The sequence below is a fragment of the Carassius auratus genome, unplaced genomic scaffold (genome assembly GCF_003368295.1).
Source record: "Carassius auratus strain Wakin unplaced genomic scaffold, ASM336829v1 scaf_tig00216206, whole genome shotgun sequence".
In the NCBI taxonomy this organism is placed as follows: Eukaryota; Metazoa; Chordata; class Actinopteri; order Cypriniformes; family Cyprinidae; genus Carassius; species Carassius auratus.
This window is the reverse complement of record NW_020528456.1, coordinates 1-136,406: the sequence shown is the minus strand read 5'-3', so window position 1 is coordinate 136,406 and position 136,406 is coordinate 1. Positions and strand designations below refer to the sequence as shown.

The 136,406-nt window shown below is 37.5% G+C and overlaps 2 protein-coding genes and 1 pseudogene across 11 annotated transcripts; all 3 read left to right on the top strand.

Annotated features, from left to right (window-relative positions):
- Window positions 1-8,168: 8,168 nt before the first annotated feature.
- LOC113097371 (mothers against decapentaplegic homolog 3-like) lies at window positions 8,169-37,979 on the top strand. Of its 2 annotated transcripts, none has more exons than XM_026262617.1 (9): window positions 8,169-8,622; window positions 25,465-25,658; window positions 27,766-27,900; window positions 29,113-29,175; window positions 29,577-29,627; window positions 31,319-31,531; window positions 31,637-31,774; window positions 31,970-32,114; window positions 37,593-37,979. In XM_026262617.1, exons 1-9 carry the CDS (start codon window positions 8,420-8,422, stop codon window positions 37,714-37,716), a joined length of 1,266 nt encoding a protein of 421 aa, XP_026118402.1. In that variant the 5' UTR covers window positions 8,169-8,419; the 3' UTR covers window positions 37,717-37,979. The 2 variants fall into 2 exon arrangements, with proteins under 2 accessions (XP_026118402.1, XP_026118401.1); XM_026262616.1 differs by having other exon boundaries at window positions 29,113-29,187.
- Window positions 37,980-66,780: 28,801 nt separating this feature from the next.
- Window positions 66,781-123,105, top strand: LOC113097373 (dual specificity mitogen-activated protein kinase kinase 5-like). Of its 9 annotated transcripts, none has more exons than XR_003288831.1 (13): window positions 66,781-67,207; window positions 71,954-71,990; window positions 73,030-73,086; window positions 74,286-74,334; window positions 83,808-83,876; window positions 85,056-85,130; window positions 85,608-85,656; window positions 86,366-86,439; window positions 97,797-97,824; window positions 98,136-98,168; window positions 110,043-110,095; window positions 116,171-116,216; window positions 121,656-123,105. XR_003288831.1 is itself a non-coding variant. In XM_026262619.1 (9 exons), the coding sequence occupies exons 4-9, from the start codon at window positions 85,128-85,130 to the stop codon at window positions 121,009-121,011; spliced, it is 309 nt and encodes a 102-aa protein (XP_026118404.1). In that variant the 5' UTR covers window positions 66,781-67,207; window positions 73,030-73,086; window positions 83,808-83,876; window positions 85,056-85,127; the 3' UTR covers window positions 121,012-121,641. The 9 variants fall into 9 exon arrangements, 2 of the variants coding, with proteins under 2 accessions (XP_026118404.1, XP_026118403.1); XR_003288830.1 differs by having other exon boundaries at window positions 71,950-71,990; XR_003288829.1 differs by lacking the exon at window positions 66,781-67,207 and adding an exon at window positions 71,106-71,535 and having other exon boundaries at window positions 71,950-71,990.
- Window positions 123,106-126,847: 3,742 nt separating this feature from the next.
- On the top strand, window positions 126,848-133,386 carry LOC113097372 (SKI family transcriptional corepressor 1 homolog-B-like; annotated as a pseudogene).
- The last annotated feature ends 3,020 nt before the right edge of the window (window positions 133,387-136,406 follow it).

Genomic DNA, 136,406 nt, shown 5'->3' with positions numbered 1-136,406 from the left:
TTGAGATTTTCTATTTTTTTTCAGGATGTGTAAAACACAGACTAATATACATCACACATTATAATACACTTTCTGTTGTATGAGTTCGCATCAAGTAAAGGGCATTTATTCACAAGGCATTTTAATTATTTTTTTTATTTTTTATTACGTTGAATAAGTTTCAACGTAAGTACATACGCAAGTAAACAAACCAATTTAGTTTTTTTTTAAGTTCATTCTTAGAAATCATCATCATCATCTCTCTCTTTCTTTCACACTTCTCTCGCTTAGTGGAAACCAGAGCGGGGGGCATTCCTTCCTAAAATGGCTCTCTCTTCCTCTGTCTCATCCTGTGGTGTTATTGAAGCAGTATTTCAGGCCTGTCATAAAGTCCCTCGGGATAAAGTATCACAACTACCTAAATAAGTGTCTCCAGATTATTCAAGTCTTAACACCTCAAAAATATAACATCATATTAGGTTCTTATCATGTTATTTTTAATTGTAATATATTTTTCATAGTTAGTTACATGACATATCTTAGATTTTAGATTTTGCATATATATTTATTTTCTTATTTTCAGACATATGTTCTTTGGGGAAAAGGGGTGAGGTGGGTGTAAAAACTTATTCTGTCATCAATTATCTGCACTTGCTGCCACCTAGTGACTTCTGAACTAACTACAAGTCGGTAAGAACATTTTGGAAGGAGCAGGACAATCCTCTGGCATCATGTTTTGGCTACTGGCCATGCAGCTAGTCAATATTTTCCTGGAAGACACATTAGATGTGAATGCTCACTGGAGCCAAGCAACCTCAGATGTTTTCCTTTGCTGTTTCTGCTTCCATTCATGAGGGGTTGGAACTCAGCCCAAATAGCTGTGTGATCCGTTAGTGATTTATAACTGTGCTGTATTGTTTAATCGCCAAAATTATACTAGCAGACCCTGGAAATGTTTCTATTGGTTTCAAACGCTGCCTAACCATGATGAATTTTTTTTGCATAAGATGTGTGAAAGATAGCTGAACTATTCAAATAGTCTAATCAAATAGTCTGTCAGCAATTTTCATGTCTTGCCTTCCTTGCTGAAAAATCCAATGTTTTAGAAGAAGGTAGCTAGCTAGGCTTCTAGCTGGTCATTAGCATTAGTCCAAACTAGCAGACTGTCTTGGACCACCAATAAACCTGCCATCAACTGATCAAACCAGTTTAAAGGAATAGCTCTCCCAAAAAAATCAAAGTTGCTGTAATTTAGTCACCCTCGGGGCAATCCAATATGTAGATGAGTTGGTTTCTTTATTGAAAAAGATTTGGAGAAATTTAGCATAACATCACTGGTGAATCCTCTGCAGTGAATGGGTGCCGTCAGAATGAGAGTCAAAACAGCTGATAAAAACATCCCAATAATCCACAAGTAATCCACATGTCTCCAGTTGATAATTAACATCTTGTGATGGGCTGCGTATTTGAAAGAAATAAACTCATCATTAAGATGTTTTTAGCTTCATATCATTGGTTCTAGCGAAATATTAATCTTCTATCCATAATGTTGCTTCCTTGCATTATTGTGATGCTTTTATCAGCTGTTTTTAGTCCACTTTATAAAACACATAAAATGTGATTGTTATGAGTTATGAGATGCATGTCTCTCTTTATATACATTTGTAAGTAAATTACAGTAAGTGTACATTATTATTCTAACAAGTGGAAAGTTTTAGGAGTGAATTGCATGTTGGCTTTTGCTACTCTAAATAGAGAGCCTAATTAAAGAGAATTCCACGATCAAGCTCTTCTGTAATGGGCTGTGTTTATCCCTCTCCATGTGTGAGGCAACAGCTAAAGAGACAAGACCGTTCAGACCCCATGTTTGCTCAAGTAATATTTTTAAAGTCTGTTATTTCCTCTTAAGAGTATTTGCAGTGCACACAACAGTATTTAAGTGTGGATTAAAGGGCGCTTGTAAAGCTGCTTCAAGCCCCTCCGGAGCCCCTGCTTCTCAGACCCCACCCAACAGCAGCAGACCTGAGCCGGGTCCTGCATCCACTCCCACAGCCCAGCCCAGCCTCAACACTGCTCAGAATGTAATGTGCTGGATTTGTCCATCACTCAGATTTACTCTAATAGGCCAATCTAAAATAAATAAACGTATTAATGGCTGATATACACTATATATATGCGCCACATGAGGTTGGTGGTCCAAGAAATCAGATGCATTCCAAAACATATTGTTACTAGTATTCATAACATCTTGGCCACCCAGGTGCCGCTGGTCTGCTAGTGAATCCTCAAATAACAGCTGGCCCTGCTGAATGCAGTTTGGGCAATTAAGTATAGATTTTTTTAAACCTGCTGAGTTGTTGTTAAAATAGTTAGGGGCAAGCTAAAAAAAAAAGACCTTTATTTGTCTGGTTGCATCCCCCAAGATAAAACTGGGTTATCTATATGAATTAGGTTACCTTCAACACCATTTATGGTCTCTGTTGGATCTTAGTCAGCACTTGCTGATCCATGTCATTCCACCCTCTGTATTTCCAACACACAGTTGGCTATTCGCTTTGACTCATTGGGTGCTAAGACCAGTATGCATCACACTCAGCACAATAGAGGAGTCAGATCTCCAGCCTTGTGCACGCATCAGCACGTGAATCATGGTAATCCTCACATGGGTGTGGAGATCTCTGGACCCATATCAACCACAAAATATATGCCCTCCATGCTGGGTCTGCACTCTTTTAGTCCCTGTTACTCATTCAGATAAATAAAACTGAAACATACACATGGTGAGTCACTGGTGGTTTTGCAACGCAGCACACTCCTTCAATAATACAAATCTAGAGCGTCATATTACGTGACACCGGAGTGTGGGCTGGTGTTGACTCAGTGGTGACCAGATTTATCACAGCCCTCAGAGCTTATCAGTGTATTTTTCAGACAATCAGAGTGACTACAGCATGCAAAATAACTCAGCCAATCATATGTTTGGGTTTTCTTGTTTATCTTTTTATTCCAACAGTGAATTTTTGTCACACTGAATGCTTAAGAATTTTAATTTAATTTAATTTTAATTTACTAATTATTAACATGAAAAGGGATGGAAGTGCTGTATTTTAATGGATGCAAGAAGTGTTGATATACAGTTGGATTTTAGTTTTTTCGTGCACACACACAGGTACCATAATTATATATAGTTTGGGTCTTTATGACTTTAGCTGTTTTGTGCTTTGGAGAAATTAAAAAAAATCAAGCATAACAACATCACTTTAATTTTCAGATCAAAATGAATGTAGCACGATGAGTCTGAGTTTGTAGAGGTATGACCTTCATTCTTTGTGCACCAATATGAAACTTCAGAATATGAGTCTATGTGACTATGTGACAGTGACTGAGGAGTGGCTTTTCTCCAAAGTTAAAGGGTTTATGGAGGAGTGTGTGTGTGTGTGTGTGTGTGTGTGTGTGTGTGTGTGTGTGTGTGTGTGTGTGTGTGTGTGTGTGTGTGTGTGTGTGTGTGTATGTGTGTGTGTGTGTGTGTGTGTGTGTAGGCGTATGCCTGTTGTTGTGTTTTGGATCTGTGTGAGTCTGTGGACAGATTGATGGATTTAAAATAGCAAAAACTTGGGTTGTTGTGCGCTCTACTGCCTGGAATCTTCATGCTGTCATGGTGTGATGGCTCTCAACGTAACACCCTACTTATGTCTGCCATAAAACCTGCCTTAATCACACCCTGTGGAGTTGCAAACCTCTCAGGTACTGTCGTAAACACACACACACACACACACACACACACACACACACACACACACATTTTGGTATATGTGGTTTATGGGGACTCTCCATAGGCGTAATGGGTTTTATTCTGTACAAACTGTATTTTCTATGGCCCTAACCCAACCCTACACCTAAACCTAACCCTCACAGGAAACTTTGTGCATTTTTGGATTTTCAAAATAACTAATTCTGTATGATTTATAAGCGTTTTGAATTACGGGGACACTAAACATGTCCTCATAAACCACCTCCTCATTGTAATACCTGTGTCATACCTATGTCATTATACAAATTTGTGTCCTCGTTAACCACATAAACAAGCTCACACACACACACACACACACACACACACACACACACACACACACACACACACACACACACACACACACACACACAAACACAAACAGTATTGTTTTAAACATTGTTGATTAGACCTAAGTTTCATCTTATCACTCTAACACATGTCCTCCACTGGGACATAGTTCGCCCCCCTCTGAATCTCTTTACCATCTTGCAGCTCCCCAGGGTCTCTTGAGTCCAAATATGCACAATACCCTCATCAGCCATCAGATTGTATAGGGCCATTACTCATTCATGCAGCCTTGCCCTTTGTGTGAGGCAATTCTTCAGACGAATGCATGCACACACAGACACACACACACACACACACACACACACACATAAAGCCCCAAATCCCCCCTCTTCACTCTTCTAGATCCCATCTGCCCCCTACTCCCACAAACTACAAACCCCCACACACCCCTAAACCAGCTGTCTGGGAACCGAAGCCCCTGAGGGAATAAACAGGTGCTGAGCTCGTGCTGGCCACTGCAGGAAGAGGCACATTTTAACACTCGCATCCTCCATCCTGCCACACGCTGTCATGTGGGATACATGATGAACATCAACATGCACATACACAAACACACACACACACATGCACATAAACACAGGTTTACTTTGCTAACTAAATTAAGATTTATGATATTTGTCTATAACGTTCAATAGTTTGGAGTCAGAAAGTTTTTTTTTACTGTTTTTCAAAGTCTCTTATATTCACCAAGGCTGTATTTATTAGATCAAAATACAGTACCAACAGTAATATTCTGAAATATAAAAAACAAATAATGAAATTACTGACCCAAACTTTTGATGAAAGTATGTATTTTTAGATTCACATTTGTCAAATTTAGCCAACATTGTAGTGCGTTTAAGTATATAAGATGCAGAAACTACACTGAATGAGCAACAATGCAGTTTTCCAGCACATGATCTTCTAGATTCCAAAGGTGTCACAGTGTGCACAGAAAGATTGTCAGTTTATACATCAGTTTTGGAAGACAAAAAGAAAGGAAATGCTATAAAAATATACATCAGATGTTCTTTAAAATAGATAAAAGACAAATCAATGCCACACCGAGTTGAGGTTCTGGGTATTTTTAGCACAGTTAGTGAATGGTTTTAAGAATGCACCAAGGGTTGCCATACACCAGTTTAAATAAGTCTGCATGGCCAAAATCTATTGACCAGCACTGTAAAACTCTCCAGACTGAAGCTGTTTAAAAAATCATGAAAATTGTCTTGATGTGTTATCAATACATTTGAGAAAATTTTGAAAATGACAGAAACCTGCTCACTTCTTACTTATTGCTTCCTACTTGCGTAATATGTCTTGTGTAAAGGGACAGAAATCTTGGGCTCAATCTGATAAGGATAAATCATATCTGACTATAGTGCAGGCCCTTGTGTTTTCACTTTGCATGTAACAGCTGGCCCTTGGCTGCACACACTTCTCCTGACACGTCTGACCTAAACTCCCACTGGCATATGTTCTTGTCTGTGTTTGTGAGTGTGTGTGTGTGTTCCTAAAGATGATGATCGGTAATTACAATATATGACAGACAGACACAAACAAAATCAAAACATATAATTATGTTCATCATAAGATGTCACCACAAATCACACTACAAGAACTAAAAAGAGAAGGAAATATTATAATACCTGATGTAAATCTTAGCTCATCTATGTTTAGCTGTTAACTGTTAACACAATAAAGTGCAGTAAAATGTCCCCAATCTTTTATTCTGAAAAATAGCTCTTTGTTGAGGCTTGTTTATTGTGTTTTCAATGTGTCTGGCACAATGTGTGTGTGCTACATACAGGGACATTGCATGTCGTTGTCTTTATACTGAGGCTAGGCCACTGAGGCTCAGCATAGTGTCTTTCATCTCCACTCCCTCACTAAAAAAAGAAGCCCATGCCCAGTATCAGATTAATTAAACCCTATATACTCAGTTCGGTGGGATGCCACCTCAAATGTCGCTCTTTTCTTGTTTTTGTGCAATTGCTTTTACCGAGTCTGTGAATGATAAGCAAGGTTTTGTATAACTCGCTTCCTGTCTGTCACTGTCTAATAGTGGTTACTGGGCAGGTTTTATGAGCATTTACAATGGCACAGGAGGAAGCAATAAAAACCGTTCAGGAGGTTCAATGCAGTCCTTGTTTCAAATTAATGACATTGCTACTGAATTTTTGACATTCTATACATAAGTTTTTGTGTACACAAGTGAGTTTGGCAATGTGATGTCAACATGTTGCCCTCAAGAATGGACACATCACCATAAAATGTGATTTATTAAGATACTGATATATGACCTAAGCCTTCGTTTTGTGTGATTTTACACGATTTTAAATATATATTCAAAAGCACTACTCGTTTTTTTTAGGGGTAAAACCTTTGAATGAGAAATAACAGTTTTAAAAACTGTAAAACGTCACAGAGAGCCGCTGCACAGACACAGCAAAGCGGATGACATTAAACTTGAGTAAACTTCACTTTTTTTAGTTGTGACTGCACAAAAAAACATATGCTTTATTAAAGACAAATTGGGTACTACGGCACTGTTTTTTTATTCTCTCGCAGAAACTGCTGTACACAGTGTTCGAACTATACCGTGTCCTTAGGGGGAGCCCACTTTTTTTTTGGGGGGGGGGGGGGGGGGTAGAGGTCGTGCACAGGCGCATGCCTCAAATAAGGACTTACAACAGCTACAAGTGTATGCACTATTATACATTATCGACACGAGTGCTTTCAAAAAAGGACTTATAATGACTTACAAAGATACATAACAGCTACAATATGCACTATTATACTTTATCGACACAAATTGATAGGTCAGGAAGACAGCCTTGAATGATGTTGCGGTCTCCTCCATTAATTTAGAATTCACCTCAATTACTTTATTTGGCAGAATCGCCTTTTGCTTAGTCAATGCCACTTCAATGGCCATCTTGTGTGCAATGCTGTCCCTGTATTTATATATAATTTTTCGCGACTGGTTCTGAGCATTAATCATTAATCCACTCCTCAGACAAGTGCGTGCCAGGTACCTTTTCAGACAGAAGAAGGTTTTTTGCGTCCTTACAAGTTGTAACGAGTGGAAAAAAATGTGGCCCCTTTAAGAGCTGCGCGCTCCCTGTAAAACGGCATGCACTCTGTATGATAATGTATACAAGCGCGACTCGAATCGCCCATGTATGCGGGTCATCTCTGTTTGGAAATCATTTTGTTTTAATCTTGTTTGTTTTGTTTTGGTTACGCTGTGGACGGTGGAACATGGGACGGTGAGTTTTGTCTGGCCTAATAACTTTGTGAGCTACCCATATTTTTTCCCCCTCCTGACACAACGCGTTACAAAGTGATACACCCCAAGCTTCCATCCTCAACACACAGCCATGTATATTGGCTCTTCCATTCTCTCCACTGCTGGCTGTTCCAGTTTAACGCGAGAGAGGACTCGAAGCAAGAAAGCAAGAGGGGTTAGGATCCCAGAGATTACTTTTCTTCAGCTTCATGCGTTTTCACAGTGGGCTTGGCTTGAGGTTTACCAGTGCTTGCAGCAGGTGAATCAGTCGTGCGTCATCACTACACAATTTCTTAATAAAACCAAAATTAATTGAACTACCTTGTTTTCTTTTTGCCCTAGCTATGATGCTATAACTGCATAATGGAAGGACTTTGCGCACGATAAATGGCCTCCAACGTTTATTTTTTCTACGAATCTATGACATACTAACATGTGGAATTTGCAGCGCAGCGCCCCCACACCTTCTGTAATCTTTATTGAAGTTAATTAGGTTTTAATCGCCGTCATGCATGAATGAATAATATTTTTGCCATCATAATCACATTACAAAACTGAAATTGCACTTAAAAATATTCACATTGTCAGTATTTTTTGAGACCCCCCAAAATTTCAGATTTCTCGTTTTCAGGGGAGCCCATGTCTTATTAAGGGGAGCCGAGCTCCCCCTAGCTCCCCCGTAGTTCGCACTATGGCTGTACAATTTATCCAGACGGGATGGAGGAACTATTTCCCCGCGCGGAGTGATATGAATGTCCTGGCAGTGGTGTGTGACGCGCACTATGCTGGATGATCATGATCATGAGAGAGACGGAGCTGTGCTGCTGCTGAGCGCCGAACTTGAGACCGTGTCTCGGTCACGTCTCAAGTGCCTCTCACTTTTGTCAGTTTTACTGTCGACCGCTAAGCAGTTTGTTTTTATATACCGCCTTCGGATTACATTGAAGATAAAAAAAAGTATCCCGAGTTTCTCTCCGAGTTACGTGCGACACTGCGCTATAGAGCAACGTTGAACTGAATTCAAAATCATGTCAATCTTACCGTTCACTCCGCCGATCGTGAAGAGGTTGCTGGGCTGGAAGAAGGGAGAGCAGAACGGACAGGAGGAGAAATGGTGCGAGAAAGCCGTCAAGAGTCTGGTGAAGAAGCTGAAGAAGACGGGACAGCTGGACGAGCTCGAGAAAGCCATCACAACTCAGAATATCAACACCAAGTGTATCACCATACCACGGTGAGTGCGGTAAAAACATCCTCGACTTCACTGAAGGAAACATCGGGTTGTGGGAAAGGGCTGTTTTACTGTCGGGATTTTAGCTGAGCGATTATCTTAAAAAAAAACACACACACACACACATCGGAAGGACACCGTAAAGTTGAAGAAAGCAGAAAAGCCTTTTCTGTTTAGTAATCAACTCTTGTGTTTCCTACATAATCATAAACAACATCTCCATACTATTGAAGTGCTGTAGCTCGTATCTGTTTATATGATCAAATTCCGACACTCCTGTTGATTTACTGTAACTTCATACTCCTCTGTGCTTTTATAAAGCCACATTTCCCGTGCCTGGGGTTGTCGTTTGGGTTGTGAGGAGGTTATATAACCCGAATTTAAGCCGCTGTATCTGGGCTATCCGGTGTGTTTTGAACTCTGTGCTTATGTTTTGGATGTAGTGGCATGTTTGGCGCAGGACGTCCAGGTCTGTTGTTCTTCTCAAGCGTGTGTGTGTTTCATCGGTGGATATGGGATGGAGGTTGTTGTCCTTGGCTGTTTTTTTCCCTCTCTGTTTTGCAGTGACTGGTTAATCTTGTTATGTCAGAGTCCGATGCTGTCCAACTGCTCACAGGTCTTGGCCCTTATGAGCCACTCGAGGGTTGCCTAGACTCAGCAGATCTTCAGTACATCTGCACTTCAGTTCAGAGGAACCTGGCACAGACACGGGTTCTGAAATCCTGTTCTGCTGATGTATACAAACATTGTGCGAACTGAGAGCTCCTTTTTAGAGGTCACTGAAGTTTTGTTGTAAATAAATAAATAAATAAATAAATATATACTTATAGACTGACTTTCCCAGCATAGGGTTTGAATAGTAGATAGAAATTAAAAAATTACAATAAATTGAGCAAAAGTGACATTTATAATATTGCAAAAATATATATTTTAAATAAATGCTGTTATTTTGACCTTTCTATTCTTTAAAGTGTTCAGAAAAAATAATAATAATAACACTGTTTGCTCCAAAATATTAAGCAACTGTTTTCAGCATTGATAATAGTAAGTTGTTTCTTGAGCACGTAATTAGCATTTTTGAATGATTTCTGAATGATCATGTGATGCTGAAGACTGGAGTAATGGCTGCTGAAAATTCAGCTTTGCCATCACAGGATTAAATAACATATTATAATACATTAAAGTATAAAACATTTATTTTAAAACATTAAAAAAAAATCCAACCGCAAACTTTTAAAACATTTTTTAATTAATTATTTATTTTAATTAAGCATTGGTCTCCCATTTAAATCCTTAAAAATACAGTTAAAACCACACATAAACTGTAGCACCTCAATGCCATGGTAAAAATATAACTGATTTTTAGTTAGCTTATTTGTATAAAAAACAGTAGTCTAAAACATTCAGTATAAATGCACACAAGCTATAGCTTAATCACAAACACATATAATAAGTATATACCATTACTCCTTTTAATAAAATTAAATGTGAATATCCTACATTTCTGCCAAAATATCATGGCGATGGTGCAGTTAGTGTTACTACATTAAATCCATGTTACGTGATGGCGATGTATCACCAGAATGCTGTGTCTGTTGTCTTTTTCACAAGATTAGAATAAAAAGGTAAGAGTGGTTGAAAAAACTAAAATAGCTCTTGACAGAAAAGCGTTTTATGATATAGTCACATTAAGTAATGCTAGATTTCACTAATGGAAAACAAATAACTAGAGCATGGAGTTAGTCAAAATGATGAATAATGATTAGCCTATTTGTAAAGCAACCTCTGATTGTATTGCCATTGAAAACCTCATATTAGTTTAGATCACAATTCAGCAAATTCACTATTTTCTTTATAGTTTATAGACAATAAAGATAGATCTTATTTTATATACTGTAAAGGTAAAGGCCACAAAATCTCACTTTTCCGCAGTCTCCAGCCTTATAATGAATGAATGATGCATTTTGTATACCGCTTTATTGTGTATGGCTGGCTGTACACTCAAAGCCCTTTACCATCATGTGGGGGTCTTTCCTCAACCACCACCAGCGTGCAGCATCCACCGGACAATGGTGCCAGTGCGCTCCGCACACATCAGCTACAGGTGGAGAGCAGAGAGAGTCATTGAGCCAGTCAAGTGGATGGGGATCATTGGGAGGCCATGATTGACAAGGGCCAGTGGTTGCAAATTGGCCAGAACCCCGGGGTTACACACCAATTCTTTACAAGAAGTGCAATTGGATTTTTAATGAGCACAGAGAGTCAGGACCTCGGTTTAACGTCTCATCTAAAGGACGTTGCTTTTTTTTTTGTCAGTATATTTTCTCTGTCAGTATAGTGGGGCGTTTTGACCCACACAGACCACACTGTGAGCATCCCCTGCTGGCCTCACTAACACCTCTTCCAGCAGAAACCTAGTTTTCCCAGGAGGTCTCCCATCCAGGTACTGACCAGGCTCAACCCTGCTTAGCTTCAGTGGGTATCCAGTCTTGGGCTGTAGGGTGATATGACTGTGGCAGGCTTGTAATAATCACAGGTAGCTGTCTGAAATGGAACCAGATGCTACAGAATTACTGTGCTGGTTAACCTCATCACAGTTTATTCATAAGCTGTATTGTCATTGTCTTGACTCGTGACACATTTGGGTTGCTTGACTAAATGTACTATATTATTTGCTTAACAGGGTTGGCTAAAGGAATGTAATAAAAATGACAACAACAACAACAAAAAAACTAGAAGACACAAGAAAGAGCTATGTAACCTTACAGTCAATTTGTACATTTATAGACATAAAAATAGAGTCCCTTTGAGATTTCTTTTCCAAATTTGAAGTTTCCATGATCGTGTGGTGTTACAGGGCCGTGCAGCTGTGGTCCAAGCCTGCAGCACTGTTGTGTTGGTTGTTGTTTCCAAACAACAGATAGCTCTGTGAAAGCAGGGCTCTCAGCCAGAGATCAGGCTGAGTCACCCCGGAGGAAAAGGGAGTTTGAGCCTGTGGCTTTGTGGTGTGACCCACTGGTGCTTCTCTGGTAGAGCTCGGTGGTGACAGAAACCATAACAAATGAAGACCTAGTTTTTGGCCGATTTGCTATATATGGTATATATCTCTGTATTTTCGTTGTTGTAAATCTGTATTTAATATATATAGCAGAACCATTTAAACTAAGATGTGAAACGAAACCATAAACTATGTCTTACCGGTTTTTGAAGACTTAAATTGAAGCTTGTCACATGTTTTGCACCTTCTCTGCAGCAGCTCAGTCTGTGTCCTCCGCTATATTTTCAGATGCACTCCTATCAAACTACTGTATATCGACATAAATGTTATTGGCTCATATCGAATCGCTTATAAAGAAAATATCGATATATCGTACCAATTTGATATTCCGCCCAGCCCTAGTTCAATCCGAAACTCTATTCTTGGACAGATCTGTAGATGGTATAGCCTTCACATTTGTGATACAGCATTCTGCCTCACCCTCCTGGAGGATCCAGATTCCTCAGACACACTCGACTTGCTTCAGGCCACACAATCCTGTCCTGCCCTCACATGCAGCACACGCTGGAATCCTGTCCCAGCCTGCTGGAGATCCAGAGAAAGAGCAATGAAGAGATAAATGAGTTGAAGAGGACACCGAGTTCGAAAGAAGCATTGGAAAGAGCAGATGGAAGACAGATTGAAATCGTCCAAGGCAGGATGGGAAAAACATAATTATACCACGGTCACACTTCCCTTCGCCTGCCGTACACCTGTCGGAGCCTAATCGGAGAGTCCACATAGACTTCCTGAGAGGATGTCTGCTCCACAGTGTGTCTGTGTTCTGGGATGCCTACTATTTTTCAACCCTACAGACTCTGTTTGCTTTTGCACTCTACGCACAATGACTTCAAAAGCATCTTGAGCTGTGAATAAAACCTGTGGTTCATTGTGTAGGCGCATTCAGCCAAATTCTCAAACAAGTCCCCTATCAGCGAAGAAATAATATGTGTTCTGCTGCAGCGATAGAGTTTATTGTTGGCATTTGAAAGAGTCTGAGCCTTGAAGAGATGTCTGACTTTAAGTCTGACATGCTGAAACTCTATACAGTATACAGAGATTCAAAAGCGCTTTGATAAAACATGGAGATTGGATGTCATTGGCTTGTAATTGATGTGCCGAGGGTTGTTTTGTTTCGGCCAGGGTGATGCCTTCAAAGCGCCGCTCTTTTGAGGGAAGTGAATCTGTCTGATGATTCAGAGTTATTGTGTGGCAGCTGATGAAAAGAGAGTGAAAGACAGTGTGACAAAATTTCACAGCCCTTTGAAGTGATGACTGAAACAAACAGTAAAGACACTATGTGAGCACCCTTGGCCTCAGACCTGTCATAGTCTTTTAACATTTTTATCTAAAGCAACTTGCTGCACTCTTATTACCGGGACTTTCCTGCAGCAATCTGCGGTTAGGCGTATTAGTGATGATTCATGTTAGGGGGGTATGTAAAACTGCATATTTTAGTATTGATTAAGTTTGTGGGTTGAGTGAATGACTAACCCTGAGGCCTAATAGTCTGGTTTTAGTTTCCCCTGATCCTGAATGCACTGAGTGCAACTAAATTTAATGGTGTGCAGGAGACCAGACACAAAATTTATAAAAAAAAAAAAAAATGCAACTTGTGGTGCTGCTCTGAGACACAGAACAGTCTGAGACAAAGCAACAGCCAAAGACGTCTGTCTGAATGTGTATGGCTGTAGCGGCAGTGCTTAATAGCATTTCTGCAGCTCAAACAATAAAACATGATGATTGCAATGCCAAGGTCATGATTTCAGCTTCCAGGGAATGTGTGAACTGATGAATTGTATACCTTAAAATGCAGTGTAAGTCACTTTGGATAGAAGGCATTTACATAAATATAAATGGATGTAAAATGCGAAACTTGCATGAAAGTTCTTACCATGCAATTAACTAAAGCACAGTGAGTTAAAGCACAGCTGCTATAATGTAAAATTGGACTAGAGAAAGTATTCCGCTCCCTAATGGATGGTTGATAGTCAACTAACAGTCAGCCAGTCTGACCATTGCAGTCTAGCACAGCTGCTAAAAATATAAAACATTATAAATGTACCAAAAAAATTACACTACTGACAGGGCTTGATAAAGACTGCCCAATGGCCCGGGATCAGCATAAAAGATGCTCGGGACAGTAGATGGATTTGTCACTTGCCCGATCGGACCTCTGCAGCATCGTCACAACATTTTATAAGTTGCTTGTTAATTTTATTTTTAAATTTAAACGATTAAAAAGCATTTGGTCATGAAAGACATCTCCTTTTAGTACTCATGCACTGTGCTCTGTGTGAACAGCAGTGTGTCTGACACGCACGAGCCGCCTGAACGGGCAAATACATACAAAAGTATGTCAAAATACCCGTCCTTGCAAGTCACTTTGTAGCTTTGACCATGATTAATCAATATTAAATTTATACAGAGGAGTGCAGATGCACCGATCTTTCGGACATATTTTATTTTTATTTCACACAATCTTCTTTTCCGTGCTTGCACACAAACTGCACTGCAATAATTTTCCCAATGGCCATTTGTGTGGAAATATTACGTTATTATTAGAATTAGTCTGTAAATGACCATTAACAGAGGCCAGAGATGCTGAAAGACGGACACAAAGAGAAGAAAATACCGTAGCAGGCAGGTCAAGCTCACTGTTCACGATGCTCGAAATGTAGGAAGAAAATTCTAAATAATGAATTGGGGGTTTATATAAATGTATCTGTCTTCAGAAAAGTTTAGATGCTATTTTCTTTTCATCTTCAATCTGTATAATGCATGTAGCGTTTAAAAGCGCAGCGCTGCTTTGTTTACAGCAGTAACCAAGGAAACGCTATATTGCTGCTGTTCCATAAGCGCCTCCTGCTGTCAGAGAGTGAATCTGCTTCTCATGCAGCCCGTCTGCTGTTTTTGTTTTGTTCAGATATGTTTTACATGTAGAATGAATGAGAAAGCTAAGGTCAGACCATTCTGTTTTTGCTTTAAATGTTGAATTTATACAATCTAATTTTCATCAAAACTGATCATGCTAGCCTATACATAACATGTTTGTTTGCATCGTGATTAAAATGCAGTGGTTCTGCAACTGTTTCACGCATTCTGATTAATATAAAGGCACAGGGAAAAAACATGGTAAAACGTCAAGCTGCCAGAATACAAAAAAACAACATCCTCGATGCAGATTTTTTTGTCAAATCGTCAAGCACTAGTTTTTTGACAACTGATCAACTTAGACCCACTGAATGTAGTTAGTTACCTATTTTAGTGTAAACTGTAATTATTCCTGTGTAGATGAAGGTTGTGTTCACATTTGTGTCCTGTTTAACTGATGGCGTATCTATAGGTGTTTGTGGATTCCCTGAGGGTGTTGTGATGGCTGTGATGGAGAAAGCAGAGTGTGCCAAGTCTGACTGCAGTTGTGCTGAAGATTAGTGACGTAGTTTGTCGTATGTGAGTTTGTGTACACTACAGTTTGTGTTTGTGCGTGTCTTTGTTTTGGAAGTGAGTGCACTCATACTATTTGTGTACAGTACACACTCTGTTGTTGTGTCTAAGCAAGTCTGTGAACCGAGAGCAGGTATTTGAGCGTGTGTGTGTGTGTGTGTTGTTTAAGGTGGGGTTAGTCAGCCCTCAGGAATGCTCTGTCTGCCCAGGGGAGGGCGTGGGCCGCTTCTGGGTTTGCGGCTTCTGCTGGGGTTGAAGGTTTAGAAAAGCTCTGTGCCGCCTCCATATCTGCTGGAATAATAGACACTCTGTACTGCAGACAACAAGACTGCTTTGTGTTAGTCTGTCATCACTAACCCTACTGCTGACCCTCAGACTGCTTCTGACCACCGTGAGAAAATAACCGTCCTTCAGTCGTGAACTGTGTGTGTGTTTAGAAGTGTGCCAGTGTAGACTTTGTGCACGATGTTTTGAAGTTTGTCTGAGAGTTTGGAGAAACTTGATAGAAAGTCTTCCATGAATGTACACTGACACAGATCCAAGTTAATCGCTGTAGTCTTTAATTTTAAGAATGAGGTGTTTTATCTGAAGGTGCTCTGTAGGCTTGGACTGCTGTACAGTGGACGTTCATATCTATCAATTGATTGTTATTGTAATCTGATTGTTTTAATATGTAATCATAAGCAGGGCTCCAGACTGTGACCAAATGGTCACATATTGCAACCATTTTTTCTGCCGGTGTGGCTAATTTTGTGAGCAGTTGCACTGGTGTGACCACCGTGTTGTTTAACTCATAAAGTCTGCAATTTCTGTTACATTTAAGAAACATCGAATGGCAGACGAAAGCGAAACTAAATGGCACTATGTTTCAGCTCGGACCGCGATGCAAACAAACTTGTTTGAGCTCACAACAGCTTCATTTGGGAGCCAAAGTTGATTTCGTGACACTGTTACTGCAAAGATGCAACAGTCCTGCGAGAACTAGTGAGAATCATTCAAATTCTAAACAGAAATCTCTGTTACAAACAGTGCTGACATACGTCAGGAAACCAGAATCGGTAACATTAACTGTTAACCATGCTGTTGTGGTAGAAGTAGTCAAATGCATTACATCATTCATTTCAAGGTTTGTACAACCTTTTGAAAGAGAAATTCAAATTTCATTTTTATTGGCGTATTAGTCATTAATTTCTACTTTTTCGATATTTTCTATATTTCTATATTTTTCTATATTTTTTAATTATAAATTCACTATGATAAAATATCAAATCATCAAGAAATCTGATTTTGTCAGAATTGTACACATTTTTTGTGTGTATGAAGTAAGAAAATTCACAAACTTTTCTTCGATTTGCTACTAAATCACACAGAATCACTAAAGATGGTCAGTTCCGTATGCTTGAAGAATAATTTTTACATTTGTTAAGAGTGGAATATATACATTTTCTGTATATAAAAAGTATAATAATTTTACAACAATAATAACAATAATAATTTTATGATCAAGTGATCTTTATTTTGAATACCTTCACACATCACCCCCAGCGCTACCAAATGTGCTCCTTGCACCACCGTCTGTAGAACTGAGTGGCGCTGGTGACACTGCTCTCAAATGTAAGTCTGGAGCACTGATAAGGGTGCTTCGATCTGGAATATGGATTATTTATAGTGATGCTTCAGTCAGGATTTTTACAGACATTCATTTTTGAAAATGGGGGGAACTTTTGTGTGGGGGACTTTTTTATTTGATGGGTGGAGGGGGGCATTTTTTTAATAATTTTTTTTATTTTTCAAACAAATAATAACAATATAATTATCTCACCTAAATGTTTGAAAATGCAGTTTTGTTTTTACAATGGGGCAATTGTTGCACAATGGCTTATACATAGCACAAGCCTGATTTTGTGAGCTGTATGTGAGGTGCACTAGGGATATGACCATTAACCGTGAGCTTGTCAAAATCGATTCAAATCTGTGACTATTCTTCGGCTCTTTCATTAAGATAAGTCAGGCCAATCTGTTTTTGCCTCAAATTGTCTAAATTGTACAGTCTAATTTAGATTAAAAACTACTCATGCTGCATGTATGCTGCGTCTTTGTTTGGATCATGATTAAAATCCAGTTGTTGCCTCTAATTTTAAATGAAAAGAGCACAGACAAAGCTTAGAAAGTTTTTCTAAGAGATTTCTTTTATTTGTGTAACTTTGTTTGATTTTGGGTTTGTTTTTCAATTTCAATTTAGTTTTGTTATTTCAGTTTCACAAAGAAACGTGCAGCAATAGCCTAATAAAACTACACCTTTTAATTTGCTTTATAATGTCTGAAAACGACTTTTATAAAATTAAAATCGTGAATCAGTTCTTGAGTTGAGTGAATCATTACATCCCTAGTGTGTGTGCTTTGAGTGTGCATGAGCGCGTGAGTGCTGAATGGTTTAAACACTGGCAAGACTTAAAAAGAAATGCAAATTGCAAACATTAGTGATGATCCGACACTGCCTCAATTGTGCAAGTGACAATTCTTTTGTGAACTGTGCAGCCTGCTTAAAGAGCAGACGCAATGTGGTGATTTGAAGCCATTTGCTTATTTTGAGAGGGAAAGATCGAGCAAACAGGATGCGCTTTCTATCATCTCTCTGTGAACTTGAGCGCAAAACTGTGTATATCTTTGACTTACAGACGTGAAAAATATATCTTTAGAGAGTGAAATGTCTACTTTCAAATAAACCAATTAATTTTCTCAGATTATGGAATCCGTATGAAACATGCATGCACATCACTACAGCCGAGATGATGAGGCAGTGTCGCTGACTTCATCTCTTAAACTGAAAACAATAAAGCCCTGGTTTATCAGTGAATTATTAATATGTTAATGCAGCCTCCTTACTGTTTTTTCCCTGACACATTCATAATCGCTGTGGCGAGCCTTATGCTGGTGCTTGAGCACTTATTAGGTAACTAATGCTTCAAATGAACAACTGCTGGTCGACTAGAAAAATCCTTAGTGGGGGGCACCCTTTATAAATTGTACCTCACCTTCAACATTAAAATTATTTTTACCCGCGCCGGACAGAGTTTGAGACGGTGGCGCTGCATGTCATGCCAAACCTCCTACAGCAGGTGTGTCATCAGCTTGAGATCGGTTTATGAGATCGACCTTCGTAGAGAGCCGATTATACTTCCCAAAGTAATTATTGGCCGATAGCGATCAGTAGCTAATCAATCTGAGCACCCCTATTTAATCATTTAAGTAAATCTAAATATTGTACATTTTGCTAATGTTATATTATATTTTGGGGAAAAGCTGTACATACTTGTTCAGTTATATATGTCCTCCTGTATACTACTACTAAAGGCTAAAGTATAATTCAGTTGACAGGAATGCTAAGTGTTTGCCTACGTTTGCTCCAATTCACAGTCTACACATTGTCCAGTCTCTGTGCTTTTTTCTTACAGAAGTTGTATGTTAAAATAAATGGTTGTGCTTGTTAAAAACTGGAGTTGCATGCATCTTTTATTCCTCTCACACAAGCGCTTGTCAATGCAGGTCTATTGGTTTTGCTGTCTGTGGTAGTTTGTTTTCCTGTCTCCATTTCTTTTTTTGAAACAATGGCTTTGGCCAGTGTTTTCACCTTGTGCACAAACTAATTATTGCATTAATATTGTAGGTGCATATGCAAGCTTAGTGTACAGATTATGCATGGTTAGAAAAATCTGTCTGTGTGCATACAGTATGTGTGAAGGCATACCCTAATGTACGTGTAAAAACTGAAGTATACTTTGGGTTTAAGCTTGCAAAGCTAGTTTAATTCTACATCTCGAATTACTATGCCCAACAAAGAGCCTGAAATACAGTTCTACTCTTGACAATGTGAAAAGTATATTTTGTTGGGTCTTTCTTCACAGTTGTCTTCACACTATCTTCACACTCTGTTTTCTATGAAAAGATGGGATGGGATGATGTGAAAAATAGCGGACATAGCAGCTGTCTGTGGTCGAGCTACATCATAAGTGATGCTAAGTTTATCAATGCCAAACCACATTCTTATAATAAGTTTTGAACAAGCTAGTCTAACTTCTCAGTTCTTGAAGTTATCTTTGAAGAACTGCTTGTTGCACATATTTTGCAGAGGTGTTGGTTGTCAGTGGCCAGAGCCTAGTCTGACAGGACCGTAGTTGAAACCAAAAGCATATTTGCAGAAAATCAATCTACCTGTCAAAAAAAAAATGATAAAGAATAATAGTATGGACCGTGCTCATAAACTGCTGGAGAGAGAGGTTCAGGACATCATTATTTGATGTATCAAATGACCTTTACTCAGTTTTGATTTCAATTTTATATATATATAATTTTTTTTCTTTTTTTTTGAGAGATCTTGGATCAGTCAATTGGTTGTTGATTGGACGGAGGCAGAGCTGAACATGAACTTGCAGTCAATTGCAAGAAAGGGGCTTGGTTTAAGCGAACTAAATAATTAGATAAGTCCAGTAAGATAAATAGCATGATGAGTTAAACATATGCACACAGATGTGCATAAATTGTTCACAATAAGAACACAATAACTTGCATTTAGAAAACATGATAGGATGAATTTTCATTTAATGCCGACTTGAATATATTGCACCTTTTTAAAATAAATCTCTACATACTTTCTGATAGTTTTTCACTGAGCAGGTACATTGTCTCGCTTGCAGCATCATCATATACTGGCCAGTCTCACTGAAACACCGCAGTCACAAAGACAGAAAGATGTTCTGTAGTTAATAACAAAGGAAAGAACTGTTGGCTTCCCTTTCCTATACTTATTATTTTCCACTTATTAATTTGTTATAAGATGCATGGCAGTCACTGATCTTTTTTTTTTCAGTAAGCCTTCTGTATCTGTGTGATATGATTAGCTAATTTTAATGTCTTTTATATGGTGATTTAAACTATGCAGTATTTTGTGAGTGCTAAGTAAGTGACCAACTAGAGCGTTCATTTTTGGCCCATGCTGCAACCATAGGATGGTTGTAAGTGTTTCTGCTTTAGTCCTTCTCCCCTACTGAGAACGGGCCCCGTAACCACATCCAGCCACCTGCACACGAGACCCCTGCAGGGCTCTGTTTACTTAAGGGAGGCCTTAATGACTTTAGCAGAGCAAGGAAAACCAAAGGCTTAAGAATAATACACGTTAAACGTGATGTTACCTACACTCACATTATGAAATAAAGGACAAGAAAGTTATATATATATACAATTTGCTGATCACTGCACTGCAAAGTAGGACTTTGAGATATATAGAATATTAGTGATAATATCGAAATAGTTTTGACGACAATGTAAAATTTGAAAATATCGTGAATATCGAATATTTCAAATTCAAGCATACTTTCTCAAAAGAATGCACCATACATCCAAAAAAGGGAACATGTTATTGCGGACTGCTCTACACTCCTCTACTACTTGAACTCTCATGAGTGCGGTTGCCAGATATCAAGAGTCCGAACCCCCGAATCAGAGCTTCGCTGTTACATAGATAGATTTTCTTCTTGGTGTTTTGCTTATTTTAAGTGAAGCACCAGCTGTGACAGCAGCAAATAAATATCAAATCATTAAATCATTATTTAATACTACAAAAAGGAGACAACAATGGAACAGGATAAGATGGCATTGTTTTAGTCTCCAAGAGGACTTGTACCATGGCAGATCAGCATTGTTAGTGTGATGTAGTATAATAAATAAGACACTTGTTCTTTGATTTATTTTATTTTAAATAAGAAGGTGTAACATCAAAATATATTAAAGTGCACATAAACACACACAGAAAACTCAAGTACATACAGAGGGAGGGGGGATCTAGCAGACCAGTCACAGCGCTTGCAGTCCACGTAGAAGTGATTTTTGGAGAGGTGCACGTCAAGCTACACCGTACTACACGTATCTCGATTCAGAAGTATAAATTGGGTTTAAGTCTGCTGTGTGTTGTCTGGGTTTATACTGGGGGGAAGGGGAAATAGCAGCGGTCTTAAAGTGTTTTTGAAGGGGGGCTGTGGGGCTGGGTTGGGGTATGTTCCTCGGGGTGAAATGGTCCCACAGTCAGTCTGGTCTAATGTTGAAGTTGCTTTTGTCCTTCTGTCCCTTTGCATCAAATTTGCATGTATCACAGTTCATTGAGTTTGTGTTTTGTCAAACTCACTGATTTCAAACAGAGAGGCATGTAAGTTCAGCTTTAAAAGCATACACGCTAAAGGCCCGATCACACCAGACACGAAAAGTAAAACGAAATGAAGTTGAAAGTTACTTAGGAAAGATTCTTGAGTTCAAACAAACACATTGTTGAATCTAGTGGTGTAGAAGTGCAAGTATACACATCAACTGTAGTTTGACTTTGTAAAAGTTGCACAAAAAGATTCAGAACATTTAAAGCTGTTTCTGATTTCTATGATAGCCGAGTATGATAATGCTCTGTGGAAGTGTCAGTGTCATGGCCAAGTCAAGGCTGCATGGGCTGATCCAGAAATTGGCCAATGCAGTCCACAATGTCTGTGTTTTGCCCTCCAGATTAAATCTACCCAGTGGGGTTCAGCCTGTGTCAGACCCCTCCATCCCTCCAGCTCACCCCCTCTCTCTAACAATCTCACCCCTCTCTCTACTCAAGTGACAGCCGGCATTGGGGGGGTTGGGACAGAGGGAGAGTGGCCTAGACCCGCCCTCCAGGCTGTGTGTGTGTGTGTGTGTGTATATGTGTGTGTGCGCACACAGGTCTGCGTTTCTTTTGGCTGGATGTGCCTTGCTGCTGACCTAATTTGCCCTCTGTAGATCAATCAATAGTCATTCAGTGCTTCCTTTTCACATGAGGTCTGCCCACGCTGCGCAGCAAACACAGGCTCTCTCTCTGCTGAGCGCTGGAATGTAATGGAAAATTGAATAACTGACGCTTGATACAATATTTTCAGACTGATGCATCTAATGAATGCCAGAGCCCAAGGACTGATCTCAGTGCAAACTTTTTCATTTCCTAAATGATCCTAATTGTAGTTACCTGTCGTATTTCTTTTGTGTATGAAAAAATGGTATTGAAAGGGGTTACACTACCATTAAAAATTTCTGGTTCAGTGTGATTTTTATTTATTAATGTATTTTACAGAAATTACACTTTTAATTGATCAAAAGTGCCAGTAAAGGTTTAGCTATAGAGATTTTTTTTAAATGCTGTTCTTTTGAAATGGAATGTTCACAATTCTAATCCTAAGAAATGTATTTCCACAAATATTTTAACTGTTTTTAGTTCAATTCGATAATAATTATAAATGTTTCTTGAGCACCAAACCAGTGTCATTTCTGGAGGATTATGTGATGCTGAAGAATGGAACAATCAGCTTTGCCACAGGAAAAAAATTTAATTTCAACATATGTTATTTTCAATTTTAATAATGTTTCACAATATTGCTGTTTTTACTAGAGGTCGACTGATAGTGAATTTTGCCGATACCGATAAATAGGTTGGACCACACTGGCCGATACCAATTAATGAACCAATAGTTTTAAAAAGTTTTTCAATTCAATTCTATTTCATTTGTGTAGTGCTTTTTACAATACAAATCGTTACAAAGCAACTTTATAGAAAATTAAGTTTCTTCATTATTTAGTAGTAGCTTATGAGTGGTGACTGTCAGTTTGTGCAAAATTAATACAAGTCGTAGTGAGCCAGACGATGAACATTATTAACAGCAATTATTATATGATGAAGTCACACTCGTAGCAATATTTGTTAGTTCTGTTTGTTGATTCAGGGTTGGCATCATCTGGGGTCCTCTGAGGGGTCAGCATCATCTCTTCTCAGTTTTAAGTTTTAAGGGTGGTGTCTGTCACTATAATACAAACATGAAATTTCAGACGTACAGTAGTAGTTCTTTTCAGATTTTTATTGGATTGTGTTGCTTTCCATTGTTGTTGTTTTTCATGTAAACATGGACTGTTGCGCTCGTGTCTCTTGCAGCGCATCATGCATGAAATTGCGTTTTAAAAACACGGCACTCAAGTTGAAAGAAGTTCAACTCCCATCTTGCTTATTTTTCCCCTTTCCTCTGCCCACACTGCATCTTTGTCAACACAAAAGCATATTCTGTGTGAATGGCACCTAGTGATATACTCTACTTAAGGGTTCTTCATGGTTAATCATGTGCGCCGACATGCGGTTGGATCATTCTTTTTTTTCTTTACTGTTAACATTGGCACATTGTGTCTAATTGTAACATTTGTTAATATTTCTATTTAAAATTGTGATTCCTAAATTTATAAATAAAAAAAATAAAAAAATCATGGCAAAACATTAACACTGAGTGAATGCAGCCATAGAAGTCTTCAAGACACAAGTAAAAAAAAAAAGACATATTTGATTCTAAGGATCAGAAAGTGGATGTCATGACCTGTTTTTAAGTGAAGTACAGTGAACAAAAACTAAATAATGTGAAAGGTATTATATGACCCCATTTAGAGGGGTCTGGTAAGGAAAGACCACAGCTTCCTTTTTATATCTGTGCTTTATGGATTATGTATAAGGATGAATGATAGTGTGTTATGAATGGTATCTGTGGCCTGGTTTCCTCAAAGGGCGGGAGAGCTTTGCTGACCTAGTCTACAGCCCTCCTCTCTCTCTCAGCACTTTGGCTGCTGTTGCATATTTCAAGCACACCATGTAGCAGTCATGTATAATAGAGTGCTCTGAGAGGTTTGGACCATACTGTATGGCCCCATTTTCCAGAACACCGGAGCAGTGCGTGCATTGTGTCAGCGTATTTGATCTGATCTCAGTCACAGATGTACCATTATAGGAGGCTGCCTCACTGATTGGCATCATGAAAATGTGCGAGTCGCTCGAAAGCCCTTGAATGTAAAGATAAGCACCGTAGGAGTACAGAATGAGGCTAGTGTGAAAATGTGTTTTGATATGATGGTGTGCTAGATTATGCCCGCGAAAGTCCTCTTTGTCTCGACCCGTGAATAACTCGCCTCAGAAACAAAAAGTTCACTGTGTGGTTGTTCTCCGTTGCTCGAGGCCTTCAGTGCATTATTCTGAGATGATTATGCCTTTTTCCTTTTCCACATGGGGCCATCCAAAGAAAAGTCTGAGTTTATTTGCCCGCAGTTAAAAAGCGAAGCAGGTAAAAATACGATGTGTACTGGGATGCTTTTTGTTGTTCTGTTAGAGTGCTTCACCCTTCCTCCAGTCTCTCTTGTCTCTGTTAACCTTAATGTGTTTTTGACTGCTGGGCCGCGCATGTGTAAACTGAAAGGGATAGTTCACCCAAAATTGAAATTTTTGTATACTCTTTGTTTTATTTAGCTCAACTATTATTTAAGAATTATTATTGCTGGGATAAAATATCAAAAATCACACACCGAACTACTAGAATCAAGAGTAATAATCAAAAGGTGAACATTTATTAATAAGCAAAAGGACCCATGGATAAAATTATAAAACAAGTTGAATTATACAGCATAGTTATTACATACATACAATATATCATACTTTGAAAACTCGTTTAACAATCATTTAATTAATTTAATTATATAAACAACATTTAAAAGTGACATTTTTAATTCAAGTGTATTAAACCATTCACGGTTATCATTTTTACCCGAAATTGTGCCAGTTCTTGTGCTTGTGTGTCGCTGAAATCTGAGGCGGTGATGGGCTGCTGTTTGGTGGTGGAACTGCGAACTTCATGACCGCGGTCTCGCGCTCCACTTACAGTTGAAAGATGCCGTGACTGACTTTATAACCTGCCCATAAACAAACAGTACAGAGTTCTGAGAACATATTTTAACATCAGAATTAATTAGAATCAGTTGTGTATCAAATAAAAATCTGTTTTATTTTGCAAGGCAAGTCATTTCAATCATGCGAAACAGCTGTTGCTGGTGGATTTAGCTGACTGACATCTCTTCCCTGTATTTCGTTGTGTAGTCTTTGTGTACAAAGACTTTATAGATGATATAAAACATATCCAAACCTTAATTTCCCTGAAAAAGCCCATCAACACACGTGCCTTAATCGCGCGCATATGTTGTTTTGAAAACACTTTTTTTTTCGTTCACATCACATGTGACGTGTAACCAAGAGCATCAAATTATCAGGAAATTGGGCCACTTTTACTTCATCTGCGGTCTCACAGAATACCTTGGCATTGTCCCTGCAACTCTTTGAGCAGTGTTTATATTGTGGTAATTTAAGATTTTACACAATGCTTATTATTTAAGCCATAATAACATTTCCTCTGCACTTCTGTTTTGGATTATTGAGAATGAGCTGCTGGGACTGTTTCTGCTAAAGGTCATCAATATTAACTCCTATTATTTTTCTCTCTTTCTCTCAGATCACTAGATGGTCGGTTGCAAGTATCTCACAGAAAAGGACTTCCTCATGTGATCTACTGTCGTCTTTGGCGCTGGCCGGACCTGCAGTCTCATCATGAGCTCAGAGCCATTGAACTCTGTGAGTTTGCCTTCCACACCAAAAAGGACGAGGTCTGTGTCAATCCCTACCACTACCAGCGGGTCGAGACACCAGGTAATACAAATGATATTTATGAAAGGATCAAGCACACTATCAGACCGTATCATTCGTTTAGGCCTGAAGTTTGCTACAAGGGGTTGAGCACAGCACTGCAGAGAATCTGCCAATTATTATTTGATTTTGAGCATGCAAAATATCTTTGGACAATGCAACAGATGGGATATGAAATCTTAGATTTAACTTTAATAAACTGAGCTTTGAAATTATTTGTTTCTGTATTGATTCGTATGCGTACTGCTCCAGGCTTGTGTTCATTTCTCACTGCTTTGTGTGTGCACTTGAATGGGTTTAATGCAGAGCACCAATTCTGAGTATGGGTTACCATACTTGGCCACATGTCACCTCACTTTTGAATGGAAGTCAAAGGAATGAAAACTAGTGTACAGTGTAGTGTGACCACCCATTTAAACAAAAACATGATAATTAACTTCAACCAAAGCTAAAGATTTTATATTAAATAAATAATAACTTTAAAATGTAATTGAATTCACTTGATTGGCTCTATAACTCCCTCTCCTCTCCACCTGTCTCTGGTGTGTGGTGAGTGCACTGGCGCCATTGTCCTGTGGCTGCCATCACATCATCCAGATGCTGGAATACAATACAGCAATACACAATAAAGTGCTGTATAAATGCATGAAAAGTTGATAAAATAATCATTATGAATGTATTCATAATCACAAAGTGTGTAATTACATTAATATGGTTATGTATGTTATAAATTCAACAACGTTGTATAGACTATACTCCATATCTTCAATTCCTGTCCACAATCTACACTTATTTATCTAAATAAAGGCAAAATGGCAAAAATAGTCAAGTCAAGTCACCTTTACTTGTATAGCACTTTTAAAAATACACATGGTAACAAAGCTACTGAACAGCATTAAGTAGCAAAATAGTGTCAATAAATCAAAAAGGCAGTTCACCATTGAATTCAATGATGTCATCAACCAGCTCTTTAAAGGGGTCATATGATGCTTTTTTAAAGATCAGTTTTTTGTGTATTTGATGTATTTTGGCATGTTTAAACACATGCTTTAATGTCCAAAAAACATTATTTTTAAAATACTGTACATTATTGTAGGTCTTCTATGCCCCGCCTCTCTCAAACGTGTTGTTTTCTACAAAGTCCCTCCTTCCAACAAGCACAGTCTGCTCTGATTTGCCAACTGACCCAGTGCATTGTGATTGGCCGATCACCACAAGCACTTGTCGGAAAACTCTGCATTTGAACATTCAATAGCAAATACTTAAACTAATAACAAAACATACTAACAGTAGCTGATTCAGAAGCGCCAGATTGTCGTAGCAAAGTCAGAATTACCTCATGAAACGGTCGTCCATAAAATACGTTGCTGTTCTGTGGTAAGTAATCTTAAAGATTCCTAAATGCATCTACTTTAGGAAGGCCAAATAAAGTGCTTTTGTTTTCACCTAGATACACACAGCATCTCTATGACATGGCTGCTTAAACACTAACTGCGGTTACTGAAACCAAGCCTTCTTTGTTTGCGTGAACATTTGAGCGGCATTACGCAAATATTTCCACATAGTGATGTATTCATGTGGGGCTGTGTAAGAACGAGCCATTTTAAGGGGCGTGGCGGAGTCCTAACTTTTATAAAGAATATCTCTTTGGATTTGAGACTTTAGTCTTTGCAACTTTACAGATCTTCTTTATGCACCAAGAGTTTGAAACACTCCAAAGAGAAAGGGAAAATTGAAATCCCATCATATGACCCCTTTATATTGTAGTATCTGTTCAATAAAGTCAACAAAATGGCTGGAAATTAAGTGTCCCTACTTAAATACTGTAATACTGAAATACTGTGCAACTACTTCAGATAAAGTCAAGCAGAGCACATTTATAAATGTAAAGTGTAAGTCAATATTGTGTCAAAATTCTATTGTTGAAGTCGAAAAAGCATTGAGATAGTATTTTTTTTTTTTTTTTATCCATAACGCACAGCCCGGTTTAGCATTAATAGTAATATAGAAGTATCTGCAGTATGTTGTGCCAGTTGTGGATCAACAGTATATTTGTTTGTGTTTTAATTGAGAAATCTCATTCTTTTTTACTTTCTCTCCTTCACTAAAGTTCTTCCTCCAGTGCTGGTGCCTCGTCACACTGAAATCCCCAGTGAATTTCCTCCTCTGGATGACTACAGTCACTCCATCCCAGAAAACACAATTTTTCCCGCTGGCATCGAACCCCAGAGCAACTACATACCAGGTAGGAAGGAAGAACTGAAAAATACTCATGGAGCTGAGGTTCATAGTGTTGTAAAAACAGACTAGCCATGAAGTACAACAAAAAAGTCAAACCAAATAACATCAAGTGGCCTCTAAAGTAATATATCGTCATCATCTGCCACAAAGCAGCACAGTCTGAAGTGTTCTCCTGGTTTAATAGAGTAGGCTTAGTCTGTAGCTGTAGCTCCAGTGGTCTAGTGGGCAGTGGGTGGATCACTTTACTGGAAGGATGTGGGAGGAGGAAAGAGACAAAACACACAGATAGAGTAATAGCTCTGTTCACTGGCCTCCATTCAGGCAGAAGACAGTCACTACATCATTGTGTTACAGTGTTGATGAAGCACCAATTAAGAAGAGTTAACACCTGAAAAAATCATGTTCATCTAAAATAAATCAGAATTTTAATTTATGGATAAGCATAATTTTTGTATAATAAATAAGGTGGTCATATGTGTTTCTGACCTCTTGTATGTACACCAACATTCAAATGTTAGGGGTCGGTAGAAATTAATAAACTTTTCAGCAAGGATGCATTAGAGAAGGAAATACTTAATGTTCATAATGTTACAAAAGATGAGTATTTCAAATAAATGCTGCTCTTTCTATCTTTCTATGAATCAAAGAAATAAATATAGAAAAAAAGATATCCCTGTTAAGCAGCACAATTGTTTTCAACATTGTTAGCATATTCAAATGAGCATGTGTTACTGAAGAAGACCAGAGTAATGGCACACACTCGTTTCTCAAAAGAGAAAAAGGGCATAAACAGTCACAACCATTTAACTATTTACACGTTAATCCCACCCAGTAAACAAATGACTGCTACAGTCCTCTCATTTATTATATTTGTAGGACTACTCACAAGAGATGTTTACCAGTTGTTGCATCAGACGGACACAAGAGCGTTTATGCTGAAGTGCTTTTAAAGACTGGTTTTCACTACATGGAGTATGAATGGAGTGGCTCTGGCTGGGATTAGTTTCGTTACTGTAATAGGGGGCAGTGTGTGTTGTTTCATATCCTGCTGCTGAAACTGAGCTGACCCCAGATTTCTTAATCTGAGGGGGAAATAAAACACTTGTGAGTCATTGTCTCTGATGCACCTGCTAGATTTAGCCAGATGTGTTATGTGTTATGAATGTGTATGAATTGTGTGCATCCTGGCTAACCTGTGTGTTTGAATGTATTGCAGAAACGCCCCCTCCAGGCTACATCAGTGAGGATGGAGAGACAAGCGATCATCAGATGAACCGCGGTATGGACACAGGTGATGCCAGTTAAACCACCGTGATGTTGCAGTCTTTAAAGATGACATGTTGACGCAGTGAATTTCCTATGACTGCACAGCTATGAAGTAGTTCTGTTTGTTGATGGCATTTCAGTTCCATATCACTTTTCCACTTTGTTTTTGAGTTTCTTTCTGATACTTAATCAGTGGTGTAAGGAAGTAGATCTACGCAGAGGAGCATTTAGGAACGAAAACCTGCAAAATTTGACAAATGAGACAAACACTTGTGGATACTTTAATGGAATGGAAGTGAAATAATTGACTCTGCACACTTCAATTATTGTAAATCAAATCAAAAGTTATTTTATCAAAACATGCTGTGTACATTCATACACCATTAAAACATTTATCTGTTCTTTTCATTTCAGGGTCTCCAAATCTGTCTCCGAACCCTGTTTCTCCTGCCCACAACAATTTAGGTAACTCTTTTTGCTTGTGTGTATATCGTAAATTTACACTGGTGTCTTAGCAGAGTAACCACAAGTGCAGTATATTTATTTAGTAAAAAAAAAAAAAAAAAAAAGGGACATTGTACATTAGTCAACAATCATAAATGTAAATGTACCCAATGGCTAGTTTTCATTGGTAGTCCTTTCGCCAGATGTTATTTAGGCCAATTATCTGTGACCTGTGAACATGATTTACTAACAGTTGACCATCATGTTGAGTCCACATTATTTTTGTCTCGATAAGATCATATCAGATTTTCATTTTCATTTTTCAAGTTGAAAATATATAGACTTTTTCAGAGTCTTCCTGACATTCGGTTATGTTAATGTTTCTTCTCCATGATTCAAATGCTGAAGCAACAGAACACTGTACTAAAATACTTAAAGTCCAATAAACTACTATACAACAGAGCTGCACTGCTGCTGAATCTACAGAGCCACAGTGACAAGAAAAAAAGAAGCTAACCGAGTTGCGCTTGCAATCTGAATTGAATGTAATGAGAGTAAAAGACTGGCCACCCGCAAACTAACGCAAAGATAAATAATAAACTAAAGAACTTGTGAAAACACACAAACATACAACTCAGACTGACTCATGAATCATTGACTCGCATGATTTAGCTCTTTTTAATGAATTGATCAAAACAATTGGTCTTTAGCTGATGAGTTAATGATATGAATCCGCGTAATGACTCACTCTGTGTCAAAGTAGTTCTTATTCGATTATTGTAATCATAATTTTCCTTAAGTCCAACTCCAAATGAGCCGAGAACTTTTACTGCATTATGTGAATTTATGTGTTTGTTGGACCTAAATCAGTGCACAGATTGACTGATTGAACTGTACTGATAAAACCGTGTGTAATTAAAAGTGAGTGTTTCTAGAAATGTGTTTTAAGTCTGTAATGGAGTTTAAACTTCATAATCACGGGAAGAAGGAGGCGGCAAACATTCAAATGAAACTTTTAATACCAAAATAAACACAAAACAGCGCGACAGCCCCTGACGGATGACTGCCACGCACAAACAAAACCAAAACACAAAATATAGCCCAGGCCTGGTCCTCCTCTCTCGTCCTTCACTGTCGTCGCTCCAGTTTTATATCCTTCCATCTTCTCCGTGGGACGCGAGACCGCTGAGTGGAGCAGGTGCCGCTCATTTCCAAATCACTCCACCGGCCCACTCGTCACACAGTCTCTCAGAGGAAATGGACTGCTGAAAGGATTATTTGTATGTCCCCAAAACGACCACCCACACTAAACATTCTTCCAGTTACTATCTAAGCAAGGGAGACACCGCAGACACCGCTCAGATCCCCCAGCGATTTCTCTTCTCCACAGCAGAGGTTGAGTGCGAATATGTCAGAGAGAAAAGCCAGGGCCAAAAGCCTGTAATTTTCTATAGTTTTCCAAGTGATGATGGTGTTTCCCAATTCAGCCTTTATTTCTGGGAAGTAACTTGCTCTTGACATCACAGTGTCGTCAGTTCCCAGCCCCCGTGCTCTGTCTCATCCGGTATTCCCACCCATTTGTTTTTCTTTTTCCTGTCTTTTTTCCTTTTTCTTTCCATTTCTTTTCCACCGCCTATTTTAGTGCATGTCTGTTCCTGGTGGATTCTCTGCTTTTATTGTTCGTTTTTTTTTTTTTTCTCTCTCTCTATCAGATCTACAGCCGGTGACATACTGTGAACCAGCGTTCTGGTGCTCTATCTCCTACTATGAGCTGAACCAGAGAGTCGGTGAAACTTTCCATGCCTCCCAGCCCTCTTTAACTGTAGACGGCTTCACAGACCCGTCCAACTCTGAGCGCTTCTGCCTGGGCCTGCTGTCCAACGTTAATCGCAACGCTGCTGTGGAGCTCACGCGCAGACACATTGGTACACACACCATCGTTCTAAATCACTCATTCATTAGGTAATATTGTTTAAAAATAAATACTTCATTTAATATTTCCTTATGTGGCAACCTCCCTGTTTTTGCAGGCCGAGGTGTGCGTTTGTACTACATCGGAGGTGAAGTGTTTGCTGAGTGTCTAAGTGACAGTGCCATTTTTGTTCAGAGTCCCAACTGTAACCAACGTTATGGCTGGCACCCCGCCACTGTTTGCAAGATCCCACCTGGTAAGATAAAACGAGAGACCCTCAACAAATCACCCTGGTTAACGAGAGATACTGAATAGCTGTACTAAACAGGATAAAACAGAGCTTCCTTTGTGATAGTTGCATGACATTCAGCTGAATCAGTTTTGTCATTTTAGTTTGTTTTAGTTGATTTTGATTGTGTGAACTTTTTCAAACTGCTTTGTGTCCTTCCAGGCTGTAATCTGAAGATCTTTAATAACCAGGAGTTCGCAGCTCTGTTGGCCCAGTCTGTGAATCAGGGCTTTGAGGCCGTGTACCAGCTCACCCGCATGTGCACCATACGCATGAGCTTCGTGAAGGGCTGGGGAGCCGAGTACAGGTACGATTACTGCAGTCACTTCAATCCTGCCATATCTATCAGCTTGCTTGCCACTCTGGGAACGTGGCCTCGATTTGACTTCGCTCAAAGACTTTTGAATCACTTTTGAAGTGGTATTATCCAAAACCACAGAAGCAACCCGTGCTTCCTGTTAAATTCTTTGAGTGTGATTGTTGTGATCAGCTTTATTATGAATACTCAATGACATAAACAACTTTGTATTTTATTTTACATTTAGATTTATGGTAATGTCTTGATTTTAATCAAATGGACCATAACTGGAAACCATAAAAGTTAACGTTAAATATTAATAATTTACTGAATACTTATAATAAAAGATTCACTAAAGATACAAAAGACCAATTAAAGTTGGTATTAAAATTAATTTGTATTTGAAGGGTGCTATCATACCTGTAATCCCTGTTTCGGAACAAAGCAATCGATCTACAGGTATTAAAGCACCCTTAAAATACAAATTAATTTTAATACCAACTTTAATTGGTCTTTTGTATCTTTTATTATTCATAATAAAGCTGATCACGACAATCAAACTCAAAGAATTTAACAGGAAGTGTGGGTTCCTTCTGTGGTTTTGGATAATACCACTTCAAAATTGATTTGCAGTAAATCTCCCTCACCTGCTTTCAGGTGGAGCAGAATTTACTTCAGAGCCGTAGTTCTCTGACAAGCTATTCAAAATTGCGTCCGTAACCGCAAACAATATAATTGTAAGATTGTGAAATCGACAAAATCGTTTGACATCAGACGAGTGTTTGAAATGAAGTCTTCTGTGAGATGTGGCTCCTTAAACAGAATAATTAAGGCCCAAAATAATTCATTGTATTCCAAGCAGTGATGAACTATGATGAATTATGATGAAAATTTTAATAAGAGCAGCTCAGTTAAACCATATATTGTTTAGTCCTGTGTTGAATCAATGAAAGCAGTTATTATCTTCTGTTTATTGAGCTGCAGCGACAGGCATTTCCTGGATTTCTTCTTCTGAGCATATTTGTATTTTCAGCGTGAGGGAGCCCACTGGCCATCGGATGGAGATTTACTGCTGATCACAGAACAGTGCTTCACTAAAGAGACGCATGATAATCACTGCTTCTGCCTAATCACAATTTATTACCTTTTTGATTTAATTTAGATGAATTGTGCAGCTCTAGTAAAGGCGCACTTTGATTTTGAGTGTGGAAAACGTGCTCACCCACAAATATTGCCTGCGTCCCAATATGCATACTATCTATCCTAAATTCTATGTGATATTAGGGATGCCAGGACCGTGTACTGCTTTTCACCGAACTTATGTAATTACTCAGTAGTGTAATAGCCTGGTTCATTGGATCGGATTGCTTTTGTCATTAAAACTGAACCGCACTGGAGTTCATTTTCAATCGAACCGAGACCACCTCGTTCAGGGGATCTTGGACCAATTGTTTTGGCGCGGATCCAGTGTGATTGAGAGATTAACTTTTAAGTGAGTGTTAGATGATGGTATAGGCAGTCTATATGTAAAAATGGGTTAAGTAAACATGCACAATTAAACATCCAGTATTGAACAATATATTACCATCATACCACCGTAAGCCAATATTAAGAGATTTTGTTATTTTTATTTATTGCCATCAACTGATGTTGGACATTTAATTGTACATGCTCATTTAAATGACTGATTTGAGTTTTTTAGTTTTTTTTTTTACACAGAATAGTATAGAATTATAATATCATGCAAAAAACGAATTAATTATATAAAATGTATTAACTGAAAATTGTTAGCTGAAAATAATCAGCTTATCGGTAATGGACATATTTTAATAATATTTTGCCTCCCTAATGTTTAATATTGACTGATAACGTTACAATATCTCTAATATCAGCAGATATAAATAGAAATGATAGAAGTTTGAATTATATAGAAGTTTATAATAAAGGAAGCTTAGACCATTTTACTGCTTTATAGAACAATAGAAGGGAGTGTTGTTTTAAGGCTATTTTAGGAAGGACAGGCCTGCGGGGTCAAGGCAGGGTCTTTTAGGCTGGGTAACTCTTTTTCCTGGTCTGGCATGCTCTGGTGAAGAGCTCTGTCCACCAGCTTAGCGTGTCCGTCGTGTAAACTGTTAGGTCTGCGCTGGCAAATCATTCCACACCAAACAAACCCACACATGGTGTGCTTCAAAATGTCTCAGAGTTTCCTGGTCTCTCTCGCTCTCTTTCTGTTTTTCTCCCTCTCTTGCTCTTTTGAGTAACTTTATTGTTTGAGCCAAAGGAACCAAGACCCTAATCAGAAGCAGTTGTGGGTTTTGACCAGGGACATCTGTAAGGAAAGCTTGAGAAGAAAATAGGAAAGAGTAAGACTGGTGTGAGAGAGAGTGAGACTGTGGTTTCCAGACAGCTTGGCGTGTGGAGACACAATCTGAGCTGTCGGGTTTCAGCAGACACCCACTCCTTCTCTCTCTCTCACGCCTCTCCACGTCTCCCCACCTTCACATCCACCTCTTCGAGTGCTGACAAACTGTCCCTGTTGCAGATTAAAAAAGCCTTTGGAGCACTTTATCCTTGGACCCTGTATTTACCATCGCCAGATTAAAACACCTGATTTCACCTGTGCTTTTTTTTTTTTTTTACCATTTACATCCAAAACTTGACTTTAAATGCGCTAATCTTTTCACAGTGTCAGCACAGAAGAGTAACAACTGAGTTGAGGAAGAGCCTTACTCATACTGTCTTTCTGCTTTCCCTCTTTCCACTACTCCATCTCTTTTTCTCTCTTAATACATTCTGTAGTCTGCTGGAGACTGTGGCCTGTGCTTATACTGTATTTCAGCACGGCCCTTATAATCAGCCTGTGGTCTGTTCATAGACGAATGAAAGATTTACTGAGAAACATGTCGTAGAAGAGTGAGAGGTAGTCAATCGATCAATATAATAACTTGCGAGGACACATCATATAGGTTGCATTGTGAGGTGATTTGAAACACAGTATTGCACTGCATATACAGTACACTACCATTCAGAAGTTTGGAGTCAGTAAGATGTTTCTTTCTTTTGTTCTTTTTTTTTTTAACATGGTTAATACTTTTTATTCAGTGAAGATATAGTGTTACTGAGAATTTACTGAAAAACTCAGTATTGAAGAATGAGAGACTGATCAATAGAACATGCAAGGGAACAAAAACAGTGGGCAGATATACATTTGTTTGATAGAGCTGTAATGAAAAGGATCTAGAATATGAAGATTACATTGTGAAGTGTTTCAAAACCCAATGTGGGAGCAGCAGAACAGTTTAACCAAAGTAATTCAAAAGAACTTGCTTTTAACTTGATGCTTTTTTCGCATTACTTTGCATTTTATGTATATATATATATATATATATATGTGTGTGTGTGTGTGTGTGTGTGTGTATAAACATATGTGCTGCATATACACTACCACTCAAAAGTTTGGATTTTCTTTTCTTTTCTTTTTTAAGTGCCAGTAAAGACATTATAACAGTATAACAAAAGATTTCTAGTAGATGTTAAACAGCAAAGTTTTTAACACTGATAATAATATGTTTCTTGGGCTCCAAATCTGCATTATAGAATGATTTCTGAAGGATCGTGTGACACTGAAGACTGAATTAATGGCTGCTAAAAATTCAGCTTTGCAACACAGTATTAAATTACATGTGTAAATATATTGAAATAGAGAACAGTTCTTATAAACTGTAATAATATTTAAATATGAGCCTAAGAGACTGTTTTCAAAACCATAAAATCTTATCAACCCCAAACTTTTGAGAAGTAGTGTACTGAAGAATATTTAATGATACTAGTTTGCTGTTACAAATAAAACAGAGTATTACAATAAAATGTCCAAATGTCCATAAAATGTGGGGTTTTCACTACTTAAAACTAAGTGGCTTAGTAAACTAAGTAACTTGTACACAGATAAAACAATAGAGAAATGTATTGCTGGCTAGATGTTATCATTATTGATTGTAGTAGATCTAGTTGTTTTAGCTTTAGTAATGAAATTAAAAATCTATTTGTCTGTAATCATTTTCTGAATTATTCTCTCAGTGCTGATGTGACTGTGAGTCATGTAGTAGGAGGGGAACTGATATTCTGGAGAGAATTACATGTGTGTGTGTGTGTGTGTGTGTGTGTGTGTGTTTTTGTGGAAGGATTAGAGGAAGTCCCATTAAAGAGTGGAGCAGTGTAAGGTGTTATGAACAGCAGTTCCGGGACTGTGTCTTTTCTGGTGTGTGTGTGTGAGCTCAAGCGAGGGGGCTTAGACAAGTATTGTGTAAGCATTGTGGAATGTAATATAAGTGTCTGGCAGTGAATACCGTCCCTGTAAGGGACCAGAGCAGAGTTTACACACAGTTCACACACAGACACTCCTATGTTGTCCCAAACCTGTAAGATTTTTCTTCTTTTTTTGGTACACAAAATTATGACATTTTGGTGACCACTAACTTTTATTATATGGACAAAACAAATTTTGAGACATCTCTCAATATATATATATTTTTTTATGTTCAACTGAAGAAAGGAAGAAAGGAATTTTAATTGTGATCTTTTTTTACTCTATAATGTTATTAAAAACCTGTATGGTTTTTAACAACATTATAGAGTAAAAAAAAGATCACATAATTAAAATTTTCAGAGTGTCTATTTCCACTAAGTGCAAATAGCCACCTTGTTGGCAGAGTCTGCCCACCAACCTTTTCAAATATCATATTGCATCAGAAAAGCATTTGTTTTCAATAATAATGAAGGAAATAATCAAAAAGGTGAAAATAAAGTATTGGGGAGGTGTATGGGGAGGCTTTATTTTCCCAATAAGGAGGCATTCATTTAATAATTTGAATTGAAATGATAATTTACACTCTATGTTATTATTGAAGTTTTATAATGTACTACAATACTGAGGTACAGATAATTGCCACTCTTTGCAGAAAGTAGTATAAATAGCAGGAAATCTTGCCATTTTAACATAGTGTAAATAGAATCTATAGCTATTTGCACTGTGTAAATAGCATATCATTAAAAAATTCTGCTATTTTCCCTTAGTATAAATAGAATCCATTGCTATTTGCACATTTCTGGGTGAACTATCTCTTTAAACCACAATTAATGTTGCAATTTCATTGTTCTACATCAAGCTGTTTTAAATACAAGAACATGCTCTTGTCCAAATAAAATGTATAAATGAATACATTTCCATTGTCTCAAAATATTTGTGATTGGAGCGAAGGCATGCAACATATGATTAAAATGTGCAATGATTTTCATGTGCCAATCCCTAAAATTGCTCATTGCTAAAAGAAATGCGATTTGAAGTGCAGATGCGTGAGAAAAATATTGGAAACAATGATCTGATGCGGTTCAATTCATATATTAAAGTGTTGCTTAAGTGTCCGAATACTGTGTGTTTGTTTGTTTACTCTCCTCGCTTTCATCTCTCTCTCTTTTTAATGCTGTCAGGCGGCAGACAGTGACTAGCACCCCCTGCTGGATAGAACTGCACCTGAACGGTCCTCTTCAGTGGCTGGACAAAGTGCTCACTCAGATGGGCTCCCCCTCCATCCGCTGCTCCAGTGTGTCATAGGAATCCCTCCTTTTCACAAACACAACATATACAAACCACAAGATCTGGGGGAAAACAGTTCCTTCAGGATTCAAAGGCTGAAGACCTTCATACCCACCAGACTCTGTAGCACTTTCACACCTGTCTCATGTTGGAGGAGTGTATTACAGTATACAGTTGTGTTCAAAATTACTCAACCCCTCAGAGACTGCAGTACTTTACAAATACAAGCTTTTCTGAAGATCCAGGATAAAATAAAACTTGCATCTATAATAGTTCACTGGCATATTAACAGTGATATTGTGAATATATAATGTAATATATTTATACATTAGTTATACGATTTTTTAATAATACTGCTATGTCATGATTATTCAACCCCTATTCAACATTGCGGTTTTTAAATCACTTATTTGCATGGTGGGGAATAAAACAGTCTCAAACACACAATTAAGCTTTTAGGAACTCTATTAAAAACAGAATTAGCTTGAGCTGTTACACATACAGTTTGGCCCATGTATGTGTTGAAGTTGAGTAGCAAAAATGTTAACAGAAATCTCACAAAAGCAAAAGAGAAGAAATATTGTATTACTTTAGAAAGGCTAAGGCTATATGAAGATTTCCAAGACATTGAAAGTTCCTAGAGACACAGCTCTCAGTCTTATTTCTGAGCTTAAAGTGTGTTTTACCAGAAAACCTTTGAGGGTGTTGAAGAAAAAGCACAATATCATAAAATGTTTAATCAGAGCAACTGAGAAAAAACCTGCAATGTACAGCCAAAGACTTGCAAGATGAACCGATGAACGGAGGAAAACCATTTCAAAGCAGCGTGTAAGAAGAACACTAGACAAGTATTGCCTTCATGTTGAGACTTCCTGATGAATACCACTCTTGATCAAGAAGAACAAAAGGCAGACTTGAACTTGATAAAATTCATTTGTGTTGACCTGTGGAGCTCTGGAGGAATGTTATATGGAGTGATGTGACCAAACTGGAACTTTTTGGACCCATGGATCAGCGGTATGTCTGCTGCAAAAAATGGCAAAGCACCATCTCCATCCCCAAACTTGGAGGTGGATCAGTCTTGTTATGGGGTTTCTTTACTGTAGCAGGAAGTGGAAATCATGACTGTTTGAAGGACATCATGGATTCTTTGAAGTGTCAGGCCATTTTGACAAGAATTGTGATGCCTTTGGTGCAAAAACTGAAGCTGATGATCAGTGGACTTTGCTGCAGTCCAGTCATCCCAAAGTACTCATCCAAATCTACTTCTGCTTGATTCAGGGATCAGTTATAAAATGTTCTTGAGTGACCTGTTCAGTCTCCAGGCTTAATTCTCTTTGAAAATATCTGGTTGAATTTAAAGAAAGCAGTGGTGAATGTGAAAACCAAAGATTATCAGTGATCTGAAAGTTTTTTCAGGCGAGGAATGGGCCAAAACTGTAGTAGACATAAGCTTCTAAACACTTACAGACAGCGTTTATTGGTGATTTTAAAGAATAAAAGATTCTGCACAAAGGGGGTTGAATAATTTTGAACATGAATGTTTAGAGCCTATTCGAATTTCATCATGATTCATCAGTGATCCATTCTCAGAATCACTCAAAAGTGTATTAACAAACTTTCTCTAATACTTTACTGATGCCTCTGTTAAATTGTTTTCATAAAATGTTATCCTCCACAGCAAATTGTCTTGCAAGTCAACGGGGTTGAATATTTTTGAACACAACTGTATGTATATGTATATGTACATATTCGTTTTTGTTATTTTTAGCCATTTTTATTGCCATTATTGATATAAAATATTGCCATTTATATGTTGTTATACAGCATGTATATGTAAGATCTCTCCTGTCTTGTCTTTTATGATGCCGTGTATGGTACACGTTTACTGTAACAGGTATATAAGAGGCTTGATCATTTTATGGAGACATTTGGTTTTTTTTTGTAAAGTGTAAATATGAAGTTTTCAAGTATGTTTTTTTTTTGTTTGTTGTTGTTGTTTATGAGGCGCCGTGTAGGATTTAAATCAAACTTCGCTTATCAATACATACATAAAACACGTGCATATACACCTATAAATTACTCGCATATACATGCATACTACTGAATGTTCAAAAATACATATATAAAAAACACGTGAACACTAATATGAAATCGATACCAATACATATAATGTTAGCAATGTATGCATACACACTTGTGAATAACTTGCGTATACATATAAACTTGACACGTGCATACACCTACAGACACTCACATATACATATTAACTTGATCCATGCATATACACCTATTAAACACTCACACATACATATAAACTCGCTGCATACAAACACAACTGCACATACTCGCACATACATATAAACTTGATCAGTGCATATACACCTATTAAACACTCGCACATACATATAAACTCGATGAGCGCATACACATCCATAAAACACTCGTGCATACAAAAACAATAACATTTACTAACGTATACAGTTCAGATGAGAAAAACATGTGTACATGTATATATGCGAGTGATTTCATATGTGGATGTGCGTGAATTTTCAGTATAAACGGAAGGCATTTCAGTGTAAACGGAAGGCGTTTCAGTTTAAAAGGAAGTCGTTTAAGCGTGTACGGAAGTAACCTGTCTAAATACCGCATTTGCAATCATGGACCGGGATTGTGCTACACCTGAAGCATTTTGCGGAATGTTCTTTTTTCGCCCACTATTATAAGATCAATTACCATCAGTTTGTGTTGCCTGCTCACCTGCAGTCTCTGTCTGCAGTCAGAAACACAATCTGAATCGCGCACTTTGTTTCGGCCTTAAGAGCCCTGGTGGCAAACAAAGCATCAGTAACACGCAAACGATGCGATCATCCGCCGGCGAAGTTCACGAACCGTGATATCACACTTGTCAGTGGTGAAGTAACTGGCAGTTTCGATCTAGAAAAAGGTGAGAATTTCACTTCTATGCAATCTTCACGAAATAACTTCCAAACGCTATGCAAGTTAACGTTACACACACACATACACAGAGGGAGAGAGAGAGAGACAGTTTTGCCTCTAGTTAAAAAATATAAAATGTGTTCCCAACTAAGTCCCACAAGTGAACTTAGCCATTTTCAGAATTAAGTGTTTAAGCTATTTGCACAGAATCGGAATATCATAACTTCATAATATAGTGAGTATGTTTGCAAATATTTTGAACAAAACAAAATAAAAGCGATCCATGTGTCATACAGATCTATCGTGGCTGTGTTGTCACATGACAAGCATGACGCGTCGCCATGGAAACATTAAGGCGGTACATTCTAAAATAACGGTCGCCTAAAGAAACTCACGCTGGGGCTCAGCTAGAATATTTTAAACTCATGTGCGAAAGGGTTTTATTTCTGAAAATGGCTAAGCTATTTCGTGAAGATTGCATAGAAGTGAAATTGTGAAATTCTCACCTTTTTCTAGATCGAAACTGCCAATTAACTTACTGCTGACGAGTGTGATATTATGGTCCTTGAACTCGCCGGTGTTATGAAATGTTCAGTGTCTGAGATATTTGGTGTCATTGAGAATAAAGGACTATATATAAAGACTCATATGCAGTAACAACTATTTAACTTTTTTTTTCTCCTTAAAAAAGGTTTCACATGGAAGTGCATGAGAGCCTACAGTTCATGTGGAGAATCTGTTTGTTTGTAATTAATGTATATGTTACAAATCAGCAGAGTTTGATACTTGCACTTCTGCCTGTTATTTTGTTCCTAGTTTGCAGAAGCTCTTCTAATGGGGGAGACTCATTCTCAAGTTATATATGAGCCACTACTGCACACATACATGAAGACATGGGTAAACCCAACCTTCTCAGAATTAAGTTTTTTTTTATTATCTGATGCAGGGGATGGTGGATGTGTACTTTATCAGTGTAATAGTTAAACATCATATGCAAAAAAAAAAAAAAAAAAAACTTCTTTGATACAAATTTTGTATTATTAACCAGTTTTAAAGTTTTACTACATTCTGTTCCTGAAATCCACAATTTTGAAATCAAGATAATCAAAGGTAATCAAATCAAGCACGTCCTAATAAAACATGTTTCGTGAATAAAGGGTTTTGTAAAAAAAAAAAAGAAAAAAAAAAAAAGAGCATGGTCTGTGGACAATTCATCTCAAAGTGCACCACAATTCAGTATATGATTAAAGACAAAAACAAAGTGTATAAAGACATTTTACAACCTTTTTTTAACTATAGAGTACATTTTATCTACTAAATGTATCAGTTTTGGGAAAAAAAATTTTTTGATCAAGAATCTTCCAGTTCATGTGTGTGTATATATACATATAACATTCCGATTTCGTTTTGTTATTAAAAACTTTTTTTTTTTTGAATGACTGAGCAAACGATTAGGAATGACACAGATCCCTGTCCATAATTGCAAATTTGGTTACTTCCGTTTACACTGAAATGCCTTCCGTTTATACTGAAAATTCACGCACATCCACATATGAAATCACTCGCATATATACATGTACACATGTTTTTCTCATCTGAACTGTATACGTTAGTAAATGTTATTGTTTTTGTATGCACGAGTGTTTTATGGATGTGTATGCGCTCATCGAGTTTATATGTATGTGCGAGTGTTTAATAGGTGTATATGCACTGATCAAGTTTATATGTATGTGCGAGTATGTGCAGTTGTGTTTGTATGCAGCGAGTTTATATGTATGTGTGAGTGTTTAATAGGTGTATATGCATGGATCAAGTTAATATGTATATGTGAGTGTCTGTAGGTGTATGCACGTGTCAAGTTTATATGTATACGCAAGTTATTCACAAGTGTGTATGCATAGATTGCTAACATTATATGTATTGGTATCGATTTCATATTAGTGTTCACGTGTATTTTATATATGTATTTTTGAACATTCAGTAGTATGCATGTATATGCGAGTAATTTATAGGTGTATATGCACGTGTTTTATGTATGTATTGATAAGCGAAGTTTGATTTAAATCCTACACGGCGCCTCATAGTTGTTGGTTTTATCAAAATAATGAAACTGGGCTCATGTCATAATGTTTTGTCTTCAAACATTGACACCCAAGTTAATATATATTTTCTTTTAGAGTTTCCCCAGAATATTGAATTTCCATATCCTGTTTTGCCCTGGCCAGTGAAATGTGCTTACAGCACATACATTAGCAATTCACCTTTTTCAAATTCACTGCACTGAATACTATATAAGAAACTTAATGTGTGTTCACAGCAGTTGATGTAACACTTCTAAAAGTGTTATCCATGCTTCACAATATCTCTTGTTAAAATGTTAAGGGATTTTGTCATTGCACAGATTCTAAGAGCCTGCCACTCTTTCTTCGGTAGTTTTTCATCTCTCACCAGTCTATGCATGTGGATATCATGAGAGGATGTTATAACTGTGCCAGCCGTCCTCAGTGAGGGTTTTGTAATATCTGGTGTAGTGTTGATTTCAGCTTTGTCTGCAGTGAACCGGCCGTCTCTTCTGTGTGAATGAATGTGAATTACTGGGTTTTATAGGATTCGTTGCTCTTCTAACTCCATGTATTGTGTTGTGGTTTCATTGTTATTCGCTCAGTGTCTTTATTGAGTGGGTGAAGAGCTCTGCAAGGTCTGCCGATGTCTCAATTTTCTGCTTTGGAGAACGAGTTTCTCTTTTGAAATCTGGGCATTACATCATTTTGTGCACTAAGAAGTTGCCTCTTAATATCCTACAGTCGTGCATACTGTATGTACACATACTTGCGGGTCTTCACGTCCTCCAGAAATGAAACTGAGTGAGTGTGCCTTCGCATCGACTCTCATAACCGAGTTTGTAAATAGTATACTGGAGACTTCTACATAGGTGTTCATCTGTATTCTTGAGTAAGTGGGTTGTCCAGGGCTGGACCACTCAGGGTTGTGATCTTTCTCAGCTGAACTTGTAAATATGTCTTATAAAATGATTATGCATGCCTATTTTCTGAAATTCATGCCATTTGTACTGTAGACTCTATTTTGCTACCAAATATATTTTCAGAAGTGGGACGGGAAATGCTCTTACCTCTGTGTTTGTAACCTTTTGAAAGGTGGGACTGCACTGCTGGCATGTTTTTGTAGGGTTAACCCTGTATTTTTATACATCAGATGCTCGTAGGATATGGAGAAGGGCTTGAAGAAGGGAAATGTCAAAATAGGCGTTTGCTAAAGCCAGATGATGTACTGCTCTTTCGGTTAGCCGCAGGTCCGTGTGAATGCTTGCAATGAGAAGCGGGCTCTTGAGCTTCAAAATGTGTTGTAAAGGAATCATGGAGAAAAGTAGGATGCAGGTGCATCGTATACTTTACAGTCAGTAGAAAAGATGTGTGACGTCTTTGTGCATAAATGTTCATAAGGGCTACTGGTGATTTAGATGCTCTAAGACCTTACTTTGATAAAGTCAGAGTGTTGACATGTACTTAAAAACCTCTTGATGTCATCCAGCAAAGACTTGATTGAAGGTACTGAAATTATTCAGGAAATGATTTATTGTCCGTCTAAGCAAGCCTTAAGTCTTTGAGAGGAAGAAAAAAAAACGGCTCTCATTTGCTCAACAAATTGTTGAATATGTTTTAAGTAATGTGCATTCATTGTGCTTGTGTTCAACTTTCACATTCATTGATTATGTGGCTTAGTGGTGATCGTTGTGCTTGACGTTGTTAGATTTCTTTATCATATAAGTATATCATCTTTATTATTTCATTCCATCTCAAGTTTAAGAGAAAAAAGTTATTGTTTGTTATTGTTGTACTTTTAATAAACATGTAAATAAAAAATGTCTCATTCAACTGATTTGTCTTCATAAACATTCACCTTTAAATATCTGTGTTCTTCTCAAGTTCTGCTTATTTATTTATTTTTTAAATTTTATCAAAAGGTACATTGCTGGGATGAAGGTAACACAACCCTGGCCTGTGACCTAGCACACAACACTTTTTTCCAGGTTAAAATATGAAAGCTGTCTTTGTTCAGAGGATCGGGCAGGGAGGCACCTGAATTCTTCTCAAGTGCACATAGGCTGAAAAGTGGAGCAACTTGCTCCCATTGAAGTAGTCGAGGGCCTGTATTGATAAAGATACTAAGAATCCTCTCAGAAAACTCTTAATTTAGCTTAAAAACTTTTATGTAGGAGTCTTAGCTTAAGAGCGATTCGGGATCGATCTGAGAGCAACTCTGAGTAAGGAAAAGACAAAAACTTTCATCTTAGTGAGGAGGCGGGGTTGACGCCGTTGCTGTGTATGACACAATCTTTTGAAGACTGTGATTGGTTGGTTGTACAAGAAGAAGAAAAAAAGAGTGATTTTAAGTATAGGGTCTATTCTAATTCTCACTTTGAATTTACATGCATGATTTTTCCTATTTGACCGTTCTCTCTCTCTCACACACACACACACACACACACACAAACAAACGTGTGTATCTAAATCCTTTTTTATATTTACCATGCTTTTAATTTCCTATAAGGTATTTGATTGGCTTAGAATGATAAAAATTGTTCCATTCTTTCTAATTACAGTGATTGCTGTCCTATTGCTGTCCTATTTAAGTGCAGTTTGAATGTTAGTTTTAATGTATCAAACATGGAATCAAAACCAAGAAGGGCGAGAAAGCCCAACTGGACAGAGGAACAGTGTTTACTGTTAGCGCAGTTAGTGGATGAACACAAGGCCATTCATCCGTGCCGGGTGTCACAGCAAGGGACAAGAAGCAGACATGGGAGCATATAGCACAAACTATTAACAGTTCATTCCCTCTGCTTGTGGTCACCTATAAGCCTGCTATATTCATAAATGCAGTTTTTTGAGCCTGCAATGTGGGAATGTCCAGTGGAAACGAAATGAACTGCGACACAATAAGATGATCTGAAAGTGCTGTAATTGTTTGTGTGATCACTCTTACAGAAGGTTGTGACAGACCCAAATCATCACTAATGCATTGTTGCATATTCCCAGTTGCCACATATCGTAATGTAGTGATTACTTTAATTTCTGCCGCTATGGCATTTCTGCGCTGTGTGTCGGAGGTAATATCACGTCTCTAATAAGATCAGTCACAAACATGATCCCTGCACGATCTAATCTATAGCGTCTTATTAACTCACTGTCATCCATTGTCTGCAACACATTTCTTCTGCCTCTTCATCTTTCTGCCATTTTCTCCTCTGCTAAAGAAACTCTTAAGACTCTTAAAAGTCCTCGTCTGTGCTCCTAACAAGTTCGACCTTAAGACCTCTTTTAAGAGTTAAGATGCTTTCTGAATTACTTTTTTCTTTACAAGGATTTTTTCTTTAATTTTAAGAGTGAACGTCCACATTTCTAAGAATTTTCTTAGAATTTAGTCACTAGGAGCTACTTTTTGCATTAAGATTCTTTATGAATACGGGCCCAGGTGTGTAGAGACTTTAGTAGATCACCTAAAGTAAAGGATGCATGGACACTCGCCTCATAATAATCATAATCCAAACACTGATTCCTCTCAGTATGCAAACCATGTCAACTAAATCAGGGACAGAGCTTTATAAAAGCTATAATTTCAGGTAAATGTTGAAGTATCTACACCTAGTCTTCACTGACAGCTCAGACAGACCAGACACCAGACTGAGTTTAGCTGCTTATATTAAACTTCTCAACCCAGCTCTCCTACTAAAAAAATAACATTGAGGATTGAGGGTCAAAACCAACACTGAAGCTCATGAATCATTCACGGCTTCTCGAGTGTGTAAGGTTTGTTTCAGGATCTCGAGGCAGCTGAATCTGTTCCCTTACAGGTGTTTCTTACACATTTCAGTTTAGATGAATAACAGTCTGGCGCCCTCTGTGGTCAGATGAGAGGGAGGCATCGCCACATTGCGCTGTCATTTCAAAGTGTACAGTCGTGGCTAAAAGTTTTGGCAGTGACATAAAATTTGTGCTTTGTAAAGTCTGCTGCTTAAGCTGTTGTGGTGTTCATTCACATTGTTTCTTAATTATCGTGTAGAGTGACCAGATACATTTTAAATAATTGCTAATACTTCATTAGAAAAAATAACTTAACAAAAAAAAATAATAATTTCACTGTTTTTGAGCATCTGCATGCACAGTGACGCCAAGACTTTTGGACAATCGCCTGGTTTCAAGAAGGGAAGCAAAGAAGACACTTCTCTTCACGAAAAAGTCAATGACAGACTGAAATTCTGCAGGAAGTACAAGGATTGGAGAGCAGAAGCCTGGTTCAAAGTTATTTTCCATGATGTAGCTCCCTTCCAACTGTTTGGGACATCTGGTAAACCGATTATTCCGAGAGGAAAAGGTGAATGCTACCATGTCTATATGTTGACTGAAGCAGTCAGACGGGCAGAGTTTGTTTATGCTGTTGAATCACTATCAATCACATTATAGTCTTTGATAAAACCCACATCAAAAAAAATAGTGTAGTAATTTATAGTAAATACTATAGTGTTTTTGAACCGTACTATAGTACTTGAATTAATTTGTTGTGGTAATTCTAATTCTATAGTTGCTGTGATAATATAACAACCATACTAATATAAACAAATAACTACCTAATACTGTACTAAACTAGAGGGTATAATATACTAAAATACACTACAGTTTACTGTAGTAAAAACTAAAGTGTATTACAGTATTTATTAGTTTATCAGTTCACTATGTTGTAAATACTAAATAATATATACAGTATAATGCACTTTACTGTAGTAAGGTTCAAAAACACTATACCATTAACTATAAATTACTATAGTATTTTTCATGTGAAAGGTAGCCGTGTAACGTAACTTACCATGGTGACGAAACCTACTCAAAACCAACCCACCTTCTTTATCCCGAAAACTCAGTTTTCTCAAACTAAACCCAAACTTACTTGGATAAAAAGTGAAAGCGGCTTCGTGCTACAGGCCTTTAATGTAGAGTAACCCTGGGATAAGAGTTTCTCCGGGCTCCACCCAAAGGCATAGTTTTATTGTATTAAAGAGGCACTAGTAACGGCGGAATTCACGTAGCCTACTTTCAGAAGGTACATTGAATTACATGAAGAACTTGTTTCTTGGCCTTTACACGTTCACACGTGAGTCTAAACTTTCAACATTCACGTTTTTCCCGGGAGTCTCCCGTATTTCACACCCTTCTCCCACCACCTCTTGTTTTGTTATTTCTCCCGGGAAAACTCCAATAATCTGTATTTTCCTAACTCGTTATAAGAATAATCACATCAATATATTATTTCAAGGTTGTCCATTTGCCAGCTCTTGCATGAAACGCATCCTACTAACACAATAGAAAGAGCATACAATTTTGAATCAATTTGTGACCTCAACCTGGCAACCTACACGTCTCAGCTGAGCTGTTGATGTCTGCAGAATCAAACATCACTGGTAGAAATGGCATTGGAAGGCTATTGGGCTGCAAAAAACACAGCGTCAAATTATCAGTGAGTTATAGGATCCAAATAATAGCCTATTCACGAAACAGATTGCAAACAATATCTGGATGACCTTGTTGTAAAGAAACATTTTCTTATTTTTTATTTGTTTAACAACACACGTATAAATTATTTTCGTGTTTTTTATTTATTTTTGACATGTCTTATAATAAGGAATACAAGGCTATATAGTAAATAGCCTAATCTGCTAATTCTATTAGCTAATTTAGTAAAGAAATACTGTATAGGCTACATATGGGGAAATAAGTCTTTGTTTTTAAGTTGAACAATAAAACAATACGTGTGAAACATAAAGTGTTAAAAAGTATTTAAGTTACAAATATTAACACATTGTTTTAATTCAACTTTGGTTTTTTCAAACTTTTTATTTTATTTATTGATTTCTGTGTATACAAATATACCCCCTTGCTGAATGAGTGAAAAAGTGAAAGTGACGTGACATTCAGCCAAGTATGGCAACCCATACTCAGAATTTGTGCTCTGCATTTAACCCATCCAAAGTGCACACACACACCCGGAGCAGTGGGCAGCCATTTATGCTGCGGCGCCCGGGGAGCAGTTGGGGGTTCGATGCCTTGCTCAAGGGCACCTAAGTCATGGTATTGAAGGTGGAGAGAGAACTGTACATGCACTCCCCCCACCTACAATTCCTGCCAGCCCGGGACTTGAACTCACAACCCTTTGATTGCCAGTCCGACTCTCTAACCATTAGGCCATGACTTCGACTGTGGTGTCAGCCATTCAAGGCGCCATCCAGCTCGTCGGGAGCAGCTGGGGTTAGGTGAAGCCGGGGTCAGGTGGTCAGGTGGAGCCGGGGATTAAACCACCAACCATCCGGTTTGTAGACAACCTACATGAACCACTGAACCACTGCCGTTTTTCTTTTATTTTCTTAGTAAAGAAGTAGACAAGTAAAACTAAACATAAAACATTGGTTTAAAAATCCCTTAAATGGTTAAAAAAAATGAAAAAAATTTAGTAACAACACCTAAAGCTCTAAAGTGAAATGAAAAATAAAAAAATAAAAGGAGGAAGGACACTATTATTATCATGTAGGCTATGTCTATAATACAGGCTCTTTATTTTTCCTCTAGAATAGTCCTTTAGCATTACTGGACTTTACAGCTTTTGATGAAAGACTGACAGAGAGGATAAACTGAACAGAAGACTCCACTAAACTCTCGCTCTATCATCCGGCTGACAGAATCATGGTCGTCACCAGCCAAGTGACAGCCACTACCTTTGTAGGTAAACAAATTAATCTTCTTAAAGGTCACCGTTTGCTGTAAGGCATCATTGCCTGTCTCTGTTCGTCCTCTCGTGATGAGTATGGGAGAGGCTGTCAAATTGTCCCGCTATCAGCATTCTGCTCAGGTGACTCACACCTGATTGCGGCGCTACGCACTGCTGCGTCACAGCTGTCTCTGGACTGAAGATAAGACAGGCCGCGTGTGTCCTACTGCTGCTCGCTGGAACTCTGCCCAACGGGCGATGCGTAGTTGTACTACTGGCCAGCATTTCTCCCTGCAAGCCTTCTGTCCGCGACAAAGATAGACTCTCTGCCTCTCCTTAAAAAACGTGAACATCTGTTCTAATCGGTTTCTACAGAGCTGAGCCTCAGCAAACAGCAAAAATGATCAGGAGCGCATGGACTAGGCTATGTGTGTTAGATGTAGGCATATTTACTGTTAATAGAAAAGGGCCTAGTAGTGTGCCAAAGATGAATGTAGGTCACAGGACTGATGCTAAATATTCTGCTATTTCAGGTAGATACCAAGTGATTGGGTACAAAGCATTTTTTATAATAAAATAAACGTTATGTTTTATGAGAAAATACTATTTCAGTTCTTCTCCCTCAAAATAGCATCTTCAACTGAATTAGACCGAGATGGAGTCACTCACCATACATAAGGTTAGCGATAGTTGACCCAAACATGAAAATTCTGTCATCATTTACTCAGCCTCAAGTCACTGGTCACAAGCCGCCAAAAAAGACATAGGAACACAGACAGCAGAGGGAGTCAGGAAGGCACCCTGACCCAGAGGACTCACCATGACACCAATGGAACTGGTATTTAATACGGTGACGGTCCACCGACGGGCTTCTCTGGCAATCATACAAGTACGGAGGCACCTCTGCATGAAAGCATGTGTGGATAGAACAATAGCGTCGGACTCTTGGGAAGGGAAAGGGAGACAAACCTATAGACCAGACCGTGAGGGAGTTATGTGCATACTTGACCATGGTTAATCTGGAGCTCCAAGATGACAGTTCAGCAGACGCCACACAGCGCAGAACCCTCTCCAAATCCTGGTTAGCACGGCCGGTGATAATCAGAGGATAAACTCGCAGTCGCCCCAGCTGTCGACAGAATTCTGTCCAAAACATAGACACAAACTGGGGACCCCTGTCAGAGACCACAGACACCGGGAGGCCATGAATACGTGGAAAACGTGATCCAAGACAACAGTCACTGAAATGAGCCGCCTTAGAGAACCTGTCCACCACAATGAGGTCTACCTTCATGCCACTAGATGGAGGTAGGCCAGTGTCAAAGTCCAACACTATGTGTGACCAGGGCCACAAAGGGACCGACAGTGGATGGAGTAGCCCTGCTGGAGTTCGATTGGAGCCCTTCTCCACAGCACAAACTGGACAGGCCGATACGAATTGTCGAACATCCCATGCCATGGATGGCCAACAAAACCGCTGCTTGATCAACATGCAGTTGCTCCTGGGTAAGCTAGTTTGTACGAGTGGCCCCACTGTAGGACACTTGTTCGGACTGATTCGGGCACAAACAACAGACTCTCTTGGCACCCTGTGGGAATAGTAAAACAGATCTTCTCGACATGAGAAAATGGATCTTCTCGACATGGATGCTGAAAGCGTCAGTGTAACTAAACTGAGACAGTGAATTGGTGGGTTTTTGTTAAATGTGCCAAAATCATCACAATTAAATAAACCAAAGACTTAAACTACTTCAGTCTGTGTGCAGCGAATTTAATACACAAGTTTCACGATTTGAGTTGAATTACTGAAATAAATGAACTTTTCCACAACATTCTTCTTTAGGCTGACACTTGTTTGAAAGTGCGTGTTGTGAAAGGCACCTATAAATAAAATGTATCAATATTATTATATTATTCTATTAGCTAAATTTAGTATTGATAAATACTATATAAATGAGGGTAATAAGCTTTGTTTTTAAGTTTTTATAATAAAGCAATATAATAAAGACGTAAAAATTGCCTGCAATGCCAAGATTTAAGTCTGAAATGTGTCTGTGACTGCAACTGCATTAGGGTAGAAAAATGAATGGGATAAAGGAAACACTATATGTTATACATAAAACAACTTTAAAAACAAAACAGAACCAAAACACATGACAGAACAAAAACACAGATAATAAAAGAATTTTAAAAAGCAAAAGAGAAATAGCAATATATAAACTGACATATAAATTGGTAGGAATAACCTGTGCACGTCTTATATTTCTTCACAAACCGTTAAACTGTGCCCTTAAATTACCTACTGCTTACCCCCTCAGATACTGTTATACAAGCTAAACTGTTTAAAATGTGTTTATTGGCAATAAGTTCAACTTTTGGTTAATTTTTTTATCAAATCTACCAATGGTCCATTGACATGTATGCTGGAAATAGCATTATGGATCGTGAAAAAAGCCTATTGACTATGATTGTGAAAGCAGTCACCTCCCAGTTACACAGCTTTAGATTTAGTCCAGCAGCTTCCAGCCTCCTGATTAATGGCTGCTCAATCCCTGCCCAATGAAGAGTAGCCATTTGAGTGGGACAGAAATCAAGACAGCGACCCATTACTAATAACACTCTACTTGAGCAGTCTATTGAGTGCACAGACCACTAGTGGTGATTGTACTGGACGACGGCTGTGTGAACCATATGTGAGGCAGGGCAGCAGGTTAATAATTTAACCTTTCAGTCTGACCATTCATATCCTTGTGCACTATATACACTTACCTTGGTAATTTACTGCAGTATGTTGTTTGAATGTAGCAGAACTGAAGTCTTGATCTTGTTTAGGTCTTGTCTCAAGACCAATTGGTACTACATGATATTACTCTCAGTTTTCTCTCAAGGTCTTGTAGTGACCCATGCTGTTTGACTCTTTAGATTCTCATCGCTTTTTATTATTTATAAATGCTTGAGGTTAGGTTAGAAAACAAATCATACTCATTACATGTATAAAACAATGGCCCGCCCCTCCCAAATGTGTCGTTGTTGTTTTGGCCATTTATTGGAATTATCTGAATGCATAATTGCTGTAAGTTCATCTTCTTCAACATCAGCACCATTATTACCTCGCTTGTGAGAAATGCCATGTAGTTTTTAAGTTGCTAAACGGTTTCACCGATAAAAAAGGTCAGAGCAGCACTAACAACACATTTCTGTGCAAGTGTGTGTCCGTGCTGTGTGTGTGCGTTTGAGCGAGAGCGGGAGAAAGACGGTATTGTGCTTTCTGTTAATTATTTTTAATTAAAGTATCCCTTTAAGAATTTTTGCATTAGATTGATAGAATAAGGGTAAATGCAGGTAGAGCTGTCAAGTCTGTTCTCAGTGCTGGAGTCTTTGTTTGGGTCATGGTACTGTGCAAACTTAATGTAGACAGATGGATTTCAATCAAAGCAACAGTTGTTGAATCATTTCTTCACTGTTATTAACTTCCCAAATGTTGACAGCCAAGTCTCGATCCAATTTGTGCATTCCAAATTTGTGTGGTATCTCTCTGTCAAAGCAGTTTAGCTGCAGGGAGGAGAAGAGCAGCATCTGGATACTAATGAAGCACTGAGGAGCTAGTGCTGTTCCTAGTCGTGCTGTCGTGTCATGTTGTCCGCTTGTCAGCATCACACAGACGTTGTTATGTTCCAGTGTTCAAAAAAGAAGGAAAAACAGCCCAGTTGGTGTCATGCAATTTGATTCATGTAATTGATCAGTCTAATTTTGATTGGTTTATGCTGTGCAATAATATAGCAGAAGAGATTTTAAATGGCTCAAATTTGATAACAGATTTATCTGGAGTTTAGAGAAAAGTTTTCCACATGCAGTAACAGTTGCTTGGGTTCTGGATGGATCACCGTTGATGTTCTGTAGCTCGCCAGGTAAGAGAGTACTGCAGCAGAAATATATCAGCTTTTAATGCAACTCTGCTTTTCTCTCTGACCTTCTTTTTTCTTCTCATTCTTTCCTCACATTTTCATACTTAATATTTTTGTCCATATTTTTAATAGTATACTGTATGGGTCTCTCATCAAAAGGCAGTTTTATATTTCAGGGTGGATTTTTTATTACTTTTCAATTTGTTATAAGGTCACATTAAAACTTTTTTTTAATTGTATTTTATTTTGCACTTGGTAAATGCCTTTTATGTATAAGTTTATTATTTTTACTCGACCAAACATCTCAAACTGTAAAATATTAATAATAATATATAATTGTAAAAATACTATATAGTTACAGTATACAGTTAAATATGATTTTTTTTTATAGTTGAGATTTGTGAACACTTTGGTGGAATGACAATTTACTGAATGTTACTGATACTGATACTGATATACAATATATATATATATATATATATATATATATATATATATATATATATATATATAGACAAACTAAATAAACTAGTGCGAGTGCAAAAAGTGTGTTTTAAGAGCATTTATAAAGTCCTCAAATGCAAAAAATGCCCTTAGCTAAGAAAAACACCAATAAATATAATACAAATACAGTATACGGTGAAAACATGTTTGTGTAGTCAAAGATGTATTTATTTACTTGTGAACTTGTAACGAAACAGAGGGAGAGTGAGAGAGCTTTGTCTCATTTACACATTAATACGTTGGTAATTACACCCATAATGTCCCCCTGCTAGCTACACCATGTTGCTGACTAATTGAATATATGATTCGAAGATGTTTGAAAGCCTGTAACTGATTTAATTAATGCAGTTTTTGCTTTAAGCGTCGCCCGTTAAAAGAGCTCTGTGTGTCGGCGTGTTCAGGTGTGTATGTCTGTGCGAAGCAGTGTTAATCCTCCTGTCAATGATCAGTGTTTGTCTTGATTTCTGGCAGCTGGCAGCCAACTGGAAACACATCAGGTCTTCCAGGAGGGCAATTCCCCAGCATCCCTCATTATGGATCTTTCTCTTTTTCCTCTCTCTCGCCTGCAGGTCCATCACACACACACACAGCCATCACAGATTTGAAGCAGCCTTCTCGTCTTATTCAAATTGGTCTCAGCAGGAAAATGGCTTCATGATGATGGGGGTAATAACAGTGTAGAAAAGAAAGCGTCTTCAGCTTCAAACACCATTTAATTTGGAGATTAAGCTAATAAAAAGCCATTAAGGCCAATGCCTTGGTGTTGTAGCAGGCTGTAGTGATACACAGTAATTCCTTCTCATTTAACGCAAATGAGCTATAAAAGATTAGGACTGGGTGTGTTATTCTTTTTATGTTCATATGTTTCCCAAGGTTTTTAGAAAAGAATAATCAGCTTGTTTTAATGTGTCGTTTTTTTCCTGACTCTTGTTTCGCAAACACATAAAGCCCCTTTTTTTCTCAGAAAAACAGAAACTAGCCAGAATTATATGCAGGTTTTAATCAAATTTGTAGTCAAAATGATTAGCTATAATGTGTGATATTATTTAGCTCTAATTACCAGCAGATGGTGTCTTTATCTGCACTTAGGGCGCACGAGTCTTGGGAATGCTGCATGCACAAGAATAATTAAGAAGTTGACTTGAGCTGTTTTTTTCTTCTCTTTTTTTTTCTGGTCTACTTTTGTGAGCTTTAATAGTCAGACTCAGCACCCAAATGTTAATTAGTGCTAATTTGATCATTTGATTACATTTGTTTCTTTAAATCTGAGCATTCTCGATTGTTGCTCAATGTGCTTTACTGGCATAACAAATAACGGTATGTTTGTATTGCAGAAGCAGGAGCAGCAGCAGTAGCTGTCTCTATTTCTCTCTCTCACTCTCTTTCCTCTAAATGCAATTATATTTATTAATCATGCAGGAGATCATCTTGTAGGATCATTTGCAGATCACACAGTTTCTCCTCACCTCTGGAAATAGATGGACAATTTGATCTGTATGTGTGTTGCTGTTGGGAATGGGAACACAGCGCTCACCTGTGGAGAGAGAAGCAGACCAGCTCACTGGGGTATTGATGGAGTCATGCAGAGTTAATCAGACTCAATGCCAGCACTGATTCCTTCATTTCCTGTGATGCAGAATTAGATGGTAATACGGTCCCTGTTGGAACTTAGGCAGCATATGGTCTTGTGTAATGTGCCTTTTCTGTCGGGTATAGATCCATTCCATAGGACAGAACAGCACTGCCCAAAATGTAGTTGTATAGCAGGCTGCAGGGTGTGCTGTGGTGTTCACTATGTCTGTCTGCACAAAAAGATGAATATTGACATTATATTTCTAATAGGTTTGTCACAGGATTATATGCAACTGGCCTCTGTCTTGATCACTTAAATAAAGGCAGTGCATTTGTGTTGAATTGCATCTATGACAGATTCATTCTGTTGGTGCTGCATTCTAACGTATTAACTAATCACATTCATGTGGAGTGTGTGGCAGGAAGGTGTAGAACAGATGTAGATTTTATGTTACAGGATAATTTGCCAACAGCACAAAAAATTACAGTTATCATTAGCCCCCAAACCTTGCCTGGGCCTACATAATTAAAATAAAAAATCGTATTAGTTTTTGGAAAATTGAATTGGCATGCACTGTATAAAGATCCTAGATCATGTTATTTTCTCAACTCGCAACTTTCAAAACTGTTTCATGGAGTTTTGTCTACTGAAAGTCTTCTGAACGCACTGTACTTCTGTCCCTCACAGCCTCGTTTTCATTCCTGTCAAAAATTAAATATGATAATGTTGCTTTTCTGATTAAGGTCTATAGCAAATGAAAACAATCCAATCAATTCCTGATGGACAAAATCAAGTCCTGTCCTACATTTTTCCTTGTTTAAAAAGCAAATTTGCTCAGATATACATCACAATGGGGAAGAAAATATGATCACAGCTTTCATTTCATGCTGACTTTATATTTAGATAAGAATATTTAGATAAGAGAGAAAATGGCTACTCCCTTCAAATGTATAATAGGGCAACACTACGTATAAGGGAAAGTATGAGCTGTCGTGGGCTCAAGTAGCCAAGCAGATGTCTAGATTTTGTGTTTGCATTGTATTTATGTGCTTGATAGCCTGTGAGTATCCAGATCATAAAACCTTTTAGATGTGTAATATACATTCAGCATGCGTATAGAGAATAGACGATGAGATGGGATAATTTGACTGGGATTTGAACGTAATTATGGTGAAATAAACGAAGGCCTTCCTTTGAAGTAGTTGTCGGCAGTGAGAGAAAGTGAGGCAAGCCCTTCTGTCTGCTGCAATTACAGACCCTTCAGTGTAAGGTTTATTTGTGCTTAGCGGTTGGCAGTGCATTGATTTAATATGTAATCAGTACACATAAGCTTGAAATGTACATTTTTCTTACCCTTACAAAGATTTGCTGTCACACTTTAATTACTACAATTCACTGCTCAATGGGAATCTTTGTGAACTAATTATAAGGTAATCATGATGTTGTTTATCACTTTTTATAAATATCATGTTTATATATATATAAGTAGAGTTACCTATCATGCAGAACAAGCCATTAGTTCACTCTAATTCTCAGGGTGACAGTATCCATCCCACAATTGTAGTGGTATCTGCATTGTTAATTACTGAAGTAAACGGTTGAACTACTGCCAAGGACCCATTGTGTTGGGGCTTTGAATCGTGTTTCTACCATCTGTAGAATTGGGAAGAGGGGTGCAGGGGAGCAGGGGAGCAGGGGAGCAGGGGGAGGCTTAAGAGCAAGTTCACAGCCTCAGGGTCTGAGGCCATATGGAGCCAGCATTTCGCCTGCTCTTTATTGCACACCTTGCTGTTTTAATCAATGGCAAGCCTGTTCACAGGACACAGAAAACTTAGAGCTTATTGCACTGTGTCAGTGGGCTTTTACTGAATGTTTGTTTATTTCTTTCTAATGTCCAGAAAACTTTTGCATTTGACTTTGACCATTGATATTTGATCTTTTATCTTGCTAATAAACCATGGTAAGAGTGTCTCTATAAGTCATATGCATGTATTAATATACTATATTTAATATATTTACTTTGAAGGACATTTTTTGCAATGCACTGCAGTGCTTTTGCTTAGTTTTTATATGTAAACGTGCACTAGATTAATGTCTTTGTATGATGCATTCACATATTACGTCTTTTGCAGCATCTCGCACATGCCACTGCAGTTTTTCCCATACCACTACCTGTGTCTTGTGTTTTTCAATGCTAAAATGATTTCTGAGTGAATGGCCCTTAGTCTGTCTACTTTTTCTCCACCAGTGAAAGTGGTTCCAAACAAAGCTGCAGCAGAATTAACCGTTGCTTGTATACAAGTGAATAAAATACTGCAGTGGTGTTCCTGGAGGAATCAGTGATGTTGAACAAATCACTTAAATGATTCAATGGCTCACTCATAAAGGCACTTAATGACTCTGTGTTTTTAAACAATGATTCACAGAGAGATTATCTGTCGAGTGTCAGTAAAATAAATTCAATATTACATAGAATTGTATTACATATAATATTTAAGTGTTGCACATTTCATTGGTGCAGAGATGAGTATGTGCACTAGTTACTAAATTACTGTATTAGCACTAATTACTTAATCATGTCATGTTGGGGACTACTGAACAGAGAAGATTATTTCAAAGTAAAAATTAAAATTATGCTCTAAACACATGCACTTTACAATACTATACATGTATTCCAAGGGGTAATCTTGAACACCTGGACAAAATACCAGAAATATCTAATTTCTGTAGACAAGTGGTCAAGTGCAATTGTGGGTACTGGGACAGGCCCAAAGTCCTGTTCTTTTCCTGAATAAATCAGTTGGATAAATGATTCAACAATCAAGCATTAAATGATTCAATGTCAGACTACAATGAGTCTGAAAGAACTGAAAGAAACAATATAACCAGCTGGAGGAGTCATTGAAAAGTCAAATTACTAACTCACTTTTATAGAACGTTGTAGTATAAAAATATAGCAGAGAAAGTAGAATAAAGTAAAACAAACTTTGTATATTACTTTCATCCAGATACAGGTTATACAAAGTCAAAGAGCCACGTCACAGTTTGGCATGCTCATTCTACACTATTGGTTTAGTGCAGTCATTGTGACTGGTGAAGCCTAATGTTACAGCTTGTGCAAATGGTTACACTGTGTGTAATAGTGTGTTTGTGTGTGAAACTCTTTCGTTGTAATGTTATAGTTGCGTTAATGAGCCAGACAGCATGATGTGCATGTGTGTAGGAGTGCATGGCAGGTTCAAATGTTATAGTTTGTGTTAATGGTGCATTAAAAGTGTTGAGTGCTTCAGTCCCAGCTGTAGAAACAGCTAGGCCTCCCTTGCCCCAGTTATACCCAACCCTCCCCAAAGCTGAGAGCAGCTCCTGCTATTCACCAGCCTGTGTGCATATTGTTTAATTATTGGCTGTTCTGGAAGCACCACAGGAGGGAATGTACTGAAACTTGGCCGGATGAACACAAGGTTACTTCTTCTGTGCTTTGCAAGGTAATCAAACCATTGTTTTTTGATGGAGACCACGTCAAGTGTGCCCGTTGTTGAGGTGGCCGTATTACGCCATATTTAGGTTAATAGCCCGAGGCAAAGAGTGTGTGGTTCAACCTCAGGCTGTTGTAACAGAGCTGACTTATGGCTATAGCCGTGCTGGGCAGCAGTAGTGTCTTCAATTGTATTCATTAATCGCACACTGACTCTGAATAGCATCAGCAGACGCAGACATCTTTCCTTTATAAAAGTGACCACAATTTTTTTTAATGTGCTCAGTTGTTCTGTTTGTATGTTAAGTGTGGTCTGTTCAAAAATGTGCATGCAAGTGTGTGCATAAAAATAATTCATATCGAAGCTGAAGACTGGAGAAATGGCTTTCAAAAACATTGAAACATTTAAACCGCAAATGTTTGTTTAAAATTCATCAATTTCAAAGTGAGTTTTAAAGATTCTGTAAAAGCAATGTAAATAAGATCTTAATCAACAATATTCTCGAGAGCATGAAACCTTTAAAAATGCAATGCTTTACTCATCAAGCAATTTGCTGTGGAGAACATCAATATTTCCTATGAGAGTGGGTTAACCGTAAGGGCAGCAGCATTTGAAAGCAGATGATCATTATCGCCTGACTCAAGTTATTGAATTGTGAATAAATGCAGTGAGCCTGCAGGTGCGACCACCCTCAATTACTAACCTAAGGGACCTCCTGCAGAAATCTTAACACAGCAATTAACAACATAATTAAGTGGTAAAGTCATTGTGCCATTCTCCCACAGCAGAAACAAGAGTGCCATTGACCAGTTGAAGGAGGGCTGGCCTCTGATTGATCGTCCGGTTGACTCGCTTGCACACGCATTTATCTCCCTCTCCAGGATAGAGCGAGAGAGAGAGAGTATGTCTGTGTTTATAGGGTGGAAGAGGTGCTTAGTCTTGGTAAAGTGTCAGAGGTCTTGTTTTTCACGTAATTAGACAATTGTGTGTTAATGAGCTGTCACATCCAGCTCTATTCTTTAAATGTTCCTGATGCACATGCTTGTGTATATCCACAGATGCAAACCTCAAAAACAAATGGCTCTCCTCTTTCTCATCTTCTGCTAAACTGGCTGTTTTATTTCCATTTCAGATCAGCTGTCATTACACAGAAATCTATCTTATTGAATGTCTGCTCATCTGATCAAGCAGATGTAGGTGCACAACAAAGGTTAAGCACTTTTCATTCAGTGCTCCAGGAATGTAATGACTGCAGATGGGTTTTTGCCGACGGAAAATATCTGCAACTGAAAGCTCAATATTTTCTATTGAAATTCTTGTTGTGAAATTGATCCATTTTATTGTTGCATGTTTGTCAATGTTACATTATAATACCACATAACCACTTAACTATTTATGACGATTATGTTTATTATTAATAATTTTTATAAGATTTTAAAAGGCAATGTTCTTGTTATTTAATAATACAACAAAACAGTAACTAGTCTGATAATTTACAGGTTATGCACATATGATAAAAAAAATTATATATCTCAGATATAATGTTAAATGGCTATTAATTATAACTATTAATTTAATCTCCAGAAACTGGAATAGAAAAGTTTAATAGAGGTTTATTGATAGTAAAAAGATGCCTTTAAACAAATATAATTTATTGGGAATATTGTTTAATTAGCAAATAAAATGTTTAATATATATATATATATATATATATATATATATATATATATATATATATATATATATATATATATATATATATATATATATATATATATAATATAGTTTTTTTAATATATAAATATATAAATGTGTTTGTATATATTTCATATATTATGTATGACATTTATCATTCTAATTTATTATATATAATGTACATATATATATATATATATATATAGGTAAAATTGAGAGCCTGAATGCACTTTAAGTCGCTTTGGATAAAAGCGTCTGCTAAATGCATACATTTTATTTTTATTTTTATTTAATATATATATTGTTTATTATTGTATATAGTTATTATTTTGTAAATAAGAATTCGATTTAGATATAAATATATAAGGCAAATATAATGTATATAAATATATATAATATAAATGTAATTATATGTGATTTATATATAAATTATAATTGTACATATAATTTATATATTAATAAACAGTAGGCTATATATTATATTTAAATGTAAATTGACCATATATAGAAGAAAATGAATTGTGATTTATCATGTAAATAGCTTGGATTCAGTTTTAATCATTATTCAGCCAAATAAGAATGAAACAAGTTCTCTCATTACAATATGAGGCATGTAAACCAGACCAGCTGCTATGTGATCTGGATTCAGGATCAAGGGACCTCAGAGCATGAGAACACCGTGATAGATTTCTCATTTATTTAGCTTCTGTTTCTCTCCTTCCCTTGGGATCTGTGAAATTACGAGGCAAACACGAGGAAGGCTGGAATACTGTCAAATAAACTGCCAGGTCTTATCCTGTCAATAAACTAATTCTTCTCTTTTAGGGTTTGACCTTTGACCTCTAGCGGCTGGACGATCCAGGGTTGTGACAGGAGAGAAAATCTCTTGGGAAGGAGATGGGAGACTGAGAGACAAAGAGAGAAGGTGATTTGTACCCTGTCAAAGATGCGTCGACACAGAATCTCTCTCACACTTAGGAAATCATAAAGTTCCTTCCTGTTTCCTCGTGTGCTGCGTGTTTTACAGATGGATCCCCTGCTACAAAGCAAGCACACCCAATGAGCCATCTCCGGTTCCTTCCACACAGTCATGGAACGAGGTCTGCTCACAAGGGCTTTGTTTGCCAAGAAGCTGTTGTCTGTTTATACAGAACTATGGCCTCTTAGCACATTCTTCTGAGGTATGCTTTATTTTGTTGTGTCAATGTTGTTAGGTGCTCAAATCAGTTCTACCACTAGAGGGCACCATTATATGGACAGAATGAGAAAAAAAAATCATGATCCATTCTTTCATTTTAACAATGGATACTACACGTTGATTAAGATTAGTTTGTTCAGCTTAAAAATGGCCTTCTGATTTCATACACAAAACACATATAGAGAACAATCATAAAGACCAAGTGGCATTCATCAAATGTGCGTCTCTGACCTGCGTACACATGAAAGATTGAAACATGTGGCCGGTCTCCATCACAGTCAGGGGTCTCAAGACACAACAGTCAAACGTTCCCTGTGTCATTGAGGGGTTTTATAGTTTGAACTTTTACCCTGTAATTACACTCAAAGGCTTGAGCCAGGGCTGCACATAAAAAAGCACAAAATCACTAAGCACAGCGTTGTAGCTTAGTCAACAGACCAACGTCTGTTTAATGTGCCATTTATAGATGTTGTGTGATATTTACAGGCTAATTTAGAGTATGTAATATTAGCTGCTTATGTGCGGTGCTCTTCAGTGTACTAAATCAGCTTTCTGCACACAATGGGAGCTTTCAAGCAAGGGAACATTCAAGCCTTTTTGCAAAAACCCATCTCAATTTATCTATTTATTTGCTGCTTTTTTATTTTTTGAAGGCTAGCGTCAGGTCCCGTGTGTTTGCCCTTGTGTTAGAGGGCTGCATTGTGGCTTTCCCTGAGGCTCAGCTGCAGGATTGTGGTTTTTAATGAAAAAGTGAGGCTATAGAACACAGGTACAGTCCAGGCTTGTATTTCAGTTGCTTTTGTTATGTTTTACAATGAGGCAGTGCGGTTGGATACTTCCAGACGCTGTAAATGACCCTCTGGAGCCTGCTCGTCATGCGGGCCGCTGGATTAAGCATACGGGAGCAGCTTTAGGATCGATACTGGGCTGAATACCTCGATACCTCTGGTACTTTCATACATTTGCCTGTAGTTCTGGCCATTAGGCCTGTCTTCAAATATAACGGAGATGAGGAAGCTGTGATATGTGATCAGCCTGATAGAAGAGGAAATTTATACTAGAACGTGAATGTTGATGAAGCAGATTCAGCTCTAGTTCTTACATCCAAACAAAATAGAAATTAGAATCCAGATACATTTCTTAAAGGTTACACTTCATTCTGATTGGTCAGTTATGAACAGCACAGTATATTGCTCAATATAAATGATTATAATTTTTTTGCTCCTTTTCATGTACAACAAATAAAAATGCATTTGTCAGTGTAATACATCCTTGATTAATAGTGAAGTGACATTCAGCCAAGTATGGTGACCCATACTCAGAATTTGTGCTCTGCATTTAACCCATCCGAAATGCACACACACAGAGCAGTGAACACACACACACACACTGTGAGCACACACCCGGAGCAGTGGGCAGCCATTTATGCTGCGGCGCCCGGGGAGCAGTTGGGGGTTCGATGCCTTGCTCAAGGGCACCTAAGTCGTGGTATTGAAGGTGGAGAGAGAACTGTACATGCACTCCCCCCACCCACAATTCCGTCCGGCCCGAGACTAGAACCCACAACCCTTCGATTGGGAGTCTGACTCTCTAACCATTAGGCCACGACTTCCCCAGAATACTAATAAATGTAGTAGTTAAAAAAGAATATTACTGACACCAAACTTTTGAATGGTAGTACTGTATATATGATTATATGACACAATATAGATGCCAATATGTGCATACAATGTATACTGCATATATAATATAATATATTCTGGTCTGTATTAGTGTGCCAGGTGCAATTTTAATGTGCAAGGCAGAATCTAGAAATCATTTAAAGTGTAAAATAAGACGTGAGTGATTCTGCTTGTCTGGATGGTACTGCAGATGGTATCTGAATCTGGGGGTGTCTAAAACATAAAGAGCGGAGCACTTATGTCTTCAGTATAGGTCAGATCTAGAGGCAGTGCTGTGAGTACATTATCATACACGCTGGCAGAATGTTTAAGGTGACGAATAGGATAAGCTCCGAGGGCTGTGCTACCTGGCTCAGAGCTATTACCAGACCCCCTCAGGCTTGATTTATCAACTGCCCTCTCACAGTGTTTCTGCTCTGATATGACTGTGGAAATAGACTAGTTTAAACGCAAAACTTTGATCCCACTGATCTCTTAATATGCTTATAATGATGCAATTTAACAAACAGATGTTAGGGCAGACACGGCAAAGCCAGGCCACAACATGTGGTTCTAGCAGTAAATAGTGAGGGCGTTTGCAGTTAGTGCACTGCACAGCATAACATTCTTTGACAATCATTGTAAATCTGACTATTTTATAAAAGATCAGATTTGGCAAAAAAAAAAAGACCTCCTAATTACACCAAATTAGTACAAACGGACAAATATACTCCACTTGACTGCTGTTTGTAAATCACCTTGCTACCATGAAAAGGATGAGGTGGGTAAGATTTTATGCTCTTTTATAGCTGGTAAGATCTTATGCCCACTAAGGCTGCTGATTGAAAAAATGTTCTATTTTAATATTTGTTTAAAATTTTATTTATTTCAGGGATGGCAAAGCTGAATTTTCAGCAACCATTATTCCAGTATTCAGTGTCTAATGATATCATTGTAATTTTTATTTTTATTTTTTGCTCAAGAAACATTTCACAATGTATTATGATTATGTTTTTTTTTTTTTTTTTGAGAAACAGTAAGAATTTTTTGCATATTTTAATGTAACATTATGAATGCCTTTACTGTCACTTCACATCAAATAAATAAATCCCTGATGAATGAAAGTATTACTTTGTTCTTCCAAAAAAGAAGAAAAAAAGTTAATGGCGGTGTAACTTGATCCTTACTTCAGGGAAATTGAGGTGTAAAAGTTATACATAAAATGCAGCTAGAAAAAGTAACTAGACATAACATAACACAAAATATAAAAATAAAAGAATAAAATATACTCCATAATGTGCAATATATTATTTAGAAAATACTTATTTGCACAAAAACAATAATCAAAATCAAAATACTAATGTCTGAAGAGACTATATTTCTATACTATATTTTAAATCAATAATATCACAAACTGTTTGTTTTTGTGGGAAAAACAAGAAAATATCATTACCAATTTTGCTGTAATGGAAACTTTCCCAGCTTGTATTTTGTTCCTGTTCTTCTCCAGTGCAGCGAGTTAAACAGCAGCAGCTCATGTGTCTGTAGTCAAACTGCTCTGTTTCAGTTAGCAGCTTGTCAATGGAGAGAAAGAGAGAGGAGACCATTTGGGCTGATAAAATGTGTTTTAATTACTAGACACTGCATTCCAGTCCTCTCTCTGTCGTATGCTCTTCCTCGTGGCTATAGGTCCAGTTTGATTTCTGATAATTGTGTTTGCTGATCTGGCATGTTTTTGTGACATATTCATGTTTTTTTTTGTTTTGTTTTTTAATACTGCACCAGACATTAACAGCAGGTCCACAGAGGGACAACAAACTGCAGTTACATCTCTCTTCTAATCAGTGCTCTGCAGCTAGATACACTGACTCTAGTACTCCATTTCTGTAACAATGAGACTCAGCCATTACTGATTGTGCTGTGTGACACACAATCAATGTCATGCAGAGCAGCTGATGACTCATTCAGAGAGACCTCAGAGCATGAAGGGTTAACCACTCGCTAGGTTTGATTGTGTGTTTATGAGCCACTTGTGTATTCAGCTGTTTGCACAAACAGTACATTTTAGAGCTATCAAAACTATAAATCCCTAGATGGCAATTGTACTGCAAGTAATATAATCTGATCATTAAACAGAGCGCTCTTAGTAAGTTTTTACAAACATGCAGGGGGTTAAAACCTGACTCTTTCTATTGTAGTTTGAGACGAGAATGGTCTTCATTCAATTGAACTCAAACCCATTGCGTATTTAAGCATTTTGCTTTTGTCCTCTCTTACAAAGTGAGCAAAGGAAACATTTAAGGTTGCATTCTTCCATCTTGACAGGGCAGCTTTAGGGCTGATAATAGGCCATGCCATTGATAGGCTGGAAACACTATTGTTTTAAAGATGTGAGACCCGATCCTGTTTGGAAGGCTGCGATCATTGTGGATTTCAGCTAGCCATGGGTTACACTTCCCTTTCATAGCTGTTTATCATTACATGATGCCCTAAATCCTGCCTGTAGCCTATATAGGCATATCAAAGCTGCATTAGCTGGACGCTTAGACTCTGAGGTCAGAAGAAACAAAACTCTACTTTGCTGAAGTATCAGTGTCTGTTGAGGCTTTCGTGATCTGGCTGTGACCATGATTGAGTGAATGAGTCATTCCTAAGATAAGGCTGTAATCAGCAGCGCACTAAATGTTCTTTGTTGTACATTCAATTACACGCTAATGAGTAGTGCAAAGTGGAAATCTTTAAATACTTATGCTATTTAAATGGTATATAACTAAAGAAGCAAAGAAGTAAATAATAGAGGTGAAATATGAAAGAGATAACTAAGTAATAAATAAGAGGTAGATAAATAATAGGTAAAGTAGGAAATTATCTACAGCAAACAAGACATATATAGTATTGATCAAACGGTCAAGTGGTTCTTTTGTGATAATGACCATTTTACTGTACCTCCAATATCACGTGGCTACTTGAATATATTTAAATGTAAAATAATTACGGTAAAGCAAAAATGTACTTTATTTCAAAGTGAAAGCTGGAAAATCGACAGCGAGAGAAATATTGTGCAATGCATTTTATGGTTGATATATCACTAAAATAAGGTGTGTTAATAAAATTATGCAAACAATTAAAAACATAATTTATCTAAGCCTTATGTAGCAACTTGCTTTTAAAAAAAAAATGGCTTATAAGTGACGTCTGGACCGAAATTAAAATATTTAATTTAATAACAACATTTTGAAAAAAAGAATTACATACTAATAATTGACACAGAGAATTCGCGAGTCAACTACTCTGTGAGGCTTTTATTTGTCTCTACTGGACGCTCAGCTTCCGGGTAAATGTTAAAGCACTTCCTCTGCTTTGCTCTCATTGTTGACAGTTTTTTAACTACTGAAAATAATACTTTTTTGTAGTTTGTTTTTTTTGTTTAAAACCATAGTTAAATACCGGATTTGCAGTAGGTATTACGTCTGGAATGACATGTCGCTCGGTTATTAGACGGAGCAGTTTGTGTGGGAAATACTCGCATGTTTTCTTCTTCACTTGTTTGCTAGCTAAGCAACTAGCCGTCTATATCCTGCTATACAGCTGCCTTGTGTCTGCGAATCTGCACTGAAAGCCGAGATTATGTTTCTCGACGTGCTTCTGTTACACTTTTACTTGCTTTAAATAAGCAGTGCAGCATGACATCCGAGGGAATCGTGAGTCGGATAAAGACCCCGCTGGGAGACATGGACTCATCCGTGGACTCTCCATCACATCTCAACTTTAACGATCTGCTCGTGAGTGGCTCATCTAACTTTAGTCACAGTGTGCTTTCATGTGCATTCTAGAGAAACAGAGCTTTCATGGAGAATGTCGTTCCCTGATGAGAGGTTTTCAGAGGAGTGCTGATTGACAGCTGTCAGTCAACTGTGTGATGATTCTCTTGTTTGGCAGGCCGTGATCAGAGAATTGTCATGCCACAGTCACCGCTTTTGAATGTGAGCATTGACGCTGTATTTAAATAGTTTTACTGTTTTCAAGAGAAGTTAGCTCAAAGCCATGCTGTCGTATGTGAGTATCCCTGAGGTATAAACAAAGCTGAGTCCTTTTTTTTTTTTGCTGTTAAACAGTATGGTTTCAGCATAATTTCTTAAATATTTATAGGCAGATTGCCTGCAAAGAACTACATTGCCTCTAATTATAAACAAAGCTCCACCAATCAGAGAAGTCACACAACACTTCCTACAAGAGAGGATTGCATGAAGCATGTACTGTAATGACTTATAACTTACTCACAATATCAGATTTTCACTGCAAAGTTATTATGACCAAAATAATTAATTTGGATATCTATAGAAATTTTAGGCAAAGACTATCAGTCAAATTTATGTTTAAGTTTGTTTTCTACAATAAATCACACCCATAATATAATTCTACGGAGATGGAGAGAGAGTTGTACAAAAAGAAAGCATACAAAAATAACTGCGTCTTTCTCTTTTTCTGTTTATGATGGGTGGTTACCAGGGTTAAGGTGCTCTGTCAGCAATTATTAGCACGATTGTCAAATCTGATATATTACGATACCTCATCTCGAATCTGGTTGGTTCATCATGATACTCTTCAATAAAAATGCAGTAATGAAATGTCGATGGAGAAGACGGACAAAGAAAAATACTTCTGGAGCCAAGGCTGCTTATACGTGGGTTGTCACTGTTGCACTCGGTTACAGTTTGTTGTACTAGACTTTTGTATGCTGAAAGTGTTTTTGTTGGAAGGGAAAAGCCATTACAAATCTATCATTCCAGATCTATTCACCCTTGGGGAAAGTGTTTTCATTACTTTGCTGATTGGCAAGGATGACAAGTAGCTACACATTTTCTCTTTTCTCTTCAATTTCTTCATCTGTTTCCTGGCTGCACCTCTTGATGCATCTCTGGCTCGGTTACAGGTGTTAAGCAAGATTAGCAGAGGGATAATTGTAATATTAAAATCCTGTTTATCTGTTATTAGTCATTATTTTTGTGTTGACTTTGTGAGCAGGCACAAAAAATTTGTTTCTCATACATTTAATAAAAAGCTTTCGTAAACATTTGCCTGATCGCCTATTTAAACACTCTTTGTTTTCAAGTCCAGGAATAATGCCTACTCTTGTTTCCTCTCTGCATTATCTTTCTCAGATTTCTGTTTGTTGTTTTCAAAGTTTTTCTTTTGAGACCGCCGTAAAAGTGCTCTCCATACTTACTGCTCACACATTGTGGACACCAAGCGTAATGACTCGTTATAGTTTCTCCCCCTGTGAAGTACAGTGGAAGTTAAATGAACTATCAACTTTTATTATTTATTATTCAATACTTAAAGTTTCGCCTCATTAGAAGCACAGCCCTCCTGGGTAGAGGAATTTTTCAAAATCCACTTTCAGCTGGTGTTGTCTTTTACCCCCCATCAGCTCTCAATGACTCTCGAGTAGCCATGGGCTCCAAAACGACTGCTTCTGCAGGAAAATGAAATCGCTTAGGTTTTATATTTATTTATTTTTAGATGCTTTATCAAAGTTGCACCTCTCAAGGCCATTGCAGTCATTAGCCAGATTAGGCCAGAAGGTGACACACTGACAATGATGTCTCGCGGGTGTCCTGCACTGCCTGAGTGTAATTCAACTTTTTCTCCCGTCTTGATTAATTCTGCGGTCGCCGTGTGGCTGGTTTTGAGACACACGTTCTGACATTGGAGATATTTGCGGGAATGTGTGTGTTCTCATTTGTTATCGCAACAATCTGCAGTAATGCTTGTCTTAAGGAACATGTCTTCAAACATCAGCAAAGAATTCTTTGAGGCCATACTTCCCTGACAGTTAATATTACCGCACGTTGTAGATTGCCTTCCCATCGCATTTTGGTTAACAGCACAACCGAGTCAACTTTTTCTGAAAATGAGTTTTTCCTCCCATGATGCCGTTTGCTCCTCTGGGGAGAGCACAAGCTGCTGAGAAAGGGGGAATTTAATATGCGTGTTACATGTTCAGAAGCTTGCGCTTACATTTAACCGATCATTGTGGTCATATTTCAAGCGTGCGCCCTTTGCCTTGGTGGCGCTTGGGGTCTCTTTGGGGACCTTTATAAATTTGCTTCAATTAATTCCATCTGAAAGGATCTACTGTTATGTAGACTTAATAGGAATAAAGAGATGACTTCTTGCTTTACAGGTGCGTAAGCTAATTCGCCAAGCTCTCTGGTGGAATCCGACCTTCAAACTGTCTTCGCTGCACGTTATTTATTTATTTAACTCCAGCAGTTCTCATCAGTCTTGTGGTCTCCGAGACCTCTCTATCGCTCTTCTGGGGTCCCAGTGAGCTGCTTGTTACCATCAGCCTTTCCAGGATGTTAGTTCAAAGTTAAAGACTGACCCATGTCAGATGTAGCATCGCTAACACACCCACACACACACACACTCACAGGCACTGATCTCCCAGGCTGGGCCGGCTAATTACGGAGCGCTTTACTCAGGGTGTGTTAATGATCGGGGTCCAACAGAGCGGAGGTCCGACGACTCTGTTCCCTCCAGCTCTCAAGCTGCCGTCTTGTGATCAAACTGCCTTTAGTTATTGTCCAACAAAGGGAGGTTTCTTTTAATACACCGTTACAGATTAGTTAGGTAATTGCAGCCCTAATCGATAAAGCAACCGAGTGGAAAATGAAAGGTGTGTGTTTTGGTAGAGCTACATGGTTTCAGCGCCTGCAGGCAGTGCAGAGAGGTGACAGTGATAAATAGGGTATTTAATAACAGCTGCTCTAACACTGCTTCCTCTGCATGTCCTCGCGCACGCTCCGGCGTGTTCATCATGCATTCGCACGCAGCGGAGGGACGGGACGGGACTGTACCACCGGCCCCTCAGTTAGGCTTGCTTTTGACCTTTGTCTTGTTCTGCCTTTGTCCCTCTTTCTCTCTATCGCTGTCTTTCTTTCAAACGCTGACACTCTCCCCTCCTCTCTTGTCCATCTGGATCTGTGGTTTTTAATGGCTTTATTGTGTGTGATGGGGGCTCTGTGTTTGGGCACAAAGGTCTCGGGCTGGACCGAGAGAAGAGAACGGGCGACCAGATGGTTCTGTTAACCGAAACATCAAATATAATTTTTCCTTTGGCAGGAGACAAAAATCTGTGCACGTGTTTGAAAGAGAGCGGAGTTCTTTTGAAATAGAATCAGCAAAAGTGCTAGATGTCTTTAAAAATCATTGAATATTTATACAAATGTAAAATAATAAATAAAATATATGAAATTGTTAGGTAATTGCAATTACCTAAATATATATCAAATAAAATATCACATATTAAATACATGTATGAAACCAGTTTCTGTATTAAAAATACAAGATCAGTTTTTGATATTGATTATTTATAAATATATATAATGTAAATAGAAATACATCATAAATAATATAGAAAATAACAAATGATGTAAAATATTATTTAGTTTTTCATACATATGCGAGTATGTATACACACACACATATAATATCACGTGAAGCTTTGAACATTGAATGTACAAGTAAATGTACAGGGTGATGATTACAAAACAAGTATTTAAAAACATTTTTTAATGGTATAATTAAAGAAATTATTATTTTGAATAATTAAAGCTAAAAAAAAATACAACAAAAAGCTTGCCATGACATTAATAATATCATAGGTTTATAAATGCCAGTCTCCATTTCAGCCTATTATGCAGAGTAATTAATTAATAGGCAGCCGTTGCTGGCAGATTGCTTTTCCGTCAGGCTGAAATGAGAAAACTCAATGATTGGTCTGCGCTTGGCAGCCATTACAACGGATGAATTGATAAAGAGGGTGACTGGTGTTTCAAAAAGATTCGTTTCGCCTCTTTTCTTTTCCTCCCAACATGCAAGTGACTCGGTGAGAAAGAGAATGCATTGCTTTTAATCCATGGGACTTTTTTCTGAAAGACCTTCATCGAGCCTAATATTGATTCTGTGTGTGATATACTGTAAAAATGAATTGGGCTGCTTTTTAAGAGTTTTGTTGCACTTTATTCTCTGCTGTATTGCAACACAGTAATGGAGCAACGCATCAATGGACTGTTACCTGTGCCTTTACAGATATTGCCACGAGGTGTGTATGGAGTGTTAGTGTGCTGGTCCAAATTACAGTTCAATACCACAACAGTAAACGTGCCCGAGGGCCACCTAGACCCTAGATCACCGTTCAAAACCCCATACTCAGCAATAGCCTGCTCGTGTGTGTGTGTGAGCATTTTCCATTAGTTAAATTTCCACTTTATGTCATCCTCAATGGCTTCGGAGAGACAAATAAATACCAGTTTGGTTTCGTGAAGCCATTTCTTTCTGAATGCATGCATTTACACACGTACAAAATTCTTTATGAGAGTTAAAAGCACCCTAAGCTGCATCTCCGCATGTCTGTTTTAGATAGACACATTCTGTCATTTTAAACATCTAATACGTTCTGCTCATATTCTTTTTCTCTGGCATCACGTGATCTACAATCTAGTCAATTTTCTTTCAGCCAGTAAGACCCCAGGGATCCACAACATACACGGCCTGGAGGTATGTGCCTCATTGATTGTTTCAGTTGGGCATGGATTGGTTATGCTGTGTAACACTTATTGAAATGTCAATTGAAGTCAAGACTCTTTCTCTGTCTGTCCCTCATTTTCTACCCCCATTAATGCTTTTCATTTGTATTTGTTTTAATCTGCTAAAATAATAATTTTTGGTTCTTTTTTCGATGTTACTTTATAAAATATTAAAAGTTTGTGTGATGATTCAAAAGTTTGGGGTCGGTGGAATTTTTTCTATCATTTTGGAAGTCTCTCATGCTCACAACAGCATTTATTTGATCATAAATACAGTCAAAAGTTAAAACGGCAATATTATGAACTATTATTGCAATTTAAAATGTATTTTAATATAGATCCAAATGTAATTTATTCCTGTGATGGCAAAGATACATTTTCAGCAGCCATTACGCCAGTCTTCAGTGTCACATGATCCTAAATTATTCTAAGATTATTCTGCTGTAGTGATCAAGAAACATTTATTAATATGACATTTTTTTGCTTACCTAAATAGTATGATACGGACCATCTTATTCTTGTTTTGTTCTTGTTTTTGTTTAATTCTGGATTAATTGGCTTGAAGAGGATTAAAAAACCCTGATAAACCGATCTAAATGAGGTCTTCATAGACACTAATTAAGAAGAGAATCACTGCTTTATTGCACTACACTATACGACCTTAGACCTCAATTAATCGAGACTCTTTTTCAGCTTCTTCCTTCATTCTCCCGCTGTGATCTGTTAGCCTGGCTCTGACCATAAGCAGCTTCTTGAATCCTCTTTAATGACAAATAAAGGACGTGATGTTGATTTCATTCTTCTTCTTTTTTTCATGTACCCAAGGTTGTTCACAGAGTTATATTTAATTTTGTCTAATAGATGAAGTGACCCCTTTCCTCAAGCCTCTCTCTTTATTTTTCTCTGTCTCCCCCACAAAAGCCAATTAACCTTGCGGCCAAACCAGGCAGTTTGCTGTTGAATCACAGGTTAATTAGCACAGGGCTCTGATTGTCTTTGTTTGCCCGCAGGTGAACACGCGGCCCGAATCCTCCAGTGACAGGGGCTCCTCTGCGGTCCAATGATAGGTGAGTGATCCCAGATCATGCCTGCCCTCATTGAGAGAAAAATCTTATTACCAAGATTAACTTTGTTTAGAACCGCAGCTATATTTAGAGTAAAGGAACTGCATTAATGATATTTTTTCTAAAATTCTGTTTGGATCAGCTGTGTTTGACTCTATTAAACACACTCAAATACACTTCTAGAGTAATGCCTCAAGATTTTCTACATTGCTTGGTAAACAACTTCGAGTTCTGAACTATATTACCAAGCAGTGAATCTCATATTAGCAGAAATGTTTTTAACTTTTATAATAAAAATGAATGTTTCTTGAGCATCAAATCAGAATATTAGAATGTTTTCTGATGGATCATGTGACTGAAGACTGGAGTAATGGCTGATGAAAATTAAGCTTTGACATCACAGAAATACATATAATTTATATTAAAATATTTTTATTTGTATTATTATTATTTTATTATTTTGTACTTATATTTAACATTATTACTGTTTTTGCTGTATTTTTAATCTAAAATATTATTGACCCTTTTTTTACAGAACTTTAGAACTTATTGTGTGTTAATTGCAATGTAATTCCTGTTTCTTTATGGATTATTTTATCCCATTATGGTGACTTTGTGCTTTGGAAATAAGTCATGATATAAGTAGAAAAGCTTTAAGAAGTAATTAAAGGAATATATGTGTGTGTGTGTGTGTGTGTGTGTGTGTGTGTGTGTGTGTATATATATATATATATATATATATATATATATATATATATATATATATATATATATATATATATATCATTATTATTATTAGCTTTTAAACATTGTTTTAAGCGGAGTTAAAGGTGATCTTGATTAATTTCTTTATAAGGATATCAATAATGTCTTTCTCTTTACAAGAGAAAGAGAAATGCTATCAGGAGTTTGCAGTCTTCATATCCTGAATATAGAGCAGAAACATTGTTTTCAATGCTAACTGGATTTCGTTATTAGAGAATGAAAACCCTGCACAGAAGAAAGCTGAAGGCCAGCATGTGTATTCAGCAGTGATGTAAAGAAGTGAAGTGCAGCAGATCATACTAGACAAATAAGTCTCGTCTTACATTTCTAATGTGAAGTAACTGCTCTGTCTGAACAATTTACTCATCATGATTCATGACAGATTTTTGAGGCATCTTGTATAAAATGTTATACTTTGTCTTTTTGGTTATATGCAGTTTAAAGAAATCTTCAGCTGAGCTTAAGAAGATTTTGACAAATGGACAGGTATAGTAGCCCTCCCTTCACATCACACACACTTTTACTTCAGCATTCATTTTGATACACACACATACTGCACAGTATTCCCACTTCAACTGAATCTGATTATCTTGTTAGTGCTTGCCATCACTTATCCCATTTCATTTGTCACCATAGCCTGTTTGTGAATGTGCAAAGGCATCTATTGATTGCTCCTGACGGGCTGTTCACTGACCCTTTCTCTGTGGCATGGTTGAGATCTTTATCTTGAGTGATCAGAGCTGTATCTGTGTGTCCTTCTGCCCACCCCTTCCTGCTTTCCCTGTCACTTTTCCTCCCCCCTCCACAGGCCCCCAGTATACCAGTCTGTCAACCAAAGTGTGTCAGATAGACAATTAATACAGTCACATCCCCTGTGACACCTGTAACGTACAGTTAATGGAGCACTAGCCTGTTTGTGAATGACACACACACACACACACACACACTTCAGCCTAATCTAATGTCTTAGTCTAATGAAGCATTGGCTTCACATCAGGTCCGGTTCACATTCCCCTACAACAACAACACACAAATACTGACACCTAGCTAGACACATTAGCCATCACAAAACATATATATAGCATATACTTTTTGATATATGGAAATAATACTATTTTACTTGGTAGATTTAATTTTAATGAAATATAATAATAATAATAATAATAATAATAAAAAAAATAATGATGATAACATATTAACGAAAAAATGCTGCTGCTATTAAAAATAATAACATTTTTGCTATTATTATTATTATTATTATAACATTTTTATAATTTCTTTATATAAATGTTTATTGTCAAAAAAATATCTCATGGCTTTAATATGATTCAAAAAGTTCTGATTCAAAAGAAAACATGTTGTTCTGAACTCCGTTTACGTGGGAGTTTAATTTGTTTAATTTGTTACCTGAATGTATCAGTTCAAAGCTGGATCTGAAAATAGTCCTCCGCGGTTGAAATGATCAACTGCATTTACAGGTCTGGTCAGAAAATTACCAGAGTGATCTTCACAATGGTTTTCTGTTTTATGCCCTATGGAATCTGCTTCTTGTTGTTACAGACCCCTTAAGCTATGAAAATCCTTAGTGGTTAAACCATTTTGAGAGGTTTGTTGCAATTTATGAAGGTAAATTAGTAGCAAAACTTGAGTGCATGTTGATTCGAATGTGAGAACTTGTCATATTAATATTCGTGTTTATTTTGAAGTTGTATTTGTATTTAAGTTTAAATTTACACTCATGGCTCTGATGTGCAAAGCTGAATCTTACGATTTGCAAGCTCAGGCAATAATCAAAACATCCTTGTTTTGAATCGGAAGTTTTAGCAGATTAATAGCTACAATTGTGACATTCACAAACAGATTAATAGTTACGAATGTGACATTCACAACAAAATGACAGACACAAAAGAGTACGACATATTTACAGTTACAGTTTAATTCAGTTTCGCTCTACAACAAGAAGTCAGCACTTAGAACCTCTCTGATCAGGCAGTAAAATTTCAAATGTTGTTTCTCTATTCCTGTTGCAAAACTCACTTGTGCACTTGTACGTGTAGATGTGAGAGAGCTGAACCGGGGATGGGGCTGAAATGGGAATGAAGACATTTTATTGGTCGATGTCTGACCAATAAAGTTGGATGGTTTCTTTGTGTGATGACGTCATGCAACAGCGGCAGCCAGTTTTCCCTTTCATATTTCTGTGTTGTGCTCAGTTTCTTGTGTAAATAAAATATAAAGGTAGACTTGAGGTAAAAGACTTTGCAAGAACATGAAAAAACATTTGTTGTCTGGTGATGCACTGTGGACCTGGATACAAATCAGTTCGACACACATCAAACTATTATGTCTTCCAATATGAAAACCTTTCTATGATTAAATGTGCTGGCCACTTCATTCCATCCCCATCCCTGGTTCTTCTCTCTCACATCTACATGTTAATGTGCACAAGTGAGTTTTGGTACAGGAATATCATGAAAGGAGTAGCAAAAGTCAAAGCACTAAGATTTGAATTTGCACTGCCAGATCAGAGAGGTTGTAAGTGCTGATTTGTTGTACAGCGAAATATAAGTAAATATGCCGTGCACTTTTGTGTCTGTTATTTTGTTTATGTGAATGTCATTTGTTTCCATTAATCTGCAAGTTCTCACATTCAAATCAACAAGCTCTAGAGTTTTGCTACTCTTTTATCTTTGTTGAAATGCCTACTGACATTTAGTCTTACTTGAAGGTCTAAGGGTTAAGATCCTACAACATGCATTTTATTTTTATATTCAAATCAAGAGGTTGAAATAAAGATGGAGGGCATTCAGATGTGCATAAAACTGACTTAATGTGAAAATGTACCAGTCCCTCTGGCCTCTTGATGTCAGAATGGGGTGTATTGTGTTACCATTTTGGCAGCTTTTATCAAAGTCGAATAAGACAGCATAGACAAACAGTCATTAGTCATTTATCCTTTTTTGTCCATAATTGACCATACACGGGAATTTCGACCTCAGTCGGGTTTTTTCTCTCATTTTGTGTTGCTGTTAAAAATGTGGCGCGTCTTTTGTCTCTGCCTCGCTTTGTTTTCCTTAGTTTCGTTCTCTTAATTCATTAGCTCACTTCAGTTTATTTGACTATTTTACACAATCACTGAGTAAAAAAATAGTTTTCATTGAGACATGTCTGTGAATACATTCATACAAACATCCCCCCTTGATTATATAGATTCTGTTCTCCTTGGATAACTGCAGTCTTTTTCTTTCTTTCTTTTTTTCTCTGTTAGTTTAGATAAATTAACATGACCTCCAGTATCAGGAGCAGCTTGGCCATGGAAATGGCGGAACAGTTTACAAGTGAGGGTTGCTTTCGTGGTTTTTACCTTGAAATTTAATTAGACTGATTGTGTTCCACCTCTTCAAAGGCCTTCTTTACCCTTAGTGCAATCTATAGGATTTAACTAGAGCTGGCAAATTGAATCATGAAAATGTAGCTGAAAAGGGAACAAGTGTTTTGTTGTCTACACTCATGTTCTGATTAATTAAGTTTGCTTAAAAAAGCCAACTTACGTAAATTCTATTTAAACTTCTTCTGAGACCAAATTTTTAAATGTATCTCCTCCAAGACTTTTCAAGCTAGAACCACAAAACTCAAATCTGACTTGGGTTGCTATGTCTTTTCTAACTGATCTGACTTACAATTATCGTAAACCAGACTATCAAAGCCACCTAAAATCCCAAAGGCTTTCATTGAGGGGGTGAAGACTTTTATACAAGAAGACTTATTGCTTAAGCTGTCTATTTCTATAGAAAAGCTTAACAACTCCCTACTGAAAATACAGCTAAAACCAACATAAGCTGATTGGCTGCTTTGGCTGGTCTCCCAAGCTAGTTTTTAAAGTGGTTTTGGACACTGTTTTTAGCAGCCCCGGCTGGTCTTAGCTGTTTTGTAGAGTTTTTTTTTTTTTTTTTAACGAATCAACTGGTTTTAGGTAGATTAGATTAGCATAGAAACATGATGATAACATACTAGTAACTTGCTACTAATGCTAGTAACATGTGAATAATGCTAGAAACATGCTAGTAACTTGTTAAAAAGGCTAACACCATGCTGGTAACATGCTAAAAAAATATGCAAGCAATTTGTTAAAGATGCTAGAAACATGCTAGCGTCATGCTAGTAACTTGCTTATCATGGTAACAACATGCTAACATCATGCTATTAACTTGTTCATTGTGTTAACCTCATGCTAGTAACTTGCTAATCACGCTAGAATAGAATCATGCTTACAAAATGCTAGTAACTTCATAATAATGCTAGCTACATGCTAACCATGTTAACAACATGCTGGTAACATGACAACCATGCTAGCAAAATGCTAGAAACATGCTAAAAATATGTTAGCAACATGCTATGAAGAGCCTAGCAACCACCGCAGGTACCATAGCAAGATTTTTTATACTACATCTGTTTTTCTGATATGTATTGCCTTGAAAACATTCATCAGTAATCTTTAAAACTATTTTAATTTTCAAACTACTTCAAACGGAAAACTTTCAGACTGCAAGTATTTAAAACTACTCAAAACTTTCTGGCTAGGCTTTTTCACACCAACTTAAAGTTTGTCTAGTTTTACATTGGTCTCACTTGTGCTCATGTTTTCAGACATCCCCTAATATTATGATCTTGAGACATGTAAATTAAGGTTGATGCTGATTTAGTGCTTGTGAAGTTGAAGTGAATCTTTTTGATCCTTTTAAAGCTCCTTTCTGTGCCAAAGCTTTAGTATATACCATGGCCTATACAGTTGCAGGACAGGGCAAGGTCATCGTCTTGCACACACAAATCATTTAGTTCATTTCTTGAGCCAAGTGACTTTTGGCAAGCCTCTGTGTGCTTTTGTGGATAGCACAGAGGCTCATCCTTTGCTTCTCTTACTGGAGGAGCAACTCTGGATTGTTGGAAATTGGTCAACCATTTTAAAAAAAGCCAATACTGCAACCCAGACAAGAATGCAGTCTGGCAAGCTCAGCACTAAATGTGTTTGCCTAGAATTATTTTCCCCCTCAAACAAAAGAAACTGCTGAATTTTACATTCATCTCTTTATTCAAACCCTTTTACCTGTGCTTTCTCTCTTTAAAGTGTTGGATAAAGAAATACAGTTTTGAACCTAGGCGCTCTGTTTGGAACAAGCACCAAAAACCAATGGAAAACTGTAATACAAGGAATGTTTGTTTTTAACTTTTTTGTTAATGTTTTGTTGACTGCATATTCATGATCTTTAAAGAAGGGTAGCGTACACTGTTATTGTGTTTCTTGCTCAGTGCAGTGCAGTACAGTCAGCGGCAGGTGAAATGTAATGTAATATAATCTCTGAAGTTGATCGTAGTGAAATTTAGGCCAGTCTCCCATTCATCTCCACAGCTGTCCTTGATCATTTACATGCACTCTCCTTCATGCAAAAAACACACCTTTGTGACCGTCAGACTGCATACAGGATGGCGCCAAGGATATTTGCTTAAATTGCTTTTCTTAGGAATAAATAAATATTTTTTCTCTCTCTAAGGCTTTCACCTAACCTGCACCCCTTGATGTTGTGTTGCTGCTTATAAGCATGTTTCTTGCTCGCATATCAGAGAAAAGATTAAAAGTAAATACACTAAAAAATGTAACAAATATATGTATAGATACAAGAATATAAATAACAATCGATGTAGACCAATGTCACTTTCTAAATTTCTTTCTAAATTTTTTTTTATTTATTATTTATAAACCTTTACCTTTTGCACCCCCCTCCCCACTATTTGTGATCCAATTAGAACTACTTTGCAACCCATTTTTGGGTCATGACCCACTGGGTGAGAACCACTGCTGTAGGCTTTGTCTCTTCTCTTTGTGGCTTTCTTTCAGGTGAGGTGATCATCTGGTCATCTCAGGTTAGATGGCATAGAGAAAGAGACGGAGAGAACTGTCTGGTCCGCACTGGTCACTGTAACTGAAACCTGTTTGTGTGGTTGCATGCGTGTGTGTTCGTCTGCAAACGGGCATGCATGGGATGGCTGTCTTCGAGAGCTCCATGAATACTACATGACAGAGCATTCATTACCTCGGGCTCTGGAGTGTAAATAACAAACAGAATAGGGACACATTTACGGGGGTCAGGACCACACGTCACTACGTCACCTGGTCTTGACCACGCGTCTGTCAGTCTTCGCTGCATGACCACTCAGCAAGGTCAAAGTTCAAGGACTTTAGCTGAACTTTGCAAATGGGCTTACTAGGATACATTACTGTTCAGAATGTCCTGAAGCGACCATTTAGACAACATCATTGGTTGAGTTGGAATTACTAAGTAGTCATTTAGCAGATGCTTTTATATAAAGCAACTTATAGTGTACATATTACACAGACAATCCCTATGGAGAGACATGGGGTTAGATGTCTTGCTTAAGGGCACAATGGTAATGGTTTATGACTCACTACATGCATAAAGTGAAACTAGCAACCTTCTGATAGTCACCTCGGAGCTATACCCATCACTACCAACTATGCTGTGCCACCTTTAACAGATATTGATATCAGTTGACTTTGACTCTTCTTTCTTGACTTCAGAAATTACGTGAACCTTTTGTGATGTACTTTTCAGTGCATATTAATTAAATAATTTGTTATCAATAAGCAAAGCAAGCATCTCTGTATCTTATATGGCTCGGAGTCTTCTGAAGTGTAAAGTGCACCCGCAGAGGACACTAAGGTGAGATGGGATCCAGTTTCGTCTTCCTAAATGAGGGACGTTAGCCGTCGCGTCACTTAGAACGACATTAATTAAAGGAGTTACGAGGTGTCTGGAGCTGTTACCAGATCAGCCATCTACTTCCCATAAATCACGTGCACTGTCTCCAACACTGTTACAAATTTGTTTCCTGCAGACGTATATACTCCTGCCATACAGAGAATCATAATCAAATCAGTCTTTTTCTTGTTTTGTCATTTCTTTTCTCATTTATACAAACACATACTGTGCGCCTGTGTTGTTGAATCCACCCTCGTTTGGCAGCTGTCTGTTGTTATAGTATATTATCTGGTGGAATGGACCGTGTCGTGGTTTATTGTAACCCAACCCCTCTACAGCACCTACTGCAGTAACCGGATCCTCTACTCGGAATGAGCAAGGATCATAATTAAATAATTGCGGCTTTGCCGTTAATTCGACCTGTAACAGGAGGCCTGTCTGGGAGAGCACACGGTGAAATGGGAACGGAGTAGATAACGCTCCACAGCTCAGAATGTCTGAGGTTTTGCGGGTGACTGACTCAGGGTTGACCTCACCTGCATTTGACACTTTGGATGAGGACAGGACACCCTTCATCTGGCCTCTCTTTTCTAGCGATTAATCCACTGATAATCTGTAAATACATACAAATGTTTAAAAAGTAGCAGAGTGTCTTACTTAGTCATATGGATATACAGCTCAGGTAGCTCTGACTTAAACAAAACCTTGAACATAGTTTCCATCCTTAAGCGTCAGTCATTGAATATCTGTCTGTACTTTGTGTGTCTGTACATTGTTTGTGTGTGTGTGTGTGTGTGTGTGTGTGTGTACAATGGCCACAAACAGTGTTTGGACACTTAAAGGGATACTCCTACCCAAAATTAAAATGTTGTCATTAATCACTTACCCCCTTGTTGTTCCAAATCTGTAAAAGCTTTGTTCATCTTTGGAACACAATTTAAGATATTTGGAAGGCTTTTGTCTGTCCTATAGACTGCCAAGTAAATAACAGTGTCAAGGTTCAGAATAGTATGAAAGACGTCATCAGAATAGTCCATCTGCCATCAGTAGTTCAACCATAATGTTATGAATACTTTTTGTACACGAAGAAAACTAAAATAATTACTTTATTCCACAACTCCTTTGTCAACAGTCTCTCCACATCACTCAAACTGCCTACGCTCTTCTGTGTCAGCCGAGCCACAAGGATGCGCTGTTTCTATGTGCATTTATGCTTTGATTTGAAAGAAAACCGCGCATCCTTGTGTCCCGGATAAGCAATGTTTAAAATGTTTAAATGTGTAAGATAAAAATACAAATACAAATATGTAATGCAAAGCAAAATATATAGCTTTAACTAAGTGGCAATTATGCCACATATCACACACACACACACACACACACATATATATATATATATATGCATTACTGTATGTCACACAGTTAAGGGTCAGTAAGATATTGTAATGTTTTTGAAAGAAGTCTCCTATCCTCATCAATGCTGCAGTTTAAAATGATCACAAATTGGAGAAAAAAATTGGACTTGGGTGCCACATAATCCTTCAGAAATCATTCTAATATGCTGGTTAGCCGCTCAATAAATATTTCTTATTATTAATATTGAATACATTTATTTGCCAGGATTTTTCAGGATTTTTGATGAATAAAACATTCCAAGGAACAGCATCTATTTAAACTGGAAATCTATTGTAACTTTGTAAATGTCTTTGCTTTCACTTTTTTATTAATTTAATGCATCCTTGCTGAACAAAAACCTCACTGAACCCGAGCTTTTGAAGAGCAGTGGACATATACATTTTGAATTTGTTTATTTTTGCACGCTTTTCAAAAGTTAAGGTATTGCTAAGACAATTTGCATTGTTATTAATTGTACATTTTTATCTTTGACAGAGCTTACCACTTGCTTGGGAAGAGAATTGTAGCGGTGAATGGAAAGAACAGTGTATATTTCTGTATGCTGGTTTTCCTTAGTACGCTTACTAAAATGTTCACATGTTTTGTAGATTACTTATTTGCAGAATTACTTGGCTCACATAGAAAAAAACATGAAAACATCCCAAAGAGCCAACATATGATATTATCGCTCACATTCAACTAATGGGTAAAAAAAACCATACAACCAGTGTGCTCTTTAAATAGATGGAGCAGAAGAGGTGAACTCGGTGGATTTGACACAGGTGGACTTTACTGCAGCAAGATGCAGTGAATAACTGCTGGAGAAGTTAATAGTGCTCTACTAACTGAAGAGCACAAAAGAGCGAATACAGTGCTCCTACACACATTGCCATAGTTAAGCATGATTGAGACCCTGTGACCCTCAGGGCGGATCTTTCTTTTTCTATCTTAGCTGTTCTCTGTTCTCTCTTTTCTTCCACTCTTTTCACATTTTTTCTGTCTCTCCCCCTTCCCGTCATTATTATTGACTGACATCTGTTTAGTTTTACTTTTATCCTCTCGTTTCTCTTCTGTCTCATCTCTTATCTGTCCTCCTCTCTTCTCCTATCTTCTGCTGTGTGTGCTCATCTTTCCATCTGCCTGGGTCTGCTCGAGCAGGGCTATCTATTTGGCTAAGGCTGTAAGTGATCTCTGCTGAGCTTTAACTGTGTGGCCTTGCCTTACTGCCTTACCTGTAATCAATTACTTCAGTGGGAGGCGGGCTGATAATCTAACCTTAAATAAAGAAGCATTTTAGCTAGTCGCTGCTTCATTACAAAAGTTGAGAAGAGAGAGAACAAAAACCTAGGTTGCAACAAAAAAAAAAAAATTCTGATATTAGATAAAAATATAGCATTGGCAATATCATTTTGGAAGTTTAATTGCCTGCTTTATGTGTTTTCTTTAAGTGGTAGGCTGTTTAATTTCCAGTCAGTACTGGTTGAAGAGAAACTCTTTGAGCATGTTTCTCAAGCATTCGCTTTCAAGCTCAAAAGCCAGCTGAAACAGAAGAATTGACACAAACAAATGTGTACTCAAAAGGCTGCTTATGTTTGCAAGTTGTATTTACCTGATGTAAAAAAGTAGGGTGAAGTGTCTAGCATTGCATATGTAATTTTGATATAACTAATTTTCTGTTTGGGTGAAAAAATATTTAATTTGAGATTTCAAGTGTTTGTTTGATAGATAGCTGAGAGAGGTCATTGTGAGTCTGTTTGTACAAATGCTGGTCTTATGTATGTATTGCAGGTTATTGCTCTCGACATCACAGTGGAGCTGCAGAAGCAGATCATGTCAGAGCTTGAGATGCTTTACAAGGTCTGAACCTCTTTTTTTTGTCTGCTTGATTACGTAAGCTGAATCTATATGATGAATGCATTTCAGTCATCTTTCCAGCGGATAAAAACAGTGGCCTGATTCTGAATATGTGCTCACCCAGTATGACCTGCATACAACAACAGTGCTGTAGTCATATCAGTTTCTTACCTCCCTCTAAACTAAACTTAGAGCATTTTGCCCTCACTTTGGCACTCAAGTGTCACTTTGTTAGTGTCAAGAGTGTCTGTGACTAATAAGTTTGATTCTTGGTAAAAGTTGGAGCCACTTTCCAGGTAAAAACCAAACTTGTTTAGAGCTGTGTGTGGTTTCAGCTTTCAGATTAGGTGTATGTGAGGTGTGTGACTGTGATAAGTATAAAAGAAGTGTCATGAATTATTCAGGGATCAATGCCTATGTAGTTCAGTCCACCTGTTCCTGTGACAACAGCTGCAGGATATACTTTAATTTATTACAAATCACCCTTTGCAACAACAAACCAATTACACAGAAAAATCAGCCAATTTCACATTCTGAATAAAATACTGTGGCATTAGCATTACATGGCTTACTATAAATAACTACCAGCCAAACAAACAGTTAATAAAACAATTTACCACATATTTTTACTTGAAACAATCAATCATTTCCTAATGAAGCATCTTTGAGAACCATCCAGTGAATCATGCAAACATTTCTTAATAATCTCTCATTTATTTACGCTTAGGCAATAAATTGAATGCCAAAATGTATAAATATATATCCTTTTCATAAAAGCTGTGTTCATATCACTGCAATGGCATTAACTAGCTTATTTGATAAATGAGCATACTTTACTCTGCTGTTCAAAAGTTTGGAGTCAACAATATTAAAAAGAAATTAATAACTTTATTCAGCTGGGACACATTAAATTGATAAAAAAGACAGTAAAATTCTGTGTAAATGCTTTTTTTTAACTTTCTACTCATCAAAGTATCCAATTTTTTTTTTATTACAGATTAAATATATATATATATATTAAGCAGAACAATCTTGGTGAGCAACTTTTATAAGGAATAAAAAAATAAAGCAATTTTACACAGCCCAAACTTTTCAGTGGTAATGTACATTTATGATAAAGTGCAAACTGAGTTATGGGCATATAAAATCTTTCCAGTTTTAATATATTTGTGTTTTTTACAGTGTGATACATCATAAAGTTCTACCGTGCTTTCTTTGTGGAGAACAGAATATCGATATGCACTGAGTTTATGGATGGTAAGTCTCATTTGTTTTGACATTTGTCAGGCAACATCTGCACAGGAAAGCATCACTCACAATATGTCAAATTTAATTGAATTATTTGTTTTGAATGTAAGTGGCTCTCTGGATGTCTACTGGAGAATCCCAGAGCATGTTTTGGGCAGAATTGCTGTCGCAGTAGGTCCGTTTCAAGTCATGAAACTGTTATTGTGTAAGTGTATTAGAACATTTTGGAAAGCTTGGAGGTTTCTACGTGTCCAAGAATCTGTTACAGCTCAGACCAGTGTGGGTTATGTGTGTTTTGTAACATTTTATCAGTGCTGAATTGTCATTGCTCCTGGTTCTGACCCTCATTACCCTCTCCCTCACACTTTCTCACAATAATCAAAGATATGCCACTCTTTAGACAATTTACAGACATAGCTTTCATACACATTTAATTCTCTTCTGAGTTTGTTTTCAGTAAGTATAGCTGTTTGTGTGTATCTACAGGTGGTAAAAGGATTAACGTACCTCTGGAGCCTGAAGATTTTACATAGAGGTGAGAGCCACTTTTATGTAAAAAATAATATCCAGATGTTGGAAATCAGTGTAAGAACTTGACTGTTTAGACATATTTATGTAAAAGTAAAATTAAAGCTGCAGTAGGTAACTTTTGTAAAAATATATTTTTTACATATTTGTTAAACCTGTCATTATGTCCTGACAGTAGAATATGAGACAGATAATTTGTGAAAAAAATCAAGCTCCTCTGGCTCCTCCCAGCGGTCCTATTGCCATTTGCAGAAATACATCCGCTACCGGTAAAAAACAACCAATCAGAGCTGCGGTCCGTAACTTTGTTTGTGTTCAAAATGTAGAAAAATTTATATAATAAGCGAGTACACCATGAATCCATTTTCCAAACCGTGTTTTTGGCTTGTCCTGAATCACTAGGGTGCACCTATATTAAGTGTTTATATTCGGACTATTTTAGATTGCTTCTGGGGGTACCGCGGCGGAGTAACCCAGTACCTTTGTGATTCTTCATAGACATAAACAGAGAGAAGTAGTTCCGGCTACGATGTTCTTCCGCAAGACACAAGCAGTTCTGTTTATTAACCGCTAGAGCGTCAAAAGTTACCTACCGCAACTTAAAGGGCAATGTTTATAAATTTGGTGTCAGTAAGGTAGAAGTACATTCATTTAGTGACAATAATATTAAATACTGACAAATATTATGGTAATAATATAATTGTTTCTCTGTGCAGATGTGAAACCCTCCAACATGTTGGTTAACACACAGGGTCAGATCAAACTGTGTGACTTTGGAGTCAGGACACAGGTAGGTTTGAATTTGGATCCTGTGATGACTATATTTGTGCATGTTTATTAGTCTGCATGAATGGATATACTCTCACAAGTGTTTCTCATTGTAAGCACAGTCAGCTCAGATCAGCCATTGTCCCATCAGTCTTTCTGTCTCTGTTCTGTTTTCTATCTTATTCCTCCAGGGACTTTTTCCCTTTGCTCCCTAACCCCCCCAGAAATCCACTAGATTGCTCGTCTTCTCTCACTTCCAGCTCTTTGTAATTACTACATTGAACAGTTATTCAGTGTGTGTGAGTGACGGCGTGTGTGTGCATGCATGTGGCTGGAGACGATATCTCAGACTGAGAAAGTCAGCATCAGTCTCTCCATCTCTAATACACTCAGGAGTCCAACAATGGAACCCAATCACTCCAAATGGCCCTCTTTTAATTAATATTCGTACCCATTTTCCCCCAAAGACCTGGGTGAGTTGCGTGTTCTCCTCTGTGTCCGTCCGCACCATGACACTCTATAGTAAACCTATGTATCTCTTATTCACTTACACACAGACGCACACCAGGCCACGGGGGAATGCTCTCATTATGTTTGTTCTGTCATTGCTGACATGTGCCATTGTGCACGGTTCTCACCGTCTCTCCCCTGTGAGAGTACAGACTAAAATTAAACCAGGCTGGCATTTCAATAACACCCCACAATAACACACTCTTTCCGGTAGATTTATATCAGTTCCTCTTATTGTGTCCTTTACCTTGTTGCAGAGAGCTCAGGTCACCTGCTGTCACGTCTGTACTGAATTTCAATGTTTAAACAGAGATAACTGTGCTGATTATATCAGAGGACCGAATGTGATGGCTTCTCCATATTATTCTTGGCTGCGCACATACAGAGGGGGTAATGTTTTACCTTTGAGGTTGTGTGTGATGGTAGATATCCAGTACTACAGTGGGTAGAGAAAAGAATCACCCTCCTTTAAAATAATCACATTTCGTTGCAGTGTTTGTTTTTCCGAACTGTATCTAGTCAGTGCAACTTATAATATGATCCAAGTGAAAAAAAATTCAGGTGTAGCTAATCACCTTCTCAATGGTAAACAAAGCCATTTGACATTCAACTGTGATCAGCTGTGGTCATTTTGATTAGCTAAGGCATGAAAACAAGCTTTGCTGGAGCATTTCAGTCCTTGGTAGTGGAACTGAAGCAAACAATCATCTATGGGTGGCAAAAGATAAGTGCGATAAAATTGTGGACAGGCACGTCAGGAGATGGATACAATTGTCATAATGTCATAAACCATTATTTACTTGTAATCATTAATAAAACGATTTATTGGTATTATATATAATATATTTTGGTACCGAAATTTTAAATTGTTAATTGTTACACTTTAGTTTGGGGATCAATTCTTACTATAAACTAACTATTAACCATGGCTTTTTCCTCAATAAACTCCTAGTTTGCTGCTTATTAATAGTCATTAAGGGAATTGTTAAGGTTAGGTATGCGGTAGGAATAAGTAGAATAATTCTAGTCACACAGCTGAGATGATTATTATTTTTGAGATTCTTATTGAATTTTGATTTCCTAAAAATATCTCTGTAACACTTTCTATGAAGCCCATATTTATAATGCATTATAACGGTATTCTTAAAGGAGTCATATGATGGGATTTAAATTTTCCTTTCTCTTTGGAGTGTTATAAGCTCTCGGTGCATAAAAAAGATCTGTAAATTTGCAAATCCAAAGAGATATTCTTTATAAAAGTTAACACTCGTCCATGCCCCCCTAAAACGGCCCGTTTAAACACGCCCCCCACATCTCTACTTTACTATGTGGGAAGATTTGCATTACACCACCAGATGTTCACGCAAAAAAAAAAAAGGCATACCTTTTATTCTAGTTGTAGTATTGTTGCCGCCGCCTCCATTTCGTACAGACGCTGTGAAAGCGAAACTACTTTGTTTGGCCTTCCAAAAGAGGATGATATCCGCTTCGGCATGCCTGGAGCTGATCTGTGCTGGTCAATGAGGATCACGTTGACAAATCGGCCTCCAGCAGCTGCAAGCTAAACGAACGATCCTTCGAAGAATCCACCGGTCATGCCGTTCTCAAGCTGCCCATGTAAAAATCGATGCGTTTCAGAACAATAATGTACAGTATATGGAAAATTATGTGTTTTTTTAACCTTAAACTGCATAAACACATTTCATTACATCAAATACACCAAATAATGTTCTCTTTAGCAGCATTATATAACCCCCATGTTGTTTTGTCTCATAATTAATAATTAGAATTATAATACCTTATTTTTAAAACATACGTATTAGTACTTATAACGTATGATTATCTGTAACACACAATGTACACCATTTTAAATCCACTTCCAATGGATTATACGTTTTGTGTCTTGACATTATTTAAGATTTTCACAGTTTCTTACTGTCTCACTGATATTACATTAAATATGGTAAAAATCAAATGTGCTATATAACACATTCATCTGATCAAATGTCTGATCTTATGGCTATTTAAGAAAAAATATTGTTTTTATTTATTATTGTTGTTCTTGTTGTTATTTATAAGTGGTATTTGTCTGCTTTAAGTAAAGTAACAAGTCAACAATGGCAAGATATGAGAATTGTAATACATTATTATAACTATGGTAAATATAATTGGGTTCATTGTGTGTTATAAATCATCATATACTTAAAAGTTACAACTACAAATAAGTAAATATTAAAATGCATTAAAACTGTTGTTATGATTAATCATGAGATGATACAACATATTATACGTTTTTTTTTTTTTTTTTTTTTAGAAGACATCATGAATACCCTTATAATGTATAATATATATGGGCTTCATAGAAAATGTTACCAGTTTTTCTCCTGCTTTCTTCCACAGTTGGGGAACTCCATTGCTAAAACATACATTGGAACCAATCCATAAATGGCTGTGAGCTGCATTCATACCTGTGATAGTCTTTCTGTTCAGATGCTTTATTATTATTTTCCCTGAATAGAGAATGAATAAATCATACATATTCGGTTGTAAAGGTTGTCAGTCGAGTATGTGCCTGTAATCAAGACAAAACAATCAAATAGCTTATTTTTATGGAAAAATCAAATGCGTTCTGAAGTTGAATTGGTACATTCCCACACACACACATTTAGACAACAGATCTTGTTAAATAGGCCTCACAGGAATCACTGCAAAAAAGGTATGACTGTGTATGTGGCCTTCAATGCCACCGTCTTACTTTAAGCAGAATTCATATGCAGAATTCTACACTGTATTGTAATGATCCTTCATGTATGTTTGTATGTCTTTATGTCTTTAGCCAGAGCGAATACCAGGGGAACAGTATGGTATTCACTCAGACATGTGGAGTGTAGGAATCTCTTTCATGGAGGTAAAACAGCCATATAATAATGTCTTCTAAACACCCACACGTACACATAGCCCAGCATTTGTAGTTCGGGTGGACTGGTGTCAGTGTTTCTGCTGAGTGCTGTTGATAGTGTCTGCAGGCAGCCTGTCCAAACAGATGTTGGCCTACAGCTATGCATGGATCACACTCAAGATCTCCCACTGACTGCTACACACACACACACACACATACTGCTCTGCTATCCTTTTGGGCCCTCTCCCTTCGAATTACCATATGAGCATAAAGTAAGAAATGTATTTTTTGTGTGCCTGTATGTGGTTTCTATATAAAAATTGGGATTAATGAACGGGGAATAATACTAAGGAAAAAATGTGTCTGTAGTGAAACATTAAAGAGAATTAGTGAGTGAGTATATGTGTGTGAGAGAGAGAAGTGAAAGATTTGGAGTCAGTGTGGCAAAACGCTATCAATCACTCAGCCAGCAGAACGTCCAGTAATTAGAGTGCTGTGTTCTCTGTTCCAGAGGTGTGTGTTTGTGTGTGTTTCTGAAAAAGAGAAGAGAGGTGTACAACTAAAGTGATTTTTTTTTTTTTTTGTGATGGATGTTTTTTAAGAAGAAATCAGCAACAAGAATTGTACGTACAAGTGGATTAGATTTTAATATGGTGGTTTGACTCATGTACTGAAAATGCTTTGCTGGTAGTTCTCATTGGCTTTATTGATTCCCATTTTGTAATTGTCAGCACTTCTCATTGGCTGTGATGAATTGTTATTGTATACCTTGAGTCAATCCCTTGATTGTATTTATCAATACTGTTAGATATTATCATTAGGATGTTAAGGTAGGGAAATATATCAAGGGTCATATGGATTGACATTATCATGAGTTGATGAACAGTATATTGATCTGATTATGATTTATTATTGACCTTACCATGTTGTAAGGGATGTGCTCTATTCGGCTGCTGGAATGTTTATGCAATTCGGTTGAGTTATCTCCATGTTCTTCTGTTGGCAGGTTTCTTAACCAATGAACTGAACTCACCTCCTGAACTGAGATGGTTATGTTAGATTTAATAAATGAATGCAAAGTGGTTTCATTTGGATTAATTTTCTAAATGTATATGGAATGTAATTAAAGGATAGTTTGAAAATAGTCTTATTTTTAGTTTGGCATTTGCTTCTGGGTTTGTTGCTTTTTCCAAATCTGTTCTGCATTCCAGCATGCGCCTTAGACTTCACAGATTAAAGGGTTAGTTCACCCAAAAATTAAAATGAGCTTGTGTTGTACTCAACCTCAAGGCATCCTAGGTGTGTACGACTTTCTTCTTTCAGACGAATCCAGTCAGAGTTATATTAAAAATTGTCCTGGCTATTCCAGGCTCTATCATTGCAGTCAGTGGGGGTTGCAGTTGAACAGTCCACAAGTCGTCAAATAAAGTGCATGCGTCCGTAATAAAACGTGTCGCACGCGGCTCAGGGAGGTGAATAAAGGCCTTCTGTAGTGAATCCATGCATTTTTGTAAGAAAAATATTCATATTACAAATGTAACAAACTATTTTCTCTCACTTCTGTCATAAGCGGTTATCTTTCCCGGTAGGATTTCATAGTATGTCGGTGTTGTGTGATTAGTGACGAATGTGGAGAGAGAACAAAACTAAACCCAGGTCATGAATTAGAAAAGATGGAGGATTTTGATATAAACCAAGATGAGACTGGTTTTCCTTTGCTAAAGTAAGGAAACTTTGCTTCCTTTCTTCCTATAAGTAAACTTGCGAGACTAGCACATCTCTGTGCTACCGAGTTTAATATACAATTTAAAATACATTTATTATAAACTGTATGAACATTCTCTTTTATTTGCAATTAATATGCAGGGAAGTGGCCAAAATTAAGGAATTAATTTGAATATGTTCATGTTACAGTTTCGTTTCTCCTAAATCCTGTTTGAGACATCATCTGTCATAGCTGTATAGGTAAAAGCTCATGTGCTTATGCAGGTGTGTGTCCGTGTGAGTGGGTATGTGATTATCTTTCTTATCTTCTCTTTTCATTGGCATTAGGCACTGGGATCTTTTTCATATCCACAGGTGAGTCTACTTCATCAATCCAAATACCAATTTAACCAATTTAACATTTAGCTCTTGAATACTCAATAGTTCTACACCCCAGAGTCACGGCGGACACTCACTCCTTCGTGATCTTAGTCTATGGGTAGTGATTTTCTCGTTGTTCACCCCACAATAGCTTATCTCACAATTGCTCATCCAATTCTTGTTTACTCAGATTACATTACATTGCATACAGTACTGCAGACCTGCTCCATTCCTCAATCTCAACAACCCTGTAATCAGATTTCATGCAGGGATTTGTCAAGATTATCCCATTTTAAGAATGACAATCCCAGATTATAATCCGGATTCATTTGGAGGTTCCTAGTTTAAGAACCACATGGTACCCAATGCACAAAGCGTGTCATTTTATGGTGCCTTTAGGATGTCATGGTGTAGATGTATAGTGTGTTTAAAATACTTACAGTAGTTCTACATGTTTAATTATACTGTGTCAAAAATTGTGTTGTATTTTCAAAATGAATCCCTCTCTAATTAATAAATTAGATCAGGGGTGTCCAAAGTCGGCCTTGGAGGGCTACTGTCCTGTAAAGTTTAGCTCCAACCTTCCCCAACACACCTGTCTGAAACTTTCTAGTATGCCTAGTAAAACTTTAATTAGATGGTTCAGTTATGTTTAATTGGGGTTGGAGCTAAACTCTGTTGGACAGTGGCCCTCCACAGGACTGGACATCCCTGAGTTAGATCTATGAACCACTTATGGCGCTTTTCCATTACCAGCTCAACGACTGGATTAGTATCGCCTCGTCTCGGCTCAGTTCACTTTTCGCTCTGTTTTCCATTGCAGATAGTACCTCCACAATAGTATCTGGTAGTCATAGCGCTGCCGCAGGAAACTGTCATGACATAATCTTCTACGCGACACACACCCGCTTCCCACACACACAGGACAATGGAGGAAATCAAGTGTATGAATGAAACACCTCATTTGACCACGGCTTATTCTTCCGAGTACGCAACCTCTGGCCAAACTATTTAAAAATGGCAGGGGTTAATCAGGATTCTTCGTCTGGCGCATGCAATGATGACGCAGTGAATAGTGACAATTCTCTCTGACTAATCAGCAGTCTGCCGTGTTTTCTCGTCACATTTTAGCTCGCTCAGAACCTCGCCGGAGGTGATACGAAAAAAAGTACCAGGAAGCAGGTACAGGTACAACTTTTACACAGTGGAAAAACAAACAGAGTCAAGTTGAGGCGAGCTGGTACTTTGTAGAAAAGCGCCATTATATAAACAGTTTCTGATTCTCCTCTAGTTCTTTAAAAACTCTCTTTTCTTAATTAATTTATACATTGTAACACTTTACAAAATGGTTGAATTCATTGACATCTATTGGGGCATCGTTGCCTGATGGTTAGATAGTCGGACTTGTAACCCAAACGTCGCAGGTTTGAGTCTTACACTTACATTTATGCATTTAGCAGATGGTTTTATCCAAAGCGATTTACAGTGCATTCAGGCTATACATTTTTGCCAGTATTTGTGTTCCTTTTGCACTGATAACGCAATGCTCTACCACTAAGCCACATGAACACCTTCGGCAGGGATTTTATGTAGGGAGAGTGAGTGTCCAGCGCTCTCTCCCACCCTTAATACTACGACTGCGGTGAGACCCTTGAGCAAAGCTCCAAAAACCCAACTGCTCCCCGTTCGCCGCAGCAGTATGGCTGCCCACTGCTCTGTGTGAGTGTGAGTCTGTTCGCTACTCACTGTTGTGTGTGTATGCACTTGGATGGGATCAATGCAGAGCACAAATTCCGATTATGGGACACCATATTTGGCTGCATGTTACATCATACTTTCCACAAAAAATAAGCACAAATGTTTTTAACATTTATAATAAGAAAGGTTTCAAATTCACTATTAGCTAGTTTTATTGAGTTTTACCTCTGTATACTGCTGATTTGCTGCTTATTAATAGTTAGAAGGGGGGTTGTTAAGTTTAGGTATGGGGTAAGAATTGGATATATGGTCATGCAGAATAAGACATTAATATATATAATATATAGTACTAATAAACAGCCAATAAGGAACTAGTTAATCATGGGACTTGGCCCTTAAAATAAAGTGTTTTACCAAAAATCTTACGGACCCCAAACCTTTGGACAGTAGTCTACAGTATGTCGAAAGTAACACAAAGATTTGTGAGACAAAGGTTTAACACAAACCACGATTTATAGATATATATTGAGAATATATATTGTGAAGTGTTTTTTTTTTAATCATTTAGTTGTAACAGTTTTCAGCCCTGTGTATATAGTGTAATATACTGTATATTCAAATCCGATTCATTGCCTTAGTTTTCTCCAATCAGACTCTCTGCTTTTTAAAGTTCTGCATGTAAGAGTGCAGTGAGTTTAATGAGGGAAATGTTGACTAATGCTCAATAAATTACTCCCAGCATGCCTGTTGGGTTAATTAGCATATTAAAACAAAGCAGCCACTCAGGGCATGCAGGGGAAATCAGAAAGGAACGTTTTGAGGCTGCATCTAGATCCAAAGCCTTGAGCATCAAATGGTCACGGAGGCTGGGCTTGGCACTAGTGTGTGTTTGTACTTTATCTTACACATCGCTTGATGCAAAGCTATCATGCAAGCATAGCATAAGTTCCAAAATTGATCATGCAATATGTGAAATTTAAAGGATATTATGTGTAGTACTATGATTAATCCTAAATCCTGATCCATTTTTAGCATAAATATTTTTAACATAAAATAGACAAATAAAAGATGAACAAACTGTTTGAGATGATGAACATGCACAACAGTTGATTGGTAAAAAGAATGTTAGAAGGCTAGAGGCCTGGGGGTTTTCTGTGTACTGTGTGTGCATTATCCCGTGGCCTGGAGGCTTGTCTCATCTGAAATTGTTTTCCTCTGCTCTCCTGCATTATCTATTAACAGGGCCATTATCAGGTTTATCCACTGAGTATTATTACGTAAGCTTATGTATTCAAGTGTACACAGAAACAAACCTTCGTACACACAGTGTCTGGAACCGTGATTGAATCTGTTGATGTCAAATATTTGACTGCATTTCTGTTCCTTACAGGACTGCTTTTTGTGTTGGCCAATAACTAATCCTTCAAAACAGTGTGTGAAATCCATTTTGGTCCACCATTCTTCTCAGAGTGTATCATCATACAGTATAGAAATATCAGTTGAAATCAATGAAAAGCAAAACTTTTGTTCTTGGCCCGTAGAGCCAGAGGCATTATACTGAAGCATTTCATGTATACACACCCCATTAATTTATTACTTCCTCCTTTAATCTTCCGTACTCTCCCTTTCCCAGTTCCTGCATTTAAGAATATGTATGGAATGGAAATGGAGGGAGAGAGAGAGAGAGAGAAAGAGGCATGAAGGAGAAAGAGGGAGGGGGTTAGTCAGTAAGAAAGAGACGGAGAATTAAACCTCCCACTGCTAGAGTGTTTTTGCTCTTGATGTTAATTTTCACAGCTCCATATGGTGCTGCAGACTCTTCACCTGCAGGCATCACATACATACACACACACACACACACACACACATGCGTGCACAAACCACCCAGCCAGCACACATGCTACCTCAGGCCTGGCCTGTCACTCACATCGGCTCAGGCATCTGTCTGTTCTCTCTCTCTCTCTCTCTCTCTCTCTCTCTCTCTCTCTCTCTCTCTCCCTCACACACACTGATGCTCAAAGAGTCATTGTCCATTGTGATCTGAGATCTCAAGAGATGCCTGCTGTATTTCTGCATTGACTTCTGATGCCCTGCCCCCACTCCACTCAAACACTCAGAACTGCAAAACTGCTGCTGTTTGGTGTGTGTGAGTGAATGGGTGTGTGTTTTCTATGCATTATCTTGTCACTGTTTCTAAAAGGCTCTTTAATTTCATCTCACCCCATGTTGGGATTAATTTGCATTCTTTGTCAGGAGTTAATGGCGTCTCCCGATGGCTCGCTCTGAAAATCTTTGAAGACTGCAGACTGGCTGGCATGTGTATACAGCCTCCAGCGCTTCTCCTCCTGATTGATTTGTTGTTGCCTTTTCTGTTTTCTGGCTGTTTTGGTTTAAACCTCATATTCATCTGAATATACTGTATGATTTTTCTCTCCCAGAACTTATTGCTATTTTTAAGCAGTATCACTCTAGGAAGAGTGTTGTTGCTGTTGAGCCGCAGGTAATCACAGTCTTGGCAATATTTATAATAACAGCACAGTTTTGAGTGTGATATTACTTTTATACAACAGTTATGTAAATAAGAAGTTGATATCAAGTTACTTACAGTGTCTAAATTTGGCCAAACCATTTCACTGAAGCTCCACTCTAGGTTTTTCAGTTTTTCTTACACACTTACTGGTGAAACCCCACTCTGAGCAATCCCCCCAACAACACCCAAACAAAATCACACAACTCTTTGACTCTGCCCTGCTCACATACTTTTGTCTGAAACACCACAAACACAAACAAGTGGAGTGTTACAAACAGAGAAACTGAAACCGAAAAAAATTTGCAGTGATATGAAAATAGTCCCCAGCGAGTTTGTGTAGTTGCACTAATAGCAGAGTTGCTGGGGACTATTTTTAGGCACTGTGTAATATCATTGCGCCTGCTGCACACATGATATAGCAGCAAAGTTCCTTGACTATTACGCCAGAATGAGAGTATAGTTCCTAGCCATATCAGCTTAGAAAACTGCAACTTTTTGCTGTCGGTCTTAGTACACAATGTAACTACAGAAGATTCAAGTTTTAAATAGAAAATATCAGAACTCTTTGATCATTTTTGAGCGAGATCGTAACGGTCTAATCAAAATCAATGATCTATTTAAAGCTAAGCTAAAAGTGCTACCGCCAGACCTGGAGATCGGCTGAATGAATTCAAAAACAGCAAAACTCAACTGTTTAACTCTAGGGGAGTTGGAAAATTAGCCTATTTTCAAAAAAAGTGGAGTGTTCCTTTAACAAATTGTAAGACTTTAACATTTTCAAGAAGGAGACAAGGTGATTTTCTATGTGTTTTATCTAACTAAGGGTGTATTTACAGCAGGAAAGTCTGCTCACTTGTTTTGGTCTGGATCAAATACAATGTTGATTTTTATTTATTTTTTCTGGTGCGGTTCGCTTTCACAGTGCCCTTAATGCAAGTGAACCAAAAATTGTAAACAAAACCACGTGTGCTAAGGTCATCCATTCATTGGACGGAAATTCTCTAGCATGGAAAAGCAGGAACTACGAAAACATGCTAATCATGAAGATTTTTCTTATATGTCCCTACCATGGCATACTGACAGTCACTGTGCAGAAGACGGATTAGGCATAAAAAATCGAAAGTGAAAGATTCACTTGAAAAAAAAAAAAACACATATTCAAGACTTTTTTTTTTTTTTTTTGTATTTTTTTTTTTTTTACCTTTAACTGTGACTCCTCTTTCCAACAGAAATGCTAAGTAGAAACCTTAAGTATTGTATTGTTATAACATGATTATGAAAAAAATAACCCCTGTTAAACAAGTTATATTATTGTCAAAGAAACTATTTTTATCCCCATGGCTGTGATGCTTTTTGAGATGCATGCTATATCATGAATGTACTTCTAGTCAAACATATAAACCTGGAGGTGAATAAAATGCAGGAAATATGAAATTAATGGGAAAAAATGCTTGGTGAAGCTTATCCTAGCTATTAGCTGATGTGTTTTCATTATGTAAATGATGTTAACGCATCATGCCCATATCTTGCCATCAGTGTTTTCGTAATCTTCCCCCAGTGATCATGAACATGTATTGGTACAACGCTTGTGATGGTAACTTGCTAATTGCATGTTTTTGCTCTCACTTACTCTCACCTAAAAAAAATTCCCTTGCAGATTCAAAAGAACCAGGGTTCCTTAATGGGTAAGTGTTTTTCATGTATTTTCTGAGATGTAGCGGCTCCTCTCGCAGTTTTCTCCTCACCTCGCTTGGTTGCCTCCCTCTGAAGTTAATACCAGACAATAATACGCTCGGTCTTAACAGCCTGTATTCAGATTAGGTGCCATTAGAAATAAGAAAACATTACAGATCAAATGGCTTTTCCTGAGTCAGAGTGCATTTGATTAAGCTGTATTGCTACCTGTTTTATTGCATTAATGATTTTATTTCCTTTGCACTGTAAGGTCGTTGTATGGGGTCTAATCTCTTTTTCTTCTACCCCCCCTCTGTCACAGCCTCTTCAGTTATTGCAGTGCGTTGTTGATGAGGTGAGTCTGTGTCCCATGTACAAAACCGTCTTTAATGGAGTGGAAAGCTGATATTTTGTTTCCTAATGAAGTGAGGTGTATTATCAGCTCTGCTCAGGGTTTGAGCTGTCGAGAGCTCGGTCGTGTTGATGTCAAGGCCTTGAGCGGAACAATTGGCTTAACTCTGGATTCGGAAATTCAGCCCAACTTGAAAATATATTGAGGAAGCTTGGGCAGCAGATTGTAGCTGTTTTTAGATTAACAGTAAAACGTTCAATAAATAAATGACTACATTTTATGTATTTTCTCATTTTACAAACTCATTTATCTGATGTTTGTCGGACTGTGATAGCAGCTCAACGTTATTAAATTAGTTCATGCATTGTTTTTTGTTCTCTATATTTCTTTCTCTTTCATTCAGCCTCTTGGACATGTGTAAACATGCATACACACACACACACACACATACACACACACACAGAGAGAGTGGTGGTTTAATGTAGCATGACAGGGCTCTGGACAACTGAGGGTTGTGGACCACAGAGTTGTTGCATTAACCTTGACATATGTTAGGTGCCAAAATACACCCAGCTAAACCCTGACTCACCCTTATCTCTCTGAGGAGTTGAGTCAGGGTCAGTTAAACTCAGATATTCCTTGAAATAGATATCGCTCTTGTGTTAAACTCACTTCTTTGATATACACACTTTTCTACCTCTGGTATGTATGTAGAGTTGTATGCTGTATTTCACCCAGTCAGCTTAGTGATTCTTCAGATTTTACTGCTCCTGAGGCAATTGTTTGCTGTGTGTGTGTGTGTGTGTGTGTACACATATGCCCACAAAGGCTGCATTTATTTAATTAAAAATACATAATATTATGAATGATTATTTTTACGATGCAAATGACTGTTTTCTATGTTGATATATTTGAAAATATAATTTCATTTATTCCTAATTATATAATATAATATTTAATTTATTCATGTGATTCCAAAGGTGAATTTTCTTTTCACTTATTTATTCTTCAGAATTCATTTAAATTTCTGACCAGGTCAAACATTTCTTACAATTATCAATGTTGAAAATGATTATAAGAACAGTTATAAGTAATGCGAAAAAAGATTATAGGGTCTCATTCATGAAACATTCGTAAATATACGAGCAAATATCTGAGTGATTTGCGCGTAAAGAGAACTTCCCGAAAACTCTTCTCCTGATTCACAAAACTTCGTAAACGTCAGATGTGATAGTGAAATGTGTGTGTGTGTTAATGAATTCCAATCAGTCGTAAATGGGATGCGCTTTCACGCTCACTCTCAATTACCATAAATCCCGCCTATTAAATCCGACTGACAACTATATGTGAGCATCATATTATGACACCAAACGAAGGATTTCAACATGTCTTCTCAAAAGCGACTGAAAAAGAAACATTTCTCATCTGCAGAAATTGAAGTTTTATTATCAGAAGTTCATTCAAAATGCCACATTTTATTTTCAAGCGTACTAGTGGCTTATCAGGTCCTAAAAAAGGAAGTTTGGCAGCATATTACAGATCCTATTACTGGCTCTCATAATAAAAGTTCAAAGAAAAACCGTATGTAATTAATATATATATATTTTTTTTTTTTCAAAATGCTGTGTAAATATGTACCCGATTAAGGTTAATTAAAATGCAGCCGTATTAATGAGCAAAACATTCAGAAGTTAAACGCACTATTTACGCGTGGCTGGGAGCAGGTGTAGATTTCTTTCGTACCAACTAACATTTGGAAAATACGAACGTTTTAATGAATCCGAAAATTTACGCCAAAACCACTTTACACGCGACTTACACAAAAATTCGTTCTGCTCGTGTTTCATGAATGAGACCCATTGAGCAGTAAATCAGCATATTAGAGTCATCTCTGAAGGATTTTGAAGATTGGGATATAAAGATTGGAATAATTGCACCTCAAATTTTGTTTTGAAAAAATACACACACACACACACGAGGGGCCATACAAGCCATGATTTAATCTGACACTCTCACACACTTACATTCTCCTTTAACATACATAAATTTCTGCTTTCACACACATACATTCTCCTTTCACATACATCTGTCTACCTTTTTTTGGTATCCTGTTTAAGCAGGAAGTCATTCTCAGACCAGCAATACATAACATGTGCAGGACTTGCTCAGCTCTTGCTGCTATTCAAAGATATCATGTTTTCATTTCAAGTACATATTTTAAGTTTTTAACTTTAAAATATCGTTATGTAACCTACGTGTTCTACAGGTCTGTGTACAAGTGTTATGATACAGATTTTGATCATATTTCTTGGTGGGCGAGTGCATGCGGGAAGAGACTCGTGTGTGTGCGTGGGATGCGGGAGAATAAAATTATTTGTGTGATTCCCACAAAATAGAAATTATCTATACATAAAGTGTCTAAAACATAAAAAAAATTATTTATCTGTTGCACAAAAGCAAAAAGAACAACTTATATTAACATTAAAATGATTGACGTGCAAACAAGACATAGTTTATAACACATGTTTAAAGGGTTGCTGATCAGACTTGAGGATGATTTATACTCTACGCATCCGCAATTTCGCTTGGGGGCAGGTGTAAATATGATGTCATCGCTGTGTTGGCAGAAGTTTGCTATGAGTGTGCGCAAACTCGTTTCGTGTGGGGGTGTACACAGCATTTTTTTTTTTACTTTCCGCACTATTCCTCATCCGAAGATGCACGGGTACAGGGGGATTCTGGCTGAACATGCATGTCTGTGTCAGCATTTGTGTGAAAACAGCAGCAGTTTGATGTAAAATTCAAACTCCATCAGGTGCTTTTTGACGCTTTTACGGGAAAACAGTGCAAAGGTTTGTCCAAGGCTTTTTACTTGAATTGTTTTATTTTTAATTTATAAAAATATAATTAAAATTAATTTAGATACTATATATATATATATATATATATATATATATAAACTATTTGCTTAAAATTGTCTTGTGTTTGATGCGAATTAAAGGCAATAGTTTGTAAACAGTTTGTACATAAATAATTAATTAATTCATGAATTAACACATCATGCGATAAATCTTGTACCCAGAGATTATCTTAGAAGGGAGATGAGAGGGTCTGTATTACTTATTATTGAAGAATGTGTATGCAGCTATTGAATGCAGCTATTGAATTTCAGTCAGAGTTGTACGACACTCAATCTCCGTTTACTGATCCCATAGGAATGAATAGCCGCATTTCCATTGTCGGGCCAAAAGCGGGCGTGCTAGTGTGTGCCAGGGCCAGTCGCATTTCCACTGTCACTTCCGGGGCTTGATCGTGCCTCGTCGGTGCTTCCTCGGGGCCAACGGCCCGGGTTTTTTTGGCCCGACGAAAACCTTGGGCCAAAGCGGCCCAGCTGGGGCTAGAGGAGGGGTTATGAACAAAGGTGGAGTTTCACCGGGTCTGGAGAGCATCAAAACTCACTTTCAGTCAGCAGCGAGTTTTGAAATAACTTGACTTCAGCTTCTTATTCTCTATCACAATCGTGCATTATTTAGTAACATATTTTATCTGTCATAAGTCTCGTCTTGAGAGTTGAGGTCCAGCAGTTGATTTCTGGAATATAATGGCCAATCACCGCAGTAATTAAAATTGCACGCTCAACAATCCTCTCATTTGAAAACACTAAGTGTAGACACTGTGAAAGATTCATTATGCATGCATTAATTGTGCTTTGTGAGATTGCGATTTAACTGAGATGTCAGGTTTTAGTGATGATAAAGGAAGTGTCCTGCTCGCATTCTGCAATGCCAAACCATGCACGCAGCAGTCCATGCTTGCTTTTCTGTTAAAAATAACAGTGGTTTGTGAATGTTGATGCTTAGCCTAAATAACAAATATTTATTTTATGTTTATGCTAGGGTGTTGTGGATCTTATGAGATGTTATAGAACCATTTCATGTAAATTTCTTTGATGTACTGGAAATTTTTGTTTTTTTACATAGATTACTTTTATGCTGGGACTTTTTGTGGGTGGGAGTGGGACCAGATAAGATTCAAGATATAATGAAACATCTGAAAAGCGAAGGTCCCTATATGTGTGTGTGAGAGTAGAAATGTATGCATGTGAATGGAGAACGTAAATGTGTGAAAGCAAAAATATATGTATGTGAAAGGAGAATGTATGTTGTGTAGGGTTATTGTGTAATGTATGTGTGTGTGAGGGTAGAAATGAATGCATGTGTAAGGAGAATGAAAGTGTGTGAAAGCAAAAATATATGAAAGGAAAATGTAAGTGTGTGACAGTGCCAGAATTTATTATGGCTTGTATGGCCACACACGCACACAAATGTACTGTATGTATGTGTATATATACATATGTATGTATGTGACCCTGGACCACCAAACCAGTCATAAGGGTAAAAAAGCTTTCCAATGATGTATGGTTCTTTAAGACGATATTTGGCCAACAATACAACTATTAAAAAATCTTGAATCTGAGTTTGCAAAGAAATCTAAATATTGAGAAAATCGCCTTGAAAGTTGTCCAAATGAAGTTCTTAGCAATGTATATTACTAATCAAAAATGAAGTTTTAATATATTTACAGTAGAAAATTAAAAAAATATATTTATAGAACATGATCATTACTTAATATCCTAATGATTTTTGACATAAAAGAAAATCAATCATTTTGACCCATACAATGTATTTTTGGCTATTGCTATTCTATGCAATTTTTTTTTTCCTAGGTAAAAAGTAAGATGACAACATCTGTTAAATTTATTTAATACAGAATGGCTGTACCTTTCCAAAGCTCAGAAGATTAGTTCCTTAAATGAGCAGATCCGAGGAGTAACGAGAGGTCATCTTGTACTACACTCAACCCTCACACAATCCCCAAATTTGCATCAGTCTTCTCAGCACTTAGCTAAAGGCTGTAGGCCATAACTCCGACATTTAAATGCGCTTTCCACTGCTATGTGAGTAATTAATAAGTAATTGTGTTAATTGTATGTGTTGGGGGAGCCTCTCCCTTCTCTTCTCTGCTTGAGCTACTCACTGACACATGCTAATAACAGAACGCCACAGAGAGATGAAGGAGAGGGAAGCATAAACACACATTAAACATACCCAACGTGTCCTTTCTGCTTTAGATCGCTGCACATAATTAATAATTAAACGGCCGCTCATGTAATGAGTTGACCTGCTTGAACTGTTCATTACTCATCCGGCAGAGACATCACTCAAACTATTTTCTGCCGTGCCCTTCGCTCCGTCTCCCTCAGGCCAAAAGTGTGCCGCCACGCTGCTGCTGACTGCATTCAGCTGACCGAGGCCTTATTACTCACTGCCACTGTTTTACAACCTTCGGAGAGAGACGGTGAGAGAGAGCTTGAGACGGGAGTTGTGGGTACTCCCCAGGACCTACTTTAAAGAGTGCACAGACTGAGAAAGAGACAGGAGAAAAGAGAACGTTTAGAAACTATGCCTGAGAGAATATGGAAAATCAGGCAGAATAAAGAGGATATCTGCTCAAGAAGGACATCAAGACCAGTCAATAAAAAAAAATATGAATTATATTCTGTGAAGGGAATGTACAATCAGAGACCCATTAAATGTGAGTTTACCATCAGTAATGTTGAAAAGTCACTAGAAGGAAATAAAAGTATCATCATAAGAGAGAAATTCAGGACGTTCACAGGTAGTTGATCTATTAATCTGAGCACTTTGACTTCGAGAGGACAGTCTGGCTGCAGTTTTACACTCATTTTTAAAACACAAGAACCCCACTTTCTTTCCCATTCAATTCTGCTCTGTAATGATTCATTTGTTTTCTGCTCATTCACCAGCAGCTTTACACATCCACCTCTGGAACATCAGGACATCCATGGTGTTTTTTTTTTCTTTCTTAGTAACAATATTTGAATGGTATGAAAATCTAAATATCTGATCTAACTGACTGTACCTCAGCAAACTTCAGATGATTTGTTACCTAAATTTGCAGATCCGTTCACAAAGAATGCATTTTCCATTCTACATCACTATTGCCATTGTTTTTGTTTTTTTGTGGAAACGTGCTAGATGTTTGACTGTTGCACTCACATCTTGCGTCTTTTGCTGTATTTTGTGCCTGACAGTGATAGAAAATGAGACTCAAGTTGAAATACGTTTGACTTTATATAAACTTGTCTTGAGGCTTTGCCTTTTTCCCCCCATTTCTCTGCCCACATCTCACATTTTTAAAAGCAAAAACACTTTCTGTGTGAATGGCCCTTAAGGACGTTCAAGGGGTCATCTTTTATGACACTCAAACAATCCCCGACATTGCAACAGTCTCCTTGGCATTTGGGTAAAACCTGTATGTTACCATCAGTAATGCTGAGCATGAGCTAACCATTGGAAATTCAGAAAGGTTGCTAAAAAACAAAGAAGTGTCATGAAGTTTATGGGAGAAATTCAGAAAGGTTACAGGTCATTGATTTAGTAATCTGACCACTTGGACTTGGAGAGGATGCCGGTGTGACAGTCCAGCTTGTTTCAAGAGCATTGTTTGTGAGTTGTATATGGCTGGTTTCCATGGTGACCCTGGTAGAAATAATCAGTCACAGGGCTCATGGGAAGGGTGAATAAACAGCTAAATAAGGTGAAGCATTAAAGCAGTTCCTTTCTTTTTTCGTCCTTTTGTTTACTCTTTCCCCTCTTTTATTTCTCTCTAAATCCCTCGGTCAGGTCCAGCTCTTCTTGGTGTCTAATAGTTGATGCTGATTTGTAGTGTCCACTTGTCCATCTGCACGGCAGCTCGTCTTTAATTGTCCCTCTCTGGTCGTGTGTTGAAACAACCCTGATGCTTCTACTAAGACTCAGGCTTAAATTCACCTCTGTAATTACTGATCTAATTTTGCCTAATAATTGCTGCTGGGCAATTACATGTATATTTACTGCTGGTATTGTGGAGGAAGACGGGCCATGGTCTGGCTCTGTTTGTAGTGTTGGATAATGGCAGCAAGCTGCATAATTTAACAGTGCTTTCATCATCATCCTCATCATGTAACCGCCACATCAAAGACCAAGGTTTGTGTGTCCTCAAGTGTACATGCATCTGTTTGTGTTTGTGTGTGAGGCTGTGTGCATCTCGCTGTATCTACATTAAAGCTGAAACAACGAATCGATTTAATCGATTAAAATCGATTATTAAAATAGTTGTCAACTAATTTAGTAATCGATTCGTCGCTAAATAAATTTTATTTGCCATAAGCGGCTCATTTCGTGCATATTTCAAATCTGCGGTGACCAAAGTGTGGCAGTAATGAGCCACCGGAGGTTTTACTCAGTCAGTACAGCAGGTGAAGTAGCGAATAGCCAATAGCTGGCCTCGTTTTATGTCACGTGCTTCCCCGAACAGCGTCTCTCTGCAGCATTCAGCGGGAAGTGGGAGTACTTTACTTTGAGCCTTCAAAATGAAGAGTAACCTGTAAACTCTGCACTACTGAACTGTTTAATGGGCCGTTCACATATCGTGTCTTTTGCGTGCTCAAGTTCGTTATTTCCTATGTAGGCGCGCAGTATGCACTCTCATAATGGAAGCGACGCGGTCGCGACACGCACGCGGTGCGATGCGCCCGTTTTTCCAGGCGCGTCCACACCGCATCCATTTATCCTTTGCTGAAATTTCCGGGTCTTCATGGAGAGGGCACGTCATGGAGAGAGCTTAGTAAAGCTTAGTGCTTAGCAAAGGCAGACGCCTCAGGGGCGCTTCTGCCCGAGCGCTTTGGAAAGAAGGAGGAAGCGGCGCGACTAGCGTTTTCCACGCGTTTTTAGGTGCGATATGTGAACGGCCCCTAAGAATTTTATTTGTGCAGATTCTCCAGTACAAGGTTGTTTGCAAATGTTTTGTCGTAAAAGCTGATAACATTGCTTTTTAACAGTTAACATTTAAAGCTTTACAAACATGTCATGTGATCAGTTTGTCGTTTACCAGTTCATAATTCAGACTTGCAGCCTAATTATGACTGAATGAGAGAGGTAAATGTTTGAGTATATTTAAAATGCACTTCTTTTCTAAGTATTCACTGCTCTTTTTCACACAGCAGGTTTTTTGTGTGTGTCCCAATTTTTTTTTATGGACAACCTTCTGATGGATTTTACTTTAAATTGTGAGTTCCATTCAGGTTTCATGCCATTGGCACTTTTTTTCGAAGGATTGTTTACAATTTCACAGCATAAGCTATAAAGCTTTTTCCCAGTAAATAATAAAATACAATGCACTGCAATTTTATTCTGTTTTATCCTTATACTTCGTGAAAATATGTTCTCAAAGATTCCTTAAGCTTTGTTTGGGATGTTAAACTACTTTAGGAGCTCTAAGGACTGCCATGGTGAAAACAATATTTGAAATCTCCTTGTGAATTTTGCTAGAGTATGGGTCAGTGTTTTGATTGCAGAAGAGTTCGACAAAGGATTACTAACATAATAAAACAACTCCAGGTGTATTTTTGATGAGGATATGACAATGCAAAATGGTTAAAATCTCTTAAAAATCTATGCTGAATGATAAAGACCCTTTATTAATAATTTACTTGGGGAAAAAAATGGAAAAAAAAACTAAAATATAAGTACATAAACCGATTAATCGATTAATCGTAAAAATAATCGACAGATTAATCGATTATCAAAATAATCGTTAGTTGCAGCCCTAATCTACATGTGTCTGTGTATGGTTACGAGTAGGGCTGTCACGATAACAAATTTTGCTGGACGATAAATTGTCCAAGAAATTATCGCAATAAACGACAATATTGTCATTCTAAGACCAGTTTCAACTAATCTAATGATAATGGCATAATAACGCAGGTACACCTTTTCAAAGATCAATACACTTTTATTTTATTTTATGGCAGATTCAAAGCAAGAAATACCAAAATGTTGACTTTGTGTGGCTTAAAATGTATTAATTTTGTATGTTATATTATGTTTATATTCCAGTTAGGGATGCTCATATTGACCTTTAACCGAAAGTAAACATTTCGACTGATGAAGGGGCCGTTCACATATCACGTCTTTTTTTGTGCTCAAGTTCGTTATTTAAGTGTGGTATGCCCGCTCATAATGGAAGTGACGTGGTGCAACGCACTCGTTTTTTCCAGGCCCGTCAGCACTGCATCTAGTTAAAAAAACATCTCAGCTTTTCAGAATGACGCAAGCGCACCAGGTCATGTGACATGAACCAACTCAATCAGCTTCCTTCGGGGTGAAAATCCCCATTGTTTTTTTAAAATGGGGTGCACCCAAACACTGGAAAAAAACACGTTTTTTTTACTTTTCTTCGTAAACAAATCTTGTAACATAGTTACAGCAAGGGTTTTTCGGTGGTGGAAATCCATTACTGAAATGTCCTTGTACCATCGCTGCTGATGGATGCTTAGCAATGATAGACGCCTCAGGAGCGAAAACAATGCGTGTGTGTGTGTGTGTGTGTGTGAACTCACTGGGCACGTAGACACATGCAACCACACGCCTACAGACATATTTAGCTGAGCAAGCCAATTGAAGCGAAAAGTACAGTAGGCCCATTTCGAGAGAAAGGGCAACGAAGTTACTTGCAAAATATGCTACGCTGTATTAAAATAAAGCAGTAGTGCAAGTACAATGCAATATCACTTGAGACGTTGGAGACGTTATCACTTGATATATATATATATATATATATATATATATATATATATATACAGTACAGACCAAATGTTTTGAAACATTACTATTTTTGATGTTTTTGTAAGAAGTTTCTTCTGCTCATCAAGCCTGCATTTATTTGATCAAAACTACAGAAAAAAACAGTAATATTTAGAAATATTATTACAACTTAAAATAATAGTTTTCTATTTGAATATACTTTAAAAAAAAAAATTTATTCCTGTGATGCAAAGCTAAATTTTCAGCATCATTACTCCAGCCTTCAGTGTCACATGTAACATCCAGTCTATCATCATTTAGAAATCTTTCTAATATTCTTATTTATTATGAGTGTTGGAAACAGTTCTGCTGGCTAATATATTTGATGAATAAAAGGTTAAAAAGAACTGCATTTATAAATGTATATATATATAATATATTTTTTTTACTATCACTTTTTATCAATTTAACACATCCTTGCTGAATAAAAGTATTGATTTTATTTAAAAAGAAGAGAAAAAAAATGAATGACCCCAAATTACTGACCAGTAGTGAATATTGTTGTTAAAAATATTTATATTTTAAAAACATAGTTGCTTTTTATTTTTTTTTATTCATCAAAGTATCCTAAAAAAGTAACACATTCTGAAAAAATATTAAGCAGCAGAACTGTTTCCAACTTTGATAATGAATCATCATATTAGAATGATTTCTAAAGGATCATGTGACATTACAGCAAAGTCTAGCAGTGTGCTGTGGACCCCAGGCTGTGAGTCTTGGCTGTAGAATGATGTATAGCTGCAGTAGTGCACCTCTGGCTATGTTCATTTGAATAGGTGTGTTTCAAACCCCCTAGATCACAGAAAATTAGGGCTTCATTCAAAAAAAATAAAATAAAAGGAGAGTTTGGCTTTGGCTAAAAGAAACACAAATGGCTTTTTCATTTACAAATTTCTCAGTAAACAACATGGTATTCAAATGCACTTAAGTTCACTAACCCACTTCTTACTTTAACACGGGCAGCTATTTTGTGTGTGTGTGTCTAATAAGGGAGACATACAAATGTGCAGGGCAGGGTTGCCTCCAGGACAGGTTTGAAAACCACTGACTTAGTGAATCTGAGTCAAACCACTAACTCCTGAGTGTCTGAGTCAGTTTTGTGAATGAGTCATTAAAAAGGACCTTCATGAGAGTTATTCCGACATTACGTCTAATGTACAAATATTTCTAGACCTTCTCCAATAACAACTTGATTTCAGTTTTTTGGTAGAACGTGCAACCTTTTTAGTACCCCCAAAACCTTTCTATCACATAATTCCTTTCTATCATCCTGCTATCCGCGTGTGTATATATATATGTGTGTGTTTTCAAACTGCAACAGGATTGCTTGTATTGTGCAAAAAAAAAAAAAAAAAAAGATCTAATTTAATTCCTACTAGCCGTTAAAGTGGTTTCTTCTTCTCTGTCACTGGCAAACAGACATTCCCTAAAAGAAAATCTATTCACTTTCCCTTCCCAAGCAAAAGTCCTTCCCAGACACCTTGAATCTCAGTTCTGTCTTTAACATCAAAGGCTTTTGTGTTGATGTCATCCATTCTTTTCCCTGAGGTCATAATAATTCAAAGCATAGTTATGGATGGAATACAAATAATATTCTCTATCTTCTCTAGCCTTAGATGAAAGAGGCGCTTCAGTATTCTGATGAAAGTTGTATTATACTGAATGTCTTCGTTCGATTTCAGAGGTGTCTGAATACATACATGAAAGCAAGGTTCCTATTTACACAGTTAGAAATAGATCTGGAATTTGACTTTACTTGTTCCATTTGGTTTCAATGTGTCTGTCCTTTAGAAGTATCTGATTTAATTTCCTTACCCTGTTGACATTTATTTGGAAGTTGAGGTCATAACTAAATGTTTTTATCAATGCCTTCTGCCTTCTGTGAGCCCATGAATGGATCTATTGCTCTGAGAGTGTAAGCTTCCAGTGTCCAACAAAAGAGGGGTTCAGGTGCTTCCAAAATTTAATATACACCACTGCTTTTGAATGTCCACACATAGAATACCTCATTATGGACTGTAACCCTTTTGCAAACTAGTCAAGGCCACACAAAATCTAGGAATTATATTTTTCTGTAAAGTATAAACATTGTGTTGATATTTTTATTCTATATTGTGGATATTTTTGTAAATAATGATTTTGACAATATATATATTTGTTTCTTTTTTAGGATCCTCCGGTGCTTCCAATCCAATTCCAATTTGTCCACTTCGTTTCACAATGGTGAGTGTGTCCAATATCAACCGAACACTTGTTTTCTCTCTTTTACCTCTCATAAATAAATAAATCATGGTGTAATGAATTTGCACTGATAAGCCACAACATTTTAGTAAATAAAAACATTAATACATTCAGGACATCGAAACTAGAGCTAATCACAAGCTGCCAAATGTCTGACAGTGACGTATAATTTGCCAATATTATGTAATAAAGTGACAGCTGAAAGTTACTTTATGCATTCATGCTAAGAAATTATAAGGATTTATTGTTCAGATCCCCACTTTGAAACTTAGGCATATAGAGTTGTACACCAGTTTTACCCCTCACAGAATATTCAAAATGTTCATAATTTTAACAAAATAAGAGGGATCTTGAAAATTGCATGTTATTTTTTTATTTAGTACTCTCTCTCGCTATTTCAGATAACAGATGTTTATATGTACTCCACAAGACAAAATAAGAACTGAATTTATAAAAATGGCCCTTTTCAAAAGTTCTTAATACTGTGTGTCATTTCCTGGATGAACCATATATGTTTTCATGTTTTGTGATAGTTGTTCATGAGTCTCTTGTTGGTCCTGAACAGTTCAACTGTCTGTTGTTCTTCAGAAAAATCCCTCCAGCTCCTGCACATTCTTTGGTTTTCCAGCATCTTCTGCATATCTGAACCCTGTCCAACACTGACTGTATGATTTTTAGATCCATCTTTTTAAACCGAGGACATTTGAGGGACTCATGCATAACAATAACCAAAAGGTGAAAACATTTGTGATCTGTGAAATGTGATCTTTAATCAAAATAAGAAAAATGTACACATAAGTTTACATAAATGCAGCATTGGCTTTCTTTCAAAAACATTTAAAAAAATCATGGTGACTCCAGCCAGCCATGTATAAAACACATAACATTAGTAGTGGTCTAACACACAATAGCCTTTCCTTAGTCTAGAGACCAGACAGTACAATAGTTAGACTAGCTGTACACAACAATAAATATTTACCCAACATCTGTCCCTTGTTTACTGACCTCAAACACATCCGCACTCAAATTTGCCTTCCACAGATCATGCCCCAAGAAACCAGAATTCCCTACCAACCTCTTTTATGGTTTGTCTGGCACACTGGGCCTGTGGCCTTGACGGGTGAAGCCAGATGTTTTGGGATTTGTTCAGCAGCTGATGTTTACCTGCAACACACTTTATTTACACAAACAGGTCACCTGGCTCACTAGTGCCACCCCTGCCTGATGCTGCTCTTCCAACATCCTTTTCTATTATTAGCCTGCTCTGTGTGTGTGTGTGTGTAATTCATCATGGTCCAAATAGGCCCCTCTGTAGGCCGCTCTGTCCCTCTAATCCCTCCCATTTCTTATCTGGGTCAGCTTGACTAATTTTCTTGCGTTAAGGTGTGATCTGTGCCGAGGAGAATTGATAATTACTTACCTCTCCCTTTATCACTTTGAGATGCTGTTACATTAGCCTTAACGGTACAATGATAATGATATGCTGGATGTATGTTCTGATAGTTTTAGTAGAAGGGATTTATTATGAATTATTACAAACCCGAATCCAACAAAGTTGGGACATTGTACACATTTTGAGTAAAAAAGGAATGTAATAATTTACCAATTTCATAAACTTATATTCTATTCACAATCGAATATCATATCAAATGTTGAAAGTGAGACATTTTGAAATGTCATGCCAAATATTGGCTCATTTTGGATTTCATGAGATCTACAGGTAGCAATAGGAGGCCGGAAAAGTTAAATGTACATATACTGTAAGGAACAGCTGGAGGACCAATTTGCAACTTATTAGGTCAATTGACAACATGATTTGGTATGAAGTGTGTCTCTCAGAGTGGCAGTGTCTCTCAGAAGTCAAGATGGGTAGAGGATCTCCAATTCCCCCAATGCTGTGGCGAAAAATAGTGGAGCAACAATCAAATTGCAAAGAGTTTGAAGTTATCATTATCTACAGTGCATAATATCATCCAAAGGGGGCAGCTGTGGCCTAATGGTTAGAGACTTGGTACCCGAAGGTCGCGGATCGAGTCTCGGTGCTGGCAGGAGTTGTAGGTGGGAGTGAGTGAATGAACATCGCTTTCTTCCACCCTCAATACCCATGGCTGAAGTGCCCTTGAGCAAGGCACTGAACCCCCAGTTGCTCCCTGGGCGCTGGATCTATAGCTGCCCACTGCCCTGGGTGTGTGTTCATGGTGTGTTCACTTCTCACTGGTGTGTGTGCACTTGGATGGGTTAAATGCAGAGTACCAATTCTGAGTATGGGTTAACATACTTGGCAAATGTTACGACTTTCACTTTCAAGGATCTGGAACAATCTCTGTGCGTAAGGGTCAAGGCCGGAAAACCATACTGGATGCCTGTGATCTTCGGGCCCTTAGACGGCACTGCATCACATACAGAAATGCTACTATAATGAAAAACACAACATGGGCTCAGGTATACTTCCAGAAAACATTGTCGGTGAAAACAATCCACGTGCCATTCACCGTTGCCAGCTAAAATTCTGTAGGTCAGAACAGAAGCCATATCTAACCATGATCCAGAAGCACAGGACTTTTCTTTGGGCCAAGGCTCATTTAAAATGGACTGTGGTAAAGTGGAAAACTGTTCTGTGGTCAGAAGAATCAAAATTTGAAGTTCTTTTTGGAAAACTGGGACGCCATGTCATCCGAACTAAAGAGGACAAGGACAACCCAAGTTGTTATCAGTGCTCAGTTCAGAAGCCTGCATCTCTGATGGTATGGGGTTGAATGAGTGCGTGTGGCATGGGCAGCTTACACATCTGGAAAGGCATCATCAATGCCGGTATATCCAAGTTCAAGAACAACATATGCTCCCATCCAGACGTCGTCTCTTTCAGGGAAGACCTTGCATTTTCAAACATGACAATGCCAGACCACATACTGCATCAATTACAACATCATGACTGCGTAGGAGGAGGATCAGGGTACTGAAATGGCCAGCCTGCAGACCAGATCTTTCACCCATAGAAAACATTTGGTGCATCATACAGAGGAAGATACGACGAAGATGACCTAAGACAGTTGAGCAACTAGAAGCCTGTATTAGACAAGAATGGGACAACATTCCTATTCCTAAACTTGAGCAACTTGTCTCCTCAGTCCCTGGACGTTTTCAGACTGTCATAAAAAGAAGAGGGGATGCCACACAGTGGTAAACATGGCATTGTCCCAACTTTTTTGAGATGTGTTGATGCCATGAAATTTAAAATCAACTTATTTTCCCTTAAAATGAAATATTTTCTCAGTTTAAACATTTGATATGTCATTTATGAATAAAATATACAAATTTGAAACTTCCACATCATCGCATTCTGTTTTTATTCACAATTTGTAGTGTCCCAACTTGGAATCGGGTTTATGTGTAGCATTACTCTTTATTGAGTTCATAATCCTAAGAAAACTGTTAGAATTCTAAACTTCCTCTTGAGTTTAAAAGATTGTGTATTGACACCAAATAGATAATTAGATTAATAATTAACTAATTAGATTTTATTTTTATATTTTCTGTTTTCATTTAATTTTGAGACATTTTTAGTCTTTTTTCTTTTCTTTTAATTTATTAGTTTGAGTTTTAGTTTGTTATTTTAGTACTTAAACGTAGGGCAGGAATACACTACATGACTTTAGCCGACCTCTACATCTTGTGTGATGGTCACAGTCACAGACTCTATTATTTAAGCCATTATTTGAGTCCATTCATTCTGACTCTGAGGAAATCAAACATGTTTCATATTGTGAGCCAATTTTAGTGCACATTGTTTATATACACACTCATCTCCTAGCAACAAGGCATGTGTTTCTTCCTGAGTTTGTTGTGTTCTGAGTTGATTAGTATTTGATGGCCAGCTTTTTCTCTGTGACTATTTATAAAAGCCAGCAAGTGCATGGTGCATAGTGTGTTAAAATCTATTACTGACTAATGTATTTGTATTGTCACCTAATGAAGAGTTTGGGATGCATGATAACTGCATTTATGTGTTAACTTTTCTTTACCGACATATCAATATTGCAATTGCAAGCATTGACATTTCTATACTAAACTTACAAAAAGGCATGTTCACATATTAAATGTTACACTTGATGTGTTATTATAAAGGCCTTCAGGTACACCATGTATACTGGAACATGATTAAAGTTGGTATTTGAGGAAATGGCAGGTACTTGACAAAAAGTCCTTGAATCTGGTTTTCATTAAAGAGTGGGAATTTGTCAGGTCTTGTGCTGTTTCTGGCTGTGTGAATCACCTGCTGCTATAAAGTCCTTTGATATGCTTTCAAACAGAGCGATTAAAGTAGATTTTTCACAAGGTCCCTGATCACTTCACTCTGACCTTAAAAGTTTCAGAGGCACATTTCAACATGGATTGTTTTGTGAACTTGGTGCTGAAAGGGATGTGCAGTGCCAAATAAAAGGTCCTTTAACTCTTAAAACCCAGCGGGAAACCACCAACACACACACACACACAAAAATCAAATTACTAAGTAACCACTGAATGGAATAACACAAAATAGGTATCATTTTAAAGCTTAGAATCTCTGTTTTTTAATGCATGTAATTATTCTGACTCTTATTGATTGCTGACCAGTCCCTCTAAACCCTCTTAAGTGTACTGTGGGCAGGACTATTTCATTCATTGGATCTAAATATATTACTTAATGTATTAACACACCTGTTTTTTTCGGATACAAAAAGAATTAGTGTCGATTTAACATTACAGTTGAAACACTGATGGCAGATTAACTATTCTTACAATGCTTTTCATACTGTTCTGGACCTTGATAGTGTAACCTACTTGGCAGTCCATGGGACAGTGACAAGCCTCCCAGTTTTTTTTAAATCCAAAATATCTTATATTGTGTTCTGACGACGAACATCGCTTGTATGGGTTTGGAACGACAATTTTTTATTTTGGGGTGGAGTATCCCTTTAATCAATACAAAATAGGAGTCATTTGAAAGCTTGGAGTCTGACCCTTACAATGCATGTGGCCACTATGATTAACTCCTGTGGAGTTATTTGCAAATAAACAGAAATATTTGTTTTTAAAATTTATGAAAACAAAAATTGCACCATATACTCTAATATGTTAGAAACAGCTGGGGGGCTTTGACTAAACTTAGTGAGGCATTACTTCAAATTCAAGCAAGAGAATATTCAAGTGCAAAGATTTTTTTCCCCCATAAAAATATAGAATAATGTATATCAGATGATACCTATCTTTTGACTCTCCTTGCTACAGTTTCGGAATTATAAGGCGTTTTTTTATGTATGGCAATCAGAAAACAACAGTTTTTACAATTCCTTCGCAGGGTGTCAAGAGCTAAACAAAAAGGCCTGTTTTGTTACAAAATACAGTAACTTTTGGGTACTTTATGCTATCACCACAACATATGAAACCGATATAGCTAACATGCATCATCAAAAAAGATTTTTCCTCCTACCTTATTTCTGTACTGAGATATTGAATGTCAATAATGTCAAATTTTTCTAACATTTTTATCAGCTATTTATCAGAATTTTATTTTTCACTGAAAGTACAAACTAAACCAACCTCTTGACAATATTTTTGTGTGTCACTCAGAAAAAAACAATGAAAACCTCAATGAGGCAAAAATGGCCTCAGGGCTTAAAGGGTTAAATGCCTATATAAAGACTTAAATCCTTGCTCTCCAGTGTTATTGTGAGATTCATACTTTCAATATATTGGCAGATAAATAGTTTAATATTTGAATAAAAAGTGGAAGTCTTTTGACTAGCACCATAGCATATACATACCAAGTATCATTGAAGCTTTAATTCATAAACCCTTGCTATTTAAAAAAAAAAAAAAGGTCCTTAAATGAGTTAAGAAATTATTTCAGTCCAATTCTGATGAGCAAAGCAGGGTAAGTCAAGGTTTAGCCTCCACAATCATATCTCAAGGAGTTCTGACATGCTTCTTTTGTATTCATCCTTTTGAATTAACAGGAGATGATTAATTACTACATGCAGAATCACATACTGACCTCTTCTGCTTTTATTCCTACAGTATAATGAAGCAACCCAAAGAAAGACTAGCTCCAAACAATCTTATGGTGAGTCTCTTTTCCATGCTTTTACATTTTTCATGTCCAAATCAGCCTTCAAGAGGATTAGAACATGAAATGCTAATCATTTGATGAATGGAGGAGTAAATGGGCATATTTGATGGTAGGGAGGCTTTTGTTGGCAATTTGTTTAAGGGTAAAACCTTGACCTTATAGTTTTTTCTGTTTTTTATTTGGAAACTTCATCTGTCCTGTGTTGCATACTCAACTGATCTGTCATTCAACCATTCAAGTAAACTCTGTGACCATCAGGCTATTGATTTGAATTTTGTGAGTGTTGTGTAACCTTTGAATCCTTAGTCTTGGATTCTGTCTGGGAAGGATAAAAAGCTGTGTTGCGTGCATTTGTTCTACATTGATGGGAGGATGCTATGTGTGGCACATGACTATTAGTTGCTATCGGATAAAAAGGTGCATGATTGAGCATTGAGAAATTAAACGCCTCTAAATGTTTACAAGTGTATACATTTTAGTGTTCTTGGTGATCTAAGCACTTATGAAGATAACTTTCATGAAGAGAACTTTTTTTTTTTGTTGAGATTTTCATCCAGAAGTTATCTAAAGAAAGAGGCTGAAAGAAGATTTTAATATTAAAAATGTCTGGTCAGTGGGATTGGATTCACTTCTAAGCATTTATAGCTCTCTGAATTAAGAAAGAATCTGCATACTTAATTTTACACAAAAAATAATCCTCCTACTGTATATTAATTTCATAATCAAGAGAATGATGTCTTTTATAACTATTCAACTATTCATAATTAATGGTTAATTCATTTTGATGTGTATTTATGTCATACAATGAAAAAATATTTTTTCACTCTTTCGGCAACACATTGAATTAAATGTGACATTTTGAAGTAGTAAGACTGTAAAACATATCTAAAACATAATTTTCATATTACTTACAACCTCAATTACAACATTTTCCCCAGTGTATAAATTTAAATAAATAAATCCTCATCCAAAAATGAAACTTATGAATATTTTTGTCTAATTTCTAAGGCTCAGACTTAATTACATATTATCCATTGGAATTCGGAGTCTTAGCCCAGGCTTAATCTGTGTGTGGGAAATCAGTCCAAAGACTCTTATGCTTATTAACTCAAAAACTCAGTTTAGAAAAAGTTTTATTCTTTCTTCATGCATTTTTTATTTATTTTTTGGCCATTTGGAACAACTCACATTCCCCCACTGGCTGGACTGATGTAATCTCAGTTTCAGTCATGTAATCGGGTGTCTACTCACACTGTCACAGAAGTTAGCCCTCAGAGCCTATAAAAGCTGGATTTTCTCAGTACCACGGACAGCGCAATCCTCAGAGATCTGACTGCTGCAGAGAGGATGAGTGTGATATCTTCAGTGTTTGCTCACTCATTGTCTAGTTGGACTCTTTCAGGACAGTGATACACAGACAGTGTCCACTTTCTGTGATGCTTAGCAATTAACTCATAATTAGAACAGATGAGAAATCTTCTTCATCCTTTAATATCAGATGTCTGGATAATACCAGTGTTATTAAAACACACATCACTGTGTCTTTTGACTAATCTAATACACTACTTGTTTTGGGGTCAGATTTTTTTTATTACTATTTTATGTGTAAAACTGAATGTTCAGCAACCATTCCAGTCTTCATAGTCCAGTCAACATGACCCTTGCATAAGACAGATGAAGTTACTTTTTTATAATTTTGCATAATAAATAAATGCTGTTATTTTGAACTTTCTAGTCATCACGGAGTTCTGAAAAGAATTGTGTTCCGAAGACGAACAAAGTTTTTTTTTTTTTTTTTTTTCTGTTTCAGGAAAAAAAAGCAGTACAAAATGTTTTTAACATTGCAAATAATAATAAGTTTCTTGAGCACCAAATCAGCATATTAGAATGATTTATGAAGGATCATGTGACATTGAAGAGTAATAGAGTAATGGATGCTGAACATTCAGCTTTACCATCACAGAAATAAACTATATTTAATATTAATATATTAAAACAAAAAACAGTTTATTTTTGTTGTAATAATATTTCATGTATTTAACGGTTTACTCTATTTAAAAAAAAAATGTGAAGAAATTTTTCATTTTTAATTTTTTACTTAATTCTACCGAGCCAGAAATATGTTTTTCTCTTTATATGCTTGTGTATGTAAAGCTTTGACAGTGCAGTGATTGACATCTTTCCCTCACATTGTCACTCAGCCTTTTAGCACCTTTTTGTCCCCTCCTGGCCTCTGTCATCCCCCCTTTCCCTGTGGGCTGCACAGGGGGCTCAGCTGCAGCAGATATGAGCATGAGCTAGGGACAAAAAGCTGAAAGAGTCCTACAAAATTTACCAAATTTGTCACAATGCTCCTATAGCCACATTTCCTGATTGCGCAGGCTGATGAGCTAAGGAGCGATGGCTTATGTTCATATGTTTTAAGACCCATGGGAGCGACTCTTAAAAAGACACAGTCTCGCTGAATGCCAGCGGCCTGTGCCGTGGGGATTCGGATGAGAACAGGCTTTGAAAGCCCTCTGACACCGCTCTGATGACTTGTTTACACATTAGCACGCTGAGGAGCTTCTTGAACTCCCTGGAGGGTAATCCTACCCTTTTAGCTCTCTGACACTGTGTCTGTCTGCCCTCCCTGCCTCTCGTCCACCCCCCTGAGTACGGGGGTCTTCAAAGCTGCCGGACTCTCTTTCCCACAAATACTTGGTCAAATGTTAGAGACCAAATCATCAGAATAAATCAATCAATTGCAGTTTTGAGTTTAATCCAGCTTGGGCAGTTTTCACAGATTGATATGTCACTTTGCATGCGGTTGTGTTTTAAAGAAATATAAGAAATGAAAATTTAACAGTTTCTGTTCTGATTCCTCTAAATGATTTCAGTTTACATTAAGGATTAATGGAAGGAATCTGTTCCTGAAATGAATATTTAAGGATTAAATGTATGCAAAAAATAATGCAATTGCATTTTCAACTGTAATAGTTTCATTAGTTAAATAAAAGAATCAGAACTAAAAGATCAGCGTTTATGAAATCTTGTCCAGCAGCTCATATACATTGTCCTGTGTCCAGTGGGAGCGGATCGTTAGTATGCAAATCTGAAAATACCTAGTTTTTACTCCAACTTTTTCTCCTTCTTTACTTTCGCTCTCTCTCGTGTTTTCTCTCGGCTTCAATGTTGGCCTTGTGCATGCACACACACACACACACACACACACACACAAACACAATGACACACACACACACAATGACACACATTACATTGAGCTGTCGCTGTTCGCCAACACATTCTAATGAGGTGATGACCAACCACTTGTTATAATTGCTTTGGACTCCTTTTAATTTTCAAGCTTATTAATCATATGTAGAGTTATTTAAAATTGCATAAATTAATCTTAGATTAAAAAGCTTTTAACAGACTCAAAACAATTAAAGAGAGAGGTGAGATTTCCCCTGGGTTTGGCAGTTTTACGTTAATAGAGATTTCAGGTGATTATCACACTTTGATATAGGGCTGTGATTAATGTAGCCACACTTTTAAATGAGATTTTCCCATTTATTTATTTTTTTTGTTCACGTGTTAGAGAGGTAAAGCAGGGAGATGATAATGACCTAACTAACAGTATTTATTCTACCTCTCCACTCTGCAAGTGTGCTAAGTTAGCAGCAGGTGGGTTAATTAATGGAGGTCCTGTTTCTGGCATGCTCCAGCACACAAACACACACACAGGGATAGCTAACTAAAACTAAAAATAAAACCTTTTTTTTTTTGCTTATAAAATAAAACCAAATATACAGGTAAATTTAAAATATTAAATTAAAATACTAAAAATAATTTTAGCTAGTTGCCAAAGCAACTTTTCTCATTTTAATATCGTTTAACTTTATGTTCTAAAATAAAAATGAATGAATAAAATATACAGATGTATATAAAAAAACAGCAAAAAATAACAAACACACAACAAAATAACAAAAACTTTAAAATGACAATGAAATTGAAAAAACAACAATAAAAACTGATTAAAAAAACGTAATAACTTAGAAATACTAAAATTTGTTCATGTTCTTATAGATTCTGATTGTTGCTTTAACCTTAGCCACTTTAATGTCTGATTATTACAACGTTTTTGTTTTTGTTATATTAATACCACATTAAATATGATGCTCTCATAATTTTTTTGTCAGAAATATGAAAATCCACAACAAAAATATTATTACATTTAAAATAATGATAATCTAAACAAATTAAATACCGAAATAAACCTTTAGATTTTTTTTATTATTATTATTTTATTATTATTATTATTAAGTTAGTGTAGTTGATTACCAGAGACACAACATCTCTGAATGTCTTGTTGGATTTATTGTCATTTCCAGTTCAACTTTTGTTTAAATGTTATGCATTTAGGACACTAAACTAAAGCTTTGAAATACAGCAAGGCAAGGGAGTTGGAATTCTATTTAAAATGTCATTTCCATCACAGTGTACTATTAAGCCATAATGTGGTGGTAATATATATATACACACACTTTAAGGGAAAAAAAGATAGACGAACCTCTGTTGTGATGCATGTATTTGATGTTAGTGGACAGGTGTAAAAAGTGTGTTTTAAAAGACTCATTTCCAAGATCAAGCATGGGCCAGAAGTGCCCACAGTTGAAGAATTATGAGATGAACTCTCTCCATTCTCTCTGGTCTCCTCTGTCAGGTCAGAAAGCAGGCTATCGCTGGGGTCAGAGCCTCACCTGAGCAGGTAGAAGCAGAGCTGCATATGACTGCCCAGGCTGTGTGATTGATGAGATGGGTGGCCCTTCAGGACTGCCCTCTCTGTGGCACAGGCAGAGCTCACCATTAAGAGGACAGAACGATTGATGGTAGAGCGTTGTCCTCGTTGAGAGAGGATGCTGTAGTGGTGTAAGAGTATGAGAAGATCATCGAAAGTGTTCAGTCATCATCAAATGAACATCAGATTAAGAAACTTCTGTTTGCTTACTAATGAGAAAGATGTGTCTGATTCGAAAAAGTTGAACTATTATTAAATCCACGATAGTTGAGATACTTGAGACGCTTTGCGGCAGAAAAATCATTAACGCTCAATAACGCTGCTCATTCTTTAACTGTTCATCTCATGTTCATGTTGAATATAGAAAATATTGTTAGAAAATCAGTTGGCATCACCTTGACATGAACATAACAGAAAGCTATAAACTGTATCTGTCCTTCTCATTGTTATGGCACACCACCGTGAGATGTATCGTTTCAGAAAGATGTGCTTACTCTATGTACAGTCCTTCATTTTGGTGTGTCTGAACAAGTGAACGTAATTGTTGTTCACTCAACTTTAATTATTTATATTGCTGTTATGTATCAGTAAAGAATCATTTATTTATTTGCTTCATTCCATGTTTTTTTCTTCTTTTCTTTTCCTCCATACAGGACCACCCCTTTGTCATGCAATATAATGATGGCAACATGGAGGTCGTGTCCATGTGGGTGTGTACAGTCTAGAGGAGCGCAAAAGCAAGCAAGCACAGAGACTCATGTGAACAGCAGCAGCACCGGATGGAATTCTGGTGTTCACTTTACTCTTCCACTAAACCTAGAGAAGCAGCAGCTGATCTTGCAGCAGCTCACATAGAGCACCTCCTCCCAACCTTGAGTTCAGTGGTGCATGGTGAGAGAACTGCTACGAGTCGAATGCAGATTAAGCTGCAAATCAGGATTTTAACCATGTATGTTGCTTTGCATTGATGCAAAGCTTTAACTTTGTTCTTCTGCAGTGGGTTTCTTTTCACGGTCTGTGCAGATTCCAAAGTAAATGTTTTGGCAGAAGATCCTTGCGGGGGGGCTGTTGCTTGCTCGACTCCACTTGGATTTGAGTGAAAATGCTGTCTCTGTCTGTACTTAAAGCAACAATCTGGCTTTGCCAAAACAGTGTGGGCACGTCATAAATCATCATGGTTTTTAAATATATGGGGCTGTGTCAAGCATTGCTCCCTGCTACAGTGCAAGTCATGCTGCTGTTGTTTTAAAAGCCACTTTTTGAAGAGTTTCCAAAACAGTTGTGGCAGTATAACATTGAAGATGGAAAAATGTGATGCATTGTTATGATGGAAGGCAGTGGATGGCTTGGGAGGATGAGCTTTTAGATAGTTCAGCAGCAGCCGATGGGAATGATACATGAGAGCCCAGTAGATTTTGTTCTTGCACTCATCCAGCATAAGCCCCGCTGATAACTTTATTAAAGGGGTTCATGGGAATTGGTTCCTTTGATTTGTGCATTGCCTTAATCTCTCTTTCTAGGTAATTTTATACACTTTTAGCTTTATGTGCTCTAAAAGTTGGGGTCTGTTAAGATGTTTTTCCAGCATTCAGTAAAGATGCATTAAAAGTGACTGTAAAGACCATATTACAGAAGACTTCTTTTTCAAATAAATGTTGTTCTTTTGACCTTCCTGAAAAAAGTATCACAGTTTCCTCAAATATGAAGCAGCACAACTGTTTTAACATAGATAATAGTAAGAGTTTTTATTTTTATTTTATGTTATTACACCAGTGGAGACGACTGCGGAAGAAGAGTGCAAGTGGAAGTAGAGCATTTTATGTAATGGAGAATGTGTATAGTTCTTAAAATGTAGTCACATACCAAAACCAAATGTTGCATTGTTAGATTTTTTGAAGCTATATTACGTTTGTTGAACCATTTTTTAATATGTACAACTGTATTGAACTAATTTCTTAGATTATAATGACAGTTGGTCAAAAAAAAAAAAAAAATCTGAGCAACAAAACCAACCATGTGACTACCTATAATATAATTGAGGTGAGGTTTGCACATAAAGGTGATTTTTTTTTTTTTTTTCGCAATAAAACCTTTCAGATCTCATTGTTTCATTTGTCTGCATTTCACCGGGTTTCCATGTTTTTCACAATAATACAAGATAGATTTACATGATTTGTGAACAAAACATGTGATGCTGGTGCTCGTATAGCACACCATTCTGGACCATTTGAGGGATCGTGTTTGAAGCATAAATATGCAGTATGAGTTATTATCTCTAAATAAAATTCAGCAATGCAAGACTGTATGGATTTGACCATTCATTGTGTTCATAAATGTATTTACATTTGGCTGTCTGTATTCTGAGGCCTGTTTAAATTATTTATAAGATAAATAATTTAGTATGGAATGATAAACCTACTTCCATCTTCAAAGACACTATTCATTTAAAGATACTCCTCTGGATTAGGTTTAGGTTTATCCCTCAGATGATCAGCATTACATAGTTTACACTTTGTGTGTTTGAAAAGATGGTATTTGATTACACATACTTCATTAGCGGTCATGGGATGCAGTTTTGGTCCAGTGTTTTCCGAGTGTCGGGGTCCATACAGGATGACTACAATGAGGAGGACAGGAATCTGATACGGAGGTCGGAGTCACTCTCCTGTCCACATGAGTGCATATTGAACCGGATCACTTTTAGTGTTCACTTACACAGGCCAACCTTAATGTTTACAATAGCACCATGCATCGGATGTAACATTACGGTGATCAATACAAAGAGCATAATGAATATCCAGATGGAATAATGTTAAAGAGTGTGCTTGCCTGTGATCTATATGTATATAGTATATAAATGAAAGTTTATGGTGAAACACCAGTCAAATCAAAGTGGACTGCAGGAGAAAGGTCACATTAGAGCAGCAGTATATGGGCCCGAGCAGCTAAAGGCCCTCAGTATTCCTCCTCTTTAGCTGTTGGGGCCCATATACTGCTGCTCTAATGTGACCTTTCTCCTGCAGTCCAGTTCGATTAGCGCGAGACCCGGATGAGCACCGAAAGACCTGTTCACAGCCATTACCAAGATTCCTTTATCAATGTCTAGTAATTAAAATGTCACCACTTAATTTTCAGGCCATGGCGAACCTCTTGTAGCAATCTTTTCCTAATAAAAACAGTAATCGAAACGTTATTTTCACTCGAAACAAAAAGGTTGCGGCAGGCGACTCGGGGGTGTCAAGGCGACAGAGATCAATATGAGAGAAGCTGATTGATCTCGCGCTAAAGTCAAATTTATTGGGGTCGTGCTTTTGTACTGCGCGGATATAACGGCGACTGTAGAACACTTCTTTTCAGTTGATGCGTTTATTAAACCTCTCTTGCTGAATTAGTCTGCCTTTGATTTATGTGCCAATCTTCGCAATGACCTCCACGACAGCATCTCGTATTTTTCGAAAACACATGGTTTAAATCTGAAGTGTTTCCGTCTTAGTTGTTATCTGAACTTGTTAGTCCGTTCTCTGAATAGAATGAGCTTCTTCCTACCTTTTTTAAACTCTTTATTACAAATTATATTCACTAAATTAGTTTTGTCTATTCTGTTGTCCGAACACTTTGTCACCATACTGACAGAAAAAAAAAATAAAATAAAGGGAGAGCCTTTATTTTACTCAATTTACTTCATATATTTATACAGAATCTCAGCGCATTATCAAAACTGAATAGTATGTTTTAATCATAATGCAATGCAAAAGAACTGTGCAATGGGCTATACGAAAAGGCTTTCTTTACTCAGCAACTGGCCTATATAAAGTTTCTTTAATTAGTTTACTCATGCTCGTGTAATAGAATAGCTTGTATATTAATGAGCCAATAATGGCATATGTCGTCCTGAAACACAATATTTATCGTATTGATTCAACCGTTATGCAAAAACAATCATTGATTATTTAATAGCATGTCAGAGAGGTTACTGAGCACAATAGGCTTAACACAAAGCAACCTTGTCGGTAATAAAATTAATAGTCTAAATATTAATTTTATATTAACGTTTTATTAATGCATTAATAACATTAATAATATATCCACATATTAAATGACTATAAATACATTTTTTGATAGGAGTGCTTTCAGTATTTTGAGGTGATAAATGGACGTGCATTACAAGGGATATTCCTCTCAGAGGTCTGGCTAAATGATGGCAGGGTGGCTTGTTTAAAGACGGTTGTTGTGTAGCTGTATCTGTTCGTGGGATGATCCAGTCTTGTAGGACATGTGAGCCCCTCTCTCCCCGCCATAAACACTAACAATGCTGCACTGAGTCTGACCTCTAAATAATTAACAAGAAAGGAATAATTACAGAATAAAATTGTAATTATTGTTGGGCCAGAACGAAGCTTCTTGGTTGTGAAAGGAGACACGAGCAGGCAGATCTGGTTAAAGTTTCCCTTCCTATTAATAATGAATTAGGTTAAGGCACTGGCCCCTTGGTCAGCTGAGCATCGCTTGACAGATTTGAAAACTTTCCCATTTGTTTTCAACTCTGTCGATATAAGCTGACTGTATGCTTTAAAATTTATTTATTTGTTTATTTTTCGCTCAAACATTTTGTAATATAGTTTGTAATAAAAACGCATCCGTTTAGTCTACTTGTGTCAGACAGCCAATAATACAACCTATCCATATGTCTTAAGTTCACTCAACGCAAAACACAGTTTAGCTCGAAGGCAGTTCTGAGGTAATCGCTCTGCTAAGAAGAACCATCCCTCTAAGGCATTTTTGGACATTATTAACTAATTAATTCCGGGTAATTGTTAACATTTTATATAATTAACTACCGTTTAATCAGGTCTGTCTTTACACAGCCCTGACACCTCAAGGAATGACGGAAGGTAATACAATAGACGCAGGCTGGGATAATTAAATGAATTGGATTTTTTTTTAACAAAAATAATAGGTGAATAGGCCTATATCAGTTGTTTAACACAGACTACGTTGATTATATTCAACCAACGTCTGTCTTTGCAAACCCTCCTAAGTGTGAGACGCGGGCACTGAAGCGCGTGACTGGTGATGCCTGCACACATCGCCAAAACATTTCTGAGAATGACATATTATCCGCTGTCGAATGTTAGAGAGGACAGCACAACTCTGCCCGGTTCAATATTGATATCTTTACGTCAAGACTTAGTGGGGTTAACTGGAGGTCATTGATCATGTTTTAAATAGTTAATACGGTCATATAAGGTTGCACCACTTACCTCAGTCCATTGCTCTGGTATATCACTGTTTGTACACGCTAGCCGCTCTCACTGCCTGGTGTGTTTAACAAATGTGCATCATTCACTGGGAGACATGTGACGTAAAATGCGATGACCACGAGCCACTAATAGCAGTTTAGACTGCATGGCCTGCGGACACTAGCCTGGAGGAAATGTTCAATGCAAATCCATAATGATATAATGCATGGTTCTCGACGTGTCACTCAGACATGAACATTATTGAGTTGTAAAATTCATGGGAAACTTATTAGTCCAAAAACAATAAGACGCACATGCGCAATATTCGGACAAAAGCACTAAAGCTGCAATAGTGCCCTGCATTTAATGGGATATTTGTCTTTATTTGATTTTATGATTTACGATCTATCTATCTATCTATCTATCTATCTATCTATCTATCTATCTATCTATCTATCTATCTATCTATCTATCTATCTATCTATCTATCTATCTATCTATCTATCTATCTATCTATCTATCTATCTATCTGTAAGTCTGCCTGTAGAAGTAGCTCAATTATAAATTGGAAGTGATCTTTGTTTTGGAGTAGTGGAAGCAAACGGTTAATACCAGAATCGGATTTGATCTCGGTGGGTGTGCCTTCTTATTCTTTCTGGCGTCCCCTCTCTTGAAGCAGATCGCGCACAACCTATTAAGAAGAGGCACGAGCTCCGGGACTGCCATGTGGTCACTCGGCTCGCGCTCCCGTCACCACGCACGAGAGCTGAGTGGGATGGAAACTCTAAAGCTGTTCTGAGAGGAGAGTCTTTATCTAGTCTTGCAGTTCTCATCACGCACTTCAGACGGACGTTTTGTCCTTGTTTTAGGCCTGTTAATTTGACGCAAACACACTCGCTCATCCGACTTCGTTTCCTGATAAAAAAGGTAGGTTTCTTTTTATATTTACAAGTTGATCAAAATAAAAATCAGCGTATATATTTTTGTAAATTAGCGCGCTTGATATTGCAAAAATTATTTTTAGTAAAAATGTTTAGGACAGTCTGAAGAAGAAAGAAAGGCCAGTCTGTAGTGTTTTAAAATACGCAGATCCGTTATTAGGAAATATAGGCTAATTGTTTAACTTGATACAGACCTAACCTGATACAAAACAATATGACAAATCTATAGAATAGCCTAATTGTGCATCGTTAAAGCTGTAAGAATTACGGATACATCTAGCAAACGAATATATGTGTAGGACTAAAATATAACAGCTCCTTGCGCAATGTTTTAATTATAAATGATAAGACTTTTATTAACAGATCAAAGTCGAACAACATAGGCTGTGTAATTACACAGAAAGCGGCTTACTGCTTCTTTTCCTCGTTGCTAAGCTCATTGGAGTAGCTAAAAGATTCTTCCCTTCTGCCCCTTTGCGTATTAAGAGCCGTAAGAGGCCTTTAAGTAATCGCTCCGGCTTCTGAGCCGATTTGGAGACATTAAGCAATGATGCAGGCTCTCAGGTCAGAGAGTGCGAGCTTTTAGGGATAGCGTTAGAGCCGGGAATATTCTCAACCTAAAAAGCGAGATATTCATTTCAAATATTATTTAGCAGGCCTAAAGCTGTCATTTAAAACGTAAAGTGTTAACTAAAAATACTAACAGTAAAGTCTTTAATACAATGCTAAAATGGTTATTCAAATTATTGTAAAAACTGTAATTTTTAAATATAATTTCTAATCTTGGAAAAGTAATTATATCGAGGATTAAACAAAATACAAATGTGACAGACAAAATTGTAGCTATAGCAAATAGGCAGCCTTTTTTAGATACTGTTGTAGGCTTAGCCTATATTAAAAACTAATAATACATTCATAATAAAAACAGTAACAAAAATACTAGTAATTATTATAATAATAATGTGTTTGTATTAGGATAACGCTTACACACACATTAATAATTCCACATCATATCTCAGAAGTTGTTATTGAATTCTTGAATTGAAGTGTAATTTTACATTTCTCCACAGACTTCCAGGAATGGAGTCGATACCCAGTCAGCTTTCTACGGGACGAGATGTTTGCTCTTCCCCCACCTCAAAGCAAGAACTGCAGCCTTACTCCAGCAGCAGCTCGCTGAAGCCGAATCAAGTGAGTGAGACTGTGCTGTACGGAGTGCCCATCGTCTCTTTGGTCATCGACGGTCAGGAGAGACTGTGTTTGGCGCAGATTTCCAACACTTTATTGAAGAACTACAGCTACAACGAAATCCACAACAGACCGCGTGGCGCTTGGAATTACGTGTGTGCAGTGCACGCCGGTGCAGCTGGAGATCCTGAGGCGCGCGGGGGCGATGCCCATCTCCTCGCGCCGCTGTGGCATGATCACCAAACGCGAGGCCGAGCGCCTCTGCAAATCCTTCCTCGGTGCTCACAACCCTCCGAAATTACCCGAGAATTTTGCATTCGATGTTTCCCACGAGTGCGCCTGGGGCAGCCGAGGAAGCTTCATACCTGCGAGGTACAACAGCTCCAGGGCAAAATGCATCAAGTGCACCTACTGCAATATGTATTTTTCGCCCAACAAATTTATATTTCATTCGCACCGCACACCTGAGTCTAAATACACACAGCCGGACGCTGCCAATTTCAATTCATGGAGACGCCATCTAAAACTCGCCGACAAAAGCTTGTCTGATGACCTTTGTCACGCGTGGGAGGACGTCAAGGCCATGTTTAACGGCGGGAGCCGGAAACGGGCAATGCCAGGGCATGGATCAGAAATGTCCTCCCAGCTTAAACCGCAGGCCTCCAGAAACATCACGCAGACCGCTTCCCCTGATATTCCTCACAAAACTTTGCGCTGCGACGACGAACGTGGGAACCTCAGCTTAACCAGCAGCGTGCGTAACTACCCGGTTATCCCCGTGCCTAGTAAGAGTTTCGGCATGCTTCAGAAGATCCCACCACCCATCTTCCCGCATCCATATAGTTTCCCAGCATTTGGACTGTGTCAAAAGAAGGACGATGGAGTTGGGGAGCAAAATAAGACCAGTGTACCTGGTGTGTTTTGGCCCGGTGCAAAGGACGGTATCTATCCATCGTTCCCCATGTTTTGGCCCACCGCGGGCAGCCTGCCGCTCTCCTCCTATCAACCAGCACAACCAAAACCACACACGGAGCTCATGGGTGGCCGACACACAGAGACAGACCTGTCAGAAAGTGAGCGGGGAGGAAACACACCTAGAGACAGTCTGTTCGACAGCGAGCGCTGCTCCAGTTCGCAGTCCCTCAGAAACGACGAGGACAAGTCTGGGGACGAGGCCAGGTCAAATGAGGGGCAACCCAGCACCCACAGAAAACTGAGCTATATTTCTGCGTTCAGACCTGTCGTTAAAGACGCAGAGAGCATAGCTAAACTTTACGGGAACAGGGACGCGTACAGCGGAACTCATCCTGGCCATTTGTCGCCAGATTTTGTGAGCGAGAGCTCCAGCTACAGATCGGCCTCTCCGTGTGAGGACAGCGGTGAAGATCCAGATGTCGACGTGGAGTCTCACAGAATCCCTGAGGATGAGGAGTCTATACAACTTTCCGTGGATGATCGACAAAGTCCCGTGAGGGAAAACAGTCAAACGCCGCAGCCGGACGATGACCGGACAGACACTGATCAGAAGCAGAACAAGGAGGTGGCAAAGAAAAAGGATGCCATTGCTTACGAAGTGAGTCACACAAACTGTCATATTCAATGGCACTGAAACCATTCAAAATCAATATCAAGTATTAAAACCTAAAATAAATAGCTACATATAATTAAAAGTAAAAGTAGCCTAAAATTATTTTGAATTAACAAAATAGCATACTAAATAAAAGCAGTCATTTTGTCCAGAATAGCACTTGTACAGCAGTCTTTAATGTAATGTAATGAATAGAGTAATGATGCATAATTATGAGCCTATGGACTCCACATTCACAGTTTTCTATTTGTGAACAATTTATGTTGTTATGGATACAGATAATTTATATTCTATTTATTAACGTAGAACGATCTAAATAAAAAGAACCCAGCGGCGCGTAATTATAGCAAATGAAATGTTTAGAGTGAATGGTCATTTCTGTCGTCTCCCGCGGGCTATTGGTGCTTTGTGGTAAGGGCTCCCCTGTGGATAGTGTGCAAATGATTCTCTTTGTCAGTCCATCTGACCGAATTTACCTTGTAATAGCCTACAAGCAATTTGGCGTGATGTTGCCAAATATTCGTAGATCGTTAGAAGAGTTTAAAAGCAGTCTGTTGTCTGAAGAAAATGATGCGTAATTGGGGTTGCATTTATTTTTGAAAAGCTTGGTTAATTTTTTGCAGGTGTACTCACATGAAACGGAGGGAGCATCTCTTCAGAGAACACTGGCCACCAAACCTCCTCGCTGCGCACCTGAAACAAACGGTAAGACTACAGAAACAAGAAGAAGAAGAAGAAAAAAAAAGGGTAAACTCGGGTAAACTGTGACAAGTTTTGCTATTGAGATGACTGGGAAAACGTTCCCCCAATGTATAATTCATTAGTAGGCTATTTTATAGAGTATATGCTACTAGCCTTTATAAATTATGTTTAATTCTGCACTCTGAATAAGTGGCCTGCTGACAACAATATTTTTCTTTAGATTCACACATCTCAAACAACAGCCCTTCTGAAGACGAGTGTGAATCACAGAAATCATGCTCGGATCAAACAAGCGTTTGCACAGAGAGCCCAAGTGAGTAGCCATAAAATCACTGTCCTGTCTGTGTGAGTGTTTACACATGATATACACAAAATAAATCATCTTTAAAATTCAGTGTAATAGTCTATAGTCTATTTCTTCTTTATTCTGTGGCAGGCGACGCTACATTTAGAAGTACTGATAACAGATTTAATTTCGAGAAAGACATCGACAATATGGCGAAAGGTAATTATTTAGATATTTTATGGACACATTTAAGCTGTGTTATTCCATTGTTAGGGTTAGGGTTTTAAAACGATAGATTATACACAAGATAACGTGATAAATTACAAATAGAGGCATCCAACTGGTTTTTAAGAATGTTTAAAAACAGAAAAATGAAATATCGGTTTTAAGGCAAATAGCTCTTTGTGTGCAGTGTTTCTCCATTTTACACGCATTATGCGTTGAAAAAATGCGTGTGATCGCTAACTGAGAATCGTCCTTGAACTGCAGACGATCCACATTGCCAGGCTCGTTTTCCACACACCCCTCAGGCAACTGTCCTAATTATTTTGCAATGTCATGCTTGAGAACACGGGGACCGTGTGTTTAGCCTTAGTAACCTAAATAGCGCTATTAGACAGGAAAACCAAACAGAGGGTGAAAATACATGATTAAAAAAAAACTGGGAATCATTTTCTCCAAAAGAAGCTACTGGGATATGTGTGATGATTAAAAGTCACAGTGATATGGTAAATGGTGTTATTTCTGTCGGTTTCCACAGAGGAGCTACAAAAGCAGCTCTTGGAGCAAGTGGAGCTAAGAAAAAAACTGGAACGGGAATTTCAAAGTTTGAAAGGTAATTAAGAGATGCATATATTCACATCATGCTTTAATTTGCTATATCATTTCTTCTATTTATTACTTAAGGTAATATAATACGTGTTGACTCTAACAGATAATTTTCAGGATCAAATGAAGAGGGAACTGTCTTATCGAGAGGAGATGGTCCAGCAGCTGCAGATTGTACGAGGTACAGTAACCCATATTTTGCACTAGTCAAAAGAAAAAAGGAGAGTTTAGAAAAAGTAACACTTGCATACTTTCATACAGACATAATATAAATATATATATATATATATATATATATATATATATATATATATATATATATAGGTCTCAGGAAATTTAAGAAACATTTAATGTTTACGATCCACCCCAAATTATTAATTAATTAATTTTTTTTATTTTATTTAGACACATTGTGCAACGAGTTGGAACAGGAGAGAAAGGCTCGTTATGCAATTCAGCAGAAGCTTAAAGGTAATTTAGAAACATAACCATCAACTTTTTTTGTTACATTATTCTAAAAGAATTACAAAAGAAATATGCAAGTGCTACTTTTTCTTTTTTATTAATGTACTTAAAAAGTACATATAAATAAAAGTTTGATCGAATCTTCATGCACTTTCTAATCTTCAAGCATTAGACATACATCATACTGTGAGTCATGTCATTGTGACATATTTGCACAAAGTAGCATGATTCAGTATTAAAAAAATCTGTAGGTTTAGCTGTAGATTTCCTTTGTGCTGTGTTTCATGGATCTAAATCAAACTTTTCCCTAGAAGCTCACGACGCTCTTCACCATTTCTCCTGCAAAATGCTCACTCCACGCCACTGCACAGGGACCTGCACATTCAAGCCACCCCTCTTACCACCTTAACTTACAGCTGCATCCCAGGATCCCAGTGACATCTGTAAACCTCCCCGAAAAGGAATTCTCCACTTACTCTGTTTGAGAGGTTCAAGTTATGCACAGCGATCACTGAGGCCTGAGGACTGCTCAATCACTATCCATCAAGAAGGCTATTCACTGGCGTTTGAACATGCCACTGTGGATGAAGGATGACTTTATGAAAACAGTAAAAGAAACCAGAGGATGACAAGAAACATTCTAATAATTATGCTGTTACTCCTGTAAATAAGCTGAATTTTTTTTAATCAATACAAATAGCCTACATAAGATGTGGCAATGTGCAATGAACTGTATAATGTGAAATTTCCTAAACTGGAATTATTGATTATCATTATTTATGTATTTATGTGTTTTTACATGTATTTGTTTTACTCTAAATGAATTCACTGACGTGCTATCCCTAATTTATTGTGTATTGTCTATTTTAAGCACTTTAAATGAGCAGCATTTCAGACTTATCTATCCAAAATGAATCAACACAAAAATGATTTAAAATCAGCTGTATTTCATATTAGTGTAAAACGAACCAAAGTTTGAACAAGCACTTATCCCATATTTTTCTAAAATAAACAATTGAGAATACCACTAAAGTTGTTATGCCACATGAAAGTGCTCAAATGAAATCTCATCTGGAGTCTCTCTCTCTTTCTCTCGTTTTTCAAAAATAATATGATCTCTTGTCTCATTCTTCAATAAAAGTTCAGTTAAAGCCACAAGTATTGACTCCAAAATATCTCCACACAGTGTTTCAAACACACTTTTGTTACAATCTCAGAAATAAAGGTACAAAAACTGTCACTGGGGTGGAAACTTTTCAAAAGGTACACTTTTGTACCTATATTAAGTTCTAATATGTACACTTTAAATACTAATATGCATTTTTAAGTTACCATTTAGGTACAAATATCTAGCTTTTGAAAAGGCACATCCTCAGTGACAGCTGTTGTGCCTTTATTTCTGAGAGTGTACAGTATTTAATTATCACAGATTACATGAAATAGTCTATTTTAGGCCACCAAATTCCAGAAACTGTATTGACCTCATCTGATATTCATGCCTGGAAAAACATTTGCGGGATAATAGGCTAACGCCCGGGTTACATAAGCTACCCTACAGAAAGATAAAAATATATATTAAACAGTAATGTTTTCTCATGAAAACACTGTTGCCTTTCACCATATTACAGATTTTATTTAATTTTTATTTTTTTAATATAGGTCTATATTTATTAGTCTATATTTCTGCAAACACTGCAAACTTGCTCAGTAGTTTTTGTTTATTTCCTTTTGTTTAAAGTGCATTATAAACGCACTAACCCAAAAAAGAGTATCGGAGTCTATTTCTGTTGAGAAATACAACACTTCCATCTAGTGGTGAAAACAGACATTGCACATTGCTTATTCAAAGATACAAATGGTCTGTAATTACAGACAATGTACTTCGTTTGATTATAAAATGATAATAATGACAACAATAATAAACCTTTTACAAACATACAGAACAAAAATTATTATAAATAACTAGAGAACACAACATAAATGTAAAGCTTTTCAAGGCAATTTTTAGAATATAAGAACAGTTTTATGCCTATTTGTGATTTATTATCTGCAAATATACTATAAAAATAATAAAGAACTAAACCCAGCATGTGTTTCTTGATGATCTGTTTGAAGTGTGACTTGTGAACCTTATGAATATTTCCACTATGCTCATAATTTAACCATGCACCTGTTGTACTTTAGAATCTAAAGTAAAATACTGTAATTTGTGTGGTTTATTACAAAGCTATTATTACTATATGTTTTTCATGTTACACCACTTTGTTTAGTAAAACTATGACATTTTACACTTATTTATTTTTATCTGGGCAAACTGACTTGTGCATGCTCTGGATTTATTTATGCCAGAACATCTCTGTATGAGATGTTTCAGGGGGTAGTAACAATTCTGGAAATTCAGTAAAGAAAAAAATCAATAAAAAATATTTTTCCTCAATGTTTCAGCAGCAAGACAAGTAAAACAGTCAATGATTTACCTGCATGTCTGCTTAATTTAAAATAAAACCCAGGCACTTTGGATACTGCAGCCATTCTGTTCCTTTTGTTGGTGTTGAACGGATCTGGATAGAGTGCCCTTTAGCTTATTTATTTGAATATATATATATATATATATATTATATATATATATATATATATATATATATATATATATATATATATATATATATATATATATATATCTGTGTGTGTGTGTTAGTTAATTCCGACTAAAAATTATATAATGGTAATATAGTTTAAACCTATTGTCATACTAAAATAAATTAATGAGCTTCAGGGCACTTTAAAAATCCTGAGGAAGTTCGCTCAGACGCCCTAAAACAAGCTTAGCCTTCCTATCCCTGAATCTCTAGTGATGCACCAATTTTTCGGAGTGGTAAGCATATTAACTTTTCCACAACATACTGCTTTTCCACGCAAAACCTAGAGCCACATCTCGGACCCCACTGTTTGAAAAACGTGTGAACGGTTACGCAGGCAACGAGCTGCGCGTGTACACCACGTGACCCGACGACGTCACGCCTGCGCTAGCAGTCACAAGATGGCGGAGAGTGCGGAACTAAAGGTAAAACGCTGCGCTCAATTTCCAGTCGCGTAGTGTGCAGGCAGATCTTATGTACCGTTAGAAGTACGCGTACTACTTACCTGCTGTATTAAGATGCCGTTTTAATGCATTTAACCTCTGTTCTTGTGTCTTAAGTTGCATGAGAGATGGTTTTGCAGTGGAGGTGTTGTAGAAAGCTCCCAGCGTGTTATTGTTGATGTAGAGGGAGCTGTCTAAGAAGCTCAGGGGAATCACTAACTTTAACTCGTTCTCCGAAAAACTCACGGAAGAGCGTCTGTAGAAAAGACTCAGACTCAGGTTGTTTTTAAAACACGCTATTAGTAGACCGCATGTGTGTATTTTGATGGATAATGTGTGATGTAGTCGATTTAGGAGAAAGCTCCATCGCTTCGCGTGCGGGGCGCGAGCGCTGTTGACGAGCTGTCAATCAAGTGAGAGGAAGTGCACGAGCACCGCCACTCAGATTTCAGCACCGAAATAAAAACGGATTATTGCGATAATAACCAAACTTCAGGCAGATGACATCACTTAGATACCGATGGAATATTTCAATTCGTCATATTAATTATTTGATATCATTGGACATCCTTCTCTTAAAATAATAGTAATAATAATAATAGACCTTGTAAAAATTAGATTGCTGTTAGTTAAACTGTTAGTTCACACAAAATAAAAATAAAATTGTGTGAAAAGGAAGAATGACAGCCTCAGTCACCATTTGAAAGTGAATGGTGTCTATGAAGTGAATGGTGACTGAAGCTGTCATGCTGGATCTTTTGTGTTTCACAGAGACAATACAGTCATAGTCTTGGACCAAAATTATTTTTTGTGTAAACTAAACCCTTTAAGTTTAATTAAGTGTGTTAATGACAGGTGTTACATGGCTGAGATGTTCTGAATTTGCTGAATTTCCGTTAATAGGGTCTGTGAGCTCATAATACGAATGGAAAACTGATCAACAATGTGTTTTAAGATGTGTTTTTTCTTCTTCTCAAACTGTGCATGTCTGATAAGGCTTTTTTAATTTTTTTGTGTGTGTGTCTATGGAAACTGAAAGCCTCTGTATCATGATCGAGAGTTGACGGCACACTGACAGAAGTTC

Excerpts from the sequence above, each read along its gene's own strand:
- LOC113097371 (XM_026262616.1), top strand. The coding sequence starts at position 8,420 with ATGTCAATCTTACCGTTCACTCCGCCGATCGTGAAGAGGTTGCTGGGC. Across the intron at positions 8,623-25,464 it reads AAGTGTATCACCATACCACG|ATCACTAGATGGTCGGTTGC; the intron begins GTGAGTGCGGTA and ends TCTTTCTCTCAG. Across the intron at positions 27,901-29,112 it reads CCAGAGCAACTACATACCAG|AAACGCCCCCTCCAGGCTAC; the intron begins GTAGGAAGGAAG and ends AATGTATTGCAG.
- LOC113097373 (XM_026262618.1), top strand. The coding sequence starts at position 97,655 with ATGCCCATATCTTGCCATCAGTGTTTTCGTAATCTTCCCCCAGTGATC. Across the intron at positions 97,825-98,135 it reads GAACCAGGGTTCCTTAATGG|CCTCTTCAGTTATTGCAGTG; the intron begins GTAAGTGTTTTT and ends CCTCTGTCACAG. Across the intron at positions 110,096-111,154 it reads GTCCACTTCGTTTCACAATG|ATCATGCCCCAAGAAACCAG; the intron begins GTGAGTGTGTCC and ends TGCCTTCCACAG.